Source organism: Hyalella azteca, unplaced genomic scaffold (genome assembly GCF_000764305.2).
Source record: "Hyalella azteca isolate HAZT.00-mixed unplaced genomic scaffold, Hazt_2.0.2 contig8321, whole genome shotgun sequence".
Taxonomy (NCBI): Eukaryota; Metazoa; Arthropoda; class Malacostraca; order Amphipoda; family Hyalellidae; genus Hyalella; species Hyalella azteca.
In genome coordinates, this window is record NW_025938418.1 from 231,448 (window position 1) to 375,626 (window position 144,179).

General features: G+C 38.3%; 7 protein-coding genes across 13 annotated transcripts; 1 reads left to right on the plus strand and 6 right to left on the minus strand.

Annotated features, from left to right (window-relative positions):
• Positions 1-4,500: 4,500 nt before the first annotated feature.
• LOC108667822 (QRFP-like peptide receptor) lies at positions 4,501-13,108 on the plus strand. Its single transcript, XM_018154891.2, has 3 exons — positions 4,501-4,786; positions 8,748-8,966; positions 12,903-13,108. Exons 1-3 carry the CDS (start codon positions 4,501-4,503, stop codon positions 13,106-13,108), a joined length of 711 nt encoding a protein of 236 aa, XP_018010380.2.
• Positions 13,109-24,629: 11,521 nt separating this feature from the next.
• LOC108667820 lies at positions 24,630-28,804 on the minus strand. Its single transcript, XM_018154890.2, has 3 exons — positions 28,775-28,804; positions 26,980-27,767; positions 24,630-26,417 (listed from the first exon to the last, which is right to left on the minus strand). Exons 2-3 carry the CDS (start codon positions 27,662-27,664, stop codon positions 26,245-26,247), a joined length of 858 nt encoding a protein of 285 aa, XP_018010379.1. The 5' UTR covers positions 27,665-27,767; positions 28,775-28,804; the 3' UTR covers positions 24,630-26,244.
• A 10-nt stretch (positions 28,805-28,814) lies between these two features.
• On the minus strand, positions 28,815-37,210 carry LOC108667823 (arylsulfatase B). Its single transcript, XM_018154892.1, has 9 exons — positions 37,067-37,210; positions 36,650-36,813; positions 35,914-36,017; positions 35,363-35,493; positions 34,901-34,980; positions 33,691-33,862; positions 30,072-30,169; positions 29,554-29,687; positions 28,815-28,995 (listed from the first exon to the last, which is right to left on the minus strand). The coding sequence occupies exons 1-9, from the start codon at positions 37,179-37,181 to the stop codon at positions 28,815-28,817; spliced, it is 1,179 nt and encodes a 392-aa protein (XP_018010381.1). The 5' UTR covers positions 37,182-37,210.
• A 2,096-nt stretch (positions 37,211-39,306) lies between these two features.
• LOC108667831 (ATP-dependent RNA helicase A) lies at positions 39,307-42,482 on the minus strand. Its single transcript, XM_018154903.2, has 4 exons — positions 42,400-42,482; positions 41,082-41,136; positions 39,946-40,842; positions 39,307-39,662 (listed from the first exon to the last, which is right to left on the minus strand). Exons 1-4 carry the CDS (start codon positions 42,403-42,405, stop codon positions 39,652-39,654), a joined length of 969 nt encoding a protein of 322 aa, XP_018010392.1. The 5' UTR covers positions 42,406-42,482; the 3' UTR covers positions 39,307-39,651.
• A 3,869-nt stretch (positions 42,483-46,351) lies between these two features.
• On the minus strand, positions 46,352-49,628 carry LOC108667829 (acanthoscurrin-1). The gene is made up of 4 exons (XM_018154902.2): positions 49,542-49,628; positions 49,179-49,239; positions 47,740-48,336; positions 46,352-47,261 (listed from the first exon to the last, which is right to left on the minus strand). The coding sequence occupies exons 1-4, from the start codon at positions 49,542-49,544 to the stop codon at positions 47,251-47,253; spliced, it is 672 nt and encodes a 223-aa protein (XP_018010391.1). The 5' UTR covers positions 49,545-49,628; the 3' UTR covers positions 46,352-47,250.
• A 4,253-nt stretch (positions 49,629-53,881) lies between these two features.
• Positions 53,882-95,882, minus strand: LOC108667825 (serine/threonine-protein kinase mig-15). 7 transcript variants are annotated; one of them, XM_018154895.2, is made up of 27 exons: positions 95,560-95,882; positions 87,787-87,852; positions 86,916-86,972; positions 85,971-86,015; positions 85,464-85,593; positions 84,530-84,682; positions 83,843-83,992; positions 83,323-83,495; positions 82,979-83,096; positions 82,411-82,544; positions 81,842-82,045; positions 81,067-81,197; positions 80,445-80,514; positions 78,825-79,021; positions 77,960-77,997; positions 77,313-77,386; positions 75,000-76,178; positions 72,005-72,106; positions 68,994-69,524; positions 66,954-67,004; positions 62,237-62,519; positions 61,716-61,927; positions 61,221-61,388; positions 60,910-61,059; positions 60,499-60,609; positions 59,730-59,918; positions 53,882-58,464 (listed from the first exon to the last, which is right to left on the minus strand). In XM_018154895.2, exons 1-27 carry the CDS (start codon positions 95,611-95,613, stop codon positions 58,381-58,383), a joined length of 4,854 nt encoding a protein of 1,617 aa, XP_018010384.1. In that variant the 5' UTR covers positions 95,614-95,882; the 3' UTR covers positions 53,882-58,380. The 7 variants fall into 7 exon arrangements, with proteins under 7 accessions (XP_018010384.1, XP_047737536.1, XP_047737541.1 ...); XM_047881580.1 differs by having other exon boundaries at positions 62,237-62,474; positions 77,313-77,403; positions 77,959-77,997; XM_047881585.1 differs by lacking the exon at positions 68,994-69,524.
• Positions 95,883-97,248: 1,366 nt separating this feature from the next.
• On the minus strand, positions 97,249-120,572 carry LOC108667824 (ubiquitin carboxyl-terminal hydrolase 19). Its single transcript, XM_018154893.1, has 22 exons — positions 120,362-120,572; positions 119,748-119,872; positions 118,835-118,984; positions 118,259-118,578; positions 117,705-117,898; positions 116,868-116,953; positions 116,028-116,268; positions 115,248-115,356; positions 113,575-113,692; positions 112,984-113,223; positions 111,489-111,743; positions 110,216-110,301; positions 109,300-109,399; positions 107,087-107,253; positions 105,087-105,228; positions 104,344-104,465; positions 103,973-104,091; positions 103,628-103,731; positions 103,339-103,484; positions 102,302-102,442; positions 101,285-101,445; positions 97,249-100,894 (listed from the first exon to the last, which is right to left on the minus strand). Exons 1-22 carry the CDS (start codon positions 120,450-120,452, stop codon positions 99,885-99,887), a joined length of 4,227 nt encoding a protein of 1,408 aa, XP_018010382.1. The 5' UTR covers positions 120,453-120,572; the 3' UTR covers positions 97,249-99,884.
• Positions 120,573-144,179: the final 23,607 nt, after the last annotated feature.

The window sequence follows — 144,179 nt, forward strand, 5'->3', positions numbered from 1 at the left end:
CTTATCCACAATTGTCCACGATTTGTCTCCATTTATATAATACATTTTTCTTTTTTACCCGCAGCATTTTTTAAAATCAGCACGCGCTATGCAATCTACTTAGTATTAAATGAATAAATTAATTTGTTGCTAGATTGTTCGTTTTTTATTTATCAAAAACGCCGGCAGACTGGTTCAGAGAGAACATGCAGCCTGCAGACTGATTCTCTGTTTCCTATTTCGCGCAGCAGCGCCGACAGCATACCTAAGTTACGCAATTTATAATCAAGTTTTTAGCATGTTTGTGAATGGTATAATTCTTTATATTTCCGGTATCAGCAATGACATACACGATGCACACTGTTTCACATATTGTCGATGTGATTGTTTCATACGGTCGCCTTGCGCTGCACGTTTTCAAACTGTCAAAAAAACTGTAAACAGAGCGACCTTTCGAGGCGAGGCGATCGTTCGTCAAACGTATTTTAGCGCATTTTCTCATTTATGGAAAAAATGCACTATTGTGCTCGCCATGCCCGTGTGTCCGTCCGTCAGTCCGTCCATCCGTCCGTCCAACTGTCCGTCTGTCCGTCCGTGACTTCACGTTTTCGTCGACGAGAAAATGCTCTCTGTCACTCACTGCCGTGAGTACTGAGTTATATATTTTTTTCTTTTCCTGCCGTCAGCTTTCAGTTTACGGAATACCTTCTTTGCAGGCTAAGCCGTCTCCTACAATATTTTGAATGACTAACTATCGAGAAAAAAATTAAAATTAGTACCACGAGTAGATATCAAATGAGACATGAAAAAGGATAAGAACAGCTATCTACAACATTCAAAGGCTCCACGAAATGGTTCTGTCTATAAGCGTCGACGAAACACAAGTACTGCAGAGGCCGATGCAACAGAAGTTGATGAAAAAGAAGCGGCGACGTGGAACGCTCTGCCACCAACGATAGCGGGGCGTGTTGATGGTACGACAAGGTCGACTATTGTTGACGACAAACGCAGTCGTCTTCTGGAAGACATCGCGTCGACTCGAAGCCTAAGTTGGGGTGATGGACCGTGCAAAATGCAGCCGACAGGTCGAGTAAAACTAGTGCCTCAATGTTATCGCGTTCAACTGCTCACGTGATTCATGGAAACTTCTGGATTTGAATGCTCAATAAAAAACGTGTAACGATATCAATATAATTTAAATTTTTATCATTTAAAATAAACTGTTTTATTGCATTTATAATAAACTGTTCATAGTCTTGAATGATTTTCTTTGTTATCACTTTCAATTTAATAGACATTTATTTCACTTTTTATAATTTAGGAAGGAAGAGATAAACGGGCTTAAAAATTTTCAACGGATGCCTTATTAAAGCGAAGCATTTATGGCATGTATTATAGTATGTTAACTTCAAATTATTTTGCACCAAAGTACGAAAAATCACGTCTTGTCAGAGCTTCAATTTATTAATATTTAGAAGTGCAGATTTAACACATGATATAAAAAAATTAAAATTTCGAATCTCTGACTATCTTTTTCGAACTTTTTGACCTCATAATTTTAAATCTTTTACTAGAATAAAGTGAAATTAAACTTTCAAAACTGTATTTGCTAACTTGTCTTCTAGTTCATTCTATGCTACACTCTAGCCCCATTTCAAATCATCCTCAAAACAAATGTTTGAAAAATTGTTCAAGCCGATTTGGGTTCGCATCTTCTTCCAATTTTATGTGGTAAACTAAGTTTTTTCTTTATTTCCCTACTAATTAGTGTACTCGCCTGTCACTCAGCAGTTATATCTTCATTTACTTGCCTGGAAAACAATATTCTCTAAAGAATTACTCGGTAGGTAAGAATTAACGGCTCCCATCGCTTAATTAATATTGATTCATCTCTAAATGGCACTTGAGACCGAACTCGCATATACGCATAAGTCTATAATGCATGCGGAATGCACTGTTCAAACATTAAAAAATTCAAAATTTCCTTGCCTCGCTTCCATAAATTCTCAGTTTATAGCATATCAACCCAGTCAATCAGGTCTTAATCGATCGATGAAGATTAGGGCGGATCGATGAAGAAATTAATGCAGATTCTTGCTCGATCGACATGGGCAAACCTCCATTTGGAGTGGGCAACGGAGAGGGCAATGTCGCGGGGCGCAACGACGATTATTGAGGAATTTTAAAAATTTTAAGGCAAACTAATCTATATCTCCTGAACATTATTAAGGTCAAGGTAACATTAAGGCTTAAACGTTCCTCTTTGCGGAAGCGTTCAAACTTGGAAAGCTAGTAAAACACTTACGTATTTCAAAGTATTAAAATAATTACGTGGTATAATAATCGTAACTGACATCAGAAATCTACCCGACATAGCTCATTCTATCTATTGAACTAGATTGAACGCAATTTTGAATAAAATTTTAACTGGGTAATCATAAATTAAAGTGCATATCAATTTCCGATCAATTATTCTATTAGATTGAATAGCCAACCGACATGTTTTCGCATGAATTTTTCGGTTTGCTCTGTAAAGTTGCCCACACCCAGATACTTCGATCTGCAACGATAAACCCACAGTCGATAGTTCACCATGCATCTGCATAGATTATTCAAGGAAACTCGACTTCTAAATCTTCGAGTGGTCGGATCACCCGCGATATGCAGTAACCCACACTAATCGACATCGTTGCCCACATTGGTGATTGACTGGGAAACCAAGATGTTACAATTTTTGTCCTGAAAATAAATCGTAATACGGTGGCGTGATGCAGTTTTCCAAAGACGATTTATTCTTTCTTAAAACGGACCGAGACTTCCGAAGTCGAGCGTATCTGTGCTTGATAAAATCGGAAGTCGGCAGAATTTATAGGACTTGGAACAACACACCTGACTTTTACAAATAAGCGCCGCTCTTATTTGCACTCGGAAGTTATTTGTTGGCTTATTTTGTGTGAATTGCACTCCAAGCAATTTTATTTTCAATTCGATAGTTTATTTTCATCGGATTAACGTCGAATTTCATGTTATTATTGTAATCCCCTTGCCAGAATACGTATATAAGACCTCTTCTAGAAATATCTTCACTGTATGCTTAAGAAAATCGCAAGCACCATAATCTGAAAAGCAACTGATCAAACGTTGAGCACAACATCTTCATAGCAACGCAACAATGAAGGAAATGATCTGAAATCTGCGTAGCATAAACAGCAGGGAAACTGTACGGGACGTGAGAGAAAGAGTTCAAGAGAAGCCATTAATTGAGAGATGGGATTTGGTATTATAGCAAAGGGCGATGGATCACTGTTTCTTATCGTCGTGGTGTAGGAAACGGATTTGGGAAATTTTCCCAAAAACTACCAACAAAAATGTTACTGAAACCGTTGCATAGCAGTTCATCTCCAATTTCTGCTAAGAATATAACGTGAACTTAAATAGTCATTTGCACCCGACAACTTTACAATCGGGAATATAATCACCGTTCTCGTACGTGTAGTAATACGCTTTTCATAATAAAAACCAGAATATTTTGAAGGAATCATCGTCATTATCTCTTTCGCGACCTCATATATTTATTGTTTACAAGCCGTCAATTAAATCGAACTAAGGCTGATACGTAATGCTACACATCCAGCCATTCTGATGCATCGAGAACTTCGTCTGATCAACAGAGAATTCTTTATGCAGTTCTAATTTCAGGTCAGTAAATGGTGGGTCAGCAAAACGTATTTCATTCTCTACTCCGAGTCCGATAATATCTCCTCAACTTATCACGTCGAAATTGTTTATTATCGAACACAGTCCAGCGGCGAGAAGCATGATTGCTTTGAGATTGCTCATTTTGGACGAGAGGAAAATAATTGATAGGTATGACAAGATTATTTTATGTAAAAAATTAATCAAGATCCATTGTATCGAGTGATGATACAATCATGAATGAGGATTTATTCTTGATGATATATTTATCCAAATTTTTAATTTTTTAAGTAAATTTTCTCACAATTGTGTTATTATCTTTTCAGAGGTATTTTGTCGTGATGAAAGGGACTGTAAGTTTTTTAATAAGAAACCAAGACACTACATGCAATATCCTTTTGTGTTGGAATCAACATGTATTCAAACATATCCTAATTAGATATAAAAATATTAACGTATATTTTAGCTCTTCCGAGGTCCTTACAGATATTTAATGAATGGGAGCAATAATAACGAAAAAATTCAAGTTCACCAAAAATAATTCTTCATGATTGCCGTCACAACAAAATTTGTAAAAATCAAATTCTTGTTGCGTATGCTGTTACTGGTGAGCAAAACTTCATTCCATTGTTTGTATGCATTTGAAAAGATTAAAATAAATGCAACCAACGCCGTGGACCATTTTCTAAAAAAAGCAAACGGGCTGAATAAGCAATACACGGTATATCGTAACTAAATTACTCAACTGCGCTGAAACCGAATCACCTTTCCATTTCAAATTTCCATTTCGGCGGAAAAATATTTGAGTGAGTAAAATCCATCACTATGGCAGAAGTACAATTGTCGACGCCAAGACAGTTCTCGTCACAGACTACGAGCGAACTTTTCTCCGTAGTCCCGGATGCAGTTGCTGATCCGTCCCGAGGTTTTTTATCTTCACCGGCGCCTCTGAACGCTAGTGAGCTGCCCATCGAAGTGCTGCGCTATTTATGTGAAAGCAACGATGCCGTCCTCAACTTATCCACAGTCGAATATTTCGCTAACTTTACCATGGACGCCAGCACCTGGTCTACCACAGACTGGAGCACGGTAATCAGGATTACTTGCATAGGTGAGTAAAATTTCTTTTTGTTTTCAATATAACGTACTAACAAAAAATATATTGGCCGGAGCTGATAAGAAATTTTTGGGCAATGTGATTATTATTATTTTAATTATCATTATTGGTTAATTAATGGTAAATTAAAAACGTGATTGGTAAGAAACATAATTTGTTTCCAAGGCTGATGACTTCCATCGAATGAGTGGATAAGGTAACTATTTTGATGGTAAGTTGAATCTGCAGGCTTTCGTGTTCCAAATTATAGAGGATCGCTTCTTTTTTACTGGGGAAGCCTTCTACCAGCACATATGTCGGGAAGCTATCTATCAGTATATTTTTCGGGAATTTTTTTTTATATATGTACGAACCTCTTTTATCAAAACACTGCATGCCCCACATTAAAGTCATCATGATTATAATTTCGAATTTCTTCAAATAATTATTTCTTTAGCTTAGAGAACAAAACCTTAAAGCTTCCAATAACACATCAAAGTCGATTTTCCCCTCATAGCTATTTTGAACTCTGTTGATTATTTGAAATATCTTTTCCTTTGTAACTTTTGTTTGCGGTTTCTAATGCGTTATAGTGCACTTTTTTCCGAATTTTTACACCTCAATATCACATTTTACAAGGCAGTGACGAGCAGGTGGCCATCCGAGTGTCGTTGAACCTTTGGCTTCAATCAGCAACGATATATCTATGGTCCCCTATGGGTCACGATAATTCTTAATAATAATAAGAGACGGGCTATACTACTAACTAATATCAACTTGTACAAATTCAAGTAACTTCTGTCTATTGACATTCTATTGTACCTTTACAGAAAGTAGAGTTTCAGAACCAAGTAATATACAGCTTTCAAACAGACAAGATTTTACGATTTCGTATACCAATAGGAAGATCACTGAAATAAACGTGAGCAGCAAAAACTAACTAACCTAGTAAGATCCTGCTGACCAACAACATTACAACTAAAGGCCTGGAAACGAATCAATCAGGCAGTGAAAATAAAAATGACTATTTTTCCCTTCCTTTTCATCGTAATAAACCATTTCGAAACGTAACTTGGATACGAAAAATCTAATTTCCCATCTTTAAACTGATATCATATATACCTACCCTTTGAAATCTATATTCAACTAAACACGCTGGTCAAGTGGCAATGGAATGCTTAGAATCGTTCAAATTTTCATAAAAATTAAAATTCTTTGGTTGCCTTCATTAATTGTGTTCCACTCCTCGGACTGACAGGAGAAACGACAAATATTATTGTTGGTTTTCATTTGCAAGCAAATTTTATGGATGAATATTTCAAGTTCAGATAATCGAAGAAGAGGCTCGCATGGGTGCGATGCTGGAAGATTAGAAAGGAGTCATCAATATATCTATCGTGAAAAATTGACTCGAAGTTAATGGGGCAATCGGCCACCAAGAAACCTCATCAAAGCTCATGAAAATATTCGCAAGTGTAGATCCAAGGTTTAGATCCATTCCTATAAGACATTAAATTGTTTTCAAAATTTTACTGCAAAGACGAACATTCAGTTCATAACATGATTTCCGAAGTACTTGAAAAATCTGCGGTTCAGACTGAATAGTTTCTTTAAGAGGAATATTGGTTGATAAATTTTATGTCAGACGAAGAGTTAGGTTATCAAGGGTGGAAATTTTTTATTTTTGAATTGTTAATCGATAGATTTGTTCTTCGGGCCGTTTTTTCGGTTATTAAGTTTTCATCTATTTCGTATAAATTATACTTCTCTCTATTGACTGTACTTGAATTCTCCAAATTTTTGAACTGATAATGAGGCAGGTTTCAGAAACATTGAACAAGATATAATGAATTTACTTTGTGCGTTTCCAGGCTTTCTGAATTTTTGCCGGCAATTAAAATGAATAATTGAAGAAAAAATGTAACCAGAGTTTAAAAGAAAATCCAGATATTATAGAATTTTTGCTAATATTTCAATTGATGTTGCTAAGAAATAATAAAAGATGAGGATATATTTTCCTCAATTGAAGGTTCAAAAGATGCTGTTTATTTAATTGAGAGACCAAAATGAGAGTTTATATAAGGATCGAAGTTGTTGAGTGGGCAGCGAAAATATTTTTTGTCTGAAGCTGCATTGCTCGATCAGGAGTTGTTTTATATCCCGATTGATAGGAGATGAGCCGCTGATGTGGGCAAAACAATCGAGACTCTAGCTGATCTGAAATAAGTTCTGCTGAAAAAAGGGGCCCCACTTGTTGATTTTCGGCTCAACAAAATAAAAAAAAAGTAATATTTTAAAGTGGCACAATATCACTGCGTGTCATGCGTTCATTTCTATCTAGCAATAACTCATAATATTATTTTCATCAATGCAATATGGGAAATAAATCGTTCGAACTCCGGTTTATTAAACAATTTTTTCTATGGATAATATTTTTGAGCTCTTAGGTTGTCATTCGCGAAACGTATAACCAATACCCAGCTACGAAATTTCAGTCATATTTATTAATATCTGACGTTGGAAAATTGATACAATTATCGAGGATTAGTGAATTATGGAGCTATAATCGTTCAAATCACATTCATTAAGTAACTCAATATGCCAATTACACATTGGCAAGGAAATATAAACTTGATACGAGTTATACTTTCAAACCTTTCAAACTAACTGGTCAAAACGGACCAGCTTGTAATTACTAGATATAAGGCTAAGGGTACGCACACAGTGAAAGCAGGTTTGCCCGCGCGGGCAACCTGCTCCAACCTGCCACAAGAATGAAAATAGGATAATAATGTAAGTGTTCACAGTGAAAACCTGTACGAATAGGCTTCTGTATTCTATGGTTTCAGGCGCCAGCCTGAGCAGGTAACCAGCACGCTGGCAACCTGCTTTCACTGTGTGCGTACCCTTAGCTATGATATGTGGCATACAGCAAAATCGCTTGAATTACCAATCGTAAAGAAATTGAAGAATATATGCATTTACATTGATAAGTCACAGGTATGGAAGTAGGACTACGGAAAAATATGGTTAGAATTAATCTATCTCTCATTTGCTTATTTTAACGTTTGACGGCGCCATTATTAATGCCCTCATTAATTGTTCACGTTTTAATGCCGTCATTAAGTGGAACTTGTAAAAAATATAAATATTTTTTAATTGCTTACATAATGAATAATCCCCTAATGTTCTGTAAATATCTATTCTCGGTAGCGTCACAATCAGGAAACCTTCAACCATAAAAGCACAGCTTAGTAATTATTGTACGGAAAAAGAACCATGCATGTCACATGCAGTTCAGCGCATATGAACTATGTAGAATTTACCATTCTTTACAACCTGATTCTCGCAGCCCACAGAATAAAATTCAACTTTCCCATTTGGTTTTCAAGTAAATATTTTCTCAGCAACTCTGAGTAAAGCTTTGCATATGTTTCCACTATTTAATGGGTTTCTGTTTACGCTTACTTTCATTTCACTGCGTAGACGCTTCTTGCTTCGCCTTTACTTTTTCTTGTGAGGTAAATGCCTGCAAAATATACGTCTTAAAAATATACATCTTTTAGCATAGAGATTGTTACTATGATGCATGGGCGTTTTGGAGGCAGTGGAGATATTTGGTAAATGAAAATTCCTCCATGCTTTTTAATGTATTATGCGATCACGGTATATTATTATTATATGAATTGATTTATGTAGGCACGGTTTAGCTGAACTTGTGATACTAGCTATAGCTAAATCTTAATGAGCACGTGCAAACAGTTGCAAAATTTTACATGTTCGTTACACAGACTATTTAGGCTGAGGAGCGTCCACAAATTACGATACTGACTATGTTCCATTAAAATAGATAAATATTTATATTCTAGCAGCTTAATGTGACGTGCTTGACGCATAGGAATATGATACAATAAAACCCTGTTGCCTCGGCACATAAATTACGTATAAGTTTAATGGTCTTTCGTTTCGTCCGTAGTGCTTCTCTTCATTTCGTCGATCATCGGCAACACCATCGTGGTAATCGTGGTCTTCTGGAGTCCCAATTTGAAGACGTCACTGAATTTCTATTTAGTGAACCTAGCCATCGCTGATCTGTTCATCACTTGCGTGTGCATCTGGAACCATCTTGTGAAGAACATCTTCTACAACTATCCTCTCGGCCCCTTCATGTGCAGAATTGGATCCTTCGTCCAAGGTAAAGATTGATATTTCGAGCCGAGGCTATGACTATTTCTTAGTACGCTTAATAACAAAGGTTAAGCTCAACAATAGGCAAAATATATTCTTCTGTTCTAAAATGGTATTCTTCGCAATTTCATTTTTATTTAGAAATGAAAGCGTCAGGGTCAAAAAATAAAATAAGTGGCATTTTCATTTGCCGAGCTTATTTTGTAGCTATAAACAAGGCTTTCAAACGGCCAAGGCGGTAAATTAGGCCGTTTTTATCTTGCAAAACATGCAAGTTTTTTATACATTGCAAGACGTTCTTAAATAAATGATAATAGCTTTTTTTCTGCAAAAAAATAAATTCATGAACGAGCTTGGGAATCGGGATTCGATTGTATCGAATCCATCATGATACAATCATGATCATCTATATCGTATTTTGCATATAATATCATTTTGGAGACTGCAAATGTAAACTTTACATGTTTAAAAATTTGTAATTTCCTTTATAAAGTTTTCTACTGTTGCTCAAAAAATTCAAGCGGACCAACGCGTTCAACAAAACATGTGTTGAAGTAATAGAAATATCGGTCAATTAATAAGCGAAATTTTTCAGACCCAGATGCTCCTTCCTTGATTCTCATACCTAATACCTGATGACCTAGGTTACATTTAAAGAACACACAGAGTTATATAACATAAATTAATTGAAAACCCAGAACGTACCCACGCATATATGGAAAAACACAGCATTCAATTGAACGAGGCTCAATGAAGTCTTACAAAGAGCAGTAACTCTTTAATTATTTTCAGGTATAATTGCACTATATTTTATAACTCTCTGACGTTTTAACAGAAATAAAGGATATCTTCCTCCAGCAATTTTTATACATTTATGTGTTGAGAATTTACATGCATAACCGAATTCTCCCTTCATCATCATCACCTCAAATCCGTTGCCGCAAATTCGTACTTCGGGCTCGTTGTTGTTTTGTAGGCAACTAAGCCCATGTTCACGCAGTATTCCGGTAACTTTGTGGAATTATTTCGCCTTCTTATCGTTTTATTGATCAAATTTAATTTATCCAAGATTTATCAACGATGTCATTCTCGCGCTACTCCTTTAGTTCAGATAAATAATTCATGTTTTGTGGGCAGTGCTCGACTTAATGTTGCCATGAAAGAAGCCATCTGAGTACGATTTTAAAATGGTTTCAATTTATTTATATTCAACATCATCAACTTTAACTGCATCAATTGAATGAAACTCTTGAGATACATTCCAGTTAATTGGGAACAAAGATGAATTTATTCTCACTACATAGCTGACGTATTGCTCCAAGTAAAGTGGAGCGGTTTGATGATTTCGCCATAGATGTGAATGATTTGACGATGAATGGCAACTGATTTGAAGCATTGAGCACCAATAGACGCACGTACTTCTCTGTCGGAGGGATTCTCAAAAGGTAGAGGCATTTTAACTCGCATAAACAGATGTAGACTTGATCAAATAGTTCCGTAATAGCGTCTGTGGCTCCCTATAACAGAAGATGTACACGGCACACATGCGTTCAACGGAGGCCGCAGCCCTGCGAGAAAAGAGAGCATTACTAAAAGTAAATTTACACATTCAGACAACTCGTTTGTAAGTGTACGTACAGTAATGGTCAAGGGTATGCAGAATTTAAGCCAATAGTTTACAGAGTTATTTAAAAGCTCTCCTTAAACTCACTTAAACGTGAAATAAATATTCGTATTGAACTCGGGCACGATTTGCAATGAAATAAAATAACATTAATAAACTGCAGAGTCTAACTTTAATAATTCAGCCGAAGCATCTAAATGTTCACTATGTAGCAGTTCTCCGTCATCTTACAATGGAGTTTAATGAAGTTTTACTGAACAATAACCAAACTAAATTAATTTCCGATATGTTCCTAGCACTATTTTTAGCTTCCAATATGCTCTTCAAAGTCTGAACAATTTTCAATAATAACGTCCAATTAAACATCAGAAGAACTAATTGGAAATTGAAGGCTCGTGTCAACAGCTCATAATCTCGGCTCTTCAACTCAATTAGAAACTTCAAACGTTTTTGGCACCAGAGGCTTTCGAGTTACAGAAAAATTCTAGTTAGTTTGAAATGAATTGTTTCCCTGCATTTAAATGAATTTTCTGAATCTTCTGAAAAATCCATCAAATGAATCAGTGATGGATTTTTATGTAACATAAACGTCGCAACTAAAATCGAAACTTGGTTATATATACATAACCATATTATAGTATCAATTATATAAGTTCGACTGAATACAGATTAATTTTCTGACCTTGTTGTCCGGAAACTCGTCATCTCAATCACCACAATCCCATTAATTTTAATAAAGCAAATGTATACTAATTAAAACTGATTTGTTCAAACCCACATTTGAAATAGAACTCACTGAACTCTCATTTGATTCTCGCTTATGTGAATAGATGGAAAAGTTATTAGTAATTTTATTACATTCATAACACAAATTTTTGGAAATAAATTACAATTTTTTATTTACATGCAGTCTTACCTGCAGGTATAATCAATATAGCAATAATAATAAGCTGCTATATGATAGATATCGTGGATATGACTCTCTAACAGCCCCTATTTATATTTTTCCGTATATAGGGGCTGATCACACATAAATTTTGACATATACATTGACAAATACTTATACATATGTATAAATATTTGTCAAAGTTTATCTCATCCGTTTTTCAAAAAGTCGAACGACGTTTTTTGCTGACACATCACAGGTCGACCGCATGATATTTTGGTGGTCCTAGCCTACTGTTATTTTATAGTTCACAAATTTACTGAACTAAAATTTATTTACTTTTACTGAATATAAACAATATTTAAGAATAGGGATATAATACAAACCACATGATTGCAGTATAGCGTTTCATCACATGCTGGATGCTTAAAGTAATTGTATTTAAATATCGACTTCCGAAATTAATAACAATAAAGGTTGTTTTGAAGGCACACTTTAACACTGAGCGCATAACATAATCACATATCCAGCATTGCCTTCATAACTAAATTATTTGCGTATCGCGTTCGTAATTGCATCAGTCAAATTATATTATCGCGTTCTTAACTACATCCGTCAAATTGACAGCATCTTGTTCATGACTGCACCATTCACATTTATAACATCGTGTAGAGTTCAAAAAAGCTAGCGCCAAGTGTAATTTACCCATCGCATGTTCAACTCTAATTCGTTCTCAATCATTTGGCATTAACTTCCGAGCTCACATATGTATTATCAAGCCCACATCTCTACAACATAGTTATTATGACTGTTTTTATGTGCATAATTGTTATGATAACCATGATACAGTGCAGCATGACTCTTATACAAGCCATGCTCGGCAGCGACAGCTTCTATTCGTGCTGTTACGTAGCATGGTGCTCATAACTGTGATGATGTGTGCTCAAAATCCTTCTGTTCAGCATAGTGCTCATAATTGTGATGATGTATGCTCAAAACAGTCCTGCTGCTCAGCATGGTGCTCATAACTGTGATGATGTGTGCTCAAAACAGTCCTGCTGCTCAGCATGGTGCTCATAACTGTGATGATGTGTGCTCAAAACAGTCCTGCTGCTCAGCATGGTGCTCATAACTGTGATGATGTGTGCTCAAAACAGTCCTGCTGCTCAGCATTGTGCTCATAACTGTAATAATGTGTGCTCAAAACAGCCCTGCTGCTCAGCATGGTGCTCATAACTGTGATGATGTATGCTCAATACAATCCTGCTGCTCAGCATTGTGCTCACAACTGTGATAATGTATGCTCAAAACAGCCCTGCTGCTCATCACTATGATGATGTATGCTCAAAACAGCCCTGCTGCTCATAACTGTGATGATGTGTGCTCAAAACCCTTCTGCGCAGCATAGTTATCCCAAGTATGGTGTTGTGCAGCATCATGCCTGCTCGGGTCAGTGCTGACGCTCAGCACGCTGTCCCTGGAGCGCGTATACGCCGTGCTGCGCCCGCTACGCGCGCACCGGCACGCGTTGCCGAGCTGGCGTCTCGCGGGCGTCTGGCTCGTGAGCGTCGCAGCGGCGGCACCTCTCTGTGCTCTTAATGAGTACAGGGAGTACGTAGTGAGTACAGGGAGTACGTAGTGAGTACAGGGAGTACGTAGTGAGTACAGGGAGTACGTAGTGAGTACAGGGAGTACGTAGTGAGTACAGGGTCGTGAGTAAGCAGAAGATACATTAACTCCTGGCCGTTTATTATTGAGAATAAACTGCGTGTACTGCATGTAAATTCGTTTTGCTTATATAAAACAATGAGGGCACGTTTTAAAAACGTGCTATCTAGTGCATTGGAATTTACTGCTTAATATCCACACCCGCTTGAATTTTAAACAACAAATTAATCAAAAGTAACCCACCAACGTTGGTTTTTCGAATTAATAAAAATAAAAAAATCTGGCAATAGCGCTTTGTCCAAATCCGTATTCTTCATTCGCTACGCTAGAATTTTAGGATTCGCTAGAATTGCGCTACGCGCAACTATAGGTTCAGTGACATTTGCAGAAGGTGAGATAGCCGATCAGTTGCTCAGATATTCTCTTGTCTGTCAACATATTTCAATAAGAAAGACGAAGAACCTTTAGTGACCTGAAGACTCACTCAAAATTTCAGCCGTTCTGCTAAAGTCTATGCATCCAGATAGCGTTCAAAATAACTGCGTCGATGTCAAGGAAAATCCAGATTTTCCATCAATGAAACCTAGAACAATATTTGACCATCAAATTTAACTGCAAGCATTTTTTAAACTTATACAGAATATCTTGAGATAGGCACATATAATGCAGGTCAATGATTGTCCTTCGTCACCAATATCAAGAAAATTTACACAAGTACAAAGCTTTAATATGTTATGTAAACATTTGTAACAGAGAAAGATACCCACTAGTTTCAAATAGCTAAATGAGTGTATAACATGAAGAAATTATTTCAACTCATTCTTTTAATGATTAATCGGCGAATTTTCTAAAACTCTTGCATGTTCCTTGGTTGAACCACAAATAAAATCACGACTAAAATCACTCACGGATTAAACTATTTTAGTTAAGTATAATCATTAAAGAAGCTTATATCAAAATTTTTTCTAGAATTTGTTTTGTATCGTAATACACCAGGAAGACTTCTAATAATTTTTATTTATTTTCACAACTTCGAATTTTTTTCTATTTCTATTCTCGAAGACTTGCAATTTTTATTTTTCCATTTATTATATTTGTTCATTTCATTTATTTTCATTTTAAATGAAGCTAATAGTTCAACCACCAACAAATTTTTTTTAACAAAATTACCCTATTATTTCGATTTCAGTATGACATTAAAAATGTAAGAAACTGTACTTCCGAATTCGTGTTGCATTTTGTTGTTATGTTGTTATTGAAGTAGTTGCAACCGTTAATTGTTGCAACTACTTATTCATGAAATCTAACGATAATTCGTCTCTTCACTACTCGCTCTGCACCCTTTTACTCAATTCTACTCATTCTGCCTTCCGTACTCTACTTAAAATACCCTACTTACTACCATTCTTTCTCTACTGTACCTACTCATTCCACCATACTTACTCTGCTTCTATTGCTTCTACTCAACTCATTCTACACTATTCATTCTACTCTATTCATTCTACTCTATTAATTCTACTCTATTCATTCTAATCTTTCCATTCTATTCATTTCATTCTACTCTATTCATTCTACTCTATTCATTCTACCCTATTCATTCTACTCTATTCATTCTACCCTATTCATTCTTCTCTATTTATTCTACTTATTTCATTTACTCTACTTAATCTACCCTATTCATTATACTCTACGTATTCTACCCTACTTCCTCTATATATTTCAGTTATTCTACTTAAATCTACCTATTTACACTACTCATGCTACTCTACTCACTCTATTGATGTATAAGCGTTTGTTTCAATATAGTTGCTCTGATTATGCACAAGGAGACCTTCTCTTCAAAGACTTTATCGTCAGCAATCGACAACAAAAATCACCGCGAAGTAGCTAGAAAACTATCGAAAATATTCTAGAAAAAAAACTGTATTCTGAGATTTAATCAAGTTTCCTGTTGCTTTTTAATGAAAACGTTTGTTCTCATCCCTAGCGGAGTTTCTATGCTAGTTTTTAACCAAATGGTTTTCATAGAGCTCGCGTTTGCATACGCTTTATATTTGTTTCTAATGCATATCAAATACTTCGTACAAACTCTGATTCTCAGTGCATAAATAGTTATGAATTATTTATGGAAGATTAAACTTCATGGCGACGTGTTTATTGTAAAAATTCAATTCGTTCGCTATAAAACCGTTCGATCGCCCGACTAAATTTCAGCATTAGTCATTCATTATAAATTCAAGTCAGGATTTTTCAAATTCATTTAATTTACATTCAACTTATATTACTTTTATCAATATTATTATTATTATTATTAATTTTTCTTTGTTCACTCAATGGTTTATTTTGGTTCCGTGACAGCTTCAAACATATTCGTAACATTTTCATATGTACATAGCAAGCATTGTCACGTTTGATTTTGAACTACATTATAATATTTATAATAAATTGAAAATTAAAAGTAATGAAACGTGGAATATGATCGTATTTTATAGCACTTAACTGGATAATTAATATTCATTTCTTTATCTCTTTATCGCTGGCAGTTCCAGCAGTTCAAGGAGCGGCGCTGTACATACCATCACTCGCCAGGCTCGTTCAGCCCCACGGACGGTAGATGCATCAGGGACACCCACACTGTCATCTACATCTACCATGTGCTTGTGAGTAAATCCCTACAAGTTAATTCATTTAAAGCAGGAACCCTTCAAAAATAATATGCGTTTAAAAAGTGCTTTTTAAAGACCACACTTCAAAAGAGGCCGTTGTCTCCGATGTTACACATGTACAATAAATTTTTATTTTATTTTTAAATTTATTATTTTCATACGACGTATCATGTTTACCCGCCCTAATGCCGTGCAGCCATCGGCACGCTCAGTATAATCAGTGGGTTTCCTTCTTTTGACTTTTGACTATTTAAATAGCACAATTTATAGATTATTGAATATCAACACGCAGCTATAATTCAGCTACCATCTGATAAAATTTTTCTGCAGCTGCTTGTGAACTGCGTGAAGTATAAGATTTCATAAAAAAATTTTTCATACAAAAGAGAATTAATTGATTACCACTGATCGACTACTTATTTGGTGATTCTGTCAATTGATTCTTAATTGCATTGTCTCCAAATTTAGACAATGGTTCAAAATTTCTGATCGATTGGACAGGTAGAAACCTGTTAAATATCGATTATAAGATTTGTAGCAGACAGACAAGCAACATGAAGTGAAGTTAAATAGGATTGGGTAATAATAAACGTTAGAAGGCTATAAATTCAGAAATAACAAAATTTGTTGAAATAAAATCTCTCGAATAAAATGAATGTTACCTGTAAAAAATAATTAGTGGTTTCATCCGAAGCAATGAGTTTTCATGGAGATTAGATTCGCGAAAGAGTAGAAATGCACTCGAGCAGAAAATGTTATAGCTAGTGTTCAGCGGCAGGAGAGAGTCCCAGCAAAGTTCTTGTACCGATCACCCTACTTGGTGCTTAGATGTTATATCAGGCCCTGGAAATGCTCTCATAAATTCCCAGATGTGGAGAAGCAATTAAGAAACTCTGAACGCTTTCGAAAATTTGGATCCCGTTCTACCAGGAAAATGATAAAAAATGAGTAAATACGGTCTTTGCTTCTTTTTTAAATTTCAGATACATGTAAAATGAAGTAAATTTCCATAATGCATTAAAAATCAATTCATTTTCAAATCCCTAAAACAGTATTTTTGGCTAGGAAACAAGCTATGACTGGAAACACTTAATTAATACCCTACAATTTCTTTCACATTCCATATTCATTCATTCAGAGTGCACCACTATTAAACTAGACTATAACTCTGTTCAACCTTCGAAATAATACAAGACACCTACTGCAAGCTGAGGTCCTGTTCAATTTGAAAATGGAACTGGAATATACTCTTGAAGCGTTGCTCCATGTTCACTTCATGAGGTAGTGCTCACTTCATGGGGTAGTGCTCACTTCATGAGGTAGTGCTCACTTCATGGGGTAGTGCTCGCTTCATGAGGTAGTGCTCACTTCATGAGGTAGTGCTCACTTCATGGGGCAGTGCTCACTTCATGAGGTAGTGCTCACTTCATGAGGTAGTGCTCACTTCATGAGGTAGTGCTCACTTCACGGGTAGTGCTCACTTCATGGGGTAGTGCTCACTTCATGGGGTAGTTCTCACTTCATGGGGTAGTGCTCACTTCATGAGTAGTGCTCTCTTCATGGGTAGTGCTCACTTCATGGGGTAGTGCTCACTTCATTAGTAGTGCTCACTTCATAGGGTAGTGTTCACTTCATGGGCTAGTGCTCACTTCATGGGGTAGTGCTCACTTCATGGGGTAGCGCTCACTTCATGGGGTAGTGCTCACTTCATGGGGTAGTGCTCACTTCATTAGTAGTGCTCACTTCATGGGGTAGTGTTCACTTCATGGGCTAGTGCTCACTCCATGGGTAGTGCTCACTTCATGGGGTAGTGTTCACTGCATGAGGTAGTGCTCACTTCATGTGGTAGTGCTCACTTCATGGGGTAGCGCTCACTTCATGAGGTAGTGCTCACTTCATGTGGTAGTGCTCACTTCATGTGGTGGTGCTCACTTCATGGGGTGTGCTCACTTCATGTTAGTGCTTACGCTTATCGCCACGTGTCAATATCCCATATCTCATAACGGAGGACCACAATTTAATGCATAAATGAGGCAATAATATAGCGAAATTTGGCTGCCAGCGCTAGCACAGCTGTGGCACAAACCAACGGTTCACCACATCGTGAAGCTTCGGTGCTTTGGGGCGACATTTACTCCATGTTTGAGATGTAGGAGGACGCACAAATAAAACACATTTTTTCATTAAAATTTGGGTTACGTATGTCGCTAATTAAGGTTTGGATTCAACTCTTGCGTCGCCTCGTGTAAACAAGCCTTGTGCATTGTCATTGCTTCCAGAGCCAACATAGATGTGCGAATTCGTAATTGATCTCTTATTTTTTCAAAAGCTCTTGTCGATTAAGCGACGCTTTTTAAACCTAAACTTGAATTTCCTGATTTATATTAGTTTATGATTTATTTGTGATATGATACACGTCATATCCTGCTTTGTTAGTGTCAGATCAATACATATCCGCAATTTATGTTAGTTGATGTTATTTCAGAATCTCTTCGAAGTATGCATACGAGACTAGAGAAGGGTTTAATAGATCTGGACTTGAGAACGCACGATTTGAATTATTTTAGGTATTAATTTTTTTAAAGCTCCATTCTAGATTTATTCATTGAATGGGAAGCCCAACAGAGAGCCCTTGCGTCTGGTGATAATTTTTACGGTCTTTTTTGACATGCACGTGACAGTGAGTGTGAAACTTGGCCACGCAAATAGGATTATATTGAGAAATTATAGCATTTCAGCAAAAACGAACACTTCATGTTTGCATTAAGTATATTAAATTATAAATTCTAAAATAAATTGCCCTTCTTATGATTCAAATCAGTCATAGCTGCAGAAAAATAACTAACATTATAAATTGACATTATAACTAAGATAACATTCTAATTTTAATTAAAAACATCGTGACGCAGCTCTAAGTTTAATTCTCTGGAACTAGTGTGCTGACCAAAGAATTGCTGCATCTAGCTTAGAACCGAAACATGTGAAGCGTTGTTTCGAAGATATTTAAGGAAAAATACCTTTTTTACTAAAATCAAGTAAGGAAATTTATTATAAATAGTGAATAGCCCCGGTGATGCAAGCGCCTATGAACAAAATAATGGGCGGATGAAGAAAATATACATAGAATTCTATTCCTGTGTTGTTTTTGAATAATTTGGGGCTAAGGTATAATCTTAAAACAATTTTAATTCAAAATCTTGTCATATTTACTCCCTTATCGTACATGTAGGAACTAGAGTTGAAGTGTAAATATCGCCTTAAGGATATGACGTAGCATGTATGCGTTAATTTGAGCTCTTAGGGTGAAACATCTGAGCTCTCTTGAACATCGATTGCTATTGCAATTCTTGCATAAATAAAACTTCATCTCATATAGTACGTTTGTTTTCGAATTATATCCAAGATATAACTATTCGTTCAAAATTTATCTCCATTATTATGATTAACAATCATCGGACTCATGATAATTTAAGGAACAGCCTTCACTGAAGCCAACTTTGAACAAAAAAACAGTCATGGGACACTTTCTCGCCTTGGTGTATAAATTATCATAATTAGTGTAATTAGGCAGAAGCTGTTCTTTACAAGTTCCATTTGTGGGTTTGATTTTATTGAAGTTTCGATTTTTAACCGTATCTAAAAATCCTTTGTATGTACTTATGTCATTTCCGAATTTCAAATCTTAGCGTTATAAATAACTTTTCAATAATGAATACTGCATATTCGAAACGTCGTAAATTCTAAGAAAATGCACCTCGGAAACCTTATATTTAAACTTTTCAATCCCACAAAAGCCTGATTCGACAAATAGAGAAAAGTAGTAAAATAAAATTCAATAAGAGTAACTCTCTGGTCGTCAATGCCAAATTTATTTGTTTGGTATTAAATTACCAATAATTTATTTGATATTATTGGTATTAAATTACAAATAGGGAATAAATTCGACCTGAAATCCATATTGTACCGGCAACAGTTTTTCCTGAACCGTACTAGATAGCGATCATTGTTCACGTCAAGCAGCAGAGAATTCTGAATTATATACAACACTTGTACACAACACATTGAGCTATTACAACATTCATGTATGAACATGTACACCATTGCTATATTTTTATATAGGAGATTCATTCGTGGCTTATGTATTACGTAAAAATTTTTTATATGTAGTGCATATTTAATCTCGAAATTCATCTCTGATGATGGCTTTTTCTTTTCTAGGTGACCATCCTGATGTTCTTCCTGCCGCTGCTGGTGATGTTGTGTGCCTACCTGCTTATCGTGCAGCGGCTCTGGATGCTGGAGTCACTCGGAGAGTCGCCTGAAATGGCAAATTCTGCGCACCTCTCAGCCAAAAAGAAGGTACGCTGGCACGAGCAAATACGATGCTTGAATTTAACCGAAGGTGGGAAAATAAATTAAAACAATGACCTACACTTATAAAAAGAAGTCCTTCAAAGCTGGAGCTGAACAGTTTCTCAAAACATGACATTCGGTTAAGCAAAAAGACAAATATAAGAGAAGGCACCATTTTCTCCATGCCTTTCATTTAAACTACGCAGCCCCGGCCTACGCAAAAAACACTACCCCCTGAAAAAACAAGTTAAACTTGCATACAGGACAAATTTTTTCCATGGCTTCTCTCTTGAAAAGAGCCTGCAATATCAGCACATTGCGACGCCCGGGAGTATTTCTTGCGTCCCTACTTAAGCTGCCTCGTGCCAGGAAGGAATTATGTTCTTTGAAGACTTGGATTCAACAGTTTACTGATCATTAGGCCGCTACTGCTGCGGCACTCACTTGAATTTACGTTATCAACGTTTGTTGAATTGAGACAGTGTTTTTTGTTTGCTTCCTCAACTCTTCCTCAACAGTTTGCTTCCTCAACTTTGATTATTTTTATTGTAAAACAGGTTATTTCTTTCGAAATTGTGATAAGATTATTTTGGTTTAATTCGCAGCTAAGCCTAAAACGCTCCTATAAGCCTCTGCTTGGTTACTTCTCTTTCTGATATTCCTTGTCTATCAAAATTATTGACCTAAATCCAAATGAACTAACTCTGTAAATTGATTCTAAACATGATTTAGAAATCTAATCCTTAAAGACTAAATCCGGGAAATGCATAATGAACTGGAATGGGAACTTGTACATTACCCACTCCGAATCTTATGTCAACAACATGTTCATGTGAATTCGTTGCCATCTTTCCATCGCTTGAATCCACGGCTTGAAACAAAGCTGTATTGATGGGCCACTTTATTGACATCATTTATCGGCCTGAGAATTTCTAAACATAATCCGCATGAACGGCAACCCTGCTTCAAATTAACGGCCCTGATCGGATGGCAATTGACTGTGCTAGAGGGAGGCAGGAATAGTTCCATCCCACCATTTGGTTAAAAAAAACTGAGTACCAATTGCGGCGAACTGCAGTGTCAATCCGGACGGGGTTAAATATGGATTCACAGCAAAGCTCTCTGTGTATTTTTGATTTTCCAATTAGGCACAGATATATTGCGTATCGTTCTGAGTAGCTTGACAAATATTTGGTGAAATATACCTACTTGATTCGCAATTTTCTGTATAACCTGGAAGATAGAAATGTGTTAGGAAAACATTCTACAACCGTCGACAAAATAAGAATGACTTATGACGGAAGCAAATTATTTTGTTAGTCTGTTTTTTTTTTCGAGACAGGGTCGCGGAGGTTAGAGAGGGTTATTGGCACAGTCTAGGAGGCGTGACCTAATACGAAGAGAGCCCTGAGATGTTATTCCAGTCTAATTCTCATCCTTCAATGCAGCAGTCCGGAATAAACTTTGTATAAATTGTGGATTAAGTCTTCAAATTATGTGATTGCACACGTAAATACTGCAAACTACAGCCCAAAATGAAGTAAACGAACCGATAATAATCAGGAGAAGTTAGGAGCTGTTCAGTAGATTTATCTCTACGGTCATTCTACAGCTTGCTTTGAAAACAAGTTGTTTTCAGTGAATTAATAGGATCATTAACAATGACCTAATTTCATATACGAATAATGAAATTATTCAGATGAATGTCGAGACATTTCTGCCGATTCAGGGCATCTTGGGCAATGACAGGCATTAAAAGCCGCGTACAGCCTGATTTATAATTCTAATATGGTGTAGCAATGTAGATTATTTTAATGTGTAGGTACACGTAGCAATGTAGATTGTTTTAACGTCCAGGTGTAGCAAGTTTGATTGTTTTAACGTCCAGGTGTGGAAAGTTTGATTGTTTTAACGTCTAAGTGTAGAAAGTTTGATTGTTTTAACGTGCAGGTGTAGCAAGTTTGATTGTTTTAACGTGCAGGTGAAACAATTTTAACTGTTTGGAAGTGCAGGGGTAGCAATTTTGATTGTTTTTACGCGAAGGTGTAGCAAGTTTGATTGTTTTATCTGGAAGATGTTACAAATAAACTGTTCAATGTGCAGCTGTAGTAAGCTGGATTTTTTAGCAAGGGGTATAGAAAATGTAATGTTCAATACATTCAAATTACACATCAAGCCAGGAGTTAATTTCAGCTTGCAGATATATTCATATTTATTGTTCAACGTGCAGGTCGTGCGGTTGTCTTGCTCGGTGCTGCTGTGCTTCGTGGCCTGTTGGGCGCCCTTGCAATCCACTATTCTGTACGCCATCACTGCCAAGCCTGAGGTGATGACATTACCTGGGTACACTGCTATGTCCCTGGTCTAATTTAAAAACATTTCTGGCATGGTTTCGACTACTTTCATGTAATATTCAAATTTTTAAAACTCGATCTTTTAATTTTTCAACTTTATTGTGCAAAAACTTGTCCATTATTTTTTAAAACTTTTTACGCGGCTAATCTTAGTTCAAACTAGAACTAATTAAAAAAATATAACTAAGTATTCACTGCAGTGAGTGACAGAACGCATTTTCTTGGAGACGAAAACGTGAAGTCACGGACAGACAGACGGACATGACGAGCACAATAGGGTATTTTTTCCATAAATGAGAAAATGCGCTAAATATGCGCTAATAACTTTGGTGCGTGTATTATTTATTTAGTATGTCAATAATTTATGGTGGCTGAGATCAAGACCTGGGTTATCTTACATGTTTTCGGAAAGGCCAATCTTAAACCAATTTAAAACTATAATCTAAATCACGAAACATTCCAGAGTATTCTTAAAATCAACGAAAACGTGAAGTCACGGACAGACAGACGGACATGGCGAGCACAATAGTGCATTTATTCCATAAATGAGAAAATGCGCTAAAAATTTATCAACGAATCATTCCCGTCGCGACCGCAATTTATGCATCGGATGCGCGAGGCCTACTAGCTTCTAGTTTTTTCCCTCAAATTTCAGACGGGTGACCTGAATTTGTGACTTGTTTCGAAGCTGATATGTTCTCGACAAGAAATATACCAACAACAATCAATAATCAAATGACTATTTTTTCAATTGTAGTCGTCCTTTGATATTTTATACATAATATGTTGCACGGGATACCAGAAAAAACCTTTGTTTCTAAACTCAGGCTCTGAGTAGCCCGGAGTTCGAGTCGACCATCTTCTGGGTGTACATGCTTGCCTACTCAAACTCTGCGCTGAACCCGCTGCTCTACGCCTGGTTCAGCAAAGCGTTCCGCGAAGAGTTCCGCACGATGATCGGAACAAGGGAACGTCGCTACCATTCAAGTAAGATTTCAATATGTTATTAATTACAATGATTGGCATTTTTGGGCAAATCCAATAATGATGGATAAAGTATACGCAAGTGACGATTTTGGGGCTCTATTTAATTCGAAGATTGGTTTTATATGACGTGGCTTCGTTTAAATTCAAATCGGAATTAGACACAAAAATGCAGGATAAACTTCGATTTCTTTCAACTAATGACTCGACTCAATGGTTACAGTTACGATCTTATTTACTTTATGTGTTTGAGAAAGCTCGAGAAACGTTTTATCAACAATGTGTGTTCTCGTATGTTGGTACAAAAATGTTTGATATGTACTGTGGAATCGTTTAATTAGTGAGACAAATAGAGAAGTAAAATATAACGGCTCATATAATTTTTCTTTATATCTATGTACTGATGAAAGTCAGTTTCCTTTTCCTTGTCCCAAAAGGCGTTACTTGCCGCTCGTTCACTCGCGCCGACCCTCCGTCGAAGACAAACTTGACGCTGCAGCCGCTGTCATACGCGAGCAGTTGTCGGAAGGGTCGCCGGCCTGTGGACCGCAGCGCAGTCATGGTTCGCTACGCCAGAAAATGTGTGCCGAGAACGCGTCGTCTGCACCAAAACAACAACCCGTCTTTCCTCAGTCCTCTCGACACAAGAGGGTTCACGAACCCAGCACTACATCTCTTGCCTCATGACAGGAATCGGTTCAAGGATAATTTTCAAAATTTCACGCCGAATCTTTTCAAAACAAACTCCCTGGAGATATTACCCGATGACATTGATCGATTGCATGACGAATCCTTGCCTACTTTTTCCGTTAGCGAAACAAGATACAACGACAATTGCATGGTATCTCAGGACTCACTTTCCTTGACGGACGGAACTTATTCTATTGACATGAGTTCGCAAATTCAGAAAGTCCAGAGTCCAGCAATCGAAAATAATTGTCGCTCGAACATCTCATACACTTCAGCTTCTGAACATCATAGTGAACCCACCATCTCGGACCAGGTAGAAATGAGGATGCGTTCTTATAATTTAAGACGACAGGATACCGTAAATATTATCGAGGGATATGAGGCTCATACATTCATTGCAAACTCTATTATCTAAATAATAATATTAAATTTTATTTTCCTACTTTTCAATATACTTTCAAATTATAAAGAAACATGCTAAAGGGTGCTAAGATAATATTCTTACATGAATTTCGCATCTGAATATCAAAGAGAGAGGAAAATTTTGTAATTTTACGGAGCACAAGATTAAAGCTCCGTAAAATTACGGAGCTTTAATTAATTATTATGTAATTATACACAACAAGCAAGATAAAGTTTGCTGGCTACATACAAGGCAACAATTATTTACTAAGGGACATGAATTTCTTTAACCGAGTCAAGTCTTTTCGACGATGACCTTCTCATCTAGGTAAGCTTTGCACTGTTCAGTTTGCTGATCAGGGATTAATATTATATTTCTGAGGTTTTTAGATCTAATATTACTTCTCACTGCCTAGTCAATCATCGTTCCCAATAACAACGCAATTATTTCTATTTTGAACTAAATGCGCAACAACTATAATACGAGACAATGACATTTAAAATGCATGCCCATCCGATGAAATGTACGGATGTTCATGTATAATACTAAATCCTTTGATAATATAGTGTTCATGTCATGTAACTATAATTTTTGTGCAGTTCATAACAAGATCCCAGTTGAAATCAATTAATTCTTATCTACTGTAAAGATACGCACAAAAATAGCACTTCCCTCAATGTAATTGAGAATAAGATGTCGAAGGCTCATAATATTTCCAAGCATATAATTTTTGTGGCATTCATTTTAAATGTTAATTCTATTCATCTAAATGCAATAATGTACTCGACCGGTACATTTACCTTGAATATCATGATATGTGGAGGAACAGCTGATTTTCTGACGAAATGCCGGTTACGCATTATTATACAATAAATTTTATTAATACAATCAGTACATTTCTACAGATATTAAAGTGTAGTATGGGTTATCATTTTAATTAGAGTTTTTTCTGTAATGTACAAGATTAATCGTTGTTAAAAAAAAAACAAAGTTGAGCCACCCCGAGAATTTGTAGTTGCCCATTATATATCAAATAAATTTAAATGTGAAATGCAATGTCTTTTTTTAAGAGCCTTTCCCTTTAATGTAAACTCACCTACACAGGCAGCATCTCAATGGCATAACATGCGCCACTCCCATTAGTAAATGTGAATATTTTTGTAGATCGTTTTAGAATTGCTAACAATTTCCAGGGTTTTTCTTATTTTTTATAAAACATAGGGCCCAATCCCATGATAAGATATACCTACGCTCAGATGTAGGATATGATCGAGAAAAATTGCCATCCAGTGACGATATTATAAAATTGAGAGAGACAAATGATTAAAATTAAGGGGTATGCATGGCAACGTCCGATCGAAATGAAGAGAGCCTCTGATTAAAATGCTTTAAGATACCCGATAAAATGTAGAGTGTTGCCTGATTAGAATGCATGGAGGCACCGGATAAAAATGAAGAGAATCGACTGATAGAATGCAGGGCGACATCTGATCAAAATGAAGAGTTTCCCCTAGCTGATAAGGAAAAGGGGAGACACCCGATAAAACTGTATAGAATGTTGCCTGATTCACCCGATAAAAATGCAGATGGTTGTCTGATACAAATGCATGGAGACAGCTGATAAAAATAAAGATAGACACAGGATTGTGATGCTGCGCTAACACCAGCCAGGCGACCAGACGCTGCCGAAGCGCCGCGGGTCGCCCGCCATGTCCATGGGCGGGTTGTCGGAGGCCTGCGCCCTCGGCAGCTCCTGCAGCAGCCGACGCAGCAGCGACCGCACCATTCCAGGATGCAGGGCAGACAAGTCTTCCTTCTCGTTAGGATCAGCTAAGAAAAGAAAAAAGTTTCACCATAAAAATAATTTTTAAAACGTATGAAATTTTATTGCGAATTTAATATCACACTAGTATAAAGTGCATATTTTCAACAAATTAGGCACTCATGAATTCTTAGTTATTGTCCTCGCTTGGACTTTCTCGTATGTAGATTATCATTAAATTAATTAACGATTAAAGTTATAATATATAATAGTTGAAGAAAAAGAATGCAAATTTACTGATAAGTTGAGAATGAAAAAATTACCATTTATTTCACTGATCAGTAATGATTGGTTGGATTATCCTATGTATCGGAAGAAACCTGTCATGTTGCATGCTTTTTGAGTATTTTTGTTTTGTATTAAAAACTCGAAGCTCGTTAAGTTTTTATCGAATGAAAATGGATGCACAGTTAGAAGTAAAATCTAGGTTAAAATATAAATATTCGTCACTTATTTACACTGTTTCAGCGCTCATAAGAGGGGTCTTATTTATATTAATTGCTAAATCCGTGTCCTCGAAGGTACGATAAATATAATTCTTACAATATTCTAGTAATCGGTCCAACTTACAATGCAAATCATAGAGCCTCAGTTCCAAGCCATCCTTAAAGAAGTCCTTGACTTTCTTGTAACTTCTATATGCGTTTATTTCCTTATTCCTGTTGCGACAGTCTTTCCTGCTGAGCGCGTCACAATTTATCATAAATTCTTGCGTCGTTTCTTCTTCCCCTCTAATTTTTTCTTCGCGGATTTCCTCTTCATCCGTTTCGTCATCTTCAAGTAATTCCATGAGATTTGGTAACGGAAATACGTCAACGGCCGATGAATTATTTTGAATAGACCCTTCATGCAACGTTTCAATGTTAGGTAGAATTACTTCATCATCCAATGCTTCAACATTCGGTAGAATTATATCATTTTCCAATGCTTCATTATTAGTTTTGATAACTTCCTCAGTAAATGTTTCAACATTAGGCCGAATCGCTTCGTCATCCAAATCTGACGAATTGCGTTGAGTAAATTCCTCGTCCGATACTGATGAATTACTTTGATGAACTTCTTCAAGTGCCGTCGAACTTCCATTCAAAGTTTCATTCAAGCCAATAGGAAAATTCCCCACTCCTGAAGATTGCTTAGACATTTCGCCCACGTCCTGTGGTATTGCATCAATGTCATCGTCAGCAATATTTGCAGCTGCAAGTGAAGAAGAGCCTCGCAATGTCGAACCCATCAACTTTCCATCCTCGTGTTGCATTTTACCTTTACGGTTTTTCTGTGCAAGGCGCTGCTCCGCAATGCCAGGCTTCACCCAAACATTGCCGCGAGTCTCGCCAACGACGAGCTTGTAATCGCCTTCCCTGTAAATTAAATGGGATAAAGTGAATGAGGCGGTGAAAATTATCCTCTTGGTTAGCATAAAATTAGAAGAATTTGTATCCGAGGACAGTAATAGTATAATGTAAATAATACAAAAAAATAAAATTTAATACAATAATAATGTTATACAATAATGAGAATGGTACTTGCTTATAATCCAAGGATTAGTACGACTTCTGTACACTATACTCAACAAAAAAATTTCTTAGCCATGCAAAAACATTCCCCTGACAACTTTCTTTATTTGACAAAAAATTTATGCGACTCATTCCAATGAGGTTACCTGGCATAATTGAAATATTATTAAATGAGTCATCCCTTGAGTTACTCTGGTTGATTGATTCTTACTGTCCTTAGACTCGGCGAAGAATTGTTTTTGAACGCTCACAGCTCACAGCGTTGTTGAACGCGGTAAATGCGAGGGCGATGTACGTGATTACCGTGAAAACCTGATTGATTTCAGATGAGCTACTGAACGGAAAATTTCGTTTGAAGCTCATATTTTCTAAACAAACGAATCCTTTCAAATTTCATTATTTACTCAAGGGATCGGAACGGAATTTTTCGAGCAAAAAAAAAACAAATTTACGAAACTATTTTTTGCGCGGCTCAGAAAATAAAGACGTCCTTTTTTCCAGTAAAATCAATCAGTTCTCATCAAACGGCATTTGCGTAAAGTCCTCGAAAAAACAACGATGAAGATAATTGTTTTTCTTTAAACTATGACACCGACATATAGATGCCTGTATTTCTGTAAACTATTATACAGACAACTAGTTTCCTGCATATCAGCAAAATATAATAAAGGAAACTGATGTGTGTATAGTATCTATATTATGGGTCAGACATGCAGATGCCTTCATGTTTGTGAACTAATGATGCAGAAGTAGAGATGTCTGTGTGTCTGTAAGCGTCTTTTCATCGAGTAAATCATAAATTATTGCGTCCTATTGCGTAAATCATAAATTATTGCGTAGGCGACTGTCACCTCACGGCCGCTTTGAGCGCGTCCTGCGAGTAGGCGACTGTCACCTCACGGCCGCTTTGAGCGCGTCCTGCGAGTAGGCGATGTTGTACACGAAGGAGTCCCGCGCTGGAGCTTCGCGCCCCGCGAGCGCCGCCCACTGGTCCACGCCGTCCACCTCGGGCGGCACCGCGGCGCCCGCCAGCCCCGCGATAGTGGCGAACCAGTCCACGGCGTGGAACAACCTGCATGAACAACAGGCGGTTCTGGACAAGCAAAATTAGATAAACAACTTTGTATAGGTGAACAACTAGATGTCGGTGGATAACTTGATGTCAGTTGACTAATATAGGTCGGTAGGCTACTGGATTTCGAGGGGCAAGTAGAGGTCGATGGACAACTAGTTGCCGGTGGACACCTAGATGTTGGTGGACAACAAGAGGTCTGTGGACAACGGGATATTGGTGGATAACTGATATAGGTGGACAACTAAAGGACGGTTGATAACTAGAGGTCGGTTGACAACTAGATATTGGTGGACCACTTGGGATCGGTGGACAACCAGCAATTAGTAAACAAAGACTGCTTGTTAAATACCTGATGATTGTAGGAAAACAAGAAAATTTATAATATGAACAATCACGGGCCGACACCATTTAAAGTTGAACACTTTGATCGAATCTATGAAAATTTTGGTGTCGTTAAATTTCAATTATTAAGACTTGTTCTGAGATTCGCTCACTCATTTGCATAAGTGGATGCAAAGTTCTACCGCCAAGCAATGCTAAGCAGGAGTCACTCACCCTCTGTAGACGCCGGGGGACGACAGTAGAGGCGAGTGCACGAAACCTGGCACACGTACGCCGCCCTCCCACAGGGTGCTCTTGTGGCCCTTCAGCGGCCAGTTGCTGCCGGCGCCCTTCGTGCTCCCTCCGTTCTGAATATAAAATAATTACTAAGAAGATAAATTCTGATATTCCTGATACATATGCGGTAATGAGATCTTAACTTAACCGTGATCGCAATGATCGAATGACACGTCTTCATTTCATTTACGGAAGTAATTATTTACGATTGCATATTTAAATGTAATTTTGAAATTATGCAAATAATTCATTCATGATACGACTGTTAGAATCAAATTAAAATTTTGCTTTCACGAGAAAGCAAAAATCATGTGCACTTATGCATACTGAATAAAATAAAATTCGTGAAATTTTTTAAGAGTATTTCTTAGTTCAACTCTTCAAGAGCAATAAGAAGAATATAACAATCAATAGATGCATTAAACTTAACACTGAGTATCAACTGCGAGACTCACATCGGACGTGAAGACGATGACGCTGTTGTTGTAGAGGCCTGATGACCGCAGGGCTGACACGACGATGCCGACCGCATCGTCCAGCGCTGATACCATGCCTTGCAATAAAGATATTAATTAATCTCAGATCTCGTCAGCAAATACTAAATGAAATAGAAAGCGATGGTGTGAAATACTTTTAATGCAAGCACGCACTGAACACAAGATTTGAAACTAGTCATCAAATTTAAGTGTTAATTGAAAAAGTTATATTTCTCATCAATCTTAGTTTGCCCTCAAGATTGTTCTACAATATAACGAACAAAATATCTCGCAAAATAAGAAAATGTTGCGTTCATATATAAGGTTTCCACTCATTTTTAGCTGGCACCCTTTTAATTCCAGGTCATTTGCGATAATTAACCTCTCGTTGTGACTCACGATAAACATTAAAATAGAAGCAATGTCATAATTACTTTGGATGCATTAAAATGAACCAAACTAAATTCAATTCCTGTCTTAATTATAGAGAAATGTGTGTATATAGGGTACTCCATACTCCAAGTTAATATTGTACATATATGTATATATATATATATATATAAATTAGTCATTTTTGCATGATTAAACTCATCGTCTTTCAGGCAACCGCTAAAAATCCCACTGATCGAGAATGATTGATATATACCAAGATACTGACTGGCGGCTGATTGATACTAAGACTCTGACTGGAGACTGATGGAGACCAAGACTCAGACTGACTGAGACTGAGGTCTAATAATTCAGGTTCAGACAGAAAGTCATTTTTAAAAATTGAACGAAATTAAACTATGTGAATATCCATGTAAATAAACGTAAATAAAAAATTACACGTCATGCGCGTACTGGACATGACACAGAGTAACGGGAGGAATTTCCTTCTTCGCGCTAAAGTTACTTCCGATTAACTCTAGATTATACGACAATGTTAGTATTTTTGCTATTTATATCTGCTTTATATATATCTTTCAAAAATTCAATAACAAAACATATATGTAATAACTTTGATAGAAACCAAAGTAATAAAAATCGTAATAAATTACTTTTCCAAACCAATATTCTATGAGAAGCAATACATTTGTTTAAATGTTATGCAGTTTCGAAAATTGATTGATTAAAGAATTTCAACTCAGAACGTTAAATGAACGTAGCATAATGTTAAAGATTTTGCCGAGCTTACGCTACTTTTTGAAGCGTTAATGGGGCAGAAAGATTTCCATATCCAGTAATTATTTCAGATTCTTACAATAGCTCAATACTAAATGTTGGGCCATCATTTCCAAAAAAAATATCTTGTAGAAAAAGTTGCACTAAATATTGCAGCACAATGAAGTATTCCAAGAACGAATCCAGAGTAAGCTCCCACGAAATGTTTTATTGCGAAAAGCAATAAAATTTCAATTTTGTGCTCGCTTCGTCCAGCCATTTTTCATTATGCCAACTCAAAGTATTCGAAGCTTCAATGGTAAAATTCTGGGATAAAGCTCAGCTTGATGCTAAAAATATCAAACAATGGAAAACCTTTACGAAAGCGTTGGCGATTAAATCGAACTGAACATGAAACACCACAAGTAGGCCAGAAAAAATGGAAAATAATGCACCGGAGAATCGTTTGCCACTGAAAGTGATACAATTGTGTGCTCATAATAAATATAGCATCTCTTTATGCAATAAAAAACTACCAAGCTTTGAAAATTTAGGATATTACCGTATTCAATACAATTCCGTAGAAGCAAATGCTAACTTATCATTCAATAAGTTGTCAAATTAAAACAGGCGACATTCTTTCTATGTAGAATAGAATTGAATATTAAAAATCTTTGCTCCATAAAAATGTTGGGTTAATTCTTTTACTGTATAAACTTAGGAAAAAACTCAGAATAATAGGATATTTCATCATTCAAAGCAAAATTTAAAAATAAATGAAGAAAGAAAAGCAAGAGAGAAAAATTGTAGAAAACGTACATATATTAAAGTATATCAAAATTAAAATGAATAAAGATTTTAGTGAATCAAATATTGGCAACAGAAAAGAAGATTGGGTATGGCATGCTTTCGATGCCCCGTCTCTTCAATGGAAGAAAGTAAAGAAACTATCCGTCTTAAATATTACAAGCCAATAACCAACTCGCTCAAAGCAAAGACACTCGACTGGGAAGCTTTGATGCTCGTGCGGGACGTTGGAAAGTTGGGGAACTTGCAAAAGAGAGAACGACCCATTTATAGAATAACGATAATATCAATTTGTATACAAGCCTTTTATGATACTTACTTTAGTTTAAAAAAGTTGAATTTTGGCGAGAACACTCTTATAATAAGATAACAAGGTCGAACACGTTGCAGTATTAAATCAAGAATGAATCGCTCTAACTTGAAGTCAGAGTTCTCAATTGAGACAGTCATTTTCTTAAAAGCACTCTTTATAAAGGCGGATCGAAAACATCTTTTTGGAAAATCGATATCCGATCATGTTTTTTTATGTGGACACCCTATAGTAGATTCCAACTTTTACACTACCGAGGACAGGATTTGGTTAATTGAATGATGAACTATTATTGGCTAGCAAAATGTTTTCCTTGTTCTGTCTCAAACAACAGATATTTCAAGCATCTTGGCATGTTAATAATATTCTCAATAGAACTCTCAAAGTCATGATCTGCTGTCTACGTGAACTTGCTAAAAACAAGTCGTTTTATAGTTTCAGTGGCGTAATTTAATATAAGAATATCATCTCTATCTGAAAAAAGTTATTATTAACGGGAGGCGAATGAATTGAAATTAGTTGACTAAATGCACTAAATTTTTTTAAAATATAATAATATACTACAAAGAATAACCTGCGGATCCACAGAGACACACGATATATCAAAATCCTCCGGACAACCAAGATGTAGGGGGAGGGGTGGGGTAAGGACTCGCTAGTAGGTAACTAGCGTATGAGGCTAGGAGAACCTCTAAGCAACAATCGATTTGTGCCATATTTTATTCGCTGATTTATAATTGAATGTTAAATATTTATGCAACCGTATTATAGCTTCACAGGATCAACATTCGAAAATTTAACGATAAAGTCTGCATTATGATGAAATTTACAATTTTTGCAATTTTCAATGGCTTTGCGTCACCTCTATAAATTGTGTGTTTGTAAAAATCCTTTGAAGTGGATTCATTACGCAAGTGTCCACATAAAAAATTATAATCGGATAGCAAATTAAAAAAAACGTTTTTCTATCCAATTTACTATACCCTACCTCGCTAATAATAAAGTTATACCAATATTCCCTATATAAAACGATTTGCATAGAAAAGAAGCACGAACCTAAGAACTTTCAAACGAATATGTGAAGAAATAACGTGGCGTATGAAGAAAGAGTAACTCCCATAAGAAGGTGCAATGATTGACAGATGAAAGAAGTATAACTCACCTAAAAAAGTGCGATGATTGACATATGAAAGAAGTATAACTCACCTAAGAAAGCGCAATGACTGACATATGAAATAAGTATAAATCACCTAAGAAAGTACTATGATTGACATATAAAATAGGTATAGCTCACCTAAGAAAGTGCGATGATTAACATATGAAATAACTATAACTCACCTAAGAAAATACGGCGATTGGTGTCGTCAATACCCCGGTACATGTTGAAGTATCGTTCGGGCACCTGCAACGGGCCGTGTACGGACTGGAAGGGCAGGTACAAGAACAGCGGCCCGTCGGCAGATGACCCGTGCGTCAAGATGACGTCCCGCGCTCGTCGTGCGAACGTTAGCTGACAATTTCATGATAAAAAAAATATAACTCAGTACTCACTGCAGTGAGTGACAGAGAGCGCATTTTCTCGTCGACGAAAACTAGAAGTCACGGACGGACGGACGGACAGACGGACAGACTGACAGACAGACAGACAGACGGACAGACAGACAGACAGACGGAAGGACAGACGGACATGGCAAGCACAATAGTGCATTTTTTCCATAAATGAGAAAATGCGCTAAAAAGAAAGAACATGGAAACTTCCTAACAAGCAAACAAGTCCTTCAAGTCCTGAGCAATGCGCTCCATAAATATTTTAATGGGTTAATCGTGCGTTTTTCAAACCGATAAAATTGAAAGAAATTTGCAGGCAAGCCCGCCATTGTTCCCGATTTGATAGCTGAGGCCTTAATTAGATTTGCTTTAATGATGCTTTGATTCTTCTTATACTGACGTACTGTCGATTACCTGTTACTGGCGTACTTGTAATTACCTGTTAATACCTGTCCAAACGTTCTATTTATTGACGACTCCTAATTATTAATTAACCACAACTTGATGTGTCATAGACAATTCTATTTCTGACTTTGGAATGGGATCCAATTTCATTCACAAAAATATGAATTAAAAACTAAATTTTCATGCAGAATTTAATACCACATTATTCCATGGAAAAAATGATTCGCAAAGCAACCCGTACCATAGATACTGTGCATGAGCGATTGGCAGATCCATATAAGTATTCACAGAGCTTATCATCAAACGCATAAAGTCACACTCTTAAATAAATGCGTGATAGTCTTGTTCTTGGAGCTTAATAAATCAATGATATAAAATTTCAAACATATGAGATAAACAAATGGTTGATGCAAGAAATAGCTTATCCGAGCTGATACGGCACAATTGCTTGGCCGCAGCAAGCATTTCACGCCACTTAGAACTCGACACGGTCGTGTGTGCATTGAAAGAGATGCCATATGTCGGAACTAAAGCAAAAGCAAGATGAAGATGAGACTCATTCTCAGCTTTTGTTTTCCACATCACAAATACTCACAGAGGAATATTCTTCTTCGGGCGGGAAAAATACTTTCTTGTCACTTCGAAAATCGTAGCCAGCGACTACTAATTTTCTTCCTGCCAACAATAGGAAAGATCTAATTTAAATCTAATTTTATTTATTATTTGAGTATAAGCATATAGTTTATAAGAATTTCATTTTTATAGAGTAGTTGTTTCACAAAAAAGACAACAAACCCTTGTCATATACTTCGACTCGTAACTCACAAATTCAAACAAGGCTATCGACTGCCTATGTGTAGGTGTTTTGAGTGACAGGTACCATTCATCGAAGACTAAACTTAGAGCACATATTTAAAATATATGCAAAAATTCGGCTAGTGAAAATTACAAGATTGAAATATGAAAGAAATAATCTAAAATATTAAATAAAACCATTCTTAATGAAGCTATTTTTACTACGTTATAGATTATTTGACTTTAGTTCAACATGGCTTACCTCCGTCCAACTTGAGATCTGCCTTCTTAATTTTAGTGTAATATTTTTGGCCGCCCGTGTAGAAACCAAAAAAGCTGTCAAAACCGCGATAGGTTGGCGTGTACTGCCATTTGCAGAATCCGAGGTGCCATCTGTGTGAAATTTTTTATCGAAAATCAAATCACATGAAATCGAAGTTAAACATCCGCTACTGAGTCCAGAGATAAACCAAGCAGATTGATGTAGTTGAATCTCGCCACACTTCTCTGACTCTACTCGAGCTAAGTTAATATAGACAGATGTAGGTAGGATAAAACTAGCTGCTATAAATTTTTAAATTCAGGCGCAGAATAAGTAAATCAAATCAACCTGGAGAAATTTCTGATGAGTGAACCCAAATCTGTTTAATAAATTGGTCACTCGTCATTTTTTATTGATTATTGTCCAAATGGGATGCATATGTGATTAATTGAATTTTGAAATCTAATAAAATTGAATCAGGATTTTATTTTCAGCATCAATTGCTTTGAATATTTAAAGTATTTTGATACTACGAACGCGACGATACTAACTTGCCAACAGCATGCGTGTGGTAGCCTACAGTCTTGAGCGCCTCAGGCAACAGAGTCGCGTTCAGGGTGAGGCCGGTGGGGCGAAGCGGCTTTAGAGCAGAGCTCTGAGAACAGAAGAGAGATACCTCTTTCGTTTACGAAGTTCCAAGACACAAAAAATGTTTTTATATGAAACCTTTGATTTAATTGGACTGGAACCTTAAACCTTTAATTGACCTGGAACCTTAATTTAACAGATTTTTTGACCTGGAAGCACGAAAATTTGTTGAAGAATTAAAATATTCACCCTTTTCGTCCTTGATAGGTTTAAAAAACCTCTAAATGTCTTCCTACTGATGGAAAATGGTTCAACATGATAAAGTAGTAACTGCAGGTAAACTCGCCATTAAGACGTTAAAAAAATTTTCACGTAAACAAGTCCTGCAGAACCGTACACACAATAACCACTCGCCTGTCTGCCGAGGGTGTAAACAAGTCCTGCAGAACCGTACACACAATAACCACTCGCCTGTCTGCCGAGGGTGTAAACAAGTCCTGCAGAACCGTACACACAATAACCACTCGCCTGTCTGCCGAGAGTGTAAACAAGTCCTGCAGAACTGTACACACAATAACCACTCGCCTGTCTGCCGAGGGTGTAAACAAGTGCTGCAGAACTGTACACACAACAGCCACTCGCCTGTCTGCCGAGGGTGTAAACAAGCCCTGCAGAACCGTGCACACAATAGCCACTCGCCTGTCTGCCGATGGTGTAGGGGTAGCGGCCCGTTAGTATGGCTGAGCGCGTCGGGGTGCACACCGGCAGAACGTAGGATTGCTCCAGCGTGACGCCCTCAGCCGCCAGACTCGCAATGTTCGGCATTTTCACCGCAGGATTGTGCCATGAAACGTCATTGTAACCTAAAATGCACGTAATTATAAAATAAATATATGAGCGTAAAAAACTAATATATAATATGTGCGCATAATATAAAATTTGTTTCATGCACTATCGTATGTGAAGGGAGAGGGCTATAGATGTTTATTATGCCGTAATGAAATTACCTTCTACTTTCCCTACAAGGTCATCCATCAAACTTGATAGTTTTTATATAGTAAAAACTTATTATAATCAAGACTTTATTTCCGTAATTGTTATGCTCCCAAGCCTCACCTAAATCGTCGACAAGAATGAAAACGACATGAGGTCGCGAGGACACATCACCAGCAACGAACGCCACCCAATGCATGGCGAGCGCTACCAACGCGTGTAGAGCTGCTGCTGCCATATTAATTAATGTTGCACCTCCACACGATTATTGTCTGCACAAATAAAGGCATTAAATTACGTCAGTGGACCTATTTATGATTTACGCGGCCCAGATGCTCAGTCTGGCAGCAGTGAATGCAGGAAACGCCTATAATCTTTCTTAACGAATCTGGACGTTGTTCATCTCAGACCAACTCCATTTTTAGCGCATTTTCTCATTTATGGAAAAAATGCACTATTGTGCTCGCCATTTCCGTCTGTCTGTCTGTCCGTCCGTGACTTCATGTTTTCGTCGACGAGAAAATGCGCTCTCTGTCACTCACTGCAGTGAGTACTGAGTTGTATTTTTTAACTTAGGATCCATTTAATTACGATGTTAATTTCTCCTTCAATTCATTTGGCGATACTATTTTCTAACTAATTTTAATACCCCCGATTACTCTAAATTCAAGTTTCAGTTTAATCACGATTAATCCCAACGTCATTTCATTACAGTTTAATAAATATGAAAATGAATTCGATGATTATTACTCAAGTGGAAACTTAAATTCTGTGGATTATTTAGCCGTTAATCTTAGCAAAAGCATTGCATACTCAAGTGTTTCTAAACCCATTGAAGAACATAATTAAATTCCAGTAGTTGAATTAATTGTAAACAGTCTAATTTCTTTCATCCTCTCAATTTCACTCGAAAATATTGTTGGTATTTTAAGTAAATTATGTGCAGAGGATAAATCTCTTCAATGCTTTAATCAAGTTAATTGTCGGCAATCAACTACGACAAAACTTCATTATTTAGCCAAGCGCTTGTCGAACTTTCATCGGTGTTGACATGGAAATCATTTGTTTATTGAAATAAGTTGATTTATTTTTATTTTTTTTTATTTTGGATAATTCCAAATCAGAGTAAGAATTAAATTAAATTAAATTTCGGACGTCAATAACAGTATATACTGCAACGAAACAAATGAAGCAAATTAAATTCTTGTTACTTTTATGCTAATACTTATAACCATGAACCATATTTTCAATCATAACATGCACACAATTCTTCTAGAAAATATACTTCAGTTGTATTGAGCAACGTCACACTGCTTCACTTCTCACGTCACGGTTCAATTGATTCCGCTTTGTTCATAATGTTTGCCTCCAACGAAATTTCAGCTCGAGTCAATAAGGAAATTGAATGAAATATTAACTATAAATTTTCTCTATATTTCGTCGTAGCCAATTATAGAATATTTCGTCGAATTAAGAGCCAAATTAAATAATTGCGGTAAAGAATCGAGGCTCATTGTAACGACCACGTTCCGGACTCATCGAAGTCACGAGAAAGAATGACGTACATCGTAACAACGACCGGGCCGGGCAGCGGGAGTCCCGCTATTTCTCTGTCGTGACCTCAGATGTTTTGAAGGATCCAGAGTGTAAGAGGAATTTCTCCAGCGTTAGTCTGCTGTTTTTTATGATGCTCTGTACCTTTTCTGAGCCACAGCGATGTGGGATTAGGTTGGAACAACGGTCACGTCATAACGTATTGCCGCATCTGAGACAATTTGATCTCTTCATTTTCTAGCATTCTATTGGTAAAGTCGCCTGAAAATATTCTTTGAAAGTCCCTATAAATTTATATCTTTGTAAAGTGCATGGCCTGAAAATATCAATTCTTTGAGAGTCCCAATAAATATATATCAAACTAAATAAATTTTAATTTTTTGTGCGTTTACATAGATTTGTGAACAAAGAATTGTTTATCAAGGATTCCATGGTGTTTTTATTTTTAAAAAAGTTCCATAACTATTTTTCCTTGACAGCGCCAAAACTGCGCGCATTGTTTAGTTCTGTGTGAAAATCAATGCCTGATAAAGCATTAGTTGTAAGTTGCTAATAATGATGAACAGGTCGCTTCAGGCTATTAACAGTGTACATGAACATTTTATATGCATCCATTCACAAGCGCAAAATATGAAATATTACTCGTGTATAAGAATTGAAAATATCTCTCAGGGTAGTGAACTGATAACGAATAAATCATTTCCTAAATGAAAGTATATTCATGATGTACGAAAAATTTGAATGGCTACCTATACCAACTTAATACTTTTTACTCGAGATACACAAAGGAGGTTATTTAATAAAAGACAAAACTTATAAAATTTCATATGCGAAAGGGTACGTACAAATTTTGTGCTGGGGCTGATACTGTCCGGTAGAAAATTGAGACATTAATGAAAAATGTCTATAGAAAAATCGCATTATATTAAATTTCATTTCGTAATAATGGTGCAACATGCATTGTCTAAAACTTTTAAACAGAATTTCTTGTCATTGAATGAACTTGAACCAATTCATAGACCTAATTCGAATTCACAGACCAAATTTGTCACGATTGCGAACTTAGATAGCGATGTGATGGACGTCTATGTTACTGTTGTATTCTCATTCAGTTTTTCGAATGATTGAGATGATGCCCAAGATTTGCTTCAATCCTATTTCCAAGCTGTAAAAAAAAATAAAAATATTATGAGCAAAGGTTATGAATCTTCATTGTTATGACATAAAAGCTCAGTGTGTAAGTTGTTAGAAATTTTGAATCCCATCTTAGAAAAATCCAAAACACTCATGGCAAGAAAATGTGACGTTTGAAAAATATACATTAAATACTAGTCTAAAAGGAATATTTCATTTATGGCTTCATTTGCCTAAAATTGAAAAAAAATCAAAATCGGCTTGATCTAACGATGAATAAAATTGTAATATTAAACTATGCTACGAGTACCTACCAGAAGAAGGCTTGGTTTTGTAGGCGGTCTTGCGAGGAGAGTCGTATGAAGAATCATCGCCGACCTGCGACGAATCCGCGCCGTGATTTTCAGAGTCATCTTCTTTGCGTTTGCCACCATCTTGGTCTCCACTAAACTTCTCTTCAGAAAATTTCCCAGCCGACTCAGCAGCATCAATTCCGGACGTGTGGCCGTCATGTTGTTCCGATGAAGATTGGTCGGAGGATTGACCTGCTAGACCAAACTTGGGGCGATCTTTCTCGTGACCTGAGCTCCGAGACGAAGAAATTTTCTCGGCTGAGTCATGTGCACCTCCTTGCGATAGCGACTCCTGCGAGCTGGATTGTGTTTCGGCTCCGTGATTATCTTTATTTCCCGAGGGCGACCTGTAGACTTCTCCAGCCCCTTGAGCCTGTCCTGCACCTATTCCGGAAATCACTCCCCCACCTTGGAAGTTACCTACTCCTTGTTCCCCCGTACCAAAAGTACCAGTACCAACTGTTTTCGAGTGATCAAATCCAGAATTTATGCCTCCATGTTCTTGAATTGAGCTTTGACCAGAGTAGCTTTGTACTTTATCTGCTTGAGCATTGACTCCGAAAGCTGGTGCATTACCACCGAAGGTTCCAGTGTCCTTACGCCCTCCTTCGGAATTGGCGTAGCCAGTCGAACCAGAACCAAGGCCACCGCTTACGAAGCCGGTGTTCCTAGAGCCTCCAAATCCCTGACTCTCCCCATCCAGCTCACCCCCAAATCCAGCAGACGAGTGTTGTGCAAAGCCACTGTTTGGTCCACCAGCCCCAAGCGCTCCAGTATTAGCGGTAATCGCTGATGCTTGGGAGCCGAATCCGACTTTTACGCCCTCACGTCCTTCTGAGGTGCGGTAATTGCTTCCTCCTGTAACATTAAATGCCACGTTAAATTCTGCGGATGGGCTAAAATCAACTGAACAATTTAATCTTCCGAAATTGAACTGGAATTGTTTTTAAAATGTATTGCGTTCACAGCATACACACAGCTAGGAACACTTCGATGTTATTGAAGTACGCAACGGGAAAAAACTTGTGATTAAAATGAATTTGTACGACAACAATAAATTCAAAATGACTTCGCACACAGGAATAAAAATTTCTCACCAGTTCCATAACCTTCGGCAAACGCAATTACAACCAGAGCGACTGCGACGAATTTCTGAAAGAAAATAAGAAAATACGATGATTGTTCAAGAAATTTCGTAGCATTCACAAATTTTATTACAATATGTATTAAAAATTTTGTAATTTTGCTTCAATTCGTCGAATACTTGTCTCCATTTGAGAAACTGGAGAAGAATGAAAAACAATACATATTTAATTAGCTGTCTCTTGAACGATAGACAAAAGCGAAGGTAATAAAAGGGTAATTTATAAAAGAGTAGTTAATAAAGGGTAATTAATAAAAGCGTATTTAATAAAGGGTAATTAATAAAAGCGTATTTAATAAAATGATAATTAATAAAAGCGTAGTTGTGACGCTGTCATTTAGTCCTTCAGCGAATTTAAACGTGACCTCAGAAATTTATGTTATTTAGACGGCCATTTTCCTGTGATTTTCTTAGTCAAATCTAAAGATCAAAACTTTCAATAAACTGTGCAATTGCCGGATTAGTTTCAGCAAAGTAAGCTGCCGAACCTCCAGCCAGTGTTAAGTATTGAATCTAAACCTTTTTTCTTCGTAGCATTGTATAAATATATTCTTACTTTATTTCATAAACTATGTGGCTCGTGTTCTCTTCGGGAAACCGGTCAAAAAGCAACATATAACCGTGTATACAATTACGGTCTGGCACGAATTTAAGAATTAGAAGAAGATTCTCTACAAAGCAGATAGTAGAGAATCATAACGAAACAGCATGTAACAGCACTATGATAACAGCATACAAGTATCTTTATATAGCCAAATTCCACTTAAACATTTTTTAGCCCATTTTATCTGACTCTGAAGCCCATTCATTTTGAATTCCTCTTTTCTACACGAAACAATTTAGCCGAGCTCTACAATTATTTAAAAATAAAATGAAACGAATAAACATCATTGAATCATTATTGCATATTATGATTAAAATATAATGTTGAAGACCTTCGAATCATATATATAATGCCTTCACAATGCAAATGCGTTCATGTTGTATTAAATTATATTGCAATTTGACACATATTTAAAAAAAATCCCTATACGCTCAGTCCATCTCAACTAGTTGAAAGTTTATCGCTTCTGAAATACTATATACTTCCACATTTTTGCTCAAACGAGATTTCATAGACACTCAAATGAGTCGAATGAGACTCTGATCCTGTTATTTCCAGTATCAACTTTCAAAGTAACTAGACATTATCTTGTCCAGCGTCTGGGTGAATGAGTTCTTAAATTCCTAACAAAAGGCAGTTGAAAGAAAAATACAACTAAAGAACTTACCAGCATCGTTGAATGATTTTTGACGAATTAAATGAATCAGTGACCGTCTGGCCAGTCACCTACAGCTATAAGTGATGATCCGATGCCGGATCCAGCCTTCTTTTATACCTGCACTGACCGTTAAATTAAGGGGTTCGAAAAATAATAGAATGAAGAAGCAAATACTCAACCTGTTCGGTTAAGAAAAATAACAAATGGTGTGGCGCAGCGAGGGGTGCGACTCGCAGGCAATTTATCGCAGTTTGCTCTTTGTTGTGGAACATGAAAGCTCATTTCTTGAAAAAGAGCCCTTGTGAAGGGCGAACAACCTGTTCTGCGACGAAGCTTCGCCTGCAGCCAGAGATTCTCGTGTAAAGCACCGCAATTGTTGTCTAAAAATTGCCCCGACTCCTTATACCAGAAGACTTTTGCGCAAGTTTTAACATCATTTTCCAGTAGAAGAACTGTGGGGTTGAATGCAGAAAAAAAAAAAGAATTTACATGGAATCGACTCCTCTGCTCGAATATTTTCAAGGACACGCTGATTACCAGCCAATCTCAGTGGTTCCTAAACTTTTTGTGATCAAGTACCACTTAATTAGAGGTACAGTCCCCGCTTACTACCCGTTCGACTAATAATAGATAATGTGCGTCATTATATTTTATTGTTCAATTATTATAAATCAGTTTAAATGCATGCGACAGTAGTCGCAAATTGTTGAAATATTATCTTAATATGGGCAGTATTAAGATAATATTACAGTGAATAATGAACTGAAATATTTCAGTAAATAATTACTGAAATAGTAAAATTTCAGTAAAAATAATTGCCAAAATCGTTCGTGATCTCACTAGTGCATGCGGACCGAATAAAATGAATTGCTATATTGATACGAGTACCTTATTTTAAGAACCAATCACTATCTCTGATTATCTCAGTCATTTCTCAAATAAATTCAAATACGCCTATGAAAATGTATTTATATCAATAAATATTGCATAAGTAAACATTTTTTGAATTAATTACCGCCTCTGGGTACGCTGTAATAACTGAAATTTTACTAATTGGTGGCGCGGAGCTGGTATACCGTTCTTAAATGAAAATTTATAAGCAAAGAAAATGCCTAGTGTATTCACGATCTTCATTAAAACGTTTCCGAGACCAGCTCCATCACTTGTTCAAAAAATATTTTTAGAGAATACAAGTATAATCAGCAATTAAAATCCAAACATATAAGTACGAAAGACATTAAAACCTAAGTCACAAGAAAGCAACAACCGAAGATGAAATTGGTCTCAGACACGCAAGGATTTTAGAATCTCTGCATATTTTTTAAATAGGAACCTTGTCTCAATAACGCTAAGAGTTCTTATATCTTGAAATATTTTGTCTCTTATATATCTTGAAATTATAAATTGTTAATTTATCATGTTCAGTTGTTGTTTCTTTATCACCTAGGTTTTAAATTTTTTGAACCGATTATAGAGCTTGTCTCCAAAGCGTTTTCATGAAGATATGTTGAATTTTTTTTTGTTTTCTTTGCTTCTAAATTCTTGGTAAAATTGCCAAATAAGAAGATCAACGATATTGGTGTTTTAAACTATAACAATTTAAAAATTCCTTAAATGGCCCATAAATTATTTATGCATGACACAACTCCACGACGTTCAATAGTAAATATTTTTCGGCCTATTGAATTTCGGAGTAACACAAGATAATTTTATTAAATTTTAATTTTAATTACGTTCTAAGTCTCAGAATGGAGAGCTATGATTCTTGCGTAGAATGAATAGAAAAAAATATAACTCAGTACTCACTGCAGTGAGTGACAGAGAGCGCATTTTCTCGTCGACGAAAACATGAAGTCACGGACGGACAGACAGACGGACAGACAGACGGACGGACGGACAGACGGACATGGCGAGCACAATAGTGCATTTTTCATAAATGAGAAAATGGGCTAAAAATGGTTTTCCTTACAATCCTGATTATATTTGATATGACCAGGTAATTGTCTACCAAGAAAAGCTTGATCTGTATCATGTACAGAACAAAATTTTCAAAGTAAGAATAGGGTGGATGCCGAAGTTCAGCATCATCATAAAACATTTTAGGACTTTATAAATGGATGATTGTATTTACTAAACCCTTGTTGTTCGTTTATAAATTCCAATCGTAAATCAATTGATAATATTGAAATAATCAAATATATCATACGAACTTAATGTATCGTACGAACTTCATCTCCACGACTCCATTCTGCCCTTTTTTATGTATCATCAACACAGCAGTATAAAATGTAGTGATGATAGAGTTCGGGCTGCAGATCCATTTAATTTATCATACCCACTTCAGCATGAACCAATACAGATGACATTTTCAACTAATAGCCTGCTCCAGTATCAATAACTTTTAAAATAAAAAATTTCTTGCATTTTCGCATTCCAGAGCCTACTTAATTACAAGTTCCAGTAGACGTTAAATTTTACGAATAAATATGAAACTGGCATACATGGCACACATCTTGGCCAGTCACTCCCCAAGCCAAGCATAAAATTAAATAAGAAAAAAAAATTAAATTAAATAAATAATAAAAAAAAATAAAATAAAATAAAATTAATTCCTTTTTGTTGGAATGGTGAGTGTGGGAGGCCTTTAAAAAAAAGCCAAGCATTAGGTACGTCTTTCTGTCCCAAAAAGCCAATGATAACCTAGCTGCAAACGTACTGCAGTACAGTTGTTCCATAACTTTAATGCAGCATATCTTTGAATATTAATACTATTATAAAAGTGCAAAGAAGGAAAAAACTATATTAATGTAGAGTCATTTCATCTGCTGCATTGTTTTGCTTTAGGTCAACTCATTGGCTTATTTTCCTATTCCGGTGTTTTTTTATATATTCCCGCATGACAAGAACGGTATTTTGGAGATGAAATGAGAAATTAAAATAAAACTGAGAAGAAACCAGCAACCAGAGCATTTTTCATGGAAGCCATTCCGAACAGATGGTAAAGGTTTCTATCATTGTCCGTAGGTTTTAGATTAGCATATAAGAGAACTAACAGAAAATGCTATTTGGCAGCAGTCGTGCCTACAGTTGATTTAGATCGCATTTCAATAAAAGTGTGAAAATTAAGGTTCTAGGGAACAAATGGATAAAATCGTATGAATAATTAAATGACCTTCAATATTTTTTCACAGTTTTCATTTTACATCAGATGTAGGAGTTTTGAACAGCATTGTTCCATTGCAAGATCGCTATGGTGATATTTCCGATCAACTTCTGAAATCTTCAATCAATCCGGAGTGACAAATCAAAGGAGCGTGCGATCCTAGAAAAAAAACTTCTGACATACAAATGGGATAATGCTTTCAAATTTACTTCGTACGCGAACTCAGTGACCGGCAGATGCCATAAAGTTTAGAAATTGCTTGTCTTAACGACGGAGAAAAAAAGAGGTGCCCGTGAAACCAGTTCATCGTAAGAAGTGCTTGTAACGAAAATTCTGTTAGGCAAAATTTCTGCATGAGCCACATGCCTTGAGTCTGGTCTTAATTGCAATAAAAAACACAGGAGCAAGTCTTCTGAGAAATATACGTGCATTGTATATTCTAGAGTATGGTTCTTTGATTCAAATCCTCATGAAGAATTCAGATATACCCTTCAATTATTGTCAGAATTTATTTATTCGCTGTGTTTTGGTGTACGTACTTGGGGTGCAATTCGATTTTTTTTAAACAGTAGAAATTAGTAGTAAGGGGAAAAGTCTACATTAGTGAGATGACTAACGAAAACTGAAATCATTGACTTCCAAAATGAATTTAATGGTAATGAATGTTTTTAGGATATATATCGCCTAAAAAATGTAAAAAGTCTTGTTTTGTTAACGAGGATACCAATGTTATGCTAATATAATACTGGTAATATAGTGCTGGTATATAATGCTGGATAGGATAGTGACAACATCGACTGTAATTTACTAACAAATATAATAGTGGCAAGAACATTTGAGATTTCTATGGTGACAATAAAATACATAAAAAGCGTTATCACCCAAACATTGAACACGCTTTTAATGAACACTCTAACAATCTTCCTCAATAATTGAAGTCATGACATTCACAACCAGAGAACTGACGTCAAACCCACTCAAACAATGTATTCTTCACGGAATATTTTTAAGCACTGAATATTTTTTTTAACACTGAATATTTTTAGCATTGTATTCTGCACAGACATGCTGTGCGTTTTAGTCGCTTCGCAATTTAAGGAAACCAAATAATTTATTCTATAATATATAAATCCCAAGGTGATTGTTTGGAAGCAATGTTGTTATACTGACTTGAAGCCATTGGGCATAAAAAATAATCCAAGGAAAACGAGGGCTCCAGCATAATATTTAGCATAATTCCGTTAGTCCTTGGAAGCTTATTAGACGAAAATATTTAAAGGCAGCCCCCAATTGGTTGAAGAGCTGAACTATCCCATGGTAACTGATCTCCCAAAAAATATTCAATCTAATTTTTCTTTGTAGATTGAAATAATTCTGATCAAAAGCAGTTTAGAGCTTAACTTTAACCAACATTTAACGGAGCCATCGCTTTTTCTCTTAAAACGAACCGAAACGAACATGATCATTCGTTCGCGCTAGCTTCTAAAATTAAAGTTTTGCCACACTCAATGCTACTTCAGCAATCCCAGCTCATGCCGCCCTCCCTTCTCCTAATTAATTTCCTATTGCAAATTTGTTTGTTTAATCGCGATTTTCTTGTATCTCCGCTTAGATCATTTCAACTGCATGCGCTCGCTGATATTTCCCTCTTCTTTCTTGCAGAAGTTTTCAGCACGAGTTCAGGTGTAGATTTGTGTTCATCGGCCATCTATGGAAAAATATGAGCATCATTAATGCGTATTAAGATCATAATAACATTAGCAAAAAAAGTTAAATTATATTATCTCTTGGTTTTCTCAGTTTATCAATGTCTAAGAATGTGATTTTCTTGCGCAGTTTCCTAATGTAAATTTGCCTCATGGTGTAGAGTTGAAAGATAATCCGTGAAATTTAACGCACCATGTGAAAGAAGTTATGTCATGCATTTTAAGTAAAAAAATTTTTTTGAACTATCGAAAACGCCTGACTGACTTAGTGGTGAAAAAAATTCAAAATGTGAAATGAATTTCGTCAATAAGCGCAAGACACAACAGAAAAATTGGTAACCATTTTCTGTTCGGGGCGTACATTTCAGTTTGAAATGGACGCTCCAAAATTTGCAACCATATTAATTAAACTAAAGCTTATTCAGCCATAATTAATTGCCACAAAAATTAATTTGACAACAGAAGTTTGAATTTACTTACATCCACCGCTGCTGCCATGTCCGCTAAAGCCGCCACCTTTGCCAGGTTTTCCGCCACCAAACCCGCCGCTTCCGAAGCCGATGGCGTGGCTGCCGGACGAATGCAGGCCAGCTGTTCCAAAACTGCCGTGGCCGCCGAGTCCACCGCCACCAAATCCACCGCCGTGTGCGCCAAGTCCCCCGCCATGAGCGCCAAAAGATCCTCCTTTTCCACCTCCAAATCCACCGCCCCCAAATCCACTGCCGTGTGTACCAAGTCCCCCGCCATGAACACCGACAGTGCCTCCTTTACCACCAAACCCACCACCGCCAAATCCACCACCACTGCCAAATCCACCGCCGTGTGCGCCAAGTCCACCGCCGTGTGCGCCAATTCCCCCGCCGTGTGTGCCAAGTCCCCCACTATGAACACCGAACGAGCCTCCTTTACCGCCACCAAATCCACCACCATAACCCCCACCAAGTCCTCCACCCACAACACCGCTTCCCAAACCACCGCCTCCAAAGCCACCCTGGCCGCCGGTGAATCCAAAACTACCGCCTTGACCGCCGCCGAATCCACCGCCTCCGAAGCCGCCGCCACCGCCACCGTAGTTTGCTGGAATTATAGTTAGCTCAGAGGAGAAATTCATAACTTTATTTATAACTTTAACTTTATGAGGAGAAATTTTTACATATTCATATATAAGAGAAGCAAAAACTCAATCATAAATGGAATATCAGGTAAAAGGATAATAAAAATGACTTATGAGTACAAGTGATGATAGAACGATAACAGACGTGAAGGACCAATAAAACCATTCAAACTACAGAACTGAATTTATTATTGCTATTTAGCAATAATAAATAATAAATAAAAAATAAATAATAATAATAAATAAATTAATATTAATAAAAATGACCAGTAATAGCAATAACCGGTAATAACAAAAACCGGTAATAAAAATGCCCGGTAATAGCATTAACCGGTAATAAAAATGACCAGGAATAGCCATAACCGGTAATAGCAATAACCGGTTATTGCTATAGTAAAAGTAATTACAATGTAATATTGACGTGCATAGAATTATGATGAACAGCGATTCCTGAATAAATTGAACAAGTTTCTTCATTTGAATTGTTAAAAAAATTGCCTCCATTCAAATTGCTTTAACTAACTTTAACAAATTGCTTCGAATTTCTATAATTAACATCTAATCAGTAAACCCACAATCAACCACAATCTTCTGTGGATTAGAAAAATTATAAAATATAAAATACGTTTTGAAGAGGATAACGGCTCCAAGATATTAATCTGGGGCCATACTTTCAAAACTCGCTAAGTGAACGTAAGTACTTATACGCTCTATTTTCTTGTCTGTGATTGGTGGTTTTTGCTTGAAAGGCCGTCTATGATTGGCTGATGAACTTACGATCTCTTACGTCCTAAGGAACACTCACTGGCATCAGCGCTGAAGACGCAGACCGCCACCATCACAGTCACCGTCAGCGATAGGCAATGCTGTGCGAGAAATTCCGTTAGCGTTCTTCATTCTCAATGTGAGTGAACATGTATAAGAATTATGTGTTATGATATATTCAGTATTAGTAATCATGTATTGCTTATATGCTCAGTATTAGTAATCATGTATTGCGTTTTGAGTTCAGTAAGAATAATGAGTATTTGTGACCACCGAATTTTCATAATCCCGACACACGACATTAAATTTTCCGAAAATCTCATGAATGCGACTTCATATAATACTGTGACCGAGGTCAAATATAAAAAGATGTCATGTTTATATATTTCATTCAAATTTTTACCATTTTGAGTGTCGTTTATTTCCCTTCAGCGTTGAGGAGCTCGGTGCGCCTGCAGCGAGCTGCTGAAGTGTATATAAGAGGATGCAGTTTGTGGGACAGGTTTTATACAGCCTCGGTCGCGGCGCTGCAGCAGCAAGGCTCCTATGAACATCTATCGCTTCAAGGTCAACTCAAAGTCGTGAACTTGCAAAGCTAAACATCGCTGCAAAATACACGTGCAAGTGATGGGTGAGCGACGTTACAGCGCACGACGTACGTCTGGGTGCAGCAATTGACCCACGTATGGCGGGTGGGTGACGTTACAGCGCACGACGTACGTCTGGGTGCAGCAATTGACTCACGTATGGCTGGTGAGTGACGTTACAGCTCACGACGTACGTCTGGGTGCAGCCATTGACCCACGTATGGCGGCTGAGCGACGTAACAGCGCACGACGTACGTCTGGGTGTAGCCATTGACCCCCGTATGGCGGGTGAGCGACGTAACAGCGCACGACGTACGTCTGGGTGCAGCCATTGACCCCCGTATGGCGGGTGAGCGACGTTACAGCGCACGACACACGTCTGGGTGCAGCCATTGACCCACGTATGGCTGGTGAGTGACACAAAGACGCACTACGTATGAGTGGAGAAAACAATTATCGAATGGCGGTCGAGAGGGTAAGAAAAAAACGTCAAGACAAGCGAAAAATAAGTGCAGGAAGCATCGGTCGGAAGTTGAGGTGGCCGAGCAATTGTTGCTTTGCAAAACCGAGCGAGATTCGTATGCGAGATTAAAATATGAGGAACGGGCACGAAGCCGAATAAGAACAAACATGTTTCGGAGTTGAAAGTGGATATATGGGAAATTAAAATTTATAAACGTCAAAAATTACCTCTAAACATTTATCAAGAGCTTCGTTCTTCGTAGACGAAGACTAGAGACGAATACATTTTCCGGATAAAATTTTGAAGACGTGCATATAAAAACAGCATAGACATTTTTTGCTATCACGGACAAATTACTGTATAATTAACAAATAAAATGAAATAATTTCCCGAAAATTGACAAATTTGGACGTCCACAGGGTCCCAAAGTGTTCCAAAAACTGCGCATTTGCGACGTCGAAAAACTATACTGTATAGAGCCCGCCTACCGGCTGTCTTCCCGTCACGCGCGCCGCGGCGAGGCGTAGTAAAGTTAACACATCCACAATTTTCTTACTCTTCCTCTATTTTGCACAATTTATTTCCTTCAAGACAGGGACAAGAGGTTTACTTAAATATTTCACGTGATATGTGATGTGAGTTTCAATTTTTCTCGCTTGCGCGATTAATGTTGCAAAAAGTAAGCATATGTTACGTAAGCATCAAATCGTTGGTGCTCATGTGTCAGTTGGGCTTCCGTTGCCTAGGCGCGCAGCTTGCTACGTAGAAATGCTTATAGTTACCATGGGCCAACGTCTTGAATTGGGAAAAATGGGTTACTTCAATTCAGTAAAAGAACCACCATAAAATTGAGTAAAAATTCAATTGAACGCGTGCAATCAAGAATAAATTCTTATGCAAATTAAAATAAATAAATACGAAACTCTGAAAACAAAGGTTGTTGAATGCTAGATCGATCGGATACTTTCATTTTTACATTCAATACCGGAGAAGCGAATAAAATTTTGCTACGCTTCTCTGTAAACAAAGGAGCATTTATCACTCAACAAAAAAGAAAATAGTAAAACTCTGTCCACTTCTCGAACTTCGGCGCTCAAAAGTAGCCGATTCGCTGAAGATCAAAAGAATTAGGCTGCGGGATCGGCATTGTCTTGCAAAGGCAAAGAACGATGAAAGAGTCGAAAGAAAGCCAAGCTTTGAGCGCGTCTTAGTGTGCCAATGCGCTAGTATGGATATCCGGCCAATGTGAATGGGATTTCCTTCTCGAATAGAGAGAACATCGTGTGATTTACTTTAACAATCGGCACTAATTTCATGCCTCTGTATTATAAGCGATAAGACGACATAGAGTAAATTTGCGACTTAGTATGTGTTCAGCAAACATCTCCGTTAGTGGTTTTGCATCTAGTCAACATAAAATTTTGAAGTTATCATCGTGTTTTTACGACGTTGATCCTCAATTGAGTGTAAAGTTTGCATAGCTCATCCCCTTCGAGCGAACTGTTCTCATCGACAACAATGACTTAGAGTATCCAGCCACACAGGCATCGCACAGTCCGCGAATTTATAAATAGAAAAATTTGACTGGTGATCAATGGGCTGCGCTTGACGTAATGACGCACTGTTGCATTTCTGGGCTCCAAGGCTACAGGACCTTAAAGTACGCGATTTTTCTTGTGGAGATTTGTGAAAGACTCCGTACATGTGCCGCCGCTACAAGCGACAGTGTGTGATCGGAGGCATCGCGAAACATTAGCACTGTAGTTAGTAACTCAGGACATGCTCTTTAAAGTAAAGGACGAATTTGACAACAGCATGCCCATGTGACATCAATCTGGATATGGGCTCATTGAAGTCATTTTAAAAATAAGGATAAATGCATTTTGAATTCTCCGTTCAGCCAAAAAAAAAGAGTACAGATAAATAGTGCTACAAATATATAAATGATTATAATAATAGATGTATGACTAAATCAGTCATTCTGCCGCCTCTGAGGACACTCAACGGAGGATGGGGTTGAGAAAATAGTGTAAGTAATAATGTACTAATGTAAAAAACTGCTCCTTCAAAATAGTTGCAGCCAGTTGTGGCTGTTAGCACTGGCTATCATTCCTGGACCGGAGTAAGCGCACCATTTGCATCAGAAAAAAAAAACCGTCATTACCAACATTATTTCAAACGCGAGAGAGGCTCGATGACTATGACTGCAATATGATCCGCACTTGGTGTTTAATGTTTCGCAATTAATATTTCGGGCTTCGAACGTTGTTCTTGGAAGGGCCTTGCAACATCGCTCAAGAGATCAGCGAACGCTTCCTAGAACCTCGAAGCGCCGCGCTTGATCCAGAGATGGAAAAGCCAGCGTTGGGAAACGCTTCCCAGCGCCGGCCGACTCGTTGAACAGGTTTGCGGGCCTCAGCATGACAGCGTTAACGAACCGCAGAGAATATTTTCCTATCTTTCTTCAGTGTGACGAATTATTTCTCAGGAGTTCGTTGACAATGAGGGATTTCCACACAGCAAGACCAAGCAGCGTTTCGAGCAGAAATGATACACACACCGAAGCATAATATTTCATACAACTTCTGGCACATCTTTCATATCTTTTTGTCAGATAAGGGGACAAAATTTTGTTCTAATTATTTAACAGAACTACAAAATTGAATCCCGTAAGACACTCATTTATTGACTTGCTTTAAGAAAATGTATGCAGATGGGGCTAGAAAATCCCGAGCAAAATTGTTCGCAACGACGAAGTCTCCGTGAAGGACGAATGCCGAGTCCACACCCGGATCTTCAGCCGCGACTGAGCTTAAAATGAAACGAAAATAATGAGCCGACTCAGCTTCGGCGAAATCATCATGGCTGATCAACGCTCACGACCATATGAGCGTGGTAAAGAGGTATATTTTTTTGCATAAAATTCTTAACGCATTCTGACACTGATTTATGAACATTTCCAATGGCCTACATTGTCTACTCTACATAATTTTTTCAACATTATGAGACTGGAATTACGAAATAAAGCGTCAACACCGAAAATATAAAGATTTGCAATAGGAAACTCTGGGATACTGGAAGCTCAGCTATCCATTAGTTGAAATTGTGTTAATTTTCTTCACGTCTGTTAAAAACAGTTGGCTGCATTTTCAAGTTTCAAGACAATTTTAAAGTAAAATAAGGACATTAGTTGTTTGAATCAAAGTCACAACATCGCCATTGGTGACTAAATAACGAAATAAGCTATTTTTGTATTAAGTAATATCGTTACGGATACATTTGAAATTGGTTAATCCAAATTATATATCCAAGAAATATTGACTCTAATCTATAAGCAATGAATTTTATCTCGAAAAAATTCTCAGCAAGAAAGTGAGATTAGCTGTATGTGACGCCAAATTATTTGGTGCGCTAGGATATGGTTCATCCGGTTGGTTAGCACCCGAGCTTTGATGCAAGGATTAGTGCTTGTCAGTAAAAAGATTAGAATCTTCAGTGAATCAACTTCGTTCTACGGAAATGAGAAAACTTCCAATGCTCATTACGTTCTTGAGGTAGTAATTAAGCAAAATTTATTCGTACTAACTAATTATAATTGAGTATCTCATAATCTACGGAAGCCTTCTCGTCGAAAAGATGTCTTATAATTTAAAAGAACGTAAATTTTAACAAGGAGCATAAAAAACAATCGACAATGCCTATTGAAAATTTTATTCAAAAGTCATGTGCTGAGGAACATGATCAAGATTCTCAGCATCAATTCCAAAAAACTTGAACTAGCGTTACATTTGTTATACAAGTTATATACACTAAGAAATAAAAAGAGTATTGCAAAAATATAGAAAAAGACTCGGAACTTGGAACTGAACACTGGGTTAGGTTGATCAACTCTGTAAATTATGCGCAATCGATCCCTGCAAGTGGAAGGAGGTCAGGAGACCAGCGACGCTGAGCAGTTGACTTGCCACAGTTCGGCGTCACCTCATCAGCCAAGATAATCAGTCACCAAATGAAATTTTTACGGTTCACTAGGCAGCTCTCGAACATTAATTTCTTTTATAACTTCGGTGGAGAGTGAAAGTGGCAACAATATCGTAAAAAAATGATCTACCGCTTTTAGACATTTCTTGCAAACCATAATAGAAATGTAGGATTACTTAGAACATGAATTTCTTTTATAATTTCGGTGGAACGTGAAAGTTGCAACAATATCGTAAAAAAGAACAAATAACCTACTACGTTTAGACATTTTTAGCAAACCGTAATAGAAATGAACGATTTATTCGATAGGAGTGTATTCATATTTTAACCGGAGAGTTTTCAGTATTTAAAAGTAAGGAGGAAGTGTTACGCCGCAAAAATGCGTATTTCTTATTCGCTAGAGCGAACAAAATGATCTTGAATTGAGGAACCAAATGCTGACCTAATTCGTAAAGGTAAACTGCCGTTGTGTAGGGGCATCAACCTGAAATAATTCGAACGTAATTCTCGAACTAAATACGAGATGCATGTAAAGCTACCGATATACGCATCAACAATGTTGAACTGCATGGGAGTCTAAAAATGCTTTCACGGCACTGATTTTCCCTACATACTAATAAAAATGTGAAGTCATTGGAGTACAACCAAAAAAATACATAAATTTGAATATGATGCCTTGACTAATAATTTCCTGATAATGTATAAATGCTAGCATGAAAATTAACTACAAAAATCGGCACCGAAATCCAGCTTGGTTCAGTCATATCGTATTAGAATGCCGTTACCGAGGGTTCACCATATGTTCGACTAAGATCAAATAACGAACCGCGTAGAAGAGATCAACAAGAGCGTTGGTACGGGAAGAAATGTGGCAGTTGAAGGTCTAGTCGGTCGCTCGCCAGGTGAAGGAAGGAAGGAGTTGCTGGATTGATGGTTCCAGCACAGCGCAGCGAACCCAACAGGTAGAAAAAACTCGTATAAAACGGATCGCTATTTACAATGCTAAACATTAGAAATATTTGTGAAGTAAAAAAAAGTGCGTGGGGATTTCAAAAGAAAGTAACTATAAGGAGACAAGGACAAAACTTGATAAGCCAACCCTGGAAAATGAAACAGAATACAAAGGACTAATACTTAAAAGACTGACGTCCTTTAGGAGGCAAATACGGTACGATTCAGGATACATGACTTTCTGAAACGAAGAATGAAGTTGGGGGCAGAAAAGCTTAAAATATGAACCATTTTCGGTACAGAGTAGTCGTTATATATTCATTTTGCAGCAAAATACCCTAAAGAATAAGTCATTCAGCTTCAGAGCAGATAACTCCGTTGTAAAAACAAGCTTCGTCCATAAGCATTCTAGTATTCACGATGGTGTATGCGTTCACAGTAACTTTTCTGGTGATCGCGAGACTTCAGAAGGCGTTTTAATTACTAACTAAAATCCAGTGTGATATCTCCGTTATTTTCTTCATATTGACCACTAACAGTTAGAAGAACAAACCGTCGTCTTAACCTCAGTTCAGTTCGCAGCAGCAGGCGACGTCGTTTGTCCTGCCAATATTCGGTCCAAGCAGAACCATTTAAAGGTGATAATTATAATTGATTTCACAAGCGCGTAGGAATCTTATCTTTACCTATGGAAACCTTGTCTAACTTCCAGCGCGCGTAGTTGATGATTTGCTGTGAGTCCCACAAGCAAGATGGCTTGCATCTTGACATGTCGCAATCTATACAAACCACGAATAATACGGATACAGTCGCGAACTAGAATGCTAAACACGTTATTAATAGAAGTGTTAATCAATAATCAAATACTAAAAGTAAACGAGGAGCGTCCCAAAATTACGCTTTCAATAAATTAAATGCCACAGCGAAATTCACGACCAAAACTTACGTGTACTTGCGATAACTACGAAATTAGAAAACATTAACGTACAAAATTTAACAGAAAGCATATGGAGGAGACTAATGAGAACATCGCGATGTACCGCGGAACAATGCGAAGGAATTATCGAGAATACCAAGTAGAAATTAGAAGATAGAAACTAAGACACTGGTTGAAACGTGGCACTATGTCTGAGGAAAACAGAGTAACGAATGCTAATCACAGAATTTAAGACTAACGAAGTCGTTCAACCACATGAATCACTGCATTCGCCATTAACAATCAGTATACATGTGATTTACTAAATTTGATAGCAATTTTTTCAATATTAATAAATCATGACGTCTATGATGACAGTATGGAACATCAATTACCCATTTCAAATTTTCGAACAGCTTCTTCGACCTTAAAAAAACGTTGAAATGGCTCAACATCAGCAGTAGAGCAATGTATTTATTCGTCGATAATATGAATCAATTTAGCGTACATAAAATAAATAAAATTCAAAGGCTAAGAAACGGATGCTATGTTAGAACACCTAAAACCATTTTTAATTAGTACATTGAATTATGTGCATTGAAGATGCGTAAATTAAAGGCAGTTTTGTGAACTCGGCACAAACCTAACAGCCAGGTCTCATGAGTTGCGTAACCCCAATTGGTCTCAATAAATAAAAAATTTGCAGCTAGCTTTACAATGACCACTCACTCATATGACCAATTTAATCGTCATTTGAGTTTCATGTAGAGATGTGACTTTTCTGCAGAGATTGAACAGGGCATTAGCTGGGAAAAACGTCCGCAAACGTCCGCAGCGACTCTATGAAGAGCGAAAGTTGTTCAATACGACAAGAAACGCCACCTCACGTTATTTGTAAGTGCAGGTCAAAATTAAGATATTTATTTTGGGATTGCTGACAAGCAAAATGAGGCTAGGCAGAGAATAAACTTTTCAAAATTCAATCGTTAAGGTATCTCTATCGTGAGTACTCAAGTGGAGTACTAATGAAAACATCACGATAGGTACCATGTTTCCTTCATCCATAAGCGCATAATATAGAGAGATGTTTGGCAACAAGGGGAAATGATCGATGAATTTCCTCTGGAAACTAGTTAGCGTGAAAAACGGTCGAAGTCAAATAGGGAACAATCATAAGTGACAATATACTAAATTCATTCACCGCCATTTCTGCGGCCACTGGAAAGAAATTTATCAAAAATGGGGAAAGATTAAGCTTTTGCACTCTGTTACATTCAAAGAGAATAGGAAGAGAATAGGAAGAGAGAAATAGGAATAGGAAGAGAAATGATTGTAATACATATTGAATGAATAAAATGTATATCCCAGAAAAACTACGGCTAACGAGATGCAACGAATCTGTCAAATTGCAAGTCAAGTACGTAATCGGGACACTCAGAAAGAACGTCATGACAAAGCATAACATATAGAACTGTGGAGCTACGAAAATTAACTCTCTTATTAAACCTGAGACGACGAGCCAGAAGTCATTTAATCAATGCGAGATGATATAGACTACCTCTGATTATTACAAGGCGATTGGTGATAGGGCTCGTTAAAATCATGTTGCATGAATTAAATCGAAGCGAAATCAGTCCGCTGGCGTAGACTAAAGCACAGCGAGAGACAAGGAAAAAACCACAGTGACTGGTTGCCCGTAACTCCAAATCAAAATACTCTACTTGCAATATTCCACAACAATTTGGCAATCCGCTATGGAGAAAAGTATTAGAAGCACCGAAGTCTTTGTTCTTGCAGTTGAGCGAGCTCCATAGACGGGCTCGCACTTGAGCAAAATAGACGTTGCAGTACATGAAAAAAATAAGCTCAAATGCCAGACGAGGGCAGATGTAGCGATACCGATCTGTAATGTGGCTGCGGAAGCTCGACGTGTTTAATGAAACATAGCGCTTTCTGAACAGACAAAAAGGAGCCAAACTCGAGGAACAAATCCTTCATCTTCCTTAGGGCCTGCCACGAAAACTTGCTCCTCACAGAATTGCTTCGCTTAATCATGAAGAAATGCCGCTGAGCTCGCTTCATGGTTCATCTATAATTATTTTTGTGAGCGCATCATGGAGATTATATGGTTTAAACTAGAATACATGGAGGCCACCCTGCAGCTGGGATAAGGGAAATAGTTGGTCTAAAAATCCTAATTAATATTCACCCAACATTCAACACCTTATGAATCGGAAAGTAACAGGAAGATCGACTTGACATGCCCTGTAGCTCACATCAAACGAATTCACTGATACACTGCACACACACACTGCCGAGACGCTCCTCTGGACCGAAGGCGTCACTACCAGTTTGCCATTCCCGGCTTGTTGAGAGTCATGAAGTAGATCTGGCACGAAGAGCCGCCTTTGGCAGACGAGAAGAACACCTGCACAAAAAATATAACTCAGTACTCGCTGCAGTGAGTGACAGAGAGAGCATTTTCTCGTCGACGAAAACGTGAAGTCACGGACGGACAGACGGATCTGGCGAGCACAATAATGCATTTTTTCCATAAATGGGAAAATGCGCTAAAAAGGAGTCTCAGCACAATAAGATCAGAATTGTCTCCTTGACAACGGATTTATTTAGTGATGAGAAAAAACTGGTCGCACTCAACAGGTGATGAGTGAAGGACGCATAAGATAGAACGACGCGCATGATGGATCCGGATCTGCAGAAAGGGTGCGAGTAATGGCGCGGGGTATGAGAGAACAGATGAAGGGCGGATAGTAGTAATTATCGGATTATCTGGGAGAGCAACATTGGCTGTGATTGAGAGTGCAAAAAACAGCGTATGGAGGATGAGACAAAAGAGGAGGATGGCAAAATATCTTGACGACGAGTGAATGACAAGATAAGTGAAAAAAACTGACATTAACAACAGTCCAGGTAAAGTTTTAGGATGCATTTCTTTGTTCTAATTTTCATGTACCTATATATCTTACTGGTTACATTCATATTTATTTTTATCAAATTCATACATTTAAATATAATTCCTTTTTCAAACGATGACAAAAGAATAAAAAATGAATTGTACCGGGTAATGTTTCTTTTTTTTTTGTGCCCGGAAACACGTTTTCGCTTTAAAACAGCTTGAAGTTTTTTGGCTACGTTAACGTCTATAACATTTGCATTTGACGTCCTGATATCTTTGATTACTCTCACCAAGAGCAGGCTTAGAAGAGAAAGAGTTATAATTTTTGTCGAAAAAGATAAAGTACCGAGAATTCTTCGCCAAATTATTCATATGCTTCATTTATTTTCCACGACAGGCATGCATTTTGTATCAGGCTGAGAGCAGACGAAGCTAAAAATTATTTATAACAATTACAAGTGAATTTCAGGTCACTTTAATAAATATCTACGCAATCGCTCTGTAGCATACTGAATCCATACAAAATCGTCCGTCTTAAAAAAACGTTCAATGTGCATAAAAATGTTCCGCACGAAGCATCAACAAATGTAAAGTGGCATAACTGAAGTGCATCAATAAAAATAAGCACATTCATGGCTTATTCGCGCCATTCCCAGATGAATTATATTTATTTTTAAACTAAAGGTCTAATACGTCGAACATGTTGAAAAGGAAGTACAATATCCATGTTAGAAATAAGTAGTGGATCAGGACAACGAATGAACGGTTAGACTAACCTTATCGTTGCGTTCACAAAGAAACTTCAATTTTTGAGCTTTTTTGTGCATGAAGACGCCGTCGAGATGTCCTGTTTCCACAGATCGGATCTCGATAGCCTTGTTGCCCCAGCCCATGATCTGCCCTGTGCCTATGAACGCAACGCTGGTGGGCATCTCGCCCCACTGCAGCATCATGTTCTTCGTCATCTGTAACAATACATTAATTCAAGCAACAGTTTTGGTATATGTGTGAAAGAAGAATTCGTTCCTTGGCGTCTCAGCCTCGCTGCCACACGAGTACGGCAAAATGAAACTCAGGTTCGTTCAGTAGCATATATGTAAACCAGGTAATAATTTCTTTAGCTGTTAAGATTTGAGTCGCGAGGGTCGGGTCATAATAATAATTGTTAAATTAACAATAAATATAAGTTCAATAATATTTTCGAAATATTAACTAGCTAAAAGAATTCAATAAAACTTCGATTTGCACAGAAACTGGGACGTCAACTGTATTGTCAGAGAGCCGAGAGGAACACATATAGCCTTTTAAGTGTGTTAGTAAACTTACAACATTCAAGAGAAAATTCTACACTAAATAAAAAAAATTGAATCTAGCAAATTGTAGCTATGGCAAAATTGTACATACGAAGCCGGCAATGTCTAAGCAATTAAATAGGAGCATGTGAGGCGTTATGGACGTTCTACCTTCTCAATGTTACCATCAGCAGAAATGTGAAAAAGTTTTTCAGTATGCCGACAGGTCTATCTAAGAGAAGGAAGGTCTGACCTTGCCATAAGTGTTGACGTAGACACCCTCGTTGTCGTAGCAGATGAGCAGCTGCAGGCCGTTGCTGTTGGGCATCGTCACGATGGTGTGGGGGCTGATGCCTCCCTGGATCTGGCGAAGTCAATTCAATATTTAATTGCCGCGCCAAAAACGTGCAGATATGATAAAAACCTATGAATATTATAAGATGTTTGCCTGCATTCAGTATTTCGAGAAATAACTTATGCACATAAAAAGGTCATAGACCATTAAAAACTCAACAAAGCAATCACGGTGTGAGTAACAAGCCACGATTTTGAGAAATTATAAATAACTCACAAATGCTAACTCATTAAGTATGTTCGTTACCAAACTGCATTTAAATTTGAATAGAATTAATCTAGGGTATTATGATGACGAAGAGAGGCATACATGCTTAGGTCTGTAGATATCATAGAGTTCTCCCGAGTCGACGTCGATAGCATGGAAGCCCTGACTGGAGCCATAGACCACTTTGAGGCGAGACCCTTCCTCCACAGTCAGGTCTACCAGCAGGGGACGTTGGGTCAACTCCGCGAAGCTCTGAACATAACATTCGTTTATCAACAATATTGTACGAGTCTGTTTTCATCACTAGGAATATTTAATAAAAATAATTCTAGCAGCCAGCACTTTGCCAAAGTCAAGCCATTTTATGGAATAAGATTTAGTCTAAAAATCAAACCATTGCAAAGTCACATCACCTTGAAGGCCATGAACTTGAGATAAGGTTTTGGCGCCCACGCGTAGATTTCTATGGAGTCCCTAAGAGCGATAACCAAGAATTTGATCCTCTCATACTTGACAATTTTGAAATGCACGGCGCCGTTCAGATCTCCGACGTTGATCCAGCCGTTTCGACGCTCCACTTGCTGGGGTCAAATAAATTTCTCATTAGTAATTTCACAAAAATTTATTCTGGAAATTTGACATGAAAAACATTGCCAGAATATTATTGTGATTATTTGACAGAAAAAACTTTTTCAAGCGAATAAATTCATTTGGTTTTACGCGAGAAGTTCCAGTGACATTTATTGACTGCAACTGTTCCCGACAAATTTCATAATAAACACAATAATTACAAAAATTACTGAAGGAGTAAGATACATCATAGGTGTAGGAATACAGCTTTGTTTAACTGATCTCACATCAAACAATTTTATATATTTATAGCTACAAGAAAAGAAGGCATTACTTACAGCGTCGGTGCGGAGAATTTTCGCCTTGAGCCACGAGAGATAATAGACCCGGACTCTGTTCTTCTTGCCGCTGATGGTGACGAGGATGTTCTGGTCAGAGAGCACCTCCATCTGCTGGAACCGGCGTCGCGAGATCAACTGGTAAACCTTGCCCACGCCAGACCGGTCGAGCAGCATGAGTCCTGCCTCTGTGCCGATCAGCAGGTTCACACCTGCAACACGCGGAGCGAGTTAAAACCAAGCATTGCGACAACATGAGTATTAATGAACAGCATGCTTCTGAGTATTATTGAGCAGCAGATGCTTGTAGATCAATGACACGTCATGTGCTGAATGTTTCAATGCGCATCAGGAAAATGTCAAGTTTTTCCAGAATACTTCAGACTCTCTGTGAAGAATCAAATTCTTTGATATCACTCATCATATGAGAAATTGCACGGCAATTTTGTATAAGCATTGGTCATGAACAAGCGCATGAATCAAAACAGCCATATATATTACAGAGAAAGATGCCGACTCACCCCAAAGTGAGGCGCACAATATTTCCGAGCTAAACCTCTTCTTGTACTTCCTAATCTCGGGCGTATCGCTCATGTCGTGCGCCGTGGGCGCAACGTTGATGTTGATATGCGAGTCCCGGCGGCCGGGCTGCTGGACGCTGCCCGGTGTACTGGGCGCTGCTACACCGGGCATCGGACCGCTGCCGCTCGCCCCGTTGCCCGCCCCGAACCCGAAGGCCAGGAACGTGCGCTGCTTGTTCTGCTCGTGCAGGTAAACGGGGCGTGGGCTTACGGCCTGCCGGTACTGTGGAACAGAAACATGGCAGGTCATGAGGCTTCGTGCAGTCAAGATGTTCACATTCTCCACATGCACAGAGAAAAATGTAGTTGACTATCCTAAGATAATTTAGGTATCGTAAGATAATTTACGGATCGTGGGGAAATTTATCCTGAGAGACAAGAAATGATTTTACAGGAAATTTCTTTTAATGTAAATAGGAACCCATCACTACATAATCAACATTTAAGGGCCAACTACAATATCCCAGAGCAAAGGAGAACAAAACTCGGGAGAAGCAAAACAGTTGCCTGTTCACGAAAAAAAGTCGTAATAAAGTTGCCTTTGTAAAACAGTAAGATATATATTTCTCTACTACATTACCTGCATGTAAAAAGTCACGTGAATCATCACAACATGATACCATTCCTGGCCGTTTGAAAATAACGCACGGAAAAAATAAGTGCGACCAAAATATTCCGACACATAGTATACTACGCAAACATTCAGACAAGTACTAATGAATAATTGGTAAAACGTCAGAAAAGACGTGAATGAATAATACAGAAAAATTAATAAATAAACTAAAAACCCGTTACATGAAAAAGACAAAGTAAAACCACAACAAAATCAAAGCAATAATGAAGGTGGCAATGCCCCAAATCCTACGACGCTGTCCTCTACAAATTAAAGCATCGGCACCAGAAGCGTTCAACTAATAAGAAGAGATTTGGACACTAAATTAATACAAAGAAAATAAAAAACTTAAAAGGCGCAAAGTGGGTCACTCAGGTCTGGTCACCGCAGGTCTAGACCTTATTAGCTCATGCGATGTATGTTTGATTGGGCAAAATAAGCTCGATATTTATCACTTTTCCCAAGTTGCAATTGAGATTGAAATGCTGACGGCATGCATGCTATAATGGTACTCCATACAAAACACAGAAAAGGCTGAATACGCCTCATAACAAAATTATGGATATGAATTGAAGCCATTTTCATTTTAAGCGCAAATCTGGCAATAATGCGATTTGTTTAATAACAAATTTCCGAGGGCAAACTTGCCCATTAAATCATCAGTTATTTACAACCGTGATTAAAACAGAAGATTGAAATAATTTCTGAGATGCAAAAGCGGAAATCAAACAAGCATGATAACTAATTTTGCGGCGTGCAGACGCCTACTTACTTGAAGCAAGAACAGCTGTGTTGTCGAGCTCTTTTTCTCTTCTATACAGAAAAATCTCATTTGGACTTTATGAATCCAATTCAAGGTTTTCACAAAAATTATATACAAACCCTAGTGGGACCACAACGAAACTGTAATTGTGTCACAGCGGCTCTCATTCTCTTCTATAATACCGTAAAATCTTTTTTGGACTTTATGAATCCAATTCAAGGTTTTCACAAAAATTAGTTAGAAACCCTAGATGGACCACAACGAAACTGTAATTGTGTCACAGCGCACTTACCTGGAGCGAGCAATGCAAGGCAAGAAGCAGTTGGGATGCTCGTGCTAGAGGCTCGAGTGGTCAGTGAACGGCAGTCCAGGACAGTCGGCACGTAAGTGAGGAAGATATTAACATGCATCATCAGCACACAAGCACATCACAGATTGTCTTTATAACACAGGTTCTTGGAGACGAATGTAATCAACAATAAATACGTTCCCCCTTACGCATATCTCGAGCGCAGCCCTTCGGCGCACATGATGCGATGGACAAATGAGGCATCGTAAACCATAATCAATTCGTGATATCATAGAATCATATTACAACTTGTACGTTAGCTCGAGCGACGAATCTGTTCCCTCATTTATGATGAATAAATTGTGATGCTGAGTTAGTGGTGACCGTGAATAGAACTGTATGAACACTCAAAGTATTAGCGCAGAAGATTGATCACTTAGAAATTGCTTCTTATGGCGACTATCAAGAACACATAAAAGTTGGGAAATTTCCCTGAAATTCGGTCTGGATATCACGCGTTACTGGCAAACATTCATTGAGGTCTAAAATACTTTTGGAATTATAATTTAATTAATTTAAACAAACGTGCATGACATCGTTCATTTGGTCATCATTGATGCAGAATTAAACTTGAATATTCATACATTTTTAGTTTATAGCTAAAACATGGTCGTCGTTACGCAAATCGGACGGAACTTTATAATTTCAATGCAATGAAATACTTTGAGCAATAAGAAGTATCATTGGAAGTTGTAATTACTATATTAAATCAATCGAACGACAACCTAAGCAGGCAACTCGCAACCCTTCTTATGAATCAAAGAAAAATGTCATCGAGTGTTGATGGAGTTATTAGACAGCCATGGACCGGCATTGTATCGCGTGATAATCTTAGCTCAATGTTTCACGCTCCCTAGCATGAACAGGGAGGAATGAACTATTGAAATGCGAAACTATTAACAAAGTTTTCGTATTTCAATACTTGGATTATAAGACCTCACCGCTATCACAATGAAGAAAGCTTGCACAGATGAAAAATTAAAGTATCGTGCGTATATCACTATTTATACTCGTCAGTTTGAGGCAAACAATTTTTGAAGCAGTAAGGCGAGTTTACGGCACTTGAGATAGAATCGTCAACGAATCAATTACCCTGGCATGTAAAACATCAAAATATGGTAAATAATCACAACCTGCTTACCGCAATAAATAGATCATTAGTGTTTTCATACACAAAATTAGTCAACAAGAGAGGACGCACAGTATTAATGAATGCATGTCAACAATAAGCCAATCAAAACACATGGGTATAAGTAGACAATTTTTTCTTGCAAAACACAACAAATTATTTCATCTCATGAGCTCAGATTTGTAACATTATTTCCACAAAAAGTACCCATGCACAAAATTAAAACCAGACACATCAATTAGCATGAATCTCTTTAATTTTAATCCTTAATTAGAATGATGTCCAACGTCACACCTGGAAGAAGCGATGTTACGAGGTTAAAGGGAAAATGAACTTTAAAAAGTTAGTCAGAGAAGCGCGATCTCTCAAGGCAACTCGCCTATTAATATTTAGTTATTGAATTGCTAACACGTAATTATAATAAATATTTTCAGTAAAAGAAAAGATATATCAAGTCGACAACAGACAAGGAGACGGCCCGCTATACAATCCAGCACCTGGCAATACGAAGACGGACAGGATAGGCAGAAAACCAATGACACTCCAGACAGAAAAGTTTCACAGACGCAATTACGAATAAACATGACCAGGGTTTATTGGCAATTACGAATAACATAACTAGGGTTTATCATGATATGTCTCTATGAGAAACAAGAACTTGTTAAGAAACTTCATTCGTAATTGTTTTAAATGAATTAAATAAAATAAATGAAAGAATACACGTAATGTAATTAGAGCTCCTTTATCAAGACAGAGAGTTACAAGAGTTTTAAACCGTGTTATGAAATTTTCACTGTTCACTCATTGCGATAATGTTGCTGACGGTAGGTAGTTGAGATCGTGGTAAACTGTGGTAAATTTTGAAGGAAGTACGAGAAACAGTGGAGATGACGATAAAACAACTTCAAACACGAGATACGATGTTATGAAAAGTATCAAGCTTGTGTAACAGCGCGTAAAAGGAATACCAAGCACTAAGGACAGGAAAACATAAAAGTTTATACATAAACCTGGTAAGTAAAAGTTCGGCGGACACAGTAAACCACCGAGAAGTCCGTCGTGAAGATTGGACGTAATCTATCAAAACCTCATCCGTAAAGCAATGATATGGAGTCCCACCAAACCATCAATAATATTAATGCATAAACCAAGCCCAGCCGTATAAGATATTGATATAGCATACATTGAATATATTCGCAAAGCCAGCTCTATCACCGAAGATAATAAAGCACCAACCAGCCCTATCATAAAAGATAATTCAGCACAAATCCAGCCCAATCACCGAAGATAAAGCAACAAGCCAGCGCAGCCACCTAAAATATCAAATCACACCCAAAGCACGATCACTGTAGTCAAGCCTTCAATTGAATTGCTAAGCAGATCCCTTCCCTCGTAGTGTCTCTGGCAAGTAGATACATCCAAGATGGTGCATGCTATGGATGTCTAGCCATGATTAGGTAGTTACCGTTTAGTTGTTTAGTTCAATAGTAGACTAAGAATCTTATTACGATATTTAAAATTGAAGAATAATTAACTGAACAATGAAATAATTTGTATCCATTAAAGTGTGTCATCAAGTTTCCTTGTTTATTACTGAACCAAACAACGGAATCTGATCGTTTACACATCAACACAGATGGAATTGAATTTTCAAATTTCGATCAAAAATTTACTTCAACGTTTTACTTCCAACTTTAATCGAATCCACCCGACGGAAAATTGGAGGATTGAGAATTTGTGTACTCAGTTTTCAGGCGTGAAAAATAAATTATAATAAATAGATAAAAAGAAAAAAAGACGTACCTCTTCGCTGGTAGACTTGTCCAGTCGTGCAGCGTTGGGGCCGTTAGTCGCCTGGCGAGCAAACGGCAACTTAATGCAAAACAAACGAGGTCGTGGCACACGGAAAACAACATAACAGATGCAAACAGAAAATATTGTTAAGACTGCTAAGAAAATGTGCAAAAACAGGAGTAAATTCTTCTAGGACTAATAAAATTCGTCACGCAAACGCTATCATTGGTAAGGATAAAAAATTATCTGAAATTTAAATTAATAACAGTGAATCTTTTAAAGACTTAGAAAAAAGCAAAAATTAAATTGGTTGAAGCAGTATTTTAAGCAAAAATGAGACTACAAACAAAATAATAAGGCAATTCTAAAGCCCCGGAAATGTCATTCGTCGTGCATGTGGACACGCTACATACACTCTAAAGACTGAACAACACTCACTACAGGGCCAAATAAACTGTAAATAATCAAAATAAACTAATTTGTTGTTCATCTAATTACGGTACTAAACGTCAACATGCAAGTTATGTCATCATTCAGGTTTCATTGAAGACCAGAGAGTATTTCTTATTGACAATTTTCTTATTATTTTTCTCGATTCGGCGAATTAGGCTCTTGATAGGAAGTGAAAATCCAAATATCAGGTTTCCAAGGGACATTTTATTATAATTTACGATTTTTTTATTTTTACGATATAATTTTATTTGGTCATGTCATCATCATATACTTCAACACTGGATAACGCGCATGAAACATCTCCCGACGAAACTGCGAGTTCAGCAGACAAAGCCAGCTGCTCTCGTGTAGGAATGAAGGACAATAGTTCAGGATTTGTGAGGCAAAGCAGCATACAATAGCGGATAAACACGAATCATGTGTACGATGATGGATACAACTTCATTCGAGCATTAACTGAAAACAATCAAAAAATCAAGAAACAACTAAAAACAATCAAAATATAATACCTACTACTGATTCAAGTGAAACCTATGCCGGAGAACATAATAAGCGTGCAGCCAGTATCACAAACGTCCTTTCCTCCGATAACTTAGAAGACAGAACAAACCACATAAATATCATGACAAACATAAGAAATTGAATGGCGGAGAACCAAATTGACTTGCAATACCGCCGCTTAAAGGCTGAACATGGGAGAGTTGTGATGAGCAAGCAATGGTACGCTTCTAAAATGCGTCAAAAAGTTCGAGTTTCGGGACGTGAAACAACTCCAGCGTAATACAAAGGATTGGCATCTGGTGCTGTAACTACAGCTCACTCGATAACATAATCAACGTTCATTTCCACAAGTTTCTCCAATTTTATGCCATCCCTAATTGTTATTGTCCAAAAAAAAAGTCAATCAACTTGAAATTGCAACGCGAGGATCGTCAGAGATTTTCAGGCTAGTCAGCAGAAAATGCGCTTTTTAGCGATGAGAAATGCTTAAATGTTGCACCTTACATTAACATTGCTGTACCATACTCATGCGAACGATGTGGGACGCTAGCTACAACTAGGAACGTTCCAGGGAGTTTAGTTGCATTTCCAGTCGGAAATGTTAAATTAGTGACAAAAAGGAACTGGTACCAAAAGAGAACCCATGTTGAAACAAGACGATATATTATGGCAAGAAGAAAATGGTGGATAAAGCACAGCAATTATACATCGAAATGATAGGCAGAAATGAATCATGCGCAGGTGTCAAGCAAATCAAGCTCGGTAACGCCAACTAATCAGCCGCCGGAGAACAAGTAGGACTGGACTCCAGTCAAGCATGCAAAACATCTATTTTTTGCAAGCCGTATGGTCATGGAAGAAAGCCAACGGACAAAATGAAGAAAGAATGAAATGAAGGGAAGACTTGCAACAACCACACTTTCTCCGACGTTTACTAGACTCTTTGTGCCTAGAGTCTCATCAAATATAGATAGATCCAAGATGTACGTATGAGAATTGGTCAGAAATGATGAATATGATGAATTGGTCAAAATAATCAGTAACTTTTACAAGCGTCCACAAAATTGCAGCTGTTTTTTCAGGCCAATGACTGACCTTGTTGACGGGCACGGCATACTGCGAAGCTGTATAAACTTCTTCAGCTCTCAACGTTACGTTTGAGCTGAAGTTATCGGTCCGGCGGGAGGGGCTGGGAGGAGGGCTCTTAAGGTAGCTAAAGGAAGGACTGCGACCAATTTGTGGCGATATTTCAGTGGCAGCAGGAGAAGGCGAAATATTATTTCCTTGCGAAATGAACATATTTGGAGCTGTATTTTCCCTCCTAAATGCGAAGGGAGGAGGAAGCTTTGCTTGAGACGCTTTGCCGGAACTTCTGAAGCCTGAGAAAATTCCTTTTTTCTTGAGAGGAGTTGCCAGAGGCGGTGTGGCAGATACAGTCTGCCGCCTAAAGTTCGGTGACACCCGCGAGACGTGTATAGATTGGTTTTCATTAGCCGAGTTTCGGACTCGAGATGGCAATAAATGTTGACTCGGTGCAGGTGATATTTCGGAAGTTGATCGTTGACACGCAGGCGGGCGTTTTGATTGTGAAGACTGGAGATCGACTCGTCTTGAAGCAACGGCAGACTAAACGAAAGCATCCAATGGAAACACAAAACTCTGAGTTAGTAAATGAGGCACAAGTTCAAACAAGCAGTGTGGGAAAAAAACGAACATCGAACATCACGATACGTCAATATCTGAGCAAACAGGTTCCTATAGGGAATATCCCGGAGATATCAGGCTTCAAGCATTAATAATGAAAAATAAACGATGGATAAACCAAAATAAAGAAGATATTGGAGGTAACAAGTTTGGTGATGCTCAAGCCAAAATATGCGAGAGGATGTTAGGTAGTGCAAAAAAACATGCATCGGAATATCACATTATTAGCACAATTACAGACAAAATTAAAAATATTTTTTTCATTAACTGTGAACGAGAAATTCTGAGCAAGCGCCTCTAGACCCTTGCTAGCAGTCAATTGTCATGTTACGCCACAGGGATGAATTGATGTAACTTGACTTCGGATTTTTCTTTTCATCGGGTAGGTAGTTCATCATTCTCAAAGACGCGCCTCACGATCACAAATATATTTTATTTGCCATTTGCTTTAATCCTCGCGTTTCCTATTAATGCGTTACAGAACTTACTGAATCTTGCGAATGTGCTAATTCTTGTTATGCATTTCACCGTTACTTTTTTATAAGTATTTTAAAATCAAGTATTTTTTATCCTATGGCACTGCAATGCATCGCACACGTAATACGAAAATAAGGTTGCAAGAGGTCAAAACTGATCAAGTAAAGTTTCAAAGAAATAAAAACAGCAAAAAAACTAGTAAAAAATTCCGAACAAGGCACTGCAAGGCAGTAAATATAAGTAAAATTTTTTATAATTAAATTAGGAAGTTCAAAAAAATATTATACAGTGACGCGAACGGGAACAAAAGGGCAAAGTGAGTAAAAGAAAACCATAGACAGAACAATTGCTTGGCAGCAATGCTTCCGTAAATTGTAGTAAAATGTTTGATAATTAAATTAGAAAGTTAAAAAAAAATATTATAAAGTGAGTAAGTGACACTAATGGGAACAAAGAGACAATGTGAGTATCAGAAAAACCATCGAGTATCAGAAAAAAAGTATCAGTTCCATCGCCTGTAGCGTGGCACTTAGAACGAAACCGTATATACGAAACCGTGTAATGAGGGAAAAATAAAAGAGCAATTTGGTGAGAAACTGCGGGATGAAAGCTGTAAGAAAGCTATCAAAACAAACCATAGACTAGAGGTAAAACAACCGTCGTGAAAGTCTGTAAAATAATGCATTCGAACAGTCGGGAAGAGGGGTTAAACTGAGCGTGCAACCAGCTTACAGAACAACATCGCAACTAAAACAATATTGAGAAACGTGGATAAAGACGACTTACCTTGGAGTTTGCTGAAATTTTGATTAACGTCGAAACCAGTATACTAACAGCTTAATGCAACAAAACACAAAGATGTTGCTCATCGAACACCGTTCAACTATCACACGAAAAAGTGTAACCAAGTCACTGCTGAACCCAAAAGTAGAGCTCATCATTTGTTCACAATAAATAAATCAACGGACTTCCATGCCGTGAAGGAAAACAATTTCATCCCATCGTCCAGAAACAGCTGATTCACTATAATTTCGAGAACTTTACCGACTTAATTCTAAATGAATTGCGCGACTGAAATCCCGAAAGAACCGAAGATATAACACGACAAAAGGCAGTGAATTTCGACTTTTTCATTCGAATTGAAGGAGCCTTATGATCTTGTAAAAAAATTAGTGGGCCGAAAATTCCTTCGAATTACAGGCAACACAAAGAGAGGTGCAATTGTCACCAAAGAAATCAATGTCATTCTGAGTCTCCAAAAAAGGAGGTTTTAGAATTGATATCTCAAACGAGCTTCATCGGGAGAGTAATGATATCGATTTTGCTCGACAAAAAGTTCAACTGTTGAAAAAAGGATGGTCCTCGACCGCGTGAAACCTGATGACAAATTACAGGTTTATTAATCTCAGTTGAATATCGGCTTTCAACATAAATTTTATTCTGAAGACTGGCCAGTAACTGGAAGGCGACTCAATGTATAACGAGAGCCCTGACAGCTACTTCTGAAGCGACTATTTAATTCTGCAGTGCGTCCAGCAACTGAAAATCCAATTATTAGGAAGTAACTATAGGCAAGACAGCAGCTCCTGCAAAGTTGGCTACGCTATTAGAAAAAACGGTCCACTGGCGTTCTAGTGGCCGGTCGCCTCGTGAAAATAAACTGTTTCGCCGTTTTTATCCGATGTTTTATGGATTTCTAGTGTTAAATTAGAATAAAAACGGCAACACGGTGTTTCTTTTCACGTGCCGACCGGCCACTGAAACGCCGGTAATACCGTTAACGGTAATTTTTCTAAGAGTGTAGCACCAGCAAGGGTTAGTGAGAGCACCTATATATATAGTTACCAATTGACCTGGTAACTATAGGCAAGACAGCAGCACCTGCAAAGTTGGCTAGCACCTGCAGGGTTAGTGAGAGCACCGACCTGAGGCAGGAGGTCAGGCAGCACGGAGCTGGTGCGGGAGCCAGGCGTCGCCAAGGCGCCCCCGCTCACGGGTGATGAATCCACCCCGCCGCTGCGTCGGTCCTGCGGGCAAACCGCGGTATGAGGGTCTCCAGGGGGGCATTAGGGCAAAAAATATGGGCATTAAGGTAAAAAATATGGGCATTAAGGTAAAAAAATATGGGCATTAAGGTAAAAAAATATGGGCATTAAGGTAAAAAAATATGGGCATTAAGGTAAAAAAAAAAGGGCATTAAGGCCAAATAAATAAAAACTTGTGTCTATATGAAGCAAAAAGTTGTGAAAATGAGACTACGAAGTACGCTATTTTGCAAACGAATTTTGTGCACTGGCCAATTAAATCAGTCGAATAGCCGAATAAGGCTGTACGAGAGAGAGAAGGGGGGGGGGCAACAAACCACAAAAACAGTTATGTATATTGATGAGAATGCAATGTACAATATCACAACGTAGCACACGTAGGCACGCTGATAAAATAATGGAAACGGGGATCACGAGCTGACTCATCACCAAATAATTTTTATGAGCAAAGAAACGTATCGACTTTACCAGATATGTATAAACTCAAATGAGTAAATCTCAAGTGCTGTTCAATGAAACTGAAAGGCTTAAACCAAACGCCTTGAATCCAGCGCAGCTAATTCTTATAAGGCGCTCATGAATTTCAAGGAAATATTAGATCAAGTGCAGGTTAATGTTCCAACCAAATGCTAGACAAAGTTGTGAAGCACGTTTCTGTGCCTGCGCTCTTAATGGTGAGAATGAAACAATGAGCGGTGGTAACGAATGTCACAAATGAAGGCCTGAATGGTATGACGATTGTAATTACTATCAATAAGCATTGAAGTTTGCACAATAAAAATACGGAGAAAATGGAATATATGCTGTACAAATGAATAGATTCAATAAACATAACTAAATTTGAATGTTATACCTAGCGTACTACTCAGTTACAAGACCGAAAAATTGAATTTAACAAAATGCCGAAAGCGAATGAGACATAATTTTGTCCTTAGCTTCGACAATAGTAAACGGAAATTTCTCTTATTCAATCTAATAAGTAGCTCGCTGAAAAACTCAACTCGAGGCATTTTTAGGTTGGTATTTTCATCATTTCCTTTAGCAGTTTAAATACAAAGCACATATATCAAGCCTTGCAAAATTAGTCAATATTTACGCATTTATTTACATGCGGTCAAATTATGCAAGGTGCATTTTAAAATGAGAATGCACTTTTAGTTTCAGGTGAGGGTAAACTAAACGCGTTAGCAAACATGAGCAAGACGTATAAATAAAAACTATTACCGCTGTTTTAAATGATAATGTAATCTCTAAAGTGAAGCAAACAAAGGACAAGTTTTTGAAGCCACTCGGTATAGCGGTAGTGTGCTTCAAAAACCGAGCTTATACAATCCTTACAGTTCTAAAGGAATAACCTTTCATGAGATAATCTACAAGCACAACTACTCAGCAACATGGAAGATTGTTTCAGTTTGTGTGAAAATCCGATGATCTTGTCTTAGGACCGAGGTTCTCGTCTGGTTATAAGCCAATAATTATTCATACATCGCCTATGATACTCTCGCTCTAAAAAGAAACTCTAAACTGCAAGATCATTTACCAAAAGTCACTCCGAGAGAGAGGAGAAATTTCCAAATCAAGTTAATTCACACGCTATTCCACTCAAAACTTATTAACAACTGTACAATAGAAGATGAAGCCACGAAGATATTGTACAGCGATAACGTAAAAACTATGATACATAAAGCACTCGGTGTTATATGTCGACGTCTTAAATCAATGCTCAGTGGATTTGAGACGTTTTCAAGTTTAAAAAAGCTACAAATGTTAGAAAATCCAACTAGGAAGAGAGATCACTTTTAAATAGATTTCAAATGCAATACGGGCCTTAAAACTTAGCGTTAAAGATCCCACAATCAGTATCACTTCAAGGAAAGTTGAAAATAAAAGTAGGCACAAAAGACTTCCAACTGATTTTTCTTAGTTTTTACAATTCAAAATTCAGAGCGCCGTTGAACTCTACAGTCATGGTTAATGAGTCGAGCTAAGCCAGAAAAGAAAACTGTTTGTACAGCAACGCACAGTTCACAACCACTCTCATTTACATGCGGAAAAAAGCCTCCTGCCTTCTAGATTAATGCATACTTGACTAGAGCTTACATTAAATATTACAAACTACTTCGCAGGTCATCATTTACATAGTAAAATGCATTGTAATGTTAATAGTTAGCCGATACAACGCACCACAAACTTTACCATTAGAATGTTAGTATTGAAGTTTCATAGTCGGTCCAGAATATTAACATGTTACAGCTTGGACACGTGAACCAGGAGGGAGTGATCCTAAGGCACCCCCATGCCTAAACATGGCAAGAAGTGACATGTAAAGTACAGGGCTAACTTCAATATCAGAGTAACTGGTATTCTACGCTGGTCACGTATATACCAGCATGTACCTAGAATAAATAATTAGGACTGATATGTTGATATGTTCAACATGACATTTGGCATCACTAGCAAGCGAAACAAAAATCCTCTTGCAAAGTAGAGTAAAAAAACTACTAAAATCAGTGATTGAAATAAGAGCGATTGTTCTAGGCAATGAAAGGTTAGATTGGATCTGTCCCTCCTGGCAGTGAGATGTCGAGGGCAGGAGAACAACAGTGGCATACCAACGCTGTGTTAGTGTAAACCAAACTGCGAGCAGCAAACGAGCCAGCGTCTGCGGCCTCAACTGCTTCAGATCAGACGCACTACAGAGAGAGCACGATGATCTTTATCACATTGTAATAACATCATATTGACGGATTATACTAATGTTCCATTGGAGTAAATTTGCACTAAAGATAATGTGAAGCACACAACAACGTTAGACAGGCGCCCAGATACTGGACTCGTTTGCTCTACAGACTGAGGGGAAGAGTGATAGGTGCACCTGGTGGGAGGCGTGTGGGGAGTGCGGCGCCCTCGCAACCAAAGGAACACAATCTGAATCTCCGGCAGACGAGAGGTGCAAGTCGCTGTCTAGGGAACTTTGTCTCCTCAAGGAATGTTTTGAGTTATCCCCCTTGGTCACAAAATTAGTGAGCACCACTTGGTTTTCGTCCCGGGGTCCAGCTCCACGGCCGCCGAAGAGGTGAGACCGACGAGCCAGCGGGATGTCCGTGTGTTGTCGGCGCAACAGCCCGACACGCGAGTCGGACTCGTTGCGGCGATGAGCCACATTACCACTTACTTCGCTGCCGTTCATCAAGAATCCTGCACTCTCTTGATTCATGTGTGATGAGTTGTGGCTAATGTGGGGAGAATCATTGCCAGGCTGGAAACGTGCACTTGGTTGGGGAGAATCTTGGCCCAAATAATTCAAGTTTTGGTTCGCGGTCGATGAGTTACGACTCATTTCTGGCGGTGAACTGCGGATTGGAAGAGGCGAATTTTGGCACAGCTGGGACAAGTGCTGCTCCGTCTGATCTCGGCTCGCCTGCATTGGCGCAGGACCGAGTGCCGTGGCCTGGTGCTGGTCGCTCCTACTAATCGAAGCGTCCGAAGGAGTCTTGCTGAGCGGGGGGGCGGAAGGCCCTGCAATGGACCGAGGGCTGCTCTCTTCCTGGCTGCTGTTGTTGTTGTTCAACAGCCACACGTCAGTAGAAGTTATTTTGCTGAGACGACTAGCGTTATTACTGCAGTCCTGGAAGCTCGCGTTGCTAAGTCGAGCAATATCGAAGCTGCTGTCACTGTTACTCCGCATTTTCGCACCTCCCGTTGCTGCACCAGTCCCAGCCCCACCATAACTTGCAGCTGTTTCCAGAGGTCGTCGAACTGCGTGGCTACTTTTCACAGCCGCAACTTTATTATTATTTTCAACACCGCCGTTGACGGCCGAATTCTTGTGATCATTTCTTTTAGGCGCGTCAGAAGATTGTTTGACAAGATCTCTTCTACGCACGCCAGCGGCGAACAGGTGGCCGCGACCTGGGCCTTGAATATCAGCGCTTTTATTAACGTTAGAGTTCAGGGGGGAGGAGCCAGAAGAACCGTTCGAAGAACTACTGCTTGATGAGGCATGCTGTTGTGGTTGCTTTTGTTGCTGTTGTTTTTGTCGCTGTTGTTGCCGCTGGAGAGCGGCACAAGCACAGAAATGACGGAGTTCGTTAGTCGATTGAAATCAATATAATAAATTACGCCGCATAAACCCAGATGATGCAATGCCGAGAAGCACATGAGAAATGTAGATAGAGTTAAAAACAAGATGGATTTCGGTAATCAAAGAAATAGAGAAACCTTAATCTTCCCCAACATGTTATTTCCAGTAAATTCATGCAATAATCATTGGCACCAATTTATTTTTTTATGAATGTAAATGCGTGGGACGAATAAACTGCATGAAAATCAAGGAAAATAATCTCACGCGCAATTAACTGCTGCAATCAGTGTTGATAGTACCATAATAATGTAACTTTCATCAGGGATAACAAATTTGAGGAAAACCGATAACCCAACAAGTATAAGCAAATTTTTGCAAAAACGTAACGACCGAAAGTGCAAAAAATTGGCTTACGTTAGCATTAGAGCCTGGGCAGTCGGCAATCTCTGATAAACCTTGAAACTCAAGTCAGGTCAGCCGAATTAACAACACTCAAAGAGCATTGTTCACGTAAATTAATTTAGATGATATATCTTTAGATAATGATCTGAACTTGACATTTTTAGGTTCAGCTGCAATATACATTATCTATACGGTCCATACCCTTAATTTACCCGAATTAAAAAAAAAACTCTGGTTTAAGGTACCGTAACGAAAGAATACACGCCCGGTAGCACTCAATGATGCCGGATATTCCCTCTGATGGCAGAAGCAGCACCTTATTCTTCCTGACGCGTATGCCTTTGACAACACTTCAACCATACCCTTGCCGGGGACATATCATCCGAGGCAACCAGTAAAGAAGTTGTTACGAGACGCTTCACTAGACAAGATCGCGAATTTCGACATTAACTCTACTTCGCTATGAGTATTAAAAACAATTGTGCCCCTATCTCCAAGTCACTACGAGTATTAAGAACAATTGTGCCCCTAACTCCAAGTCACTACGAGTATCAAGAACAATTGTGCCCCTAACTCCAAGTCACTACGAGTATCAAGAACAATTGTGCCCCTAACTCCAAGTCACTAAGAGTATCAAGAACAATTGTGCCCCTAACTCCAAGTCATAACGAGTATTAATAGCAATAGCCGCGCCCCACTCACCCTCCTCATGACCAGCGTCCTGTTGGCGTCCTCCTCGTCGGGCGTCGGGGGCAACGGTCTGTTGGGCGCCGGGCCTGCAATATGTAGATAATATGTGAGGGTGATTACTTGAATTACTCATACTCATTCTGAGTGTCTGAGAAAGCATCACTAATTTAGAAGACATATTAGCACATGTTTGACTTCATTAAAGAATTCTTCAATTCTTCAATGGTCGATTTAAAGTTCATCATTACAAACAGAAAATCCTTCATAGTGACTACTAACTGAATAATACCGTACCCTCAGCACTGAGGTTCAGTTTATTCCATTAATACCAACTCAACAATTAGGAGCAACTTCATTTTATTTTATTGTTTCATTTCGCTCCTTACCACAACAATTAGGCTCAACGCTTTCAGTATGTGGTAAAGAGCAAGCGACGTTGAACAAAAAATGAAACGGGAGCTGTGCAACAGCTGTGCAAGGGTAACAGCTATGTAACGTAAGAGGGTAACAGCTGCGTAACGTACTGTAAGGGTAACAGCTGCGTAACGTACTGTAAGGGTAACAGCTGCGTAACGTACTGTAAGGGTAACAGCTGCATAACGTACTGTAAGGGTAAGAGTTGGGTAACATCAGAAGGTAACATCTAGTAGCGCCCTCACCTTGCAAGGCTGTGTGAGGGAAGGCGCCCTCGGCTGGCCTGAAACAAATGAACCACGGTTGGTCTCATCCGTCTTTCAGTCAAAACAACTACATGGCAATTTCTATCCCTAGCAGAATAATGATAATAATTCACCCATTTCTGAACAATTATCCTTCATATCGCAGCAGTCTATATTCAAACTGATATTGCTAGCTGATCAATCATTTTCAGAAAATCAGTTAAGTTAAGGCAAAGCTAAACCACACTCGAACAGCGCTTTAATGTGCAGTGATGGAACACCGTTATGAACTATATTATTCCATCATTTCAATCAAGTATAATATCAATATTAAAAATCACCATTCAGTATTCCGCCATTTCAACCAAGTCTAATACAAATATTATAAATCAGCATTACGTATTCCATCATTTCAATCACGTCTAACATAAATATTAAAAATCAGCATTCAGTACTCCATCATTTCAATCAAGTCTTAACATAAATAGGTATTAAAAATCACCATTAAAATAATGTTTAGTTGATAGTTAATATTTGTCCATATTTTTGTACAGGTTTCTTTTAGTTGCATTTTCGTTACTTTTAAGTACTCCGTCATTTCAATCAAGTCTAATATAAATACGTATTCAAAATCACCATAAGTATCCCACCATTTCAATCAAGTCTAATATAAATATTCAAAATCAGCATTAAGTATTCCATCATTTCAATCACATCTCATATAAATATTCAAAATCAGCCTTATGTAATCCATCATTTGAATAAAGTCTACTATATATATTCAAAAACAGTATTAAGTACTCCATCATTCCAATCAAGTCTAAGATAAATATTCAAAATATTCATTAAAATGTTGGCAACAGACAGCGGCTTGGGCGGGTCCGAGGCGAGCAACGTGCCGTCGTTGGCGACGCGGCCATCATCGTCATCATCGCTGCTGTCGTCTTCAATAATTTGCTGCGATGGCGGCGGCTGGAGACCGGCGGCGGCGGACGGCGGGTCCGGTGGTGCGGGGTGCCCGCCGCCCAGCTGGTTCAGCTGGTGCGCCAGCATGTCCAAGTCCTGCACACACGTACACTCGTTACGTACACTCGTTACGTACACTCGTTACGTGCACTCGTTACGTACACTCGTTACGTACACTCGTTACGTGCACTCGTTACGTACACTCGTTACGTGCACAGTAACGCCACATCACAGTAACGCCACATCACAGTAACGCCACATCACAGTAACGCCACATCACAGTAACGCCACATCACAGTAACGCCACATCCCAGTAACGCTAAGAACGGTTTGGTGGCAGCATTAGACACACCTGGAGACGAGAGGCGAGCGCCTGGAGAGTGGGCATGCAAAAGCGTACAGACAGACGCAGCGATCAACGTTAGTCGTCGCGACATCAAGTTAGATGGGAGAGGTGAGAACCATCGTTAGAAACATGCAGGTAGAGAAGGAATAAAGGGTGCTAAACTCTTGGCAAAAAAGTAAGAAATTATTCTGATAGCACCTGAGAAAATAAGCTGAAGTTATCAACATGCAGCAGCGCGAAAAAATTTAACATCGCTCTGAAGAGGACCAATGCCGAAATTTAGAAAGTGTAATTCTGCTAAATTACAGAATAAATAAATAAGTAGCAGAATAAGATTTCGCAGCACTTAAACACTTGCTGGGAACATATAATGATAGCTAACTACAAAAGCTGTGTCAAAAGCAAGAAGGAATGTTAACGAAGGCGCATGATTCAGAAGACTCACATAAACAGAGGAGTCGTCGGACATTCGCAACAACTGCACAGTACCACAACAACTAGTTTGAGACTAGCTAAGTTTGAGACTAGCAACTAGTTTGAGACAACTAAGTGCTCTCGACGTGACGAAAAATTCCCTCAACACAGCTACCTACATTTTCGAAAATAAATATAATCTATACAGTACTTACTGGCTATTGCTATGGTGGACTATCTACACATCTCAGGATGTCTATCAACAGTGTATTACTTTTGTAATTTTTTTTAAAAGTTATCATTACAAGCTGGCTCTTTAAAGAAATTACGGTTAAAAAGTCACGGATGAAGAAAAGTTACAGAAAAGGGAAAGTAAGATATCACGGAAAATAACAGCTATTTTTAACACTGCAAATTAGTTAAACGGCTTTTAATTTCACATTAAACTCAACACCAGTAAAACGCCCGTTTTAAAAGAGAAAGATACAGAGAACTGTTTCACAAGTAAGGCAAAACCGATTAAATTGATGGAAAGAACATCCATAGAAAAAAACAGTCCGAAAAATAAAAAATGATCAAGTTACTCAAAAATAACTAAGGAAGTCGGCCATTAAAACCAAAGTAAATGATACCAATAATTTAAACAATTTTAGAAGAATGAATGCCATGCTTCGAAATGGATTTCACACACCAGGCTCCATTTCATAATACATTCATTTCACAACATCAATCACCACACAGGATATGACACAAAATTACCTCAGGTTTACGAGGCTGTTGCTGTTTGTGGTGTTGTTGATGTGAATTACGATGGTCCCGATCACGGTCTCTGTACAAGACAATCAAGTGTTGTAAATTACGAAATTTTTCCGATCTCTGTACAAGGCATTCAAAAAGCCAGGCAAAATATATAGCATTTGATGAATGTAGCTGACAACGCAGGTAATTTCGACTTCACAACTTGAAGCTATTTTCCTTTCAAATACACATTAATCGGACGCATTTCAAGGATAATGGGCGAAATATACTATACCATCTGATGAATTTATCTGACAACGCAGGTAATTTCAACTTCACAACTGAAGCTATTTTCCTTTAAAATACTCAACAATCACAGGCATATGAAGGGTAATGAGGTAACCTGATGTGGTCGCGGTGGTGGTGAGGCTGTTGGGAGGTAATTACAACTTCACAACCTGAAGCTATTTTCCTTTCAAACACACAACAATCGCAAGCCTTTGAAGGGTAATGAGGTAACCTGATGTGGTCACAGTGGTGGTGAAGCTGTTGGGAGGTGATTTCAACTTCACTACATGAAGCATTTTCTATTTTCCTTTCAAATACACAACAATCGCAGGCATTTGAAGGGTAATGAGGTAACCTGATGTGGTCGCGGTGGTGGTGAGGCTGCTGGGGCGGTGTGGCGGGCTTGTTCTCCCGGGACTGAGGCGGGGGAGGCAGAGGACGTTGTGGCGCCGCTACGCCGTTACTGTTACTTGCGCTCCCGCTTTCCTGTAAACAACAGGAAATTAGCTTCTTTGTTGAGATAAACAACAGAAAATTAGCTTCTTCGTTGACATAAACAATAGAAAATTAGCTTCTTCGTTGACATAAACAATAAAAAATTAGATTCTTCGTTGACATTAACTATAGGAAATTAGCTTCTTTCTTGACATAAACAGAAAATTAGCTTCTTTGTTGACATAATCAATAGAAAATTAGCTTCTTTGTTGACATAAACAGCAGAAAATAAGCTTATTCGTTGATACAGCGATTGTGAATGTAAGATGCCTGTACAATAATTGAACAACGTTTAGTCACAAATTCAGTCGTATACATTCCTATGTACGAGTTTCATAGCAATCTTGATGAATCAGAAATCTTAGTCGAGGAAGGGCGGCAGGTGAGAATCATCGGGAATATAAATAAGCTAACACGCAATAAATGCAGAACTGATAAATGAGAATGTGTTTTCTTACATAAAATACTGTGACTCCTAGAAACGATAAAAATGGCTAAGAGATGGATTCAACTCAAGTTTTGAAAATAGCGAAATTGAAACAATTCGATAAAACGCGCTGGAAAAGTCTGCTCGGGAAGTAAATTGACTAGAAAACAATAAAAGAAAATGTAAGCATTAACATAACACAGCGCACCATGAGTCGTGAAGGCAGCGATGGTCTGGCAGGAGGCCCAGGTTCAGGAATATCTTCTGCGTTATTCTTGTCGTTCTTGTCACGCTTGCTGATGCCGTTGCGCTGTCCTCCCATCGCTGAGGCAGGGGGAGCTGCAGCTGCTGCAGCCGCCGCAGCTGCTGCTGCTGCCGCTGCTGCTGCTTGTTGTTGCTGTGCTTTATGCTCCTAGGCAACGAAATTTCTCAATTAATGATTAGTTCCGAATTTCTTAGCTCTCGCTAACATTTTTCCCCTTTCAACTCAATAAACCTGATAGTGCACAAGTTGCTTATATTTCAAGGACTGCACCTTGTGGAGGTTTAGCAGCCAAACAAAGACATTAACGAGTAACATTTCCCCCTTGTAACAAGTTACATTACAACTCTTCACTCGCCACCTCGCAGTTCTCCAGCAGTTAGAAAAATGTCAGCTCTGCCACCCGCTTTCCTCAACTGTATTTGGTGGAAGTTCCGTCTGAGGCACACCTGTATCTGGTGGAAGTTCCGTCTGAGGCGCACCTGTATCTGGTGGAAGTTCCGTCTGAGGCGCACCTGTATCTGGTGGAAGTTCCGTCTGAGGGTGTCGCCGGACGGGGCCTGGACAATGGACGAGGGCTCGCCGCTGGGTCGCATCTCCTCCTCGTCGTTGTCAGAGCCGCTGTTGTAGTTGAAAGATTCCTCGCGATCTGGAGGAACAATTCTTCTTCAGTTTCCAGAACTCTCTAGGAAAATTGTATATCAACCTCATAGGGCTAGCGAAATTCGACAGAATGAAATGGATACGGTAATTATTTGTACTAGGTAACTTAACAACATATAATATGAGCAGAAAAGCTTTTTTATTTATCGAATAATTATTAATTGTTAGTCAGTCATTTCCATTATTTTGTCCAGTCCCCGTACAGAAATATAGATATACATTTCAGCAAAAGGCACTATACAACGCTGAGTAAAAACTAGCTTGCATCTTTTTTTACCATTGCCAGTCTTGAGGCATCAGTGATCAAAAGCAAAATTCAAGCACACACTCGCATGAAAATTAGGTTTGCAAGTGCCTTTTCTGCAGCTTAGGTTATGAAACCTGCCAAGTAAAATAAAACGTATTCAGTCTGTAGGTCACCTTTCATCTTATGCTTCTTGTAGCGATCAATATGATCCTTGAGCTGAATGCGGACCTGGCGCTCTGTGGGCTGGTCGCGCACAAAGGGGTGCTTCAGGAGGTTGTCCGTATACGGCCGCTGCACGAAACATTTATTTACCTCAAGCACGCAAAATAAGAGCTCATTTCTTACAATCTTGCCCGCAAGTAACGGTCAACAAATTGACGTGACAAAACAGAAATAATTTATTACATGGTTCTTTGGCCCATTTCTAGCAACTTGCTTTGCCATGCGATAGTCCTTGATGCAGAAATATTCTTTACACGTTTCCCTTGAACTAGGTATTTCAAGCTGCTCATCTCACCTGATGATAATCCTTGACCAAGATGCTATCGATGAACGAGTGGAATTTTTTACTCCATTTTTTGGCATTTTTGAAGCGCGGGGGCGGGTTGCGCGGGATGAGGAAGAGAGCGCGCATGGGGTGCAGGTCGCACAGCGGCGGCTGAGACTCTGCCATCTCCAGCGCCGTGATGCCTGTAATAAAGCATGTCCTCAGTGCAAGGAAAAGCTGCTGTTGTTGCCGTGATGGGCATTTCTATAATTAAAATAGCTACCATAACCTTCTTCAGTATAAAAATTAACACCATAACTATCTTCAGTAGTACAAAAATTCACACCATAACTATCTTCGGTACAAAAATTTAAACCATAACTACGGTATCTTCAGTACAAAAAGTTACTAAAGCTGATTACATTGTCAAATGAAATCCGAGAGAAACAGCATTGTCTTTTCGAAAATTCCAACTCAGTAATACAATAGAAATTAAGAGCACAAGAATTATTAGTAATATTGAGCAAACAAGCAAACATTGGCGTCTCACCAAGACTCCAGAGGTCGCTTCTGTTGTCGTAGGTGGCATCAGGGTTTTCATCACAAGCAATAACTTCAGGAGCCATCCAGTACGGCGTGCCTATGAAGGTATTGCGACGTCCTATCGTGCGGTCCAGCTGAGCACTCACGCCGAAGTCAACTGAACAATAAAGTCAACTGAACAATAAAGTCAACTGAACAATAAAGTCAACTGAACAATAAAATCCTTGCTACTGAACAATCATTAAGAACAAAGTAATAGCGCGGAGTCTACTTAAGTTAAGTGCAGAATTCGAGCTCTAGCAAACACTATATTCATTGAAATTCCAATAGGAATGAAAACCGTAAAAATCTTAAATTCAAGTATTGTTTCCTTCAACCTACTCAATTTGTAGAAAAAAATAATAATTACTAGATCAAATAAATAAATAGTTACCATTATATTTTAATAGTCATTAAATTTCGGTCATAGAAATTACAACATACTGTTAGTTTCCTTCAACATACTCAATTAGTAAAAAAAATCATAATTACTAGATAGATAGATACTACAAATATATATTTACCATTATATTTTAATAGAATCACTAAATTTCGGCTATAGAAATTAGCTCCTCGACGTAGAGGCTTGGATTTTTACTGTATTGTACTTCTGTTATGGCAATAAAAAGTAGTAGCTTATAGACACACAACTCACCCAATTTGACCTCAGCATTGTCGGTGAGGAGGACATTCTGGCCTTTAATGTCTCTGTGGATGACTTTGCTGTTGTGCAGATGGGATAAGCCGCGCAGAATCTCACGGCAAATATACGCAATGCAATCTTCCTTCAGACTTTGTCCTTTGGTCGCTGTAAAGGAGATTTGCAATCACAGATACGATATAGATCAGAGCATCGATCGGGCGTTCTTTTCATGTGGGTGTATGAAATGCTGGTGTCAAGTGACTAATGACAAATGCCAATGTATATAAGCCAATGAAGCCATGTCTTTGAGGGTGAAAAAGAAATGTATGTGAATTCAAATAAACCTGAATGTGTAGGGACATCGATATTCGTTATTTATTTTATTGTTCATTTTTTTTCCTCAAATAGTCAGCAGTCTAACAACCATCCGAACTTCTTAGAGATTGACTATTTCTTTCTTCGTAAATTCAGTAAATAGTCATTTCACTGCAGCTTTGTCCGCCAACGTTTGGGGTAAGACCTTAAATAGCTCATGTTATATTCATATTATTTGTAATATTTTCTTGTATAATATTCTTCATTTAATCTTGTAAAACATGTTATGCAATTAGCCTTATCAGAGTTTGTTTATTCAACAGGTGCAAACTTTACAATACTCAAATACATTTTTAACAACATCCGCCTGGTTAATTACTCGTAGGTTTCCCTATTATTCGCACTCCCTTAGCTTATAGCGGTACCAATAGATCCCGCTATAAACGCTCTAAACAGCACTGGGACTTATGAACGAATTATAATGAACTAGTGGCAATAATCAATCAATATCTACAGCAGTCAGCAGGTAAGTGAAATAGTATGAATAAATTGAACATTACAACAAAAATTTCGGGATGTCGTTTCACATGAGCTCAGGAGTTGAAGTAATAACAAACTGAACAATTCTTACACTTGACGAGATCTGTAACAGAGCCAGCCCCGCAGTACTCCATGACAAGCCACAGCTGGTCGTCCTTGCCAGGCGGTGACTTCTTGATGAACGCCCCGTAGTATGTGGCGATGTTGCGGTGGTGCGAGTACTGTCAACAATAATACATTAGGAGAGTGGCAATGGTTGCACCGGAGTTAACAACTTCCTGTAGTGGCAATGTTTCACTGATGGAAGTATGCAATAAACTCACAGTACGTACCGTAATCTTAATAAGTAGCAGAATCATTGTTAACAAGGAAAAAAGTTTCATAACTGAAACAATTACACAGAAACGAACTAGCTACTCAAATGACTTATATCGCTCAACAGGTAACAAAGTAATGGCATTGTGGAGGGGAAAATGTTGCAAACCTCAAGACACATGTTTAAAGAGCACAGGATCTTTTGCTTCAAAAGGAAGACAATTAGAAAAAAATGTCTGCATGCCTGATGAGAGGCAAAAACTTGAAAGAAGAAAAAACAAACCTTTTTCAGCACATTGATCTCGAGCTTGATTTCATCTTCTTCATCCTGGAAAGATAAAACATAAATAAGGGAAAAGGATGTAATAATGCACTTCTCACACTAACTGAAAATGAGCTACTCTAATAGTAATCTTAAATGACAAACACTGCCTAATTTGCACCTTGAATACGTGCCTAAAACAATTTAAAAATGGAAATCAGTACGTAAATATCAAAATCGAATGCCAAATCAGCACATATCCAAATCCAAGGCCAGTGACCTAATTATGTTTGATTAATGAATACTACCTGACTTATCCAGGGTCTGTGTAAAGTAAAAATAATGGTTCTGGTGGATCAGCAAGTACCAGTATGTGATAGTAGCAGAACTACTGCGGTCTTAGTGCCCTGAAAACATGACCTATGAGTTGTTCATGGGACCTCAGCCACAAGATGATGGGGAAATTGCAACAACAACAAGAAGAGTATCTAAACAATGTGATTTTCAGCTGGCTTGAAGATTACAAAGCAGAGACTAGCATCACCATCTCTGAGGCACAGCAGAGACGCTAAAAAATATACGAGTCTAAGAGCATTTCAGGCAGTCAGTCAACTGATATTATGATATTAATGGACACAACACAGTACAGAATAGACGCTAAGCGACAACTCATCTAAGGTATCTAGTATATACCATAGTTGTTTAAATGAAAGGAAACACAAACCAATGACTAATAAAGTCATAGAGACCATTTAAATATGTACCTACTTGAATAATAAATAATGTACTTGAATTATAAAGCCTTCACAGATTTAATAAATCATGAGAAGAGGTTTTAGTTGGAGATCATTTTTCTTATCAGATCTATGCAACAAGTGTGGCAATTCTTTAATCAATTGTCCAGAATTTGTTTTTATCTCAGTATTTTTTTCTTTGATGCCTGGTATGAGCTAGCAAGAAACTTACCTCAGTCACATCCATAACCTTAATGGCAGCCAGCTGACCAGTCTTCGTGTGACGACCCTGCAAAAAATGTCAACAAGCCTATAATAGCACATAACTTTTTCAAGTTCAAAAATATTTAGATGCTAATTATTCATATGCACTTAATATGAGAATAAATGAGCTCTATGTTTTAAATCTGTTAGCCTAAACTAGTAGAAAGAAAATTACATGGAACTGGATAATTACAGTAATAATATTCAACAACTTTATACTTATGTATATAACCCAGCTAAAGAAATCATGAGAACAAATAATAACTGAAACCCAAGGATGAGGTGGGAAGGCAGGTAGATTTATGCTACATGAGGGGAGCAACATCTTTGCAGTGATGTTTCAGGAAAGATTTTGAATATCATTGGAATGATTTATATTTATGTAGGAAAGTATGATATACCTACAAATTTTCATTTTATGCACAACCAACACATCTCATGTGCACACACAACCAACACATCTCATGTGCACACACAACCAACACATCTCATGTGCACACAACCAACACATCTCATGTGCACACACAACCAACACATATCATGTGCACACAACCAACACATATCATGTGCACACAACCAACACATATCATGTGCACACAACCAACACATCTCATGTGCACATAACCAACTCATGACTGCTTGTATACTATGTGTCATCTCAGTGGCATGCATGAACCTTATTTATTAAAAAATGTTTTGCAATAATAAAATTTGCAATTTAAAAAGGTTATTCCCTAATTTTTATGTAAGATATAAATCCACTTTTTATCACATGATAAGAGGGAAAATATAGGAAACTTTTTTTTAAGGTTTTTACCATTACTTTCAAGCTTACTCACTTTATAGACTTGTCCATAGGTGCCATTGCCAACCACTTCTATCAAGTCAAAGATACCAGCTGGATCCTGCAAATAAATGAACGAGTCACAACAGTGTAGAAAAATCTGATAAATACCAATATACGTACATAAATGATGGAGAAAGTCACTGGAAATATTCAAAACACTGGTCAATACTAGAAATATTTCAAAAACATACCATTATATGATTTCCTTATACATATACAAGATGAAATAATATATTAACTAGTAGCTCTAAGAATCAAGTCATGGCTTGGGATTGAAGAATTTCTAGACCTATTGCATGGTAGAATGTAGACTATGTTGGAAAATTTTTCTTAATTGATTCAAATTTAAATAGAAGCTATTAGATTTAGAACTTTAGGGACTACTTTAAACCCCTAAGGTTCCTTAGTAGTTAAAAATTTAGAAGCTTCTTGGTACTCCCTGAGTAGAATAAAATCCTCATCTAATAATTGAATGCAACAGAACAATTTTCATTGATTGTACACATTTATGTGGTTGTTACTACAGCTCGCAGGGGCTAGTCTGTAAGTTATGGCCTTCAAGGCTGAAATTTTTTTCATCTACGAAAATTTTCTAGCAGTTAGTTCAAGATGGCAGATCATAAGAAAAATGATAATAAGTCAAGTTCTGAAAAAATTTTAGTATGTAGGTACCTATATCTGATCTTTCAAATTTGAATTTGGTGAATTTTATACATAGGCAATTTTAACAAAATATGGTCAAGGAAAAAAATGTATCCTCTATTTTTAATAAAATTTTATTGGGAACTAACATGCACTAGCTTCATTCATATTAGGTACCGGTAACTGCCTCGTCAAACACAGCATCAAAGGTTTCCTGTACATACAAAGTTGTTCCTAAGTAATTGTTGCTATATTTTACAGAAGTGCACATATAATAAAAAGTAGACAAGTCTACACATGTCCTACATAAGTAGACATGTCTACACAAGCCATTACACAAGTAGTCAGGTCTACACATGTCACTGCTACACATGTCACTACACAAGTACCTAGTCAGATCTACACATGCCAATACAAAAGTACACAGGTCTACACATGTCATTAAATAAGATTGTGCTCCACAAGTGATTTTAAATTTGATTTTCAATTTAAATTTCAATTTAAATATGATTATAGAAATTCATCTTCCAGTGATTGTCAAATTAACCCTTTACGCCCTGGCGTGACGAATTCGTCACACAGAAAAAAACATCGGTTTTCCAACAATTTCACGTTTTCTGAGGATAGGTCAGAATGTCAGCTTTGAAGTGAGACTTAAAACAGAAAAAGTGAATTTTATGATTTTCATCCCAGAAATTCAGGGCGTAAAGGGTTAAGGACAAGATGCTTATGACCACACTTAAAATTACAAAGATACTGTACATTTATATATTTTTTTTTATTGGTCAATAGTCAACAGGATTAGTAACATTACTGGAGAGAGCTAAGAAATCCAGACAAAATTGCATCAAGTTATGTCCTCTGGAACTAGTTTGTAGTTAAAAACTGGACAAAAAAAAGAATTAACTACATTACCAGATATTTAAAAAATGCCAACCTTATTAGGTTGAGGTTAGAGTTAGGTTTATTTTATAAAACACTTCTGTACATTGCTAGACACCTTTCTACAGAGTTTTAGGTCCAGCCACTGCAGCCAGGTAAGTTTTTTTTACTTTTTTTACAGTTTTACAAAGGCCATTGGGTACAAAATAATCTTAGTTTGGATAAGTAAATATATTTCTATACATAGATATATTTGAACAAAGAGCATAATGCCCATACTTTACAGACTGTTAGACAAGACAAAACCTATGTAGAATATCCAATCCTAAACTTTATGTGTTTGTCTAGATAAGCAATGTGGCTTACTCATTCATGTAAATGATTGTCTTTATAAGTAGGTAGCATTCAACCCTCATGTCAGTTTAAGGTGAGAATATTTGAGGAAAAACGCGGAATAATATTGCAACCTAAATGCATCTCCTTTAAAGTCATGTTTCTGCGACAAAAATTATTTCTCATTGTGTATAAAATTAGACTGAAAATTTTTTTCTTTGAAGGTCACAAATTTGATCGGTTTTGATGCATCATCCATTTTTAAAGCTGTGTTGTTTCAGCTGCTATTCAGCATATATAATTCTTATGCAGTTAGGAGTAATGCATAGCCTTTAGTAAAGACAGGGTTTGTACCATTATTGAGAAAAAAATTCCATGACTCTCCACAACCATCAATATAATTTTCCAAGACTTGTATACAACAGGTTTAGCTTGATGGAAAGACAAACCGTGCATATTCCATAATCTCCTACAGTTGATACAGCCCGACGCAAAAGGTTAGCCCCACCCCTTTAAAACATCATAACACAACGAGTTTTGCCAGTTTCAACGTGCAAATGGTGACAAACGAATCGTCTTGGTCTCAGTAATCTATAGCAGGTGAAATTTGGCGAAAAAATTAATTACTGGCGGAAAAATCAAGCGGTCCGTGTTTTTGCACTGACGCAAAAGGTTAGCCCCACTTTGCAAGTTTGGCGCTCTTGCGGACAGGACGCAGCGTAGACTCGCTGCAAAGGGTGCGTTCATAGCGTAGTAGTTGTGCACGGATCTTATGCTCACCTAGGCAAGAAATGGGCGCAGGAAAGCCTCTAACTGAGTTTCAGAAAGGTGCCATTCAAGCCCTGATGGCGCTGCCTGAGGGCGAGCGTCCTAGCCTGCGTCAAATGGAGGCACAAGTGGGGTGTAGCCGCAAAGCCATCTCGAACTATCTCAAGGACCCCGCGAACTACGGAAAGCGGCACACCAAAGGCCGCCCAAAGAAGATGTTGGCCCGTGACACGCGTCGCCTCTTCCTAGTTGAGGCGCCCGGCGACTTGAGCGCGCCCAAACTAGTCCAAAAGTTGGAGCTCAATGTCTCCAAGTCTACCATCTCTCGCACCCTCGCGTCCTCCGGCATCTTCCAATACGTGAAGATGAACAAGGCCCCCCAATTGACCGAGGCTCACAAGCATGCCAGGGTCGCCTGGGGCACAAAGTATGCAAGTACTAGTGATGACACCTGGGCCAAAACCATCTTCTCTGATGAGAAGAAATGGAATTTGGATGGCCTAGATGGTCTGAAGTTTTACTGGCATTGCCACAGGAATGATCCAAAGGCAGCTTTTAGCCGCCAAAATGGCGGGGGCAGTGTAATGGTGTGGGGAGCCTTTCATGCAAACGGGACGAGCGAGCTCGTCTTCCTCAAAGGCAACCAGTGCGCGGACGACTATGTCCAAACGCTCGAGGACCATCTACTTCCCGTCATCTGCCACCAAATTTGCCGCAACGCCATCTTCCAACAAGATAATGCCTCAATCCATACGGCGCGCATGACCAAGGCCTTCTTCAAGCGTGCCAAAATCCGGGTTATGGACTGGCCAGCCAAGTCCCCAATCTGAATCCTATTGAGAACGTCTGGGGGTACATGGCTGGAATCGTCTACGCCTGCGGGAAGCAGTATGACATGAAGGAAGAACTCAAGTTGGCCATTAAAGCTGCCTGGTCCAATCAGGACCCCAACTACCTCCGTAGATTGTCTCAGGGCATGAAAAAGCGGTGCTTGGATGTCTACAAAGCCAACGGGGAGCATATCGGTGCATAATTTTTAGTTTTGCAGCTGACGTTTGTTTTGTTTTGCCTAAAACGTCAAAGTGTACAAAGTGGGGCTAACCTTTTGCGTCGGTGCAAAAACATGATCTCCGTTTTTCATAATCTCCATTACTAATTACATTTTCACTACAGTCTATTGTATTTTGATTACTGAGACCAAGGCGATTCGTTTGCCACCATTTGCACAATAAAACTCACACAACTCGATGTGTTATGATGTTTTAAAGGGGTGGGGCTAACCTTTTGCGTCGGGCTGTAAATAGCAAACAGATAAATGCATACTGCCAAATGGGGTAATAAGGGATGGTTTTCAGCGTATTTCCTTAATAACTTCTTACCATGAAACATTTCATAAACAAGTTTGGGTTCATTTTAAAGGTATTTTCAAGGGCTATCATTTCGCATCTCTGAAAAAATCCCATATGCTATTTGCAAGGTGCCAAACACAAAATAAAAGCCTCCTGAACCAATCCTGGAAACATGGTAATAAGGGACACTTGAAATAAAATGCAATTTTAAAATGTTTGAAGCATGCAGAGTGTGCTCATCCATTACTAACAATACTCTTAAAGTCCTTCTCTTGCTTTGTAGATGATGAAAATGTAGAATAAATTATATTTTCTATGATTTTTACTCGTTTTTCCTTTATTGACATGATATTACCTTATCCATACATTACCGTATTATTGATATGAAATTACCTAATCCCTGGACTTGCCATTGAGCATTTACAAAGACCTTGTCCACTGCCAGCTCCATATCAGCAGCAATGTAGCTTTGCTTCTGTAGCTAAGCATACAGGATGGCTTGTAATTTTGCACCATTTTAATTGACTCAAGTGAATTCACTACAAAAAAAATGGAAAAAACATACCTGGAACACAAAGGAATATTTTAGTGACAACCATCATATTTTTCGAACAAAAAAATGATAGTTTAGGTTAATTAATTTTCATTCTATGTTGCTCAGTGACCAATCTTATCTATGACATCCTATGCACAGTTTGGTGATGATCGATGATGCACTAGTTTTTTGTAAAGCAAAATTTTTTTGCTGAGTGAGGTAAATTTAATCAAAATTTTTTGATGTTATTTGATTTTTTTGTCAACTGGACCCTTTGCTAAACAAGGCTCTACTGTAAAAGCGTTCTTAGGGGTGTCCCTTATTACCCCGGGAGGGGGGTGTCCCTTATTACCCCGGGAGGGGGGGTGTCCCTTATTACCACATCGCACAGAAATGGCCACCATTTTTTTCTGGAATGAGATAGGTTAATTCTGTCAGCCATTTTTTTCTGGAATGAGATAGGTTAATTCTGTCAATCACATTTTTAAGCCCACACCCGTGTGCAACTTTTATGAAGTACCGTAACATTTTTTAATGTGGTGAAATATTTTTTTTGTTACAGACCTTAGCAGAGGTATAGTCAAATGGGGTAAGACAGGATCGCAGCCTTCATGGGGTAAGAAAGGACCGGCCCATTGCATGCATTCTAATTGTACTGAACTTAATGTGACAAAAAGAATATGTTAGAGCAATCATTGCCTGTCATTTCAGTGTTTGTTTCAACCCTCTTCTGCAAATAATTAATTTTTGGTTAATTTTCAAAGAAAACCTATGTAAAGAAGGGTCACAAAATAGTTAACCCTGTTTGGGAAATAAGCTGTGTCTGATTACAAAAAATTTTTTGGCCAGGTTTGTGGATGTAGGCAAGTAACCTCAAGTAACAAGCAACTTTTGAGACATACTAGGCATTCCTACCTGCTATCATCACTGCCTGACAACTATTCTAAAATGGGGTAAAAAAGGACCGGACATGGGGTAAGACCTGTCTCTTATACACATCTAGATGTGTATAAGAGACAGGTTCAAACAACGTAGTTGTCTTGTATATGAACAGTAATTAATGATTGTCGTAGCTTCTTCGACTTCACTTCATTATTGACCTGTCTCTTATACACATCTAGATGTGTATAAGAGACAGGTCTTACCCCATGCCTGGTCCCATCTTACCCCAGTGGGGTAAGATGGGACCAGCCCACTTTTTTTAATCTGTACAGAAAACTATGTTAGATGCAAAACGTCTGAGTTGTAGCTTAGAAGCCCAATGCATATTTACACCTTGTGCTAGGTTTAGGGTTTTTAGTTATTCTTGGTATAGATGCTACAGGCTTGTTAGTGATTTCGGTCCTGTCTTACTCCATCTGACTATACTTTTCCAAAATCTCACTTTTCACACTTTTTTTCAAGGATTTTTTAGAGGTAGTAAATGTATGGTTTCTTAACTTGCTTTATGCTACATAGATAGGAAAAATGTTGAACTTTATGCTACTATTTTTTGTTTTTCAATATTTTGAATAGTTCAACTGCTACAACCTTTCAACAAAATGTCGGGGCCTCACTCGGAGGACTGTCCCTTATTACCCCACCTGTCCCTTATTACGCTGCCCGTCCCTTATTACCCCGCCCATCCCTTATTACCCTGTTAGATGGTAGCTCTTCATGGCTCTTCAAAGGTGGCATGGCTCTTTGAAGCTGCTTCCCCCATATTTGACACATCAAAGTCTTTTGAGCACAATGTACATATTGCCATACCTTCATGCTTTGGATGGTGAGCAAGCCCATCACAATAAGCTTTGATTCTTAACCACATATCATGAAATTTACACTTTCTAGGCATGGTGATGTAGGAACTATACTCTGAAGATGGAACACTGCCATGGCAGAACAAAAAGTTGTTGAATGCAACTGAGCTCATGTGATTGGAGAACCAATCAGAATGCATGAAACAAAAGACTGTGGCACAGTCTCTTGTTTCATACATGCAAATCCAAACACAGGAAACAAGAGACTGCAAAAACAGTAAACACATGCAGCACAGAAAAGCACCTCCTTTTTTTACTCTTCTATTTGCAAATTCCATGACTTTCCATAACCTGAAATGAAATTCAATGACTTTCTAGGCCTGGAAAATGAAAAATCTGATTTCATGACTTTCCAGGTTTTCCATGACCGGTAAAAACCCTGTAAAGATGATGCATGTTTAGATAGAATCATGAAATTTCTATGTTAATCAGTTAATTAGGATTCAGGACCCACATTCAAAACTTAACACATTCCACAATCAGGATGATGTAGGTTTTCGGTGAATTTTCCCACGCATTTTCACTTTTTTTAAGCTATTGCTGTGCACAGTTGGCGCAATGTAATGAAAATTGATTATCTTCACGCACGTGTTCACGCAATCCCAGCCATCTTTATTTTAGAAGAAATTTTCTCCAAAGTCATATGGCAACACTGAACACCGTCTGTTTACATTTCGTATGTATAACAGCCGCAGTTTATGATTACCGTACGTTCCGTATCCGACAAGGCGGACAACCGGAAGAGTCAGAAGTAACCCAGACATGTCTTACATTTTATTATTGCCAGTTCGACTCGCGTAGTCAATATACTCGCGTATATTGTCGACTAAAATAGTAGAACTATTTTAGCTTTCTAAAGTACGACGCCCGGCGCATTTTTTACCAACGTAGTACGCCGCCAGTACGGCGCACTGCGCAGGTCATTAAAATGACAAAATAAATTCCCACGCACCTGGCACACCTTCCTGACCATGGAACACATTGCAAACAACCTGCACAATTTATTACTTCATCTTTTTGCCAAATAGGTAATCAAAATGAATATAATGGCTGATCATCTGCTGATGGCTATTGATTGATGGCTATTATTAGAAATGGAACAATAAATACCTATTAATTGCCTTGAATTGGGCTGAGTCATTTGCTCTATCGGTGTTTCCAAGATCAGCTGAGAAATGAAGAGTGAAGACTAAGAACTTAAGAAGGATGTTCAAATTCTCAAAATATATGGCAATACTATAAAAAAAATAGGGGAAAATGGACAGAAAATTCTTATTTCGCACCGCCAACAAGTTCCAACTAATATGAAGCACTTCAAATTTAAGAAAATACGTCTGTGAAAAACGTAAACAAACTGTTGTGAAGACAACGGGAACGGGTTGAGCACACAATTTATGTCATTTTCGAAGGCCAAGCAATACCAATAGCTTGAATAGTATAATAGAAAATACTCTTACCTTTAAAGCATTTAGGTCGATATCATCCAAGCTGCAATTCACCGACTGAGCCATGTTTGCAGAAAATGTATTTCGAAAGACTTATCACGCGCAGAAGCGATTCATTGATAAAAGGCCAACAGTGAAGTGATCGTTTGTCATGAAATACACTCTTTTCAATACTTAACTAGTTATTGTCGAAAAAAACTTATTGAAATTAACAAAGCACTATTACAAAAAAGGGCTCACGAACAAAGAACGCGAAGCAAATACCATCTACTAGACATTGTAGATGCACCCCCTCGGAACACACCCACTGTATAAATGGCGAACCATGAGTGACAAGTTATTGGTACGCTTGCTTGAATATTAATACCGGAAATGCTTGAAGTTGAGATGGCTGAGATTCAATTAAGAAATTATTTATCTTAGCATATTCAGTACATCTAAATGCAAGGACCACAGGAAACAGTAAAGTTAAATAACTTTAAAAATATTTTTGCCTCTTATCGGCCCTTTAAACAAGGTTGCCAACATTCGAGAAACAGCTGGGAATTGTTTATACCCAGCGCTTATCAGTACACAGTATTTTATTTGCAGACTGAACAAAGAAAGTTTCCGTGATTGCTCACATTTGTTACACGCATTAGTTATTATAGGACGAGATTTTGAAAAAGGTTTTTTTTTCAAGCACCCTAAACATAATAGAGTAGATCGCCCATAAAATTTTAACTGATTGTTGTACTACTGAATGCACACAACCGATTAAAGATAATTACATCATAATTACTTGATGCGTGCCTCCTTGTGACTCATCACAATTTAACAAATGTAAAATTTCGTGAACTTTATCAAAAACGAACGGTCGGCCTTGAAATTGAGAATTTCACGGACAATATATAAAATTACAAAAAAATTTTTAAGATTTAAATAAAAATCTTATATCAAAATGAGGATTAGATAATAAAATTTCTTTTTCAAATTTGGTAACGATAAATTTATAGTCATTCAAATGCAATGCATGCACTCTTCTTGAAAGTTAAAGTTACAGAGAACTTGAGCAAGCCCGATGCCTTGAAGTTGTTCGATCAGACGATAGAGTTGGGTCTCCAAAATGTATATGATAAAGATAAGATAAGTTTACTTGTCGTCTGTTTTTCTTTCAAGTTTTTGATTAACTTGTGGTTGTAGCGCATTGTAGCACATTTTACCCGCATTGTTCTCACGGCGTATTGTAGCGCAATTTACCAGTTGCGCATTATAACCATAGCGCATTGTGGCACATTGTACCCATAACTCTACGCAACATGTACCAAACACGAAGTTTAACTTCACCTAAAGTACTTCGGAATGTTAGCTATTTTGTGATTAAAAATTTTTATAATGTATCGTTATCGATCTCAACGTTCTCAATGTTTCAGTTGTGAATGATTGGCTTGATTTCTTTGCCGTTGGTGGGGGACACTTTACATTTCAGCAAGTAATACTGATAATACAGCAGGAATAAATCGAAAGTAATAATTGAATTCAAGGTACGTGAGAGGAACGTCGACAATTAACGCGCTCTTGAACGAATCTCTCATTCATTGTGTCCCGACAGATCGTCGATAGAGAATAATAATGACGATTAGAAACAGGATTAGGGCAGATATGTCTACTGGGTGACAACATAGACCAATTTTGAACACAAAGGAAAATGAAAGCGGTGCATTTCAATTCGCTGCTACACTGATTTATTCAGAATCATTAAATACCGCTTGCTTGGACACTGACGCACAGCAACTTATTATCAAATACAAAATTTTCAGAACCAAACTCAGCTGTGAACAAAGGTGAAAACCCAGGGTGCAAAAAGTAAAAAGTGAGGAGTGAATTCAACTACAACACAGCTACTATAATCAAATTCGAAGTCGCATCTCTAGCAAGACGTCGAATGAATAACAGGTTTTAACATGAATGCTCTTTTTGTGAACATCAGTTTCTATAAAATACTCAAGCTGTACACACTATATACTTTCCGCCGTTGAGGTTAAGAGTGTCAAACAACGTGAAATTTCTTTCCGTTTGCGCACGACTGCAGTGACACGCAAGAGACTCGCGAGCAAAACTCGGGTCTCTTCGACGGCGCATGCAGGACAGGGCCAGAAGGCTGTTGTAGCCAGGCGGCTCTTTGTACTCGAGGTGTGGGGAGATGGAACTACAAGCTACTCAGATACCAAATAAAAGCGATAGAAATACTATTTAAGGTCAGCAGTGTACAACCCATCCTTTAGACATGCATTTTTGTTTCATGATTAACAAAAATCAATGAATATAATAGAAAAACTAACGAAATTTTTCAATTCTTTAAACTTATGTCATTCGAAGTCGGAAATGTTTGACTCCCTTCACATGTTGTAATTGATAAAACTTGGATTTTATACCGCAAATATAAAAAAAGTTACAAATCAAAAGCAAGGTGTACATTTTTATTGAATCCTCCTTCCTAAAATATTTCACATTAAAAATTAGAGCTGGGGCATAATCCATTTTATGTTCGACGTAGATAAAGTTCAGGCAAGACAAAGTTCCAAATCCGAGCAATAGCCTTTCACTTTTTCCACTCTATAATCTGATGGTATAGGCCCTCCCTCAAATTTGGTACTAGGCAATGTGAAAAAAACGCATAATTCCCACACGAATGCATGCCTCTTTCCTCAACTAACGCTGTATAAAATTTGAAATTTTTAACCACCACAAAAATTAGACATTAGCCTTAGGACCAATCGGAGAAATCTCTTTCTGAAAGAGTTACTCTGCGAAAGGCGAAAAACTTCCAATGATCAAGCCTTGCACACAATGATGCATGTCAACTTAATTATGTTTCATAGAGTAGAGCTGCGACACCGTTACTACAGCCAAGCTAATAAATATTCTTTAGCCTAAGGGAGAAATTAACAGACAACTTAGTAAGTACACCGCTTTTTACAGTACAAGTAGAAGGATCCTTTACAGCACGTGTAGAAGGATCCTTTACAGCGCGAGTAGAAGGATCTTTTACAGTACAAGTAGAAGGATCCTTTACAGCACGAGTAGAAGGATCCTTTGTAGCACAAGTAGAAGGATCCTTTACAGCACGAGTAGAAGGATCCTTCGCAGCACGAGTAGAAGGATCCTTTGCAGCACGAGTAGAAGGATCCTTTACAGTGTACAAGTAGAAGGACCCTTTACAGTACAAGTAGAAGGATCCTTTACAGTACAAGTGGAAGGATCCTTTACAGTACAAGTAGAAGGATCCTTTACAGTACAAGTAGAAGGATCCTTTACAGCGCGAGTAGAAGGATCCTAGCTGAAGCCTGACAGCATATACACAGATAATGTACAGGCTATACATGGGTGAATATATGTACCGCTATTGAACCACACACGAAGAGCTAAAGAAGAAAATAACAAGATGGAGATCAAGTGAATCAAAGAGATAGCTGACCGACGTATAGATAAATGTGGAAAGATATTGGGCTATTTTAATGATTAAGCCAGCACAAACATTACCAACAACGCTTTGGAGGACATCAGTTGCCTGCCAAACTGATGAATATTGATGCGAATAGAATGAAAGTGTCAACCAAAAATAGTCTTTCCGGGGGCGCTAGTAACCCGCATTACCAATTTTCTAACATCTCGACTTTTTCTCTACCACTGACGTAGATATTTTAATGTTGAAATCGCTCATTATTCAATGTCTTGACTCAATTTTTCACTGCAAATAAAAAGAGTTGTAAAAATTTCTCGAGTTCGAAGCCACTTCGCATGCTGCCGTTAATAGTACTCTGCAAAAGCTGAGGCAGGTAATAATGATTCACGTTAAATAATGCTGATCAGCCAGGTATGAATACAAGCCAACAACTAAACTGCGAGCAACAGCTTGTTCTAAATTATAAACGAAAACTTTGTTTTGGGTGGATCTACTGTGGTCTATTGATATACCGGTATACTTCAAACGATACGAGTTTTCGTCTGATAAACTTAGTAGATATAAAGTTATTATATTCGTCTGATGAACTTAGTAATATAAAGTTATTATCCTGTGGGCACAAAAAAAGTGTCAAATTTACCATAGCGGGTATTGGGAAAATAGACAACGTGCCTAGCTGTGTCCTTGATATAAAGACAGAATTCAATAAATAAAGTAGCGGAGATCTCCTGTGTTCATGCATGCCTGTACTAGTCACAGGCCTTGAAAAGCTCATCTCTTATGCCAAAAGAAAATAAGAATAAGTGACATAGAAAAAAAGCCGAGAGACCGAACCCCCAATGCCCATTTTGAACGGGGGAAAAAATCCGATTCCAAGGCGCAAGAATTCTCATCAATCGAGTTCTTCCTGTGCGGTGCTAATGGACTCTTCTTCAGTGCTAGAGAGCGATGGTTGCGAGGCTGACGACACGGACATGGGAGTTACTTCGTCAAGAATTACACCGCAATCCGAAGGAGTGCTTTCCACAGTGCCAGATCCGCGTCCAAGTCCGATTTCTGAGTCCACAGTGTAAGCGACAGGTTCATAAAAGTTGTTGCCAATGTTTCTGTTCTCAGAATTAAGACCGGCAATGAACATGGGGCGAGTAGCTGAAGTGAACGGCGAAGCAGAAAAAGTGGATTCCGGCACCTGTCCTACAGGTGTTCGAGAGTCGAGAACAGTAGGTAAGAAATGTCCGGGAGTCGCAGGCACGTAAGTCGATTGCATTTCGTCATCAATACTGATGGTGGAGACAAGGTTTCCACACACGGCATCGTTTGTGTTGATGGTTGACGTGGCGTTGCTGCAGTGAAGCGGCGAAGATGGAGACGCAGGAGTGAAGGTACGATCAGCATTATCGCCTGTGTTGATCATAGTGAAGTGCTGAGCAATTTGAGTGCTGTCAATATTTTCCCTGGATATTCGCATGTTGTGTAAATTTGAGTGCGGCATGTCAGCACCTGCAGCACCATAACTGCTTGCAGTCATAGGGGACACGGTGACTGACGTGCTTCCCATTGGTGCAGCTTGTACATGCACAACGCTGGACTGAGGGCGCGACACTACGGTAGTGAGCAAGGCGTCGAAGTTTGAAGAGGTGTTGGCTGGTGGCATCGCAGCATTACTAATGATGTTGCTCGAGCTGATGATGTTCCCGTTGGGGATGGTGTTGCTGTTTGACAAGACATTACTGTCCATGGGCGAGATGACGTCCGTAGACATCTCGATGGTGGGGTCTTGAGTCAGGGAGGGCAGAATGAACGGAGTGTCGCGCCGTCGATAGACCAACAGGTAGGCCTGGTCGTTCACGACACGATCTTCTGACACGTCCACCACTCGGGAGTCGTCACACAGACGCCAGTCTACGTAGACAAATGATCATTATTAGTATAAGAACACGAATATAATTGTAGAGACAAGATGAAATTATTAAATCTACGAATATTTAGTGTGAAAAGGCATCTTAAAACTTTAACACCAACAGGAGGTGAGATTAGAGTTAGAAACGACGGAGAAGAGAGCAATTTCAGAGCACAGAAATCCACAGGGGGGGTTTGAGTGAACTACATTAGAATTAGAGTAAGGCAACATGCAAAATGTTGGTCTTGTTTTTACTGAATTCGATCATTTGTTCGTGATAGCTACAGTACAAAAATTACTCAAGATCAAGTATAAACAATTGTACTCCTTAAGTGTGTTTTTTAATATTGCGATTGACTACACGTAGGATGATACATATGAATACGCCGCACCTATTTCAGCGTCGCTGCTGTTCTCGCGCAGCGTGCGCACGTACGCCGTGTAGTGGCCACCCAGCAGCCGCCCCATGTGGTTCACCACGCCGTACAGGTCGTACAGAGAACTCCCGCCGTCACCTCCACCAGGCGCGATGTGAGCACCCACATCCAGGCCGCTGTCAACGTCAGTTGTTAGCGAACAATTGGTGGCAATAACACGAGAGCCGCACAAGGAAGTTACTTCAGTGGCAGCAATTACTTGTGCTGCAGATATCGTTATCTCTTGTCAGTAGGAGATGGATAACTAATTAATAGTCGGAAATGTCAAATGTATCCGAAATTGCCAATCAAATTTATTAACAAATTACCATGAAGAATAATTATAAAAAATAATAATAATAAAAATATAATAATAATAATAATAATAATATAATAAAATATAAAATTATCATAATATCGGAGAACTTTAGAACAGGGCAAAGAAAGCTTATGGTAAAGAATCAAATAATTTTCATCTCAAAGAATTTGTTGCCGGACAAAATATCTATTGGATTTAGATGCAGAGAGAATTTTTTAGTAAACAGTGAAAAAATGCATGACACTGCATGAAAATTTCATCGAGTGAAAAATCGATCAATTAATTATCGATCACTTGGATAAATTTAGCCACTAAAATTCCGGAAATTTTTGAACTCTTAACCGTGACCACAATCGTGAAAAAATACTTATTGCCAACAATTAATTGGTAGGGAAATAAATATGTTTTTAAGCATCTTTTAACACCCCTAAAGCTCGTGGATGTTTTCACCGTCAATGATTGTTCTCGCGGCGGCATGACACGCATACTAAAAAATGATGTTATTAGGATCCCGTGTACAAAGACCACGGGATCCCGTGTACAAAGATCTCAGTCCATCTCGGCCTATCTCTGCATATCTTTGCATATCTCTGCATATCTTTGCATATCTGCAAATCTTTGCATATCTCACAGCCTATCTCGGTCTTCTATCTTTCGACGATGCGTGCACTCACTTGACGGGGTACTTGACAAACTTGTCGATCTTGTCGCTGTAGAGAACATATTTGAAGGAAAATCTCTTGAGCTGCACAATGAGAACAGGTGGCAGCTTCCACAGGCTCATTTGCTTTGTAGCTTCCACCGGCTTCTTGCATCTGCAATAATGAGTTCATCTATAATTGAAAATTTAATCCAAATCCCTCATATTAGGATTAATATCTTCTACCAACTAAAGTATCTTTTTCAAAGCATCTAAAACGTATCTTTCGTCAACATGTCTCTACTGACCAATGACTAAGTGTATGATTTAGTCATTTAAAACAGTTTACAAAAAAACCTTAATGATTCTCTCAATAACTCTGAGAATGAATACCAAAGCATTCAGCGCACACCCCTCAGAACTTACGTTACTTAGTTCTGTCAGCCGAACGTTAGTTTTCTACAAAGCGGTGTAAAAAGCAACGTGACATCATCAGCAGAATAAAATCTCTTATACCAGCAAAACCCTTATTCATTTCGACGTAAGTTAGAGTGAAGTTTTCCAGTAGTATAATGGCATTAACAATCTTCTTTAAAAATGTAATTAAATGTGTTGGTATAAAGGCCTCACAGTCATTTCACAGGTATGCCTAGGTGTCTGATAAATATCTAACAATTGTAGTGCAACCTTACTTGGAAATATGTAAATTTTAGGCACCATTCATTATGAACTTTCTTTATTCATTATGAACTTTATCAAAATTTCGGTTTGAACGGATATAACGAAGTTATAACGAAAATGGAACGTTGAAAGAAAGCATGCCAAAATTTATGTAGCAACGAAATAGTCTATAGGCGAATCTGCAGGACTGTTAAGACACCATCAGAGCGAGAGGCAGTGGCAGCTAGAGTTATGCGAGCTGGCACAACTCAACACGCATCGTGGTTCTCAGCACCATCCTACCGGTAGGTAGAGGTAGTCTTGCGCTGCGATGTAGTAATCACTAGCACCATACCTAGGACAGCGCCAGGAGTCCCTCACGCTGCGATGTAGTAATCACTAGCACCGTACCTAGGACAGCGCCAGGAGTCGCCCTCGGACAGGTTCTCGGGCTGCGTGAAGAGGTCCATGCAGGCTTGCAGCGTCGTGCTCTGGCGGCCACCGCGACCGTAAGGGCCCACGTACGAGGCACTGGGCTCCATGTCCTCGCAGTCAATCTGCACGACAGTACAGTCTTGCTGTGGTTCAAATTTTTAAAGGGATATAAGAGGATAAAATAGAAGCTAGAACTGGTAATGCGGTGTAATTGAGTTTGATTACAGCAAATGCCTTGCAACAAACTACAAGACCGCGAACATACATCCTTGTTGTTGATGAGGCACACGACGTCGTTTGTGTTGGACGCAGCAGTTTTCCAGTCCATGGCCAAGTAGAAGGTGTTGTCCAGGTCCAAAGGTTCATCGCCTGAGGATCAGAGACCATGAACGACTAGGAATCTGAATCTTATTTAAATCGTATACTATAATAAATTGAATACTTAATGAGATTGTGAGCAGTAGTTTGAATTAGGTCCGGAGCCTCACCAAGGTCGACTCGGTGAGGTCCGGGTAGTATATAATTTTATATACCATTAAGTATTCTATACGGTATATAGAATACTTATTGAGATTTTGAGCAGTATTTTAATTTAAATGTGGGGCCTCACCAAGGTCGACGAGGGGGCCGCGGTGCTGCAGAGACTGGCCCCGCGAGCTGACGGGCACGACGGTGAACAGCTGCTGGGACGCGCTCGGCCGCTCCACCTGTGGCGGCACCGCGCACACGCTGCACGAATACATAGTCGTACTATATCCAGTATTGGGCCACTATTGTCGCTACATGTTTTCATTAACCAACAATTTTATTTAACTCGTTTCGCAACAAAAGAACACGCCACGAGAAACAGTGACAAAACTAATGAAATTACGCCACGAAGAGCAGTGACAAAACTAATAAAATTATACCAAATAATTCATACGCATACGCAATTCTTGTGCTATTAAAAGGACACTGTGGAGGCCTGCCAGTGGCGCTCACCCTGCGCTGCTGGGTTGCTTGGTAGGGCAGCTCGCCGCCTGGGCGCCCACGTCAAACACGTCGTCGCCGGTCTGGTCGAAAATTTCTTCCTCGTCACACGATCCTGCCGTCTCCATCTCAACCTTCACGTCATTAATGACGAAATACACGAAATAAATGTAGTGAAAAAGGTGTTGCGAAATAAAACTAGGCCGCACCAAAACCATATATAATAATAACAATAATAAATTCAATAGAAGTGGATAAAAAGATGCGGAAATGATCCGCCAGAACTGATGGATTATACATGATGAGCATGCTTCCTAGTAGGTTGAACACCAAAGCGATAGAAAAAATCCTAGATATAATAAGACGAAGGTGCAGTTGTATAACGACTCACTGAACGTTAATTAACATAATGAAACACGGAATGTTGACTACTCTAATTGGATAGAAAAAGCATGGTGATAAGTGGAGCGCAAATAGTATCGCTTGAGTGTGATGCTACCAAAATGACTTCATATTCAATGTTTGCCGATCAACTCATTAGGATGTTTACCTAATGGCAATGAATTTTCGAAAGATACAATAACGACGATCAGTATTGAACAAGTTCTTTTTCAGATATTCTGCCAAATAACTTCAAAGATTTTATTGGTTTTGAACAATTATGTGCACAATTCACACAATTCCTAATAGCCAACATCTTCATGTTCATGAGTTTACAATAAAGACGCAAGATGTAGCCACAAGACTGGACTTACATCCATGCTTTCAGTCGCATTAGCGCCGCCACCAATGACTTCATCGAAGGCCGTGATCTCGTCGTCGGAGTTGCTGTAGCTCGACGTGGAGTCTTGCCTCCTGCCGGGGACTTGGCGCTGCACGCCTCCTACAGCGCCCCTGCTGCACGTACTCTCAGTAAATAATATGTTGCTGCTACTTAATTGTTGCTACTTTTAGTCAGAATAGCTGCTACTGATTGCTACTTTTAGTCTGCATAGCTACTAATTGCTACTTTTAGTCACCATAGCTGCTACTAATTGCTACTTTTAGTCAGCATATCTGCTACTAATTGCTACTTTTAGTTAGAAAAATGTTAAATAGTTGCTAATAATTGCTACTTTTGGTCAGCATAGCTGTTAGGTACTTAATTGCTGCTACCTTTAGTCAGCATGGCTACTACTAATCGTCACTTTTGGTCGTAAGATGAAAACACAAGTATACAAAAAACAAGGTGATTCAGAAAAATTTTCGAAGAAAAGAGTTTGAGAAATACTTCTTGGTTGGAGTTCCAGGGACCAAAATGTAAGTTTGACATTAATTTCCAAAAAATTCAAAAGAAGGGGGGCAGTAAATAGATAGTGACTGATGAAATTCCATGCACGAGACATGGAGTTAGATGGGGATATTCATTTAATCAATTATCTGTGCGGCACCCGCAACTATCGCCGGCTCTGAAGAACGAGAACATCAATTCTCAGCTCTGCTTGGAAGTCATCCGCAAGTTCAGTAGTTCTTATCATTAACATTACATCGATCGTCCACATATATAAGAATCAACAGAATGGCGAAATATGAGGGTAAATTAAATGTCACATCATACGAGTCACGAAAAAACCTTTGATTTATTCAGCGTCGATTTACGTATGAATAAATATCAGGGTAGTTGAAATAATAACGTAACTATTTATTCAGGTTCGGAAATAACAGTGTTATTATTAAGCAAATCACCTGATATTTGGGTACGAATACCATCACAAGCTGTTAATTAAGTTTTACTCTAATTCGAGTGGTACTCTCGTTATTAAGACTTTAGATACGAATAGCCCAGGAGAATATCCATGAATAGATTGACTACGGGTTTAGTGCCCTTCAAAACCTTGCAACCCTTCGTGTAATTAACACAAACTGTTAATTCACAACATTCGTGAATTAACACACGTTACGAATCCTCTAGATGCGATTTTGGTTGAAAAATATACAGGCATCCACAAAGAAACATTAATACAAGTAGAAAAATATACAGGCATCCGGAAAGAAAGATTATTAATACAGGTAGAAAAATATACAGGCATCCACAAAGAAACATTAATACAAGTAGAAAAATATACAGGCATCCGGAAAGAAAGATTATTAATACAGGTAGAAAAATATACAGGCATCCACAAAGAAACATTAATACAAGTAGAAAAATATACAGGCATCCGGAAAGAAAGATTATTAATACAGGTAGAAAAATATACAGGCATCCACAAAGAAACATTAATACAAGTAGAAAAATATACAGGCATCCGGAAAGAAAGATTATTAATACAGGTAGAAAAATATACAGGCATCCACAAAGAAACATTAATACAAGTAGAAAAATATACAGGCATCCGGAAAGAAAGATTATTAATACAGGTAGAAAAATATACAGGCATCCACAAAGAAACATTAATACAAGTAGAAAAATATACAGGCATCCGGAAAGAAAGATTATTAATACAGGTAGAAAAATATACAGGCATCCACAAAGAAACATTAATACAAGTAGAAAAATATACAGGCATCCGGAAAGAAAGATTATTAATACAGGTAGAAAAATATACAGGCATCCACAAAGAAACATTAATACAAGTAGAAAAATATACAGGCATCCACAAAGAAACATTAATAATACAAGTAGAAAAATATACAGGCATCCACAAAGAAACATTACTAATACAAGTAGAAAAATATACAGGCATCCACACAGGAACATTATTAATACATGTCGCACCTGTTGCCTGGGCCATGCATGGCGGTGACGGGCGGCTGGAAGACGGTGACCGAGTGACGCGCGTAGCTCTCCATGGCGCGCGTCAGGTTAGCGTACGTCGCGTGGCTCTTCGGCATCGAGATGATGAATGGCGCGCCCACTGGCTCGTGTACGAACCGACACGAGCTCTGCTCAGGGGTTAACGAGTCATTAGTGAGATATGAACGAGTCATTAGTGAGATATGAACGAGTCATTAGTGAGATATGAACGAGTCATTAGTGAGATATGAACGAGTCATTAGTGAGATATGAAGGGAGCGCCCACTGGCTCGTGTACGAACCGGCACGAACCCTGCTCAGGGGTTACGAGTCATTAGTGAGATGTGAACGAGTCATTAGTGAGATATGAAGGGAGCGCCCACTGGCTCGTGTACGAACCGACACGAACTCTGCTCAGGGGTTACGAGTCATTAGTGAGATATGAAGGGAGCGCCCACTGACTCGTGTACGAACCGACACGAGCTCTGCTCAGGGGTAACGAGTCATTAGTGAGATATGAAGGGAGCGCCATGTGATGTCGCCATGGGAGCGCCATGTGATGTACTGGTAGAGCCATGTTTCATCTCCGTTCACAATCCGCTCAAGAAAAAATTCAGGCTTCTCTACCCACTTTTTCAACTTTCCATAGAAAGACCTGCTCTTGGTTCCTGCTGATCTTGGCACAACAGCCTGGGATCCACTGAGCAGAGGGCTTGCTCAGTCACAAAACTGCCCACCAGAATTGTGTGTGCGCAATTCACGGAGATGTTGAGTGTCTGCTACTGATTCGGTGGTTATTCGCCTAGCTTCTTCAAAGAGATCACGAACAACATCGACGTTTTCCTCACAAACTTACGTGCGTAGCCTGCTTCTGCTGAGGTCATATATGCTCTCAGTTCTTTCGCTTCTGGGACGACTAATACATTTGTAGATTACTGATTTATTTGTGGCCCTGTCACCATAAACTTGCTCCAGAGAGTCAGTTATTTGGATTCTACCCAAGCTTCACCATGAATCTGATGTTTGACCAGACCTTGATTTCGGCAGATGTCATGTTGCATGAACGGTTATTGCTTTTAAAACAGCACCCAGCGTTTGTAACATTAATTTAAGGGTTAATGTGAAAACACGTTGTAAAACATTGATACAGGATCGTTCAAGTGCATTGGCAACATTTCAATCATAGAATTTTCAGTTACGTCCATTTTCCACGAACTTTTCGAAGCCCCTCGTATGAGCACGAATCCCAGTGTTCCTAACGATGTATTTGAAGCAACATAGGATTATCAGAGCATTTCTAGATGATCCATGCACATTCACTCTCGGTTAATTTTGAATAGGCTCGTGTAGGCAAAATGTTGAATACATTAACCGAACATTTGAATAATAGGCAAAATGTTGCCGGCAACAATCAACAAACACGTAGACCAGGTTAGTGGTGCCATGGTTGAACTAGTATAAGGTTGACCCATCAGAAGCCCATTTTTGCGGATGTAGCTCGTTGTTCGCCTGTGACGTCACTGATCTCAGTGACGTCACGGGCATTAACCAATCACCGAAATGCGATCAAACCAGTCAACCAATCCGTCATGGGAATGACGGGTTTGTTTACGTTTCTCGATCTCAGTGACGTAACAAGAAAGCTGAACTGAAAGACGGAACTTCTCGTGGGTCAACCTTATATAGTTCAACCATGAGTGGTGCAACCACGGCTTTGCTGAGCGCATCTCGTACGAATAATAATAATGATCGTGGCGGAGCATCGTGTCACGATGTAGAACATTTTAAAATGAGCTATGATAATTCGCTAAAGTAATGCTCCAATGAAAAAAATAACGGCAATAAATTGAACGGAGTTGACAACAATTACAAATTATCAAATCCTAATGATTTAATAATCCAAATGATTTAATAATCCTAGTGATTTACTAATTCTAATTATTTTAGAATCCTAGTGATTTAATATAATCCTAATGATTTAATAAACCTAATGATTCAATAATCCTAATGATTTAATAATCCTTGTGATTTACTAATTCTAATGATTTTATAATCCTAATTATTTTATAATCCTGATGATTTTATAATCCTAGTGATTTAATAATCCTATGATTTACTACCGGTAATTCTAATAATTTAATAATGCTGCTGATTTAATAATCAATGATACAAATGCTAAATGCATTGGCACGCACCGAATGCTGCGGCGCATGCGTCTTCTGGCACTCCCTGCTGCAGTAGCCGACGGTGAGGCACTTCTGGCACCGACTGATGCGAAGCTCTGAGTCTCCAGCTCTGAAAATAAACAATGACAATGCATACAAATGGAAATTATAATATAATGCATACATTCCATGCATGAAGAGCAAAAGATTTCATCCTAAAACACTTGCCTATTTTCATTTAAGTAACATCGTACAAACAAATTCTACCCTGGTCTCTAATGCCATTCGAGTTTTAATAACTGTTCAACTGAAGCATACTTGAGCAACAATGAGACTGTGTTAAAGCAAGGAAATGTTTGGCTGAAAGTATCGTGTGACAAGCGAGCGTAGCTCGTGATATTCAGGAGTGGATATCACACAAAACATGTACACGTGAAGTTAAAACTGAGCCCGGAGCAGAAATTTAACAGATCGCGTACTAACCAGAACGTCACTAAATCTCAGAAAAGCAAGAAACAGGGAACTAATAATAAGGATCGCTGTAATAATAACAGTTATTAAATAATTATGCCAATTTCAATTGCCACGAGGCAAGTTCAAAGACATTAGCATGAGAACATGTTCAGACTTAAAATGCCTAGCACCTTGCGGACCAGGCAATAAGTCCAGCAGCTATCTCAATCAATCGTCAGCTATGGAAAGATCGGGTTCCAAAGACCGGATCCCTTGTGAATCAAGTCACGAAAAGTTCAGGAATTGGCAACAGGCCATGGGCCTATTTCTTCAATGCCGACACTTCTATTCTATTTCAAAACAGTGTAAGTACGAATTGCAGGGCGGCCGACCTGCCACAACGGACAAACAATTATGTCAATTTTAAATGCCACGGGGCAAGTTTGAAGATATAAGCATGAGAACACAGTGCATTAGTTGCAGGGCGGCTGACCTGCCACAACAAGCACAGCGGCCGGGACGAGGCGGGGAGCTGAGACGCTGCGTCACGCACAGCTGCACCACCTCCTCGCCCCCCACCTGCACATCACAGTGCAGTGTTATTACATTAGTTTGTTACTAAATTAAATTATATGTAAAAAAATAATAACATATTTAGAACCCATTACACATAACAGTGCTATGTCATTACAGTAGTTTGTTACTAAATTAATTATATGTAAAAAAATAATAACATATTTAGAACCCATTACACATAACAGTGCTATGTCATTACATTAGTTTGTTCCTAAATTAAATTATATGTAAAAAATACTATTATGTTTAAAAATCCATTACACATAACAGTGCTATGTCATTACAGTAGTTTGTTAATATTAAAATTATAAGTAAAAAATATTATTTAAAAATCCATTACATGACTTTGAAGTTTTGTCCAAAAGTCATTCAAACTCTTGATTGCTAGAGCTCCTCTACCTTCCTCATGACAATAATATGACATAAATAAATACAATTATTTGCCGAAACCCTGAGCTTATTAAAAACTGGTGGTGTTAAGAATGAGGATTACTAGTTTTACAGCCTAGATAAGGGCATAAATTCCTTCGATAAGAAAATTAAAAGCACCATTTGTTGCCTTGGGGTCAATCTACACCAAGTGGCCTAAAATTGAAAAAATACACCATCATTGCCTCATATTTTCTACAAGTTTTAACTATAGGAATATACCGTAGCCAATGATTAAAGCGTATTTCCTATGAACCTAAGGCAGCATGTTGCTGCCTTTAGGAGCAACAGCTACTGATCTAGATCCCTGGTCTGAATAGTATTCTATACTCATGAATGTAAAATGAAACAAAATGACATTTTTGAGGTCTCATTAAATGGAAAATAATTCATAAGAAATGCTAGCAAGGGGAGACCCTGCATAGTTTTGCGCTTAATTTTTTTTATGCGCCCTCGACACGTACTCAATTGAAAAATATTGCCCAGTCATGAAGCCAGTAAAGCCATTCAAATTATTTCAGCAAGTTTAATATTTCTTTAAAGCCCACAGACTCATTTTCGACATTCATCATGGAGCAAAACGATAAATCAAGCTGTTGACATTACCTACCTTCTGCAAAGAAAATAAAGTCATATATATGAGCAAAACATAAACAAAAACGACCTGTTGCGTTCAAATAAGGAACAATCAGAGATATTCTCATAAGTGTGCAAAGATCCTATTAAACAACGAGGTTTGGTAGCCCCTATAAAGCACTTACCTGCTCAGGGATCAGTACTTCGAAAGCTAGGAGTACATCGTTATGCTCGATGCTCTCGATAGAAGACCCTCTGTCGAATATTTTCTGCACTCGATGCTTGAAGACCTCGAGGATTTCGATGCACAGAGGATTAACCTTCACTTTTAGGCCAATTTCTCTCTTGAGGTCCTCCAGGCCGGCGTCAGCGTTGATGCGCACGCTCAGTCTCACGGGCCGTTGTAGGGCGAGTTTGTAGAAGAACGTCACTTCCACCACCTATCAATGTACAATTATTATATTCCTGTCGTTGTAAGATGTACTGTATTTATTAACCAAACGTTCGTGAGAAACCGAATGAAACTAGAAGTTGCATTAGGCCAATTACTTTCAATAACATTAGGCCAATAGGGGCGAGTTTGTAGAAGAAGGTCACTTCCACCACCTATCAATGTTCACAGTATAATATTCTATGCAAGTTTGATTGAAGACCAGAGCATGCTTTTTATTAACAATCTTCTCGTTCGTCTTTTCTAGCAGGAGGAGTTATAATTAAAAAAAATATAATATTATTCCTGTCGTTGTAAGATGTACTGCATCAAGTGACCAAACGTTCGCAAGAAACCGAATGAAAATAGAAGTTGCATTAGGCCAATTACTTTCAATAACATTAGGCCATTAACTTTCAATAATATTAGGCCAATAACTTGCAAGATGTACTGCATATAGTAACCAAACGTTCGTGAGAAACCGAATGAAACTAGAAGTTGCATTAGGCCAATAACTTTCCTCTTGAGTCTAGAGCAAACTGAACAACTTAAAGCTTCAATGGTCAATTATGCACATCACTCACTCGATTCTGTTATAAATGTCAATGCGTGTTAAAACATCGTTTGAAGAAAGGAACAGGTTCATGACGTTGAAATATTTTAAATTTATAGAAGCCAGTGGGTGCAAGTTAACAACAAATTTTGATTGAGACACACAAATGCATTACAAAATTGTTACTTGAATGCAAATAATGGATTAGAGTAGAATTGCATACCTAACTTCAAAGTAAATCTTATCAAAGAAAATAATTCAAATGCAGCAACACATTAGATAATAATCGATTGGTTATTTTTAAATTATCTTTACGCATTGATTAACGTAGGCCAAATACATGAAAAGCGAATTGAGTAATCTTTTGAAAAATGTAAACGCAAGGAAACATTGTGTCGTGAACGATGTTGAAATATCAGTATGATGGAAAACCAAGTTGAATAGAGTACTGAAGGAAGCGATTTGAGTAGGAATTCTATTGAAAAATATAAAATATGGTGTCGTTAATGATGTTGAAATATCATTATGCCGGAAAACCAAGTTGAATAGAGCACTGAAGTAACAAAATATCTTAGAGTAAAGCTACCTTCTGATCCTTGGGGATAGGCACGGAGAGGCAGCAGAACTCGTCGAACTTGACGGAGATCTTCTCTTTAAATGAAAAATTAGAAATGAAAACATCTTATAATAAAGCTACCTTCTGATCCTTGGGGATGGGCACGGAGAGGCAGCAGAACTCGTCGAACTTGACGGAGATCTTGCCGCACTCGTGGCAGGTGAGCGCTGAGCGGAACTGCCCTTTGAAGAGGTCGTCGATGACGGAGTCGTTGCGGAGCTTGTGTAGGTGCCAAGACTTGGCTGCCGCGTCAACGTCGCTCCAGCCATCCAGCTCTGGAGGCTCCGCGCAGTAGGGCTTCTCTCGCACACGGTTCAGGTCCTTGTGGTGTGCACAAATTACAGTGAAATTAGTCAGAATTTTTCTTGGACCAAATTCAATTTATTGTACAGAATGGAAGATCAAATATTCTTTACAGCTACAAACAATAAAAAAAGTAAAATTTCTAAAATCTAACATCTAATAAAACTAGAATTCATTCAGAAACTCATGGTTCATTTTTTGGATCACCAACTGATGCCTGATGAATAATCAAAGATGGATGTCCAAGGCGCAGGTTCAATCCGTCTTCTGCTATTTCATCTCAACCAGTAATATGATGACACGAATATGGTGTTTTGTCAGCACATGAATGAAGTCAATGCAAGGTTTGAATTACTAAGCACTGCGCACCTCATGCAGACCGTCGAGCATCTCGACCATGAGCTCCTGGGCGTCGTGCTGAGCGAAGCCCGAGAACTGGTTGGCTTTAAGAGACATGACGGCCTTCAGCTTCGTGGGCGCGAACGACCTGCACACCAGATATTAACGTCCCGTAGTTATTATTTTTATTATTATTATCAAATAGTTATGGCAATCCACCGATTAATCAGTTTATCGTGAGTGCGAACGACCTGCACACCCAATATATATATCCCGTAATTATTATTATTAAGTATAATAAATCCACCATTAATCAGTTTATCGTGATAGACGTCACAATAGTGAAGCAATAGCCCGATGCAGAGGCTTTTTTCTAGAATTATTGGTTTCATTAATATGCTTATGCTCAATTCTCATTGTATTCTCTCTTTCTCTGTACACAATTCTATCGCAATTCAGCTGACACGGTGGCTCTTAGCATCCTATCTACCTAGACCGTTCCCCAGACACAGACTCCTTCGTGTTGCACCTGTAGTAAACGCCTGCGAATGCACTGCGCCTCATTCAATAGTGAATCAATGAAGATTGTTTCTACTTCTCTAATCCTGCCATAAGTCCTCCTTGGAATAACTTGGAACAATTACAGAAACCAGACTTTCAGAAGATTATTAGCACCATCATCAGGTGACCACAGAGAAGCTCGCCTCACATTAATTTAGCACAAGATACCAACCAAAACAGCCAACAAAATGCTTTGATGAAGTTTACCGGGCAATAGTTTTGAAAGTTTTTTTTAGACGTGGGGAACTTTTTACCTTCTAAAACACGATACATTAGGATAAAAAAAAAAAGAAAAAAAGGGGGAGATGAACAGTGAAACAGAGAGCGGCCAATACAGCAGCTGCAACTTTTGAATGAGGACTCATTGACACTGTAAGCCAGTCCACCTTAGACAATTAGGACTCACTGGCACCGTAAGCCAGTCCACCTCAGAGAATTAGGTCTCATTGGCAGCGTAAGCCAGTCCACCTTAGAGAATTAGGTCTCATTGGTAGAGTAAGCCAGTCCAATGCAGAGAATTAGGTCTCATTGGCAGCGTAAGCCAGTCCACCTTAGAGAATTAGGTCTCATTGGCAGCGTAAGCTAATCCACCTTAGAGAATTAGGTCTCATTGGCAGCGTAAGCCAGTCCACCTTAGAGAATTAGGTCTCATTGGCAGCGTAAGCCAATCCACCTTAGAGAATTAGGTCTCATTGGTAGAGTAAGCCAGTCCACTGCAGAGAATTAGGTCTCATTGGCACCGTAAGCCAGTCCACCTCAAAGATTTAGGACATAGTCCTAATTAGCTTACGGCGCCAGTTATTCATAATTCTTGGAGGTGGACTAAAATAAAAAAAATCTTGGTAAGGTTTATTAGTTCAGGTGAAGGGTGACATGTGCAACAGCAGAGAATAGGCAAACCCATTCGACATCACACTAACTCGAAACATCCTCAATACTATTTAATCTCACTGGAAGCTAAAATACTCGAGTACAAAAAAAAAATACAGAAAAATTTGTAGGAAAAGGAAATACTGAAACCATGTAGGAGTAAACTCAAATAGTCATACGCACCTAGGTAAAACTAAAAAAAATTACAGCCAACTCAGAAACAATCAACAGTCAGACATTGAAGCTAGCAAACACATCTGAACATTTCTGACCTGCAGTTTTGGTTCCATGCGACGTTCATAAGCACAGCGAACGCAACAGCCAACTTGCCGCCCTGGCCCAGTGGGTTTCTCTTGTTGAGCTCCTTCTGGTAGTAGTTCTCTGTCATGGAAATAATCATTCAGAGTACATATATACCGTACAGTACAATAAAACTTGAAGAAAAATATGGTTGATAATGAGGTTTTGCAAAAGTATTGTTAGAGTTTCCGAAATGAGAGTGCCGAAACTATCAAATAGCTAAGGAAGAGAATAATTCATGGTCATCAATCAACTTAATGAATTAACAATACTGTTCTCCCTATACTAATATCCTCACATTGCATTGAACATTCCCATGCTCTGGTCCGACACCACACCACGACTTGAGAAAGTTCCCCGTCTGAGCTCCAATATTCATTATATGAAAAAATGTCATTACGAATATGTAAACCGAAAAATTTAAAAACGTATTCAATAACTGTCATACTATTGCGTGGAAAAAGAAGAACACACAATCACCTGCAGAGAGATTCGTTAGAGTGCACATAAGCGCTTCAATAAAAACGTCAACATGAGCTTATTAAGCATCATAATCTTAATGAAAACATTTTATGAAAATTATTAGCTCATTTTCTCATTCATGGAAAAAATGAACTATTGTGCTCGCCATGTCCGTCTGTCTGTCTGTCCGTACATCCGTGACCTCAAGTTTTCGTCGACGAGAAAATGCACTCTCTGTCACTCACTGCAGTGAGTACTGAGTTATGGTATATTTTTTAGAATGTATTTACGTGGCGAGAGGAAGTAGTGTCGCAGTTCCCTGGTGTTGAGCAGGGTCTGCAGCACGCTGTTCATGAAGCAGGTGTTGCCGATGTTCTCAAGCCCCATGTAGCCTGGGGCGCCGCTGCTGCTGCCGTACGTTGACAGCGCCCCACTGCTGTACAGGCCAGAACTGCTACTGCTGCTGCTGCTGAACATAAACTTGTCCTCCATGCGATTGCTGGGAGATGGCAACACTTGGCATGTTGGCTTCTGCAATGATATATGTCATTAGTATCATAGCCAATAAAATCTAGCGCAGTTAGCAGATGAAATCACTTATTTAAACCGACTAGTAGGTATATCAAAACCAATAAAATCTAGCGCAATTAGCAGATGAAATCACTTTTTTTCAAACCGACTAGTAGGTACCTATATCAAAGTCAATAAAATCTAGCGCAATTCGCAGATGAAATCACTTTTTTTCAAACCGACTAGTAGGTATATCAAAGCCAATAAAATCTAGCGCAATTAGCAGATGAAATCACTTTTTTTAAACCGACTAGTAGGTATATCAAAGCCAATAAAATCTAGCGCAATTAGCAGATGAAATCACTTTTTTTAAACCGACTAGTAGGTATATCAAAGCCAATAAAATCTAGCGCAATTTGCAGGTGAAATAACTTTTTTCAAACCGACTAGTATATCAAAGCCAATGAAATCTTTCGCAATTCATAGATAAAATCCCTTATCATAAAACCGACTTGATAATTATTTGCTTTCTTCAGTATAGCATCGTATTTCCAACATGGGAAGTAAACTGTGAAAGTATATTAGCAAAGAGAAGCAGTTAAGGTTGACGTGACACCAACTCTGTGCTGGACAGGAGTGGGCGGGGTAGGCGGAGGAGGAGGCGCAGGAGAACTCACAGCATCCATGGTCTTCTCTTTAACGTTCACTGCAATGGATAAATGTAGCACTTTATTCTTCATAGAACTAGCTTAATTCAGTATATAAATTTTGAACAGCTGCTTGCAGGTTTAGGCAACGTTTGAAGCTCAGTACCGGTATATATTGGAGCTCTTCAAGATCGTATCCATAATACTTTATAGTTGGAGTCAGAAGCCAAACAGGAGATGGAAATAATATCAAAGACTACAACTTTTGTTTCTCGTTTCATAAATTAAAATTCTATTCTATGCTATCAATAAAATATTTTTGTTTCCCTAAAATTGGTAGATGGTGCGTGGTCTAAACGGTGGTTTTATGTTATGTACCGGTATGGGTTTAAACAGGTCAACTGAAACTACATATGAATAAAATAATATATAAAGTAAGACAGTTTGATAACATTAGGTATAACATTATCTTTTATGACAAGGAAAAAGCAATGCCGGGTGAAGAAACAGGTTATGACGAATTTATTGAACTATACTTGTTAGAAAACCAGCATAGATGAACTATCTTAGCTAGAAAACCAGCATAGATGAATTATCTTAGCTAGAAAACCAGCATAGATGAATTATCTTAGCTAGAAAACCAGCATAGATGAATTATCTTAGCTATAACCAGCATAGATGAAATTATCTTAGCTATAAAACCAGCATAGATGAATTATCTTAGCTATAACCAGCATAGATGAAATTATCTTAGCTAGAAAACCTTCATAGATGAATTATCTTAGCTAGAAAACCAGCATAGGTCCTCACTTGCAGGTGCAGCACTGCAAGGAGACACGGCTTGCCAGAGTCCAGGCTTAGCTTTCTTCATTTTGATCTCCATTTTGGTGTTGGAAACAACATGGGATCCTTGGTCCGGCAAGATGGCTCCCAGGAGTGGCAACTCGTAAACAAACACGGTCGAGCTGTTGGAGCCAGGCTCGCTCGCCAGGAATTGAGAGTCACTAAACAGGAAAATAGACAAGAATTCATGAGAAATGCATGAATATCAATAAAATTAGTAGAATTACTCATGCAATTAAAGAATACTATAGAATACTACTGCAAATAACAAATATTGTTCAAGCAGATATAAAAAATAGTCATAGTACCTATGAAAAAAAAAGATTGAGAGAAAATTACAGACCATCATTCAACTATTCTAAATAATTAGGCAACATTGCCTCGACAAGTTCCTCTCTACTCTGTTCCTCATTGAAATTCAATATGAACATATAAAATTTTTACATGACTTTCAAAGCCAAAAATTATCCGAAAATAATATCATGCAAGTACTACAATGCAGGATGTTAAATAGAACTTACCTTGTGCTGAAACGGATGGTCACATTTCTCTCAGAGAAAGAGACTTTCACAGACTCTTTGACAATTTTTTTAATGTAAATGAAAAGCGTAAGTTGATTGGCATCATTAGGTTCATAAAAATCTAATTTAATTTTTTGATCTTTAATTAAAACAATATTTTCTTTGGGGTCTGCAGTTTTGTCACAAACTACTTCAGGCAGAGGAACTCCATCCCCTCCATCTCTTCTGGCCTGACTCTTGTTGATTGTGTTGTTGTTGTTGTTGACATTCTGATTCATGCAATTGTTGCTCCTGTTCTTGTTGCTAGCAATATCACTTGGCTGTGCAAAAAAAAATATTTAAATATCAATGCAGTTGCCATACCTATCATTTGTTAACAACAGTAGGTACATGAAATCAACTAAGTGTATTAACTAATTAAATGTATTATAAATACCTTCTCAATTTGCTGCATATACTACAATGAATATTTATTCAGTTCTTATTAAATTGATTAACAAGCATATAATAAGTATTTCATTGTTTTGAAAACAAAAATTTTTGTCTAGTTGAGAAAGTATTTTTCAAAAAAGGTACCATTAATGTTGGCCAGTTTAGAAGTGGATCATGCTTCATAAGCTTCACAACAAATTTGTTGCTTTTCTGGAGTTTTTCGTACACCTGTGGCACCACTTCAGCATAAAGTTTAGTTGAAAATCTCCTTCCATCAGCAAGGGTTATACTGACCTGTGAAAATATGTACAAAAAATATAACTCAGTACTCACTGCAGTGAGTGACAGAGAACGCATTTTCTTGTTGACAAAAACCTGAGGTCATGGACAGACGGACGGACAGACAGACAGACAGACGGACGGACATGGCAAGCACAATAGTGCATTTTTTCCATAAATGAGAAAATGCGCTAAAAAGATCATGAATACTGCAAGGCAGAAGAAAGCAGTTGAGTTAGATTTCATCCATAAATCCATCTTTACTGGCTTGATTCCATCATTACAGTGAGATAAATGCAAAGTGAATAAATACATATATTATAGCTATACAGAGCATAAAAATCATCATGCAAATAAGCACTTCACAAGGCACATTTGAGAAATTTAAGTATACAATCTGAACAAAACCGGTACTACTGTAAGTATTCAAGTAACAAAATGAGGTGGAATGACCATTCTTTAAAGAATTACGAAACAAGAACACAAATGATATGGGCTTCAATTGTGTAAAAATTACCATAAATGAAAATTTGCATGGGCAAAAGGAGTACCTAATACAAATGAAAAGTTCACAAGCTACTTTATATTGAAAAATTCAACATGAACATTGTTCAACCCTGGTGGCAGGTGATAGAAATTTGATGTGATTGTAGTACAAAGACAAGGATGTCCCTAAACAGCAAGTAATTTGAACATATGGCAAAACCACAGGAGTAAATGAATACATTTCATGGTACACAATCAAATTCAATGTAGTATCAATGCTCTGGAGACTCACATGGTTTGACAACACCTCCACTTTAGCTTTGGCTTCATCATGTCCTCCACTTGTGATAAGAGATATGGTGACCCACGAGTCTCTTTGACTCCAATCATGGAGAACATCGCTGTTGACAGAATTACCTGCAAAAAAAGATTGTGTTAAGACTTTTTTTCAAATCATGTTTCATCATCAATAACATAGAGTTTCCTGGTACTGTGATTGTGTAAATACTTTTTTCAAACCATGTTTCATCATCAATAACATAGAGTTTCCTGGTACTGTGATTGTGTAAATACTTTTTTCAAACCATGTTTCATCATCAATAACATAGAGTTTCCTGGTACTGTGATTGTGTAAATACTTTTTTTCAAACCAAGTTTCATCATCAATAATATACTAGAATTTCCTGGTACTGTAATGAATTTTTTCTGTTGTATGTTTAAAAATGATCAGTTCTGTCCTCTGCTCTCTCTTGAAGAGAATTTCCACCTGTTTATTGATGTTTGCATTTAAAGGTTAATCAACTAAACAAACACTTTTTTAAGAATGGGGTAGGAAATGGATAGCAGTATTATTTGAAATAAAGCCAAAAAGATAAATTGCCACAGATTTTTCAATTTGATACTCACGATTTTCCCTTTCTTTTTTCTTCTTCAAACTTGTTCCCGAGTCTTCATGATTTACACACAGAGGCAAGTTATTGAGAGATTTTCTATCCATGAATAATGTTGAATTTTTTTATCTGAATTAATGAAAGTTCAAGTTTCAAGTTGTATAGGTACTTTTTTTATTTGAATAGTACTATGTAACAACCATGAATAGACAATATATCAAAAATCTGGAAAATAAAATAAATAGCTATGATAACATAGGTACTTTCTTTACACACATGCTAAGCAATCATTCATTATAATTGTTCCCAGGTACATTCTCAGCATGAATAGGCTGTAAAATTAATTGGCACAATTTCATCCAAATTGTCCATCTCCAATTTGTTCCAACTTAAACAGCATGAATTACATTTACAGGGGTTTTGCCACTATCACCAACATATTAAATATGAGGAGGCTTCAGAAATTCCATGGAAAAACAATTGTTTAAATAAACTGACAAAGTCATAATCATAAATTTTCTTCATTAACATACTCCAATGTCTAGGTATTTTGCATTAGGTACCTAATTACTTATTGTGAAATGTACCGTCAACCGGGGCTACTTGGGACGGGCAGGGTAACTCGGGACAGTCCTCCAACACGGCATAAAACTGTTTTAGTAGCAAAACTAATTGGAATATTGAAAAAATAAATATAGTGGCGTAAACATCAATATTTTTCCTATCTATGTAGTATAAAGGAAGTTCAAAAATACCGTCAATCAGGGCAACTCAGGACAATTTTGAACATTTTTCATTCATAACTTCTTACCATGAAACATTTCATAACAAGTTTAGGCTCATTTCAATGCTTTTTGCAAGGGCTATCACATGGCTTCTCAAGAAAAAATTCCATATGCTATTCGTAAGGTTCCAGAAGCAAAAAAAAAGTGTCCCGACTAGGCCCGTCAAACGGGGCTACTCGGGACACTTGGAATAAAACTTCATTTTAAAACATTTGAAGCATGCAGAGTGTACTCGTCCATTACTAACAGTACTCTGAAGTCCTCCTCTTTCATTGTAGATGATGTAGAGGTAGAATAAATGACATTTTCTCTGATTTTTACTTGTTTTTCCTTTATTGATATATTACCATATACATTGATTACCGTATTATTGATGCGATATTACTGTATTATTGATGCAATATTACCGTATCCGTGATCATGCCATTGAGCATTTACAACAACCTTGTCCGCTGCAAGCTTCATATCAGCAGCCTTATAGCATTTTTTTCCGTATCTGTAAGCTTACAGGACGGCTTCAGGCTTGTAAATGTAATTTCACACCATTTTAATTTATTGGGTTAACTGTTAAGTGAATTTACATTTTACTATAAAATGATAACTGTCATCATCTACAATGAAAGAGGAGCCTGAGGAGAAATTCAGAGTACTGTTAGTAATGGATGAGTACACTCTGCATGCTTCAAATGTTTTAAAATTAAGTTTTATTCAAAGTGTCCCAAGTAGCCCCATTTGACGGGGCTACTTGGGACACTTTTTTTTTGCTTCTGGCACCTTACCCTTACTGCCTTACAAATAGCATAGGGTAAACGCGGTATATTCCGACATCGTAGGTAATTCCGTCACTTCTCTAGTTTTTCCTGTATATTAAGCTTTGTTTTAGTTCCATGCGTTCATTGATGGTTGAAATGGTGACGTCATACATTTGCGTGTCGAAATACTGCAAAAACACTAGGTCTTGGCCATCTAGTGGGAAAATATTGAGATCCAAAGAGAGACAATGCATGCCACCTGCTGAGATCATCAAAAAATTTGTCAAATTTGACAGTTGACCTTGCTCTACCAAATAGTGAATAACTGTTTTTATAGGAAGAATATTATGGTTTGAGACTTTTAAATACGTCTGTGAATATATTAGGAATCCTTTAAGTATACTTATATTCGCTGATTTCAAGTCGTAAATAAATTAATAGATGATTAGGTTGAGATGTTGGATTTCGACACATGAAAACTAATTCCGACACAACTTGAATTGGACACACACAGATCGTTCAAAGCTTTGTACAAAAATTGAAATTTGCTTCATTAAAAGCCTAATAGCTGTTAATTAAAATGTAATTAAGTAGTGTTCAATATTCGTTAGTGTTCTAATTCAAAGCCATGTTGTATCCCAATACAGCTCACACAGCAAACGGAATTTGAACACGTGGAAGTTGGCAATACGTATCAGTTAAATTTGAAGCGCTGACGCAATACGACTCACCACGTGTCGAATATTGCCACACAAAGTGACGGAATATAGGGATTTGGTAGGTTTCCATTCTAAAGGCTTTTTAATAAATATGGCAACATTTTGTGACGTTTCATCGTTGCTGACGCATAATGAAGTGTTTTGAGAGTCATGTGAAGGCAACAGAACTTATGTAACGCATACGTTTTTTTTTATAGTTTTTCATTTCTCGATGCGTCCTTAATGTGTCAGAAACTGCTGGTATCCATGATACTTTTCTGGTCTACTTATAGGACTCAAAAATGAACTCAAGACAGAGTCTAAAAAACTCTCTGCTTTGCCACTATGGCGTAGGCATGGATTATATTATTTCAGAATATACTGCGTTTACCCTAGGGCTTTTCCCAACTAGATTTACAGCACTTTTAAATAAAAAAATCAAAAACAGTGACTAAAATCAATTTGATATAAAAATAATTTAATTATTGATGTTGATGAATCACGAATGAAGATATGAGACTGAGAGCAGAGCAGACTGAGGCTCACTGAGCAGTAGTAACACAATCATACTCATAGTATGATAGTGGTTATAATTGAATAAATTTAAACTCTGGACTGGAGTCTGGAACATGGTTTTAAACAGTGAAAGCTGTAAGCTGAACCATGATTTTATTTAAAGAAGTTATTATTAGTTATAGTTACAACTTACATTTACAAAATGTGAACTGAATATTCTAATTTGTCACACAACACTGTGCGTGTGCGGAGTTTGGTGATTGGGTTGACAAATGACAAGATAAAGATTATAGACTTTCAAAATCATGTTGGCCAGTGGTCACTAGCCCATAGTGACAAACCATGGATTTTTTAGAATCAGTTCATTTTTAATTTCCTTATTTAGGTACTCACAAGTCACAATTTAAACCAATTTCTTATGTAGCCTATGATAATGCAGGTATGAGCCTAGAGGTATCCAAGATACTTTACTGGTCTTGTGGTCTACATGTAATACTCAAAAATGAACTTGAGGGTGAATCTAAAAAACTCTCTGCTTCGTCACTATGCTGACTAGCCCTAGGGCTAGGGTAGTCACTACTCGCTAGAAGAAAACTATTACAATTACGTGATTCAAAATGAAAAAAAGAGCAAAGAAAGCTGATTTCTGACTTCAGAGCTCTCAAAATGCTCCTTCGATCTTCGACTGTTTTTCATGATTTTCGGGAGTCTCTAAATAATCATAAAACGTGACCCTACGGAAGGATTTTTTTTACTAAACTCGACAAACTGTCTACTGCAAAGCGCCAAAGAGCCGAAGGAATAGCACCGGAACGATTCCATTGATAAAAGAGTACCACTACTTCTGCACGCAAAATGACGGACAAATTGACCGAACGCGCTAGCGGAACTCGTTTCGATAACGTCATATAATTAGCGGAATTAATTAATCAGCATCGGTTGAACACAATATTTCATTGCACTTAATTCATTTAACAGGAATATTTACAAGTAATCTCAAATTACTGAGTGTTCATGAGTGATACTATCGCCAACCTAGGCTACCAGCAGTTTCATACATATGGCATATGCGTTGAAAATCATTTTCATTAGATCAGTGAATCAAAAACGAACTGGTTTGAAAAAATCTCACATTTGCTCATATGTAACGCTAATGAGTGGTGAGACGCTTCCTCGCGAAAGGTTCCTCTGTTGAAGTACCTACATGTGAAAACCACAAGAACTGCAAAATCGGGCAAAATCCTGGTCGGAGGTAACAAAAATCAAACTTTTCAAAAAGAATTTGATCGAATCTTGATGTAATATCAGTACGATTTAGAGCGTTGCTGATTGTGTAATTTTCTGCATCAATCCCGGCTTCCTCAGAGTCGCTTTTAATTTCGCCAGGAGTAACAAGCTGGTTCTTCTGTACCTTTATGCTTATCCACCTTGCATAACAGTCTGTTAGTTTCCTTGGACAGCCAGGTCTTGGAAGGTTAACAACAGCATGCTCGGAGGATATCATCAGAAAGATATCGGCACCTTTTACTGTCCTCGTGTAAAGGCTTACTTGCGGATAGTCACCAACCGGCCGACATTTGCCAGATCTACTTGCCGCCTGCACTGTCCCCGTGTACAAGCACCTAAAAGCACGCCCTCACCTGTTGACGTATGGCCATAAGTGATGGTGGTCCCACTGCTACCATCTAAGGCTGTTTGATGATGGATTGAATATCGTTTCATTAACAACATCGTGGTCGAAAACGCAGTCTGCGAGTCAATAAGGATACCTCAATAACCTTCTGTTAAACAAATCTGTCGCACCGCAGTGAAAAACTTTGAAAATAATATTGCCGAAAATGCAAAAAAAAACCGTAAGCCTTCTTTTTGTACGCTAGCTCGGAGTGTGAGACAAACGACGGTATTTCCAATTTAAAAGTAGATCAACGAAATATATACTCTGATGAGGACAAGGGTAACGTTCTTGATCAATTCTTTAGCAGTGTGTTCACATATGAGAACATGAACAGCATTCCAGCTCCTGAGGAGCGCCCAGTCGGCTCGAAGTTAACAGGTTTAGAAATACACGAAGAAGAGGTTCTCAAGAGTCTGGTGGCTCTAAATTTCAACAAGTCATGTGGACCAGACGGCTTCCACCCTAGATTGCTAAAAGAATTAGCCACCGTCCTGGCCCGCTTTGACAGCATTCTTTCTAAATACTTTCAACGAAGGGAGTTTGCCGACCGATTGGAAAGAAGCTCAAGAAACAGCATTGTTCAAAAAAGGCGAAAAAAGTAGCCTTGGTAACTATCGCCCTGTCAGTCTGACAAGTGTTGTTTGTAAGTTGATGGAATCTGCGAGGAATAGGTTCATCGATCACTTAACTGCTGACAATCTCCTATCATACTGTCAACATGGCTTTATTGCCGGTAGCACAACAAACCTCTTGGTTTGGCTCATCAGACTATCCTACGAGTACCTAGATGTAGCATGAAAACGCATGAAACGTCACCGAAACTTGTAAAGGACAAAAATTTAGTCGAAAGTGTCAAATGACGTGCAGCAAGGGTAATTCCAGGATCGAAGGGCAAGTCTTATGAACAAAGATTGGAGATTATGAAGCTTCCCAGTCTCTGTTATCGTCGCCTTCGTGGTCACCTCATTGGAGTATACAACTATACTCAATTTAGGGTGACGACTTTTAACATAACATAAAATAACATGGTGATCTCGGCGCTGAAATGTAGGCCTGATGTGGCCTGTCGCCGATTCTTTTCCTTTTTGTGCCTTGTTCACAGATGATCTAAAATCGTGTCATTTGACCGGATCATTTCATGACTGACGATAGTTTGAAATAGCTACTCGACTTCCACCGGGTTCGATACGGTGCTAGGCATTTCAAATCTGAACATATATTTTTCCATAGCTTTATCTAGTCTGTTCTTGAACGCGTTCATACTTGGAGCTCCAACGATGTCTTCGGGGAGGCTGTTCCACATGTCGGTGATTCGAAGCGAGAAGAAATGTTGCAGCGTGGAGAAGGTGCAGCGCAGTTTTTTTAGTTTATAGCCGTGGCCCCTGGTGTTGGTTCATGTTTGAAATTCTAATAATCCTTCGGGGACCTTGCATAAACCATGAGTATACTTGTATACCTCAATGAGGTCCCCACGCAGACGTCGATAACTGAGGCTTGAGCGCTTCATAATCGTCAATCTTTATTCATAGGACTTGCCCTTCAAGCCTGGAATTATCCTTGTTGCACGTATTTGAACATTCTCTATTAAATTTCTGTCCTTTTCAAATCTCGGTGACCACACAACGTTTACAAACTCTAGATTCGGGCGCACGACAGCAACAAACAACTGCTTCATCGCTTCTACATCTAGGAACTCGTATGAGCGTCTGATTAGTCCAAGAAGTTTGTTGGATGTGTTAGCTTGCGTTTCAACATGCTTAGATAATTTCAGCTCCTTGTCGACATAAACTCCGAGATCTTTTTCCACACTAGACTTTTCAATCATTACTCTCTCGTTGCAACCATGTCTTCTCATACTGTAATCTTGCTGTTCATTATTCTTCCCGAGGTGAAGTACTTTACACTTGTCAGCATTAAACCGCAACTGTCACGTATCAGCCCAGTTAACTAAACTGTCAAGATCATCTTGCAATTGCACTCTTATTTGACGCATCCTTCATAGTATTATTAAATTTTGTGTCGTCGGCATACATGAAGCACACGCTGTACACTACTTCTGGCAGATCATTTATAGAAGCATTGAACAAAATAGGCCCAATAACGCTTCCTTGTGGCACGACACTGCGCACTGATGCCCAGTCTGACTCGGTTCCGTCAATGCTGACACGTTGTCGTCTACTTACTAGAAAGTCTCTGATCCATTGAAGTACGTTTCCCTCAATTCCCAAAGACTTCACTTTACGTAACAGCCGCTCATACGGTACAGGGAACACTTTCAAATGCTTTGGCAAAATCGTTGTACAATGCATCCACTGGCGCCCTTTCGTCCAGAAGGCGAGTCCAATCGTTCAACGAAGACAGAAAGTTAGTGATGCAGGATATCTACCGGCAATAAAACCATGTTGACAATCGGATAGGAGATGGTGAACAGTCAAGTGATCGATAATACTATCCCTCACAACAGATTCCATTACCTTACAAACAACACTTGTCAGACTGACAAGGCGATAGTTACCGGGGTTACTTTTTTCACCTTTTTTTGAACAAAGGTGTTTGTTACCTGAGCTTCTTTCCAATCGGACGGCAAAGTTCCTTAGTTCAAGGTTTTTTGAAAGAATAATGTCAATGGGCCGGCCAGAACGGCTGCGAATTCTTTGAGCAATCTGGGATGGAAGCCTTCTGGTCCGCATGACTTGTTGGGAATTAGAACTACCAGGCGCTTGAGAACCTCTTCTTTGTTGTGTATTTCAAAACCTGTTAACTTCGAGCCGGTTGGGTGCTCCTCAATATCCGGAATACTGTTCAATTCCTCATCTGTGAACACACTGCTGAAGAACTGATTAAGAAATTTAGCCTTGCCCTCATCAGAGGATATCTTGCGTTGATCTACTCTCAAATCAGATATACCGTCGTTTGTCTTACACTTCGAACTAGCGTACAAAAAATATAACTCAGTACTCAATGCAGTGAGTGAAAGAGAGCGCATTTTCTCGTGGACGAAAACTTGAGGTCACGGACAGACGGACGGACAGACAGGCAGACGGACGGACGGACTTGGCGAGCACAATAGTGCATTTTTTCCATGAATGAGAAAATGCGCTAAAAAGAAGGCTTTCGGATTCTTTTTTGCATTTTAGCAATATTTTTTCGATGTTTTTCACTGCAGTGCGACAGACTTTTTCAGCTTGATTTCGAGCTCTTGCATACAGGTTATAATCAGAGTCGCTGCGAGTTCGTATATAACGCTTGTAGGCTTCCCTCGTGGTCTTTAGCTGAGCTTTAACTGTACCTACTGTTCATCTACTAGGACTTTTTGACTCATCCAAGCGTAATCTTAGGTACATAAGGCATCAGCTGCAGACATAACCGTGTCTTTGCGAAATGACCATGAATCAGCCACATTCATGTTCTTAATACAGTCCAAAATATTCGCCGCATTCACTGCTTCACGGAGTTTGGCATAGTCGCCTTTCGCAAAGTTCAAACGTTCACGTTTCCGAAGCGTCATTTCTGCACAGCACTTAATACTGAAAAACAATGATTGGTGGTGGCTTTTGCCCAACGGAGTCTCGTGGCGAAGCTCATCTATCATTGATTCTTCACTAGTAAACACAAGATCTAGAATATTTGGGGTCTGTTTACCCCTAAAATGGGTTGGCTTGGTGATGTTCTGGATTAAAAATGAGTCTCGCACAGACTCCAAGAACAGGGATGCTGGGTGATTCCAATCTCTTGGAGAAGATTCATCTGCCCAATCAATTTCTGAATGGTTAAAGTCGCCAACGATCAACGTATGCGACCTGCTGAAAGTCATGCTCGGTAAAAGGCCGTTTAGAACTTTATTGTTATCAAAGGAGCTGTTAGATGATCTATAAATGACCCCTATGAGGAGGCTATCCTTGCCTTTTACAGTAAGTTCACACCACACTGATTCTCTAGCTGATTGATGCTCTGCAGATAACTTAATTTGCTGGGCCCCATAAAAGGTTCTAACCCACAGAGCTACACCTCTATTGCACTGCTCTTCATTTAAGTTATGAAAACAATCGAAGCCTGGTGTAAGAAGCCTGGTGTTGCATTTTACCATGAACTTCAATTCGTCTTAAATTTGTAAAACGATAATTTCTGCAAGGGCATCTCCGAAGTGACAGTGGGACATGGCATTGGTCAACGTTGGACAGTGGGTCATTGTAAGGGATTGCAATAGGACTCCTGAAATTTGTCGTTTAGCGTTTTGATTCACCTTTGACGTGACCTCGTTTAGATGCGTTATGTATTTCGTCATTGTATGGGAATCCCACCACAGAGAAAGGTTCCGAAACCTGAGGCCGGAGGTAGAAGTGCTAAGTAAATACACGGTTTAATCATTTGCATTCTTGTATCCGTCATTTGTTTATTATTATAGTTCTTTATTAAAAGTTTAGGGAGACCAGAATTTGTTTGCTTATTTATTGAATAGACCCCAACAACATGGCGTTGGTCAACGTTGGACAGTAGGACATGGCGTTGGTCAACGTTGGACTGTGGGACATGGCGTTGGTCAACGTTGGACTGTGGGACATGGCGTTGGTCAACGTTGGACAGTGGGACATGGCGTTGGTCAACGTTGGACTGTGGGACATGGCGTTGGTCAACGTTGGACAGTGGGACATGGCGTTGGTCAACGTTGGACAGTGGGACATGGCGTTAGCTCTGAAAAAGGTTGCAAGTGCAGATTTTGGAAAAGATGTAAACGGAGTAATTGAAGCCAAGTTTGAATTCTTCATGCTTGGTTCCAGACTGAAGTATACATATTAAAGAATTCCTGACTGATTGCAAGCAATATCTAGTATCTTCAAGTGCTGACATTCGAGTTTGCTAGTGCACTTTTTCCCGAGTCGCTTGTAACTTGATGGATTTCAGAAAGGGAGAAATAATTTTGGAATATTTCTGTTTATCACTGAATAGCAGACGATATTATTCATATCACTATATTTCCACCGGTAAAGAGTAGAAAAGTATACTGCACTTTTCAAATGAAATAGCTATATTGATTAATCGCAACACTCGTGAGTAAATAAATGAATTACAAGTACTAAAACCGTGAACTTTTTTTGCGTTTCCGTTCGTAGAGAAAAAATTTTCAATTATTTTTCGTTCACCTGTGAAAATTATGTTTGATGAACATCTTTAACGCTCGCCTATGGAGTGACAGCGAAGATTTCATACGGGTTCCATTTTCGTAAGCACAATAAATACATTTCATTTAAATTTAGTTTAATTTAAATTTAATTTTATATATAATATTTTTAATTAATTTAAAAACATCCGAGATGGAGCGACCTTTTACTATTGCAAACAGGCGATGATGCGAGTCAATGCGGATTTATCGATAAAAATTGAAAAATTATCACTATTTTGTTACACTCAGCCAAGATTTGAAACGCTCTGTATCGAAGTATACCGTATCGCAATTTTCTGAAACACCGAACAGAAATAACTCTGTTTATGAAATGTTCATAATGAATTAGTGAGGCAAAAATGAGTATTTCGGTGAAGTTGTTTTCCTAACCTTACTCAGTTGCTCGGTGTCATATTGAATGGGAGGTCAGCAGCTGCCCGGAAATAGGGTGAATTATTTGAAAGTATTCCGGTCTCGTGACGACCTTGATCGGTTAGTGTTAAAACAATGTTCTGTAGCCTGGGACGGGAGCAGGTTCAAATATAGGTCAGTGTTACTCACCGGGTGAGAGATGAAGATTTTTCTGTGCCATCGTAAAAAATATTTTGTCTAGGTATTGAAAATTCATGATAATATAGGAGTATGCAATTTATTCGTTTATATAAAATCGGTTTCCGGTGATTTTCAAACGAATAGAACGGAAGACTCGTGCGGTATATCATCAAATTTCGCGAGCGTAAGTGGAGAGCTGTGCCTGTTTGAGAAAACAGATGGAATAATTCGATAAAAGTTTTCACCTGGATTTGGAGTAAAAAAACTATAAATATTAATCTGTTTATTATCTTAGTACAAGACGCCTTCAAGGTAAGTAAAGATTTCAACTCGAACATTTAAACACTAGCCATGTCCTTACCCTGTCGTTTTCACCTGGACTTGGACTAAAAAAACTATAAATATCAATCTGTATTCTGTTTATTATGTTAGTGCAAGACGCAATCAAGGTAAGTAAAGATTTCAACTCGAGCATTCCAACACTAGCCATGTCCTCACCCTGTCGTTTTCACCTGAATTTGAAAAAAAAACAATAAATATTAATCTGTGTATTATGTTGGTGCAAGACGCATTCAAGGTAAGTAAAGATTTCAACTCGAACATTCCAACACTATCCATGCACTCACCCTGTCGTCGCTCTCACTCCCCGCGGTAGCCCATGTCATGTTCGTCAGGCGTGTACCGCCCCAGCGGTGCTATAAAAGCCGCCTGCACTGGTCAGACTTGCTGACTTCATTGGAGAGGCTCACGTAACTAATTGTTCCTCTTCTCGATCACGTCTGTTTTTTTTCAGGGTCCGACGAAATTATTTCCAGCAAACCTGTTAATGGTTTGTGCACTTTAAGTGATGTATCGGTATAGACATGATACATGAAATCGAATGCATTGTGGTGAAATTGTTTCCTTACTTCACATTGCCGTTTATCAACAAATTTGGGTCGTCCGTCAAATCATCTAGAGTGTTCGAACCATCTGCCGTCTGACGACTCTGTAGAACTTCATCTAGCAACCAGTAAGTCTGCGAAATTTCAACAACTATGCTAGTGTAATTTAGGTATTGCTAATATTTGAAAATATATTGGTAAAACAGAAATTGAAGAGTTTAAATTATTCTCAGAATTTAAATTATTCCCAGAATTTTCTGATTATTGTCCGTAGTGATGCGAGAACTAACCGTGTTGCTGGTGGCGGCGAGCGTCTGGACTGCGGTGCTAGCATTGCAGCCGTACGGTTACTTCAAAGAAGTAGGTGGCCTAAGGAATGTTAATGATTAATTGTTATCAATTTACCAATTAATTAATTTATAATTTATCATACTGGATATAAAATTAATGTAACGTATTCTATATTTTCTATAATAATTCTATTAAAATTTTTTTTTTCTAACGACACAATGAAAAATGATGTGCAGTGTTCGATCGCTACGGCTCACCGCTACGAAACCAAAACAGTGTACGTCGGTCATGGTAATCAAGGTGGCTATTCTTCAGTTGGTCGTTATGTGACGGCCACCGATACCACGACCATCATTACGACCTCCACCACCTCGCAGGCAAGTCGTATTTTTATCGCATTTTCTCATTTATGGAAAAAATGCACTATTGTGCTCGCCATGTCCGTCTGCCTGTCCGTTCGTCTTTCCGTCCGTCCGTGACCTCAAGTTTTCGTCGACGAGAAAATGCGCTCTCTGTCACTCACTGCAGTGAGTACTGAGTTATATTTTTTTATAGATTGTGATTTTAATTATAGCTGGTATGATTTATTCAATATAATTTAATAATAATTATTTTCACTTCTGATTTGGAATTCTTTTCTCTATTCGTCTTTGCTGATGACTGACTATGCCAAACGTGTAACACCTCTATCAGACCCTCAAAAAAATGAAATGTTTCCATCCATTCATGGAAGACAATTTGCAAATTTACATGCAAAGAATCGCTTTTATTGTGTACTCATATTGAATGCATACTTTACAAATTTGCACCGAATTATTACAGTTATTCAGCTTTATGAACCATGAAACTAACATATGAACCATGCATGTGTCAGTTTTTTTCGACAACCATCTCGACGGCCAGTACTACCACAACGACCACTACCACGACTACTGCAACCACCACCGTCACGACCCTCACCACTACCATAACAACCGTGAGCATACAAGATGATAAAATTGATGTTTTATTAAAAATGAATTAAAATGCCATTTACATATATACGAGAGCGAAGTGCTCCACTGATAGGTAACGTCGAGCACTTGGTTAATTCTACGGTGCTGCAGTAAATAACAAAGGTCGTGTTAAGGAATGTTTTCAAAGCGTTAAAAAGAATGGAAAGGAATAAAACTAAAGAATTTCATGATTATTGAAATTCAGAAATCTTCTTTATTATTAGTTACGTTCAACAATCGCCTGAATAGGAAGTCGTTGCAACAAAATCAGCAACTAATTCATTAAAATAATATTGAAAAACTATATAAATATTTTTTCATTCATTTTCTCCCACCATTTTGACAAATTCAAGTGGCAATTTATTTTTCTCGCGGTTGTTTGATAATTTTATAAAGTTGGTGCGGAAACTGTTTTAATTGGAACTTTCTATATTATAGATTGGCTCCAACTTTGTTCCGAATTTTTGTGCTTAAATTCAAGTACTGAAGCAAAGTGATCTTAAAACTTTTTTAACATTTCTAAGAACGAGTTAAAATCCATAGTAGGCATAATATTAACATCATTCTCTTCTGATACCCAAGACGAGCACGACGACGGTGAGCGCGACTCGTATCGTTCTCACGCAGGCCACCGCGACGGTCACCCTCGTGTCCACCGCCCTCAACCAGGGTGTCCAGACCGTCACCCTGCCGTGTTACGTTGGTGGGTAACAGCGAGGAAACTCACGTGTATTTGTTTCAGATTCAGTTAATAGGTCATAATTCAGAGCGCCTTGTCGCTCTGAATCCCAAGTCATGTAGACCAGACGGCTAGCTTCCACCCTAGATTGCTCAAAGAATTAGCAACCGTCCTGCCGCCCGATTGGAAAGAAGCTCAAGTGACACCATTGTTCGAAAACGGTGATAAGAGTAGCCCCGGTAATTATCGCCCTGTCAGTCTCACAAGTGTTGTTTGTAAGGTAATGGAATTTGTTGTGAGGGATAGAATTATCGATCACTTGATTGTTCACTATCTCCTGTCAGACTGTCAACATGGCTTTATTGCCGGTAGATCCTCCGCCACTGATCTCTTGTCTGCGTTGAACGATTGGACTCGCCTGCTGGACATAAGGGAGCCAGTGGATGCAGTGTTCCACGATTTTAGCAAAGCATCTGACAGTGTTCCGCATGAGCGGCTGTTGCGCAAAGTGAAGTCTTTGGGAGTAGAGGGAAATGTACTCCAAATGGATCAGGGACTTTCTATGGTAGGTGCTCTATTTGCTCTATGTATGAAGCTAACGCAGAGGTTAATAATACAGTTTAGGATGCGTGAAATAAAGTGCAATTGCAAGATGATCTTGATAAATTAGTTAACTGGGCTGATACGTGCCAGCTGCGTGTAATGCTGACACGGTTAAAGGTACTTCACCTCGGGAAGAACAATGAGCAGCGAGATTCCAGTATTAGAACATATGGTTGCAACGAAAGAGTAATGATTGAAAAGTCGATTTTGGAAAACCTTTTAGCAGTTTATGTCGACAAGGAGCTGAAATTTTCTAGGCATATTGAAACGTAAGCTAAGAAATTCAATAAATTTCATGGATTGATCAGGCTAAAAGTTCCTTGATGCAGAAACAATAAAGTTGTTGTCACTGTCGTGCGCCCGAACCTAGAGTTTGGAATTTCCGTGTCGTCACCGAAACTTTAAAAGGACAAAAATTTACTAGATAGTGTTCAAATACGTTCAACAAAGATAATTCCAGGCATGAAGGGCAGGTCTTACGAAGAGATATTACAGTTTATGAAGCTTCCAAGCCTCAGTTATCGACGTCTGCGTGGGGACCTCATTGAAGCATACAAGTATACTCTTGGTTTATACAAGGTCCCCGAAGGATTACTAGAATTCGAAACAAGAACCAACACCAGGGGCCACGGCTTTAAGCTAAAAAAACTGCGTTATAACTCATCAACTCGACAACATTTCTTCTCGCTGCGAATCACCGACATGTGGAACAGCCTCCCCGATCACATCGTTGACGTATAAGCGCATCGTCCGCGAGTATAAATGCGTTCAAGAACAGACTAGGTAAAGTCATGGAGAAATATATGTTCAGACTTGAAAGGACTAGCATAATATCGAACTTGGTGGAAGTCTAGTAGCTACTTCAATCTATCGTTAGTTTGAAAAGATCCGGTCATGCAGAGGGCCTGTTTTTAGATCTACTGAGTCACAAAAAGTGCAAGAATCGGCGACAAGCCACACCAGGCCTGTTCTTCAGCTCCAACACCTCTATGATATGATATTATATTACTGTATTCTTTTTGGAAGACATCACTAACTTTGCTGTGGCCGGCATAGGTGTTGAATTGCTTCAGATTTTAATTGCGAAGTTTTTTCACATTTGTATTCACCTTCGCTATTCCAACCAATTCCAGTCAACTAAAAATTTAAAACGACTTTCATTAGCGAATAAACAGCCATATAACTGAGACGCTTGTGTAAGATGCATTCAGTTGATTAAAGCTCAGTAATTGTTGGTGCAACAGCTTAAAGTTAAATAGTTTGTGAGCACTTCTACATGCTAAATTCCTGTTATATTTGTAATGCAATTAATAAGTCTGGTATAACAACAAAAATATTATTTATAGTTTGATTATCTCATGTGATAATACAATAGTGCAATTAAATGATTGTACACATAATTGGTGCATTAAACTCGTCCAGATCCGCAGTACACTGCACACCGCGGACCCTTCGCCAAGTCGGCACCGGCGGAGTCCGCACGCGCAGGAGGGGAGAAGGACGAAGCCTGGGTCTGGACGCCTTGATGTACGGCTGGGGAGTGCAGCCGTGCACCACCAATTTTGTGCACCAATAAGCCCTGAATCGAACGCCTTGGATCTCCCCAGACCTACACCAATCAGCCGTGCACCACTCGGCTTTGTCCTCTTCCGGCCTTGACCACCACCTGGCTGAATTATAGGCTTTACAGTCTGACTTTATGGTGATTTTGTAAACTTTTTGAGAAAAAATTCTTACTCGGTCTTGGTGTTGGACAACTAAATATTATTTAAAAATATTATTGGAATATTTTTAATATTTAAATATTATTTAAAATTTTTTACTCGGTCTTGGTGTCTGACAACTAAATTATTATTTATAGTTAGATTATCTCATGTGATAATACAATAGTGCAATTAAATGATTGTACACATAATGCAATCCAATGATTAGTTCACGGCTGAATTAACTCTGAATTAGCTTCCTTACACGAAGGGGAAAATCTGATAAGATGTTTAAACGCTTTAATTTAAATACAATTATTTAATTGGCCTTCTGAACATGGATGTGGAGTGAGGTGTTAATTCCGGTTGGACACTTTGGATCCCTTGCAATTGCAGAACATAGATTTTTTATTTAGATACCCCACTTTATTGCCTACTAAGAGGTTTTAATTTTCCCAAATATTTAATTTTCCTATACATTTAATTATTTTATTTATATGGGTTTTGATACAGTCTGGCCTAGAGCGCCTTAATGTACCAGTTTGTTCCTGATCAATATTTTTCAAAATACCAGATATAGTCTGGGCTTGATAATTTTTTATTGCCGGTTTAATTACAGAATTATTATCTCTTTGTTATTGATCTTATGTCTTATAAAATTTGTTGGGGACCACAAATTGCGCGTAAATCTTCTTGTTAATTTCGAGTTAGTCGAGCTGGACCCTAGAGGCCTACTTGCATCAATAATCGCACGCTAGTATTTTGTGACCCATTGGCGAGCGAGGTGCGTTCATTTGTAAATACAAATTAACTAAGTCAGTGTGTTGCTTTGTTTATGGTTTGTGTATGTATTTGCAAATGCGTTTACATTGTGCAATATTTTATGAAATTTTTTCTATTGTTTAGACTTGATTGAGCATAATTTTTTATGTTATATAAAGTATATGTAAATGAGAATTCTTTCTCGAAAAATTACTTTCGCAGTTTGTGCTACAGGAGTCTCGTACCAGTCTAGTCTGGAGCACACGATCTCATGCTTAGTATTAAATCCAAACACAGAATCTTCATTTAAATCTTTAAATCAGTCATAGTCTTCATTTAAATCTCCATCTTAAACCAGAATCGTGATAATAGCTTTGCTGTAAACACTAAATATTTAACGCCTATTCGCCTTGACAAGCGTTAGCGGTCTATCCAATCACCTGGCTACAAGATATCAATTTAATTCCCAGGCGTTCAATAGGAATTGATGCGTATTCGATCATCTGTGGATGAATGTGGATTAGAATATAGAGACAAGACTTTCATACGCTCGTCTTTCTGAATATGTTAAGTTATTCACCGCAACCAAACATGCTCTGATCGTCGAGTCGTACAATTTAATATCGCAATGCAAATAGATAATTCCATATTATTTAAGATTTAGTAATTTCTTAATAATATTTAAGATGTTTAATATATATATTAATAGATTTTTCAAATATGTAATATATTTATTAATTGTAATATATTTATTATTTTCAACTCTCCGAGCTACTATCATGACACTGAAAATATAAAAAATTTTGATGTTTGCAGAATGTAAATGCATGTCGATCACTTTCAGTTAACTAGCCAGAAATAGAATCTATTGGCGTTATTTGATAAAAACTTCGTCCAGAAATTTAAATTGTCGCAATGTATGATTGTTATCAAGAACATGAAAACATGAAGTTTGATAAAGCGATAGGTATCTGGCAACATGAAAAGCACCAATGCAGCAGTATGGATTCCTCGCAGGGGGATATGAGATGGAAGCCGCCGCTATATTTTCGCTCTTTATGAGATCAAACAGTGCGAAGGGCTTCCTCCACTTGCTTCGCAGCTGGAACCTGATTTTATTTGCAGGGTAGGCAAAACCGACTCGAAAGCAGAATGTCGGAAGGGCGCGTTTTGCTTTACAAGAATTTGTGGCTTGAGCACCGAAGGCGAAGCAATTTTCTTTAGCCACTAAGACGGGTGTGAAAGCTCGCCAGATTGCCCAGTGCTAACTGTCGTGAAAATGAGAGCAGGAGAATTTTAGTGGCGGTGAGAGGAGCGATATTTCGCAACCTTGGTGAGCAGGGTAATGGGGTAAGACTAGCCGTCAACATTCTATTATTGCAACAATATTGCCATCGACACAAATGTCGACGTCTAAATTCAAGATTCAACCATCCTCGCTCTGACTTAAAGAGAGTTTTTAGTTTAGCGATGTTTTTGGTTAATTAGTTTACTTATTCTTTCTTAAATATTGCAGGAGATTATTTTTCTATTGCTTGTTACCTGCAAATCTTAAAAAACGATTATTCTTTTATGGCGCGACCGCGAACGCAGTTAATTCGCTAAAATTATGCGGAACAATTGAATGTCATTTATGTTGGAGTGCACAACCAATGCACATGAAAAATGTTTCGTTTATCTGACTATTTATTTTTATTGGTTGTTTTATCGTTTATATTTTTTTTGACTGACGATGACTAGCTGACGACGGAGCCGGTCCCCGGAAGGTTTTACTAAACACGTTGTGAATTTGTTTGGCATCCTCTTTTTAACGCATTTTCTCATTTATGGAAAAAGATGCTATTGTGCTCGTCATGTTCATCCGTCTGTCCGTGACCATTTATGCACGAGAAAATGCCCTTTCTGTCACTCAATGCTGTGAGTACTGATATAATTTTTTTAATTCATGGCTAATAATGCTCATGGTCTGTCTCACTAATAATTTAACAATTGGGTTACTTCGTATCCGAATCGCTCCATTACTCCAATTTGATGGAAGAAATGCTTCTTATGTAGAGTCTTGGACCTCCTGGTCCCAAGCCGCGCTGGTGCGTTGTCTTCGTCGTATTCCTTCTCAAGCAAACCGTCGATAAAGGCAGGACGCCCGCCAGCGGGGCCCGGGAGGAATGACGAACGTGACCACCGTGCATCAGTCCTCATTTGAGCAAGCTCATGCAAAATGCGGTTGCTTGCAGTTGTCAACGGCAATAGAGCATAGACTGTTGATCCGGGACCGTGCTCAAAAAAGCATCCAGCCGTCTCTTGAATGTCCGAAGAGAAAATTCCCCTCTATGCTCCTTCGGCAAGGCATTGAACAGCCTTGGTCCCGCTACGGAAAGAAATCTCTCCCGAAGAGTTTGAACTCTGGCTTCATCGCGGTTGTTAATTGGCGGTATCCTGCAAAGTTCGCCCCTCCTTTCGTTGTGATTTATCTCTATTCTAAAGGTCTCACTTTCGAAATAGGTGACTTGTCCAGATATCAGCTTCGAAGTGCACCGTATGATATACATCTCCCTTTACCTCTCCAATTAGTATAGTCCTAGATAATCCGACCTGTCCCAGTAGTCCAGGTCCCTGATCGCGCTGATCCTGGACGTGCAGGTCCATTGGATTGCCTCCAATAATTGTCGGACCGCACCCGCCATAAGCATCGGCAAAAAGTTGCAGCAATGCTCTAGAATAGGAAGCATGAGGGCTTTGAAAGGTGAAATAATTGGCCCCGGTTCTCTTGTACACGAAAGGTCCACCCCATATGATATCTGCCTTTCGGAACTATTGCCGCGATGTTGTCGTCAAACGTAGCTTCAGTACTCATTAACACTCCGACACCATGAACAAGGTAGCTTCTTTTCGTTTTCTGTGCCGTCCGTTGTCAAGTAGCGGTTCAGCATCCCGACCTCTGTGCAGTGATGATAACAGTTCCGCTAATCCGCTAACCGCTAAGTGCGTCGAGTATATGGGCATAGACGGGAATCACGAGGCCGGAAGTCTCTGTGCTAACTCCATAACTCATTACTTCGAACTTGGTGCCATTGAATTGAATATTATTCGCTAGGGCCCAGTGTTAGATTGTCGACAAGTCATCTTGTAACCACTTGCCGGCCGAGTCGTCTGTGATTCTCATCATCAGTCATGTATCGTCCGAAAATGGCGATGTAGATGCATGGGTAAGTTCTGAGTCGATGTCAGCAATGGGGACGAAGAAGAGGATCGGACCAAGCACCGAGCCCTGCATGTGTCACTCCGCTTATCACCATCGCTTCTGTTGATTCAGAGACTCAGAGTTTCCTATAACTTAACAGTTGTAACTGTCTATTGTAATTCACCCTCATAAACTTTCTGTAGAGCGCCCCACAGAGTCAACTTAGTCCACTCCAGATATCTATTACGTCTATGCCAGCTCTTCCCCCGAAGAGCCACAAGCGTTTTGGTACTTCAACAACAATGACAAATAGTAGCTATTTCGTCGAAAACCGTGCTGTCCGATATTGTACAGTTCAGCTTCTCCCATAAACTGTACAAGCCTCTTGGTCACTACCTTCTCAAACGCCTTGATAACCTGTCAGGTCAAGGTGACTGGTCTGTAATTTTTAGGTCTGTCTCTTGGAACTCTTTTGCGGATAGGCGTAAATTAATTAACAGGCCCGCAGAAATCATTCCCTACAATCTCGACTAAATTCTTGTCCTTTTGTAGTTTTGGTGACCACGCGACGATTCCAAACTCTGGTGCGGGACAACGAAAGCGTTAATGAAACAACAGCTTCATCGATTCCGCATCTAAGTACTCATATGAGCGTGTGATCAGTCCAATCAGTTTATTGAATATATTAACTTGCGTTTGAATCTGCTTAAAGAATTTCATCTGCTTGTCGACATAAGCTCCCAGATCATTTTCCAATGTTGATTTTTCAATTTTGTCAAAAAAATGACTGGGGTGAAATACTTTACATTGACCAGCACTTGATTATTAAAGAATTGATGCAAATGAAATACAACTATTTAGATCACGCGGTTGCTCAAATCCCAAATTAACCATAAATTTATGCAATAAACCCAAGCGAAGAAAATACTATTGAGAAAATTTACCTTATTTTTCATGATCAAAATTACGAAGATCAGCTTTATCGTCTGTCAGGGTTAATAATACAGGTATGATCAAAAGACTAAATTTAGATGTCCGATATGTCCATGGCCTTTTCTTCGAAATGCAACTAAAACTACTTTTTAACGGCTAATCTTGGGTTTTAGTTGGTGGTTCGCGGAGGGACACTGATGGTGCCTAACGCAAGTACCGAACCTCTATTTGGTATTCGATTACAAAAGGTTTGGAACCATATCTACCGCATTAGAAAATGAATAAAATCTATATAATATATAAACTTGTATTGATGAGTGAAATGCTTTAAATGCACGGAACGAATACCGATGAATAACAAAAACACGTACGTAAGTGTGCATGCTCCGACTGGATTCTTCATTCTTGTACAGGACTGATCATTCTCGTGCTCGAACGTCTTATAGGTTTAAGCCCTGAGCCTTCTCCTCTGGGCTTAAATAGGGGTGCTCCAGCCTTGACTTAACCATTAATTAAATAACTTGCAAGCTTAGTAGACAAGGCCAAACCCACTCTTATCATATTCCTATGAGCATATGAAGTCGATAAATTCGGCAATCAGATACTGACTTGTCGCTGATTTCGACCGAGTGCGTAGAATAATTTCAAGCCGAGTCCGGAGAGCAGAAGCTCAAGCGTTGCAAGAATTTTGTCGGGGTTAACAAGTATAATTATTTCACGGTAGTTCTGTTAGAGTTTTCCTGCTGTGTGTCTTCCAACGCACGTCTTCGACCGACTTTTGGTCGAATGGTCCTATAGTGAACAAAGTCCACTATATATCAGTGACCTAAACTCACTGTTCCGGTCCGGGGAGAGTTTTACACAGCACTTCAGCCTTGAACCACTACAATTTGCCGAGTTAACTCTTTCAGAATGTATTTTCGACAGGAATTTTTCAAAACATATTCTGCAGCGTAATGGAGGAAGTATATAACTAAGCACCACTCATTCATATTGATCGTGGTGCTGTGGAGGAGCAGCGATGTGTGAAAGGACTTTGCAATGAGTGCTCAAATGAGGCACTCATCTGAGGTTCAAAAGTTCATGAAAGGATTTTTTATTTTTTTTTTATCTTTTTAGCGTTAACAGCCTATCCCATTTCATTGCCTACATTATCGGAAATAGTCATGTACATGTTTGTGCAATTGGTGGAGTGGATATGATTACGCGTCTTCTGAGTCACTTCTCTTAGGTTTCTCTCAATAGAAGCGAACTCATTAGCATTAATGACTTACGAGAATTTTAGTTGGGTAGGAAATATGGTCAGATCGGGTAGTTTTATTTTCAGTTAATTTTTTAGCTAATAATTACTAAAAAGGTTTAATTTTAGTTGGGTAATAAAATTCAGTCAGACTTACTGCAGGAATTCGAAAATACCGTTGTGTACAACATGGGCAACAGTCACTTTTCGTTTAAAAGTATCGAACCCAGAATATGCCAATTACGTTCTATACGAGTAGTTTTTTCAGTAAAGTGAGTTTTGGAATAAAGAGGCGGTTGAAGGAATTACCTGTGATGTGATAGACATCATCGAATACAGCTACACTCTGATTCGTTTGCAGCGGAAGCAATGGTGTATAGTTAATGTTGGAGGACGTTGGTCGACATTCTCGAGCATTAAACATTTTCATAGGTATGGAAAAGTTGACAGGGTTCTTCTTTTTGATAATATAAACTTGCACAGTAAAGATATTTTGACACTGCTTTTCGAATTTGTGAGGTTAAAATTTGCAATGGACACCATGTTGTAGAATAGAAATTTTATTTTTATTGCTGTGGTGATCACAGTTCCTCTCTCGGGCATAAATTTACAATAATCTTTTACCTACGCAAAATTATGCGAATTCTATAAATAATTCTACATATTCATTATCATCGATATCATATGCGTAATCATTAGAATTATTATCAGCATCACAGCTATCATTATTAGAGGAATGAGAAAAAAATATTGAGAAAACGACAGAAAGAGAAATGCATGTGAATGAAATGGGCGATTGAGATGTTTATTTATATTCTTGATACTCTGAAAGTATACATATGTAGGTAATGAACAAGATCATTTACTCATCATTCTTCTGTGCAAGCCCGTCAAAGCCCTGACGGGTTCAGTCCAAGAATTTCCTAGCATCTGCCAAAATCCAGGAATAAACCTAGCATCTTTTCATGGATCTTCCCATCATTTCACTTTTCTATATCTGAATTTTCTATGCGACCTCTACCTTATGCTTGGCACCGCATACCTATATGCATTTATGTATGGCACCGCATGTTTATGTATTGTACCGTATACATATTGGTTAACGTGTGAATGTGGTGCACACATGGGTAAACAATAATGCCACAAATTCTTTTCTAATATTTGGTGCATCATCGAGTGAAGAACAGTTACTGATAAGCAATTCAGTTCAATTGAATGAATCTTCACCTAATGCAATGCTAAAAAATATTAGAAATGTCCGATTGGGTGCTTGGTCGACAACCACTACGTTTTGGGGTAAAAAAATCATGAATCATTATATTTCCATGGCAAATTATATAGCTTTATTGAAAATTAAAAGTCTTCAAGAATAAGTTTGAGCGTTTTCGTAATAGCACAACATGTTCAAGAGTATTTCTTAATTTGGAGAATTGAAAAGTATGTAAATATTTGTTATTGGCTGACTATAAAATAGCTTTGGGCATGAGACAGAAGGGAGGGTGGAGGCACTAGCACAAGACAGAGGAGCGCAAGAGACTCCTTTACGAGGGAATCTTTGCTACGTCGCCGAAGGGATGGCGGCCATTACTTGCGTTGAGCACAGCTATTTGTTGCTCTAATGGTGTGCTTCAGCTGCTGCTGCAGCTCTCACTGCGACTAAGTCGGAGCATGGCCTCCCAAATTAGAATTTTCGCGAATTTGAACCTGATTGACTTATCACGCTTGGATGTTGGAGTGAGCAAAAGATAACGGTAGCAAGATATGAGCGGTAATTTTCGATTGAGAAAAGGCATGCATTTTTAGCACCTAAGATAAGTATGCAAATAGATAAGTTAGAGAGCATAGAAAAATTCTGCCCCCTTCCACTCAACATAAAATGCACCATGTACTGTAAGTCGTAACTATTTTATATTAGCTCCCCTCATATTATATTGCATCATATCTAAATTAGCAAAATTCCAAATGCAGTGTCAAAAACAAAGAACTTACATTCATTACAACATACACTGGTCCGATTTCATATCCTCACAAAAACTACATAATTAATATGCAAACCATGTGGCAAACCCACCATAAACCCAGTCCTCCACCTATACGCACGTAAAACCTGGTCCGTTATCAAAACGTACGTCCCACAACTCTTCAACCAGCTAATTTTATCACAGGGCACCATTGCATGATAGCACTAACTATTTTTAAAGTTCCAAACTACAAGCATTAGGTCTCTCACATACATACATTCATGTACATAGAATAGAATAGAATAGAAGTGTCGGCGTTGAAGAAATAGGCCCATGGCCTGTTGCCGATTCTTGAACTTTTCGTGACTTGATTCACAAGGGATCCGATTCAAAGGAAGGGATACATGAAACCATCAACCACAGAACCTATACAGTTTGCCATGCTAAATCCGGACGTCAGTTG

Bases quoted from the DNA above. Each gene is read 5' to 3' on its own strand.
- LOC108667831 (XM_018154903.2), bottom strand. The intron at 40,843-41,081 runs GTGAGAAATTTT...TTAATGTTACAG, and splicing joins TGCCGAAGGTTATGGAACTG to GAGGAAGCAATTACCGCACC.
- LOC108667823 (XM_018154892.1), bottom strand. From the start codon at position 37,181: ATGGCAGCAGCAGCTCTACACGCGTTGGTAGCGCTCGCCATGCATTGG. The intron at 36,814-37,066 runs GTGAGGCTTGGG...CGTGCATTTTAG, and splicing joins CATTCTTGTCGACGATTTAG to GTTACAATGACGTTTCATGG. The intron at 33,863-34,900 runs GTGAGTATTTGT...TGAAATTGTCAG, and splicing joins CCGAAGAAGAATATTCCTCT to CTAACGTTCGCACGACGAGC.
- LOC108667824 (XM_018154893.1), bottom strand. From the start codon at position 120,452: ATGGATAGAAAATCTCTCAATAACTTGCCTCTGTGTGTAAATCATGAA. The intron at 118,985-119,747 runs GTGAGTCTCCAG...ATATTTTCACAG, and splicing joins TGGAGGTGTTGTCAAACCAT to GTCAGTATAACCCTTGCTGA. The intron at 100,895-101,284 runs GTGCGGCGTATT...TTGTCTACGTAG, and splicing joins CAGCAGCGACGCTGAAATAG to ACTGGCGTCTGTGTGACGAC.
- LOC108667822 (XM_018154891.2), top strand. From the start codon at position 4,501: ATGGCAGAAGTACAATTGTCGACGCCAAGACAGTTCTCGTCACAGACT. The intron at 4,787-8,747 runs GTGAGTAAAATT...TTTCGTCCGTAG, and splicing joins AATCAGGATTACTTGCATAG to TGCTTCTCTTCATTTCGTCG. The intron at 8,967-12,902 runs GTAAAGATTGAT...GGTGTTGTGCAG, and splicing joins AATTGGATCCTTCGTCCAAG to CATCATGCCTGCTCGGGTCA.
- LOC108667820 (XM_018154890.2), bottom strand. From the start codon at position 27,664: ATGCAACACGAGGATGGAAAGTTGATGGGTTCGACATTGCGAGGCTCT. The intron at 26,418-26,979 runs GTAAGTTGGACC...TTCTTTTCTTAG, and splicing joins GAGGCTCTATGATTTGCATT to CTGATCCTAACGAGAAGGAA.
- LOC108667825 (XM_018154895.2), bottom strand. From the start codon at position 95,613: ATGGCTCAGTCGGTGAATTGCAGCTTGGATGATATCGACCTAAATGCT. The intron at 76,179-77,312 runs GTGAGTGGGGCG...GCCGCTCTCCAG, and splicing joins GGACGCTGGTCATGAGGAGG to CGGCAACAACAGCGACAAAA. The intron at 59,919-60,498 runs GTCAGACCTTCC...GTATTGTTACAG, and splicing joins ACGTCAACACTTATGGCAAG to ATGACGAAGAACATGATGCT.
- LOC108667829 (XM_018154902.2), bottom strand. The intron at 48,337-49,178 runs GTGAGTGTTCCT...CTATAATTCCAG, and splicing joins CGTCTTCAGCGCTGATGCCA to CAAACTACGGTGGCGGTGGC.